The 111,000-nt window shown below is 45.4% G+C and overlaps 34 non-coding genes across 34 annotated transcripts; all 34 read right to left on the bottom strand.

Annotated features, from left to right (window-relative positions):
* Positions 1-153: 153 nt before the first annotated feature.
* trnaf-gaa (transfer RNA phenylalanine (anticodon GAA)) lies at positions 154-226 on the bottom strand. The gene has a single exon. It is a non-coding gene; the product is annotated as a tRNA-Phe (tRNA).
* A 6,766-nt stretch (positions 227-6,992) lies between these two features.
* trnaf-gaa (transfer RNA phenylalanine (anticodon GAA)) lies at positions 6,993-7,065 on the bottom strand. Its single transcript has one exon. It is a non-coding gene; the product is annotated as a tRNA-Phe (tRNA).
* A 1,119-nt stretch (positions 7,066-8,184) lies between these two features.
* Positions 8,185-8,257, bottom strand: trnaf-gaa (transfer RNA phenylalanine (anticodon GAA)). The gene has a single exon. It is a non-coding gene; the product is annotated as a tRNA-Phe (tRNA).
* A 111-nt stretch (positions 8,258-8,368) lies between these two features.
* On the bottom strand, positions 8,369-8,440 carry trnad-guc (transfer RNA aspartic acid (anticodon GUC)). Its single transcript has one exon. It is a non-coding gene; the product is annotated as a tRNA-Asp (tRNA).
* Positions 8,441-10,831: 2,391 nt separating this feature from the next.
* Positions 10,832-10,905, bottom strand: trnaf-gaa (transfer RNA phenylalanine (anticodon GAA)). The gene has a single exon. It is a non-coding gene; the product is annotated as a tRNA-Phe (tRNA).
* Positions 10,906-17,251: 6,346 nt separating this feature from the next.
* On the bottom strand, positions 17,252-17,323 carry trnad-guc (transfer RNA aspartic acid (anticodon GUC)). The gene has a single exon. It is a non-coding gene; the product is annotated as a tRNA-Asp (tRNA).
* A 5,623-nt stretch (positions 17,324-22,946) lies between these two features.
* trnaf-gaa (transfer RNA phenylalanine (anticodon GAA)) lies at positions 22,947-23,019 on the bottom strand. Its single transcript has one exon. It is a non-coding gene; the product is annotated as a tRNA-Phe (tRNA).
* Positions 23,020-25,593: 2,574 nt separating this feature from the next.
* trnaf-gaa (transfer RNA phenylalanine (anticodon GAA)) lies at positions 25,594-25,666 on the bottom strand. Its single transcript has one exon. It is a non-coding gene; the product is annotated as a tRNA-Phe (tRNA).
* Positions 25,667-25,777: 111 nt separating this feature from the next.
* On the bottom strand, positions 25,778-25,849 carry trnad-guc (transfer RNA aspartic acid (anticodon GUC)). The gene has a single exon. It is a non-coding gene; the product is annotated as a tRNA-Asp (tRNA).
* Positions 25,850-28,220: 2,371 nt separating this feature from the next.
* Positions 28,221-28,293, bottom strand: trnaf-gaa (transfer RNA phenylalanine (anticodon GAA)). Its single transcript has one exon. It is a non-coding gene; the product is annotated as a tRNA-Phe (tRNA).
* A 111-nt stretch (positions 28,294-28,404) lies between these two features.
* Positions 28,405-28,476, bottom strand: trnad-guc (transfer RNA aspartic acid (anticodon GUC)). Its single transcript has one exon. It is a non-coding gene; the product is annotated as a tRNA-Asp (tRNA).
* A 2,998-nt stretch (positions 28,477-31,474) lies between these two features.
* trnaf-gaa (transfer RNA phenylalanine (anticodon GAA)) lies at positions 31,475-31,547 on the bottom strand. Its single transcript has one exon. It is a non-coding gene; the product is annotated as a tRNA-Phe (tRNA).
* Positions 31,548-31,658: 111 nt separating this feature from the next.
* On the bottom strand, positions 31,659-31,730 carry trnad-guc (transfer RNA aspartic acid (anticodon GUC)). Its single transcript has one exon. It is a non-coding gene; the product is annotated as a tRNA-Asp (tRNA).
* A 5,948-nt stretch (positions 31,731-37,678) lies between these two features.
* On the bottom strand, positions 37,679-37,751 carry trnaf-gaa (transfer RNA phenylalanine (anticodon GAA)). Its single transcript has one exon. It is a non-coding gene; the product is annotated as a tRNA-Phe (tRNA).
* A 2,557-nt stretch (positions 37,752-40,308) lies between these two features.
* On the bottom strand, positions 40,309-40,381 carry trnaf-gaa (transfer RNA phenylalanine (anticodon GAA)). The gene has a single exon. It is a non-coding gene; the product is annotated as a tRNA-Phe (tRNA).
* A 2,574-nt stretch (positions 40,382-42,955) lies between these two features.
* On the bottom strand, positions 42,956-43,028 carry trnaf-gaa (transfer RNA phenylalanine (anticodon GAA)). Its single transcript has one exon. It is a non-coding gene; the product is annotated as a tRNA-Phe (tRNA).
* Positions 43,029-45,585: 2,557 nt separating this feature from the next.
* On the bottom strand, positions 45,586-45,658 carry trnaf-gaa (transfer RNA phenylalanine (anticodon GAA)). The gene has a single exon. It is a non-coding gene; the product is annotated as a tRNA-Phe (tRNA).
* A 2,574-nt stretch (positions 45,659-48,232) lies between these two features.
* trnaf-gaa (transfer RNA phenylalanine (anticodon GAA)) lies at positions 48,233-48,305 on the bottom strand. The gene has a single exon. It is a non-coding gene; the product is annotated as a tRNA-Phe (tRNA).
* A 2,096-nt stretch (positions 48,306-50,401) lies between these two features.
* Positions 50,402-50,474, bottom strand: trnaf-gaa (transfer RNA phenylalanine (anticodon GAA)). The gene has a single exon. It is a non-coding gene; the product is annotated as a tRNA-Phe (tRNA).
* Positions 50,475-51,593: 1,119 nt separating this feature from the next.
* On the bottom strand, positions 51,594-51,666 carry trnaf-gaa (transfer RNA phenylalanine (anticodon GAA)). Its single transcript has one exon. It is a non-coding gene; the product is annotated as a tRNA-Phe (tRNA).
* Positions 51,667-54,240: 2,574 nt separating this feature from the next.
* On the bottom strand, positions 54,241-54,313 carry trnaf-gaa (transfer RNA phenylalanine (anticodon GAA)). Its single transcript has one exon. It is a non-coding gene; the product is annotated as a tRNA-Phe (tRNA).
* Positions 54,314-56,870: 2,557 nt separating this feature from the next.
* Positions 56,871-56,943, bottom strand: trnaf-gaa (transfer RNA phenylalanine (anticodon GAA)). Its single transcript has one exon. It is a non-coding gene; the product is annotated as a tRNA-Phe (tRNA).
* Positions 56,944-62,208: 5,265 nt separating this feature from the next.
* On the bottom strand, positions 62,209-62,281 carry trnaf-gaa (transfer RNA phenylalanine (anticodon GAA)). Its single transcript has one exon. It is a non-coding gene; the product is annotated as a tRNA-Phe (tRNA).
* Positions 62,282-64,838: 2,557 nt separating this feature from the next.
* On the bottom strand, positions 64,839-64,911 carry trnaf-gaa (transfer RNA phenylalanine (anticodon GAA)). Its single transcript has one exon. It is a non-coding gene; the product is annotated as a tRNA-Phe (tRNA).
* Positions 64,912-68,963: 4,052 nt separating this feature from the next.
* On the bottom strand, positions 68,964-69,036 carry trnaf-gaa (transfer RNA phenylalanine (anticodon GAA)). The gene has a single exon. It is a non-coding gene; the product is annotated as a tRNA-Phe (tRNA).
* A 2,557-nt stretch (positions 69,037-71,593) lies between these two features.
* Positions 71,594-71,666, bottom strand: trnaf-gaa (transfer RNA phenylalanine (anticodon GAA)). The gene has a single exon. It is a non-coding gene; the product is annotated as a tRNA-Phe (tRNA).
* A 2,574-nt stretch (positions 71,667-74,240) lies between these two features.
* trnaf-gaa (transfer RNA phenylalanine (anticodon GAA)) lies at positions 74,241-74,313 on the bottom strand. Its single transcript has one exon. It is a non-coding gene; the product is annotated as a tRNA-Phe (tRNA).
* Positions 74,314-80,770: 6,457 nt separating this feature from the next.
* trnaf-gaa (transfer RNA phenylalanine (anticodon GAA)) lies at positions 80,771-80,843 on the bottom strand. Its single transcript has one exon. It is a non-coding gene; the product is annotated as a tRNA-Phe (tRNA).
* Positions 80,844-82,939: 2,096 nt separating this feature from the next.
* On the bottom strand, positions 82,940-83,012 carry trnaf-gaa (transfer RNA phenylalanine (anticodon GAA)). The gene has a single exon. It is a non-coding gene; the product is annotated as a tRNA-Phe (tRNA).
* A 15,612-nt stretch (positions 83,013-98,624) lies between these two features.
* On the bottom strand, positions 98,625-98,697 carry trnaf-gaa (transfer RNA phenylalanine (anticodon GAA)). The gene has a single exon. It is a non-coding gene; the product is annotated as a tRNA-Phe (tRNA).
* A 2,096-nt stretch (positions 98,698-100,793) lies between these two features.
* trnaf-gaa (transfer RNA phenylalanine (anticodon GAA)) lies at positions 100,794-100,866 on the bottom strand. The gene has a single exon. It is a non-coding gene; the product is annotated as a tRNA-Phe (tRNA).
* Positions 100,867-103,423: 2,557 nt separating this feature from the next.
* trnaf-gaa (transfer RNA phenylalanine (anticodon GAA)) lies at positions 103,424-103,496 on the bottom strand. The gene has a single exon. It is a non-coding gene; the product is annotated as a tRNA-Phe (tRNA).
* Positions 103,497-107,266: 3,770 nt separating this feature from the next.
* On the bottom strand, positions 107,267-107,339 carry trnaf-gaa (transfer RNA phenylalanine (anticodon GAA)). Its single transcript has one exon. It is a non-coding gene; the product is annotated as a tRNA-Phe (tRNA).
* Positions 107,340-109,435: 2,096 nt separating this feature from the next.
* Positions 109,436-109,508, bottom strand: trnaf-gaa (transfer RNA phenylalanine (anticodon GAA)). Its single transcript has one exon. It is a non-coding gene; the product is annotated as a tRNA-Phe (tRNA).
* Positions 109,509-111,000: the final 1,492 nt, after the last annotated feature.

Genomic DNA, 111,000 nt, shown 5'->3' with positions numbered 1-111,000 from the left:
GTGGGTTGACTAAGTTCTTACACATGCTTGCTCCGTAAAACAACCTGAAATCACAGAATGGCACACATAGAGACTACCTTCCAAACCGTCTTAAGTACAAAAACAAAAGGTTAGGGGACTCTTGGCATCGTACGCAAGACAGAGGTGGTGTAATGCCGAAGCCCGGGATCGAACCAGGGACCTTTAGATCTTCAGTCTAACGCTCTCCCAACTGAGCTATTTTGGCACAACACCCGATGACTTCTTCTGGCCATCATTTGGAAATGCAAGCCTCCTCAACCAAGCCGAAGACGTATTGCGGGAAATTTCAACTGTCCGGGACAAAGGCAAAAAGACTCTCCCCGTCGGGGAATCGAACCCCGGTCTTCCGCGTAACAGGCGGAGATACTGTCCACTATACTAACGAGGACTGGAAAAGCACTGCTCGTTTGCAGTCACGCCAGAGTAGTCGCTGGACAAAGGCTGTGTGCCTTTGACTGAGCGGACCATTACTGGCTAAAGTTGCAATGGTCGTCGTTCAATTTCAGTTTTGAGTACCTGTTGAGGAGTTCCTTTCCTGCAATTGCATGCCCTCTTCTTGGTGCACGCGATATGGCAAACAGCATGTGCAAATTGGGCAAAGAAATCGAAAAGGGCAAGCAGCAAGTGCAAATTGGTCAAAGAAATCGAAAAGGGTTATGCGAGACTACAGAAGAAAGTTAAGAACCAATTTCTAAACAGCCTCGGTTTGGACAAAGCCACCACATACTATTAATCGAAATAGAGACTTTCTCCCATGAAAAATAGCTGCACTTGCAGCAACAGCCCTAGGATGTCAATTACAAAAGGCGGAGATACTGTCCACTATACTAACGAGGACTGGAACAGCACTGCCCCCGGCCATGCCCCTGTTGTAGTTACGCCGTTCTGATGCCATTACTTTTACTCGCTCAAGGTTGGACAAAAATGAATCAATTGTCAATTTACGCTCCTACGTTCTCCGTCAATCTGCATTTGAAAAGGAACGTTACCTACGGGCCTGAATGTGAAAACCTGCTTTTGCCTGTTAGATCTTTTGCAGTCACTCCAGAGTAGTCGCCGAAAAAAGGCTGTGTCTTTGACAGAGCGGACGATTACTGGCTAAAGTTGCAATGGTCGTTATTCAATTTCAGTTTTCAGTATCTGTTGACTACAATTGCGCGCCCTCTTCTTGTTGGACGCGATATGGCAAACAGCATGTGCAAATTGGTCAAAGAAATCAAAAAGGGTTTTGCGAGACTACAGAAGATTGTTAAGAACCAATTTCTAAACAGCCTTTGTTTCTCCCATGAAAAACAGCTGCACTGAAGAAGCAGCCCTAGGATGTCAATTACCACAGCTTCAATCCCCTCTCCACGCTACACTGGCTTAGCATTGGACCGATCAGCCTCCACATATGAGCATGGTCCCCATTAAGCTGAGAAAGTACCTATTGTGCACTAGGATTTTGGAAAGCCCCTTAGAGTCGACCTTGCACGATAATGTGTCGCTTTGTGGTTAGATGCTACCCTCTGAAAGTAATGCCCTACGTGGCTAAATTCTGTAGTGTAGTGGATATCACCTTGGCCTAACATGCATAAAGGTCCCTCGTTCGAAATCAGGCAGAAACCCTTTTGCTATCCATTATCATGTGCACAGTCAGTCTGGGTGGATTGCCTTGTAAAAGGGGTTGTCTCAGCTCTAACAATTAGAAAGGCAACACTTTTGGTTTTAGTACTACAAAGTTCGATAAAGATCCTTTCATCCCAAAACCCCTGAGGAGTAAACTTCCACGACCGTGGTATTCTTCTTGCTGGGAAGCTACGCTCTGAAGTAGCTCGTCAAAGTCGCCGATTTCTGTGGTGTAGCGGTTATCAAGTTCGCCTCACACGTGAAAGGTCCCTGGCCTGAAACCAGGCAGAAACACAATTGTTGTTATTTAAAGATGACATTAACACTCAAGCTGTGTCAGTGGGTTGACTAAGTTCTTACACATGCTTGCAATGGTCGTCGTTCAATTTCAGTTTTGAGTTACCTGTTGAGGAGTTCCTTTCCTGCAATTGCATGCCCTCTTCTTGGTGCACGCGATATGGCAAACAGCATGTGCAAATTGGTCAAAGAAATTGAAAAGGGTTATGCGAGACTACAGAAGAAAGTTAAGAACCAATTTGTAAACAGCCTCAGTTTGGACAAAGCCACCACATACTATTAATCGAAATAGAAACTTTCTCCAATGAAAAATAGCTGCACTTGCAGAAGCAGCCCTAGGATGTCAATTACAACAGGCGGAGATCCTGTCCACTATACTAACGAGGACTGGAACAGCACTGGCCCCGGCCATGCCCCTGGTGTAGTTACGCCGTTCTGATGCCATTAGTTTTACTCGCACAAGGTTGGATAAAAATGCATCACTTGTCAAATTACGCCCCTACGTTCTCCGGCAATCTGCAATTGAAAAGGAACGTTACCTACGGGCCTGATAGTGAAAGCCTGCTTTTGCCTACGCTCTGAAGTAGCCCGTCAAAGTCGCCGGTATCTGTGGTGTAGCGGTTATCAAGTTCGCCTCACACGTGAAAGGTCCCTAGCCTGAAATCAGGCAGAAACACAATTGTTGTTATTTTAAGATGACATTCACACTCAAGCTGTGTCAGTGGGTTGACTAAGTTCTTACACATGCTTGCTCCGTAAAACAACCTGAAATCACAGAATGGCACACATAGAGACTACCTTCCGAACCGTCTTAAGTACAAAAACAAAAGTTTAGGGGCCTCTTGGCATCGTAGGCCGGACAGAGGTGGTGTAATGCCGAAACACGGGATCGAACCAGGGACCTTCAGATCTTCAGTCTAACGCTCTCCCAACTGAGCTATTTCGGCACAACAACCGATGACTTCTTCTGGCCATCATTTGCAAATGCAAGCCTCCTCAACCAAGCCAAAGACGTATTGCGGGAAATTTCAACTGTCCGGGACAAAGGCAAAAAGACTCTTCCCGTCGGGGAATCGAACCCCGGTCTTCCGCGTGACAGGCGGAGATACTGTCCACTATACTAACGAGGACTGGAAAAGCACTGCTCGTTTGCAGTCACGCCAGAGTAGTCGCTGGACAAAGGCTGTGTGCCTTTGACTGAGCGGACCATTACTGGCTAAAGTTGCAATGGTCGTCGTTCAATTTCAGTTTTGAGTACCTGTTGAGGAGTTCCTTTCCTGCAATTGCATGCCCTCTTCTTGGTGCACGCGATATGGCAAACAGCATGTGCAAATTGGGCAAAGAAATCGAAAAGGGCAAGCAGCAAGTGCAAATTGGTCAAAGAAATCGAAAAGGGTTATGCGAGACTACAGAAGAAAGTTAAGAACCAATTTCTAAACAGCCTCGGTTTGGACAAAGCCACCACATACTATTAATCGAAATAGAGACTTTCTCCCATGAAAAATAGCTGCACTTGCAGCAGCAGCCCTAGGATGTCAATTACAAAAGGCGGAGATACTGTCCACTATACTAACGAGGACTGGAACAGCACTGCCCCCGGCCATGCCCCTGTTGTAGTTACGCCGTTCTGATGCCATTACTTTTACTCGCTCAAGGTTGGACAAAAATGAATCAATTGTCAAATTACGCTCCTACGTTCTCCGTCAATCTGCATTTGAAAAGGAACGTTACCTACGGGCCTGAATGTGAAAACCTGCTTTTGCCTGTTAGATCTTTTGCAGTCACTCCAGAGTAGTCGCCGAAAAAAGGCTGTGTCTTTGACAGAGCGGACGATTACTGGCTAAAGTTGCAATGGTCGTTATTCCATTTCAGTTTTGAGTATCTGTTGACTACAATTGCGCGCCCTCTTCTTGTTGGACGCGATATGGCAAACAGCATGTGCAAATTGGTCAAAGAAATCAAAAAGGGTTTTGCGAGACTACAGAAGATTGTTAAGAACCAATTTCTAAACAGCCTTTGTTTCTCCCATGAAAAACAGCTGCACTGAAGAAGCAGCCCTAGGATGTCAATTACCACAGCTTCAATCCCCTCTCCACGCTACACTGGCTTAGCATTGGACCGATCAGCCTCCACATATGAGCATGGTCCCCATTAAGCTGAGAAAGTACCTATTGTGCACTAGGATTTTGGAAAGCCCCTTAGAGTCGACCTTGCACGATAATGTGTCGCTTTGTGGTTAGATGCTACCCTCTGAAAGTAATGCCCTACGTGGCTAAATTCTGTAGTGTAGTGGATATCACCTTGGCCTAACATGCATAAAGGTCCCTCGTTCGAAATCAGGCAGAAACCCTTTTGCTATCCATTATCATGTGCACAGTCAGTCTGGGTGGATTGCCTTGTAAAAGGGGTTGTCTCAGCTCTAACAATTAGAAAGGCAACACTTTTGGTTTTAGTACTACAAAGTTAGCTATATATAGCTGAGCTATTTCGGCACAACAACCGATGACTTCTTCTGGCCATCATTTGCAAATGCAAGCCTCCTCAACCAAGCCAAAGACGTATTGCGGGAAATTTCAACTGTCCGGGACAAAGGCAAAAAGACTCTTCCCGTCAGGGAATCGAACCCCGGTCTTCCACGTGACAGGCGGAGATACTGTCCACTATACTAACGAGGACTGGAAAAGCACTGCTCGTTTGCAGTCTCGCCGGAGTAGTCGCTGTACAAAGGCTGTGTGCCTTTGACTGAGCGGACCATTACTGGCTAAAGTTGCAATTGTCGTCGTTCAATTTCAGTTTTGAGTACCTGTTGAGGAGTTCCTTTCCTGCAATTGCATGCCCTCTTCTTGGTGCACGCGATATGGCAAACAGCATGTGCAAATTGGTCAAAGAAATCAAAAAGGGCAAGTAGCAAGTGCAAATTGGTCAAAGAAATCGAAAAGGGTTATGCGAGATTACAGAAGAAAGTTAAGAACCAATTTCTAAACAGCCTCAGCTTGGACAAAGCCACAACATACTATTAATTGAAATAGAGACTTTCTCCCATGAAAAATAGCTGCACTTGCAGCAGCAGCCCTAGGATGTCCATTACAACAGGCGGAGATACTGTCCACTATACTAATGAGGACTGGAACAGCACTGCCCCCGGCCATGCCCCTGGTGTAATTACGCCGTTCTGATGCCATTACTTTTAATCGCTCAAGGTTGGACAAAAAAGCATCACTTGTCAAATTACGCCCCTACGTTCTCCGGCAATCTGCATTTGAAAAGGAACGTTACCTACGGGCCTGAATATGAAAGCCTGCTTTTGCCTGTTAGATCTTTTGCAGTCACTCCAGATTAGTCGCCGAAAAAAGGCTGTGTCTTTAACAGAGCGGACAATTACTGGCTAAAGTTGCAATGGTCGTTATTCAATTTCAGTTTTGAGTATCTGTTGACTACAATTGCGCGCCCTCTTCTTGTTGGACGCGATATGGCAAACAGCATGTGCAAATTGGTCAAAGAAATCAAAAAGGGTTTTGCGAGACTACAGAAGATTGTTAAGAACCAATTTCTAAACAGCCTTTGTTTCTCCCATGAAAAACAGCTGCACTGAAGCAGCAGCCCTAGGATGTCAATTACCACAGCTTCAATCCCCTCTCCACGCTACACTGGCTTAGCATTGGACCGATCAGCCTCCACATATGAGCATGGTCCCCATTAAGCTGACAAAGTACCTATTGTGCACTAGGATTTTGGAAAGCCCCTTAGAGTCGACCTTGCACGATAATGTGTCGCTTTGTGGTTAGATGCTACCCTCTGAAAGTAATACCCTACGTGGCTAAATTCTGTAGTGTAGTGGATATCACCTTGGCCTAACATGCATAAAGGTCCCTCGTTCGAAATCAGGCAGAAACCCTTTTGCTAACCATTATCATGTGCACAGTCAGTCTGGGTGGATTGCCTTGTAAAAGGGGTTGTCTCAGCTCTAACAATTAGAAAGGCAACACTTTTAGTTTTAGTACTACAAAGTTCGATAAAGATCCTTTCATCCCAAAACCCCTGAGGAGTTAACTTCCACGACCGTGTTATTCTTCTTGCTGGGAAGCTACGCTCTGAAGTAGCTCGTCAAAGTCGCCGATTTCTGTGGTGTAGCGGTTATCAAGTTCGCCTCACAGGTGAAAGGTCCCTGGCCTGAAACCAGGCAGAAACACAATTGTTGTTATTTTAAGATGACATTCACACTCAAGCTGTGTCAGTGGGTTGACTAAGTTCTTACACATGCTTGCAATGGTCGTCGTTCAATTTCAGTTTTGAGTTACCTGTTGAGGAGTTCCTTTCCTGCAATTGCATGCCCTCTTCTTGGTGCACGCGATATGGCAAACAGCATGTGCAAATTGGTCAAAGAAATTGAAAAGGGTTATGCGAGACTACAGAAGAAAGTTAAGAACCAATTTGTAAACAGCCTCAGTTTGGACAAAGCCACCACATACTATTAATCGAAATAGAGACTTTCTCCAATGAAAAATAGCTGCACTTGCAGAAGCAGCCCTAGGATGTCAATTACAACAGGCGGAGATCCTGTCCACTATACTAACGAGGACTGGAACAGCACTGGCCCCGGCCATGCCCCTGGTGTAGTTACGCCGTTCTGATGCCATTTGTTTTACTCGCACAAGGTTGGATAAAAATGCATCACTTGTCAAATTACGCCCCTACGTTCTCCGGCAATCTGCAATTGAAAAGGAACGTTACCTACGGGCCTGATAGTGAAAGCCTGCTTTTGCCTACGCTCTGAAGTAGCCCGTCAAAGTCGCCGGTATCTGTGGTGTAGCGGTTATCAAGTTCGCCTCACACGTGAAAGGTCCCTAGCCTGAAATCAGGCAGAAACACAATTGTTGTTATTTTAAGATGACATTCACACTCAAGCTGTGTCAGTGGGTTGACTAAGTTCTTACACATGCTTGCTCCGTAAAACAACCTGAAATCACAGAATGGCACACATAGAGACTACCTTCCGAACCGTCTTAAGTACAAAAACAAAAGTTTAGGGGCCTCTTGGCATCGTAAGCCGGACAGAGGTGGTGTAATGCCGAAACCCGGGATCGAACCAGGGACCTTCAGATCTTCAGTCTAACGCTCTCCCAACTGAGCTATTTCGGCACAACAACCGATGACTTCTTCTGGCCATCATTTGCAAATGCAAGCCTCCTCAACCAAGCCAAAGACGTATTGCGGGAAATTTCAACTGTCCGGGACAAAGGCAAAAAGACTCTTCCCGTCGGGGAATCGAACCCCGGTCTTCCACGTGACAGGCGGAGATACTGTCCACTATACTAACGAGGACTGGAAAAGCACTGCTCGTTTGCAGTCTCGCCAGAGTAGTCGCTGTACAAAGGCTGTGTGCCTTTGACTGAGCGGACCATTACTGGCTAAAGTTGCAATTGTCGTCGTTCAATTTCAGTTTTGAGTACCTGTTGAGGAGTTCCTTTCCTGCAATTGCATGCCCTCTTCTTGGTGCACGCGATATGGCAAACAGCATGTGCAAATTGGTCAAAGAAATCGAAAAGGGCAAGCAGCAAGTGCAAATTGGTCAAAGAAATCGAAAAGGGTTATGCGAGACTACAGAAGAAAGTTAAGAACCAATTTCTAAACAGCCTCAGTTTGGACAAAGCCACCACATACTATTAATCGAAATAGAGACTTTCTCCAATGAAAAATAGCTGCACTTGCAGCAGCAGCCCTAGGATGTCAATTACAACAGGCGGAGATCCTGTCCACTATACTAACGAGGACTGGAACAGCACTGGGCCCGGCCATGCCCCTGGTGTAGTTACGCTGTTCTGATGCCATTACTTTTAATCGCTCAAGGTTGGACAAAAAGGCATCACTTGTCAAATTACGCCCCTACGTTCTCCGGCAATCTGCATTTGAAAAGGAACGTTACCTACGGGCCTGAATGTGAAAGCCTGCTTTTGCCTACGCTCTGAAGTAGCTCGTCAAAGTCGCCGGTATCTGTGGTGTAGCGGTTATTAAGTTTGCCTAACACGTGAAAGGTCCCTGGCCTGAAATCAGGCAGAAACACAATTGTTGTTATTTTAAGATGACATTTACACTCAAGCTGTGTCAGTGGGTTGACTAAGTTCTTACACATGCTTGCTCCGTAAAACAACCTGAAATCACAGAATGGCACACATAGAGACTACCTTCCAAACCGTCTTAAGTACAAAAACAAAAGGTTAGGGGACTCTTGGCATCGTACGCAAGACAGAGGTGGTGTAATGCCGAAGCCCGGGATCGAACCAGGGACCTTTAGATCTTCAGTCTAACGCTCTCCCAACTGAGCTATTTTGGCACAACACCCGATGACTTCTTCTGGCCATCATTTGGAAATGCAAGCCTCCTCAACCAAGCCAAAGACGTATTGCGGGAAATTTCAACTGTCCGGGACAAAGGCAAAAAGACTCTCCCCGTCGGGGAATCGAACCCCGGTCTTCCGCGTGACAGGCGGAGATACTGTCCACTATACTAACGAGGACTGGAAAAGCACTGCTCGTTTGCAGTCACGCGAGAGTAGTCGCTGGACAAAGGCTGTGTGCCTTTGACTGAGCGGACCATTACTGGCTAAAGTTGCAATGGTCGTCGTTCAATTTCAGTTTTGAGTACCTGTTGAGGAGTTCCTTTCCTGCAATTGCATGCCCTCTTCTTGGTGCACGCGATATGGCAAACAGCATGTGCAAATTGGTCAAAGAAATCGAAAAGGGCAAGCAGCAAGTGCAAATTGGTCAAAGAAATCGAAAAGGGTTATGCGAGACTACAGAAGAAAGTTAAGAACCAATTTCTAAACAGCCTCGGTTTGGACAAAGCCACCACATACTATTAATCGAAATAGAGACTTTCTCCCATGAAAAATAGCTGCACTTGCAGCAGCAGCCCTAGGATGTCAATTACAAAAGGCGGAGATACTGTCCACTATACTAACGAGGACTGGAACAGCACTGCCCCCGGCCATGCCCCTGGTGTAGTTACGCCGTTCTGATGCCATTACTTTTACTCGCTCAAGGTTGGACAAAAATGAATCAATTGTCAAATTACGCTCCTACGTTCTCCGTCAATCTGCATTTGAAAAGGAACGTTACCTACGGGCCTGAATGTGAAAACCTGCTTTTGCCTGTTAGATCTTTTGCAGTCACTCCAGAGTAGTCGCCGAAAAAAGGCTGTGTCTTTGACAGAGCGGACGATTACTGGCTAAAGTTGCAATGGTCGTTATTCAATTTCAGTTTTGAGTATCTGTTGACTACAATTGCGCGCCCTCTTCTTGTTGGACGCGATATGGCAAACAGCATGTGCAAATTGGTCAAAGAAATCAAAAAGGGTTTTGCGAGACTACAGAAGATTGTTAAGAACCAATTTCTAAACAGCCTTTGTTTCTCCCATGAAAAACAGCTGCACTGAAGCAGCACCCCTAGGATGTCAATTACCACAGCTTCAATCCCCTCTCCACGCTACACTGGCTTAGCATTGGACCGATCAGCCTCCACATATGAGCATGGTCCCCATTAAGCTGAGAAAGTACCTATTGTGCACTAGGATTTTGGAAAGCCCCTTAGAGTCGACCTTGCACGATAATGTGTCGCTTTGTGGTTAGATGCTACCCTCTGAAAGTAATACCCTACGTGGCTAAATTCTGTAGTGTAGTGGATATCACCTTGGCCTAACATGCATAAAGGTCCCTCGTTCGAAATCAGGCAGAAACCCTTTTGCTATCCATTATCATGTGCACAGTCAGTCTGGGTGGATTGCCTTGTAAAAGGGGTTGTCTCAGCTCTAACAATTAGAAAGGCAACACTTTTGGTTTTAATACTACAAAGTTCGATAAAGATCCTTTCATCCCAAAACCCCTGAGGAGTAAACTTCCACGACCGTGGTATTCTTCTTGCTGGGAAGCTACGCTCTGAAGTAGCTCGTCAAAGTCGCCGATTTCTGTGGTGTAGCGGTTATCAAGTTCGCCTCACACGTGAAAGGTCCCTGGCCTGAAACCAGGCAGAAAAACAATTGTTGTTATTTTAAGATGACATTCACACTCAAGCTGTGTCAGTGGGTTGACTAAGTTCTTACACATGCTTGCAATGGTCGTCGTTCAATTTCAGTTTTGAGTTACCTGTTGAGGAGTTCCTTTCCTGCAATTGCATGCCCTCTTCTTGGTGCACGCGATATGGCAAACAGCATGTGCAAATTGGTCAAAGAAATCGATAAGGGTTATGCGAGACTACAGAAGAAAGTTAAGAACCAATTTCTAAACAGCCTCAGTTTGGACAAAGCCACCACATACTATTAATCGAAATAAAGACTTTCTCCAATGAAAAATAGCTGCACTTGCAGCAGCAGCCCTAGGATGTCAATTACAACAGGCGGAGATCCTGTCCACTATACTAACGAGGACTGGAACAGCACTGGCTCCGGCCATGCCCCTGGTGTAGTTACGCTGTTCTGATGCCATTACTTTTAATCGCTCAAGGTTGGACAAAAATGCATTACTTGTCAAATTACGCCCCTACGTTCTCCGGCAATCTGCATTTGAAAAGGAACGTTACCTACGGGCCTGAATGTGAAAGCCTGCTTTTGCCTACACTCTGAAGTAGCTCGTCAAAGTCGCCGGTATCTGTGGTGTAGCGGTTATCAAGTTCGCCTCACACGTGAAAGGTCCCTGGCCTGAAATCAGGCAGAAACACAATTGTTGTTATTTTAAGATGACATTTACACTCTAGCTGTGTCAGTGGGTTGACTAAGTTCTTACACATGCTTGCTCCGTAAAACAACCTGAAATCACAGAATGGCACACATAGAGACTACCTTCCAAACCGTCTTAAGTACAAAAACAAAAGGTTAGGGGACTCTTGGCATCGTACGCAAGACAGAGGTGGTGTAATGCCGAAACCCGGGATCGAACCAGGGGACCTTTAGATCTTCAGTCTAACGCTCTCCCAACTGAGCTATTTCGGCACAACAACCGGTGACTTCTTCTAGCCATCATTTGCAAATGCAAGCCTCCTCAACCAAGCCGAAGACGTATTGCGGGAAATTTCAACTGTCCGGGACAAAGGCAAAAAGACTCTCCCCGTCGGGGAATCGAACCCCGGTCTTCCGCGTGACAGGCGGAGATACTGTCTTTTTTTTTTTTTTTTTTTTTTTTTTATCTTTTTATTATCAAAAATACACTTTACAAAATAAAAATTAACTATATACAGAGAAACATAAAGAAAAAGAGTAAATTCATTCGTCTTTTTTACAGTAAATCAAACAAATTAAAGCAAAGCAAGCCTCTTCCCCTTTTTTTCCACATATTTGTATGCACATATATACATGTATACATACATATATATACATACACACATATATATACATATACACATACACCTACATACACACATACATTCTTAAATATATACACCCATATACTACAAGGTTAAATAAATTCACCCAAAATCGATGTGCAATCTACCCTCCCCATCCAGCTCACATAAATCATTCCTTGCCCCCCACCTAGCTATAAACTCATCCTCATCCACTGAATACAGAATTCTCATGTAATGTGTCACCATATTTTGAAAAAAACCCACCCTGTTTGTCCTTTTCCCCCCATACAAAGCATAATTTCTACCAACATACAACACATGACGTGCTACACTCAATAAAAAATTGATTAAACCAACATTACATCTTTTATCACCTTTTTGTTTCCCAAAGCACCACACCCAGTCCCATGCTTCCCCTTCTAACTTAGGCAGTTTACACTTATTGATTAACAACGTTTTAACCCAATCCCTGAAATCCCGTGTGACTGTACAGTATAGCATAAAGTGGTTAAAATCTTCATCTTCCACCCTACAGACCGGACAGGTTCTCGCATACGTGCTTTTACTTATCTGGTGAAGGACGACAGAAACCAGCACCCTTCTGTGACGCAGCAGGAAGTTTGAGTTTGCTATTGCAGGGGGAAGCCACTTACTGTGTAGATTTGACCAAATTTCAGAGACGGGACGGGTAAGAAAGAGATGAGACCATGCAGTGTTTGCTGTAGGTTCTTGGAATATTTTGTTAATTAAAACCCTATACCAAAATTTTGATTGTAAATCTTGCAGTTTTCTGTTTTTGACGTCACAGGTCAGAGCAAAATCCAGCTCGTCGTCCTCCACCCGATCCTCATTCACTTCCGACAACCACTCTTTCCACTCTTGCGGCATTCGCTCTAATAAATCATCACAAAATCGCACAACTCTAGCCTTTTTTATATTAAACCCTTTCATCCTAATTTTACTAAATACCGCAAGAGGGCTAGGAGCCCCTGTCTGGTCTAAAACATCTTTAATCTGATGTAGCGCCTCAGTCAAGATGCCCCGACCGGCCTTACATCCCTCTCGGCCGCTGAGGCAGGGGTTCCCAAAGATGGGCTGGTTTAACACACTTTGTTTTGATGTAATTACACACTCCAACTGGGGCAGGATTTCCACCCATGCCTCAGCCGCCTCCTGGAAGAGTGGACATGTTCCCACAATAGGCCGGCCGAGTGTGACGCTACATAGATTGTAAAAGCCGCACATACCTCTTTTCAGTACATCATCATACAAATAATCCTCCCATATGTTTTTAGTTTTCTGGCTCAGCATTTTCTTAAACAGTTTTATTCTTAATGACTTCAATTTTGCTTTTAAATTACACAGTTTGAGTCCCCCCTTTTTGTACGGCCCGACCAGTGTCTTATGTGCAATTTTCATTGCTCTCCCCTTCCATAGAAAATCCTCAATAGCGCTGCTCAGGCGTACCAGTACATCACTCGGCAGGTGACAAACCTGCATGGTGTAGACAAGTCTCGGCACAATTACTGCATTTATTACAGTGATTTTCCCTTTTAAACCTAATCCCCTCATTCTCCACAGTGCGAGCCTTGATCTACACCCCGCAACCTGCTCTTCCCAGGATCTACGACTGCTGTCTTCTGGTTGTGAGCCCAAATATACACCAAGTACTTTAACCTCAGGCCCGCCCCTTTTAAAATGCTGGCCTTCCTCCCCAAGAACAGTACCAGGCCCCAGGATCAAACTCGATTTGTCCTTATTTACCCGTGCTCCCGCAGCTTGCTCATATGCATCTAGATGTTGCAAAACCCTTCGCAAACTATCCCCATCCCTGACCATGATGTTAATATCATCCGCATATTGTGCTATTTTGAAATCAGTTCCTCTGGGCGACGTGATCCCAATTATTTGAGAGTCAGATATAATTGACTGTGCTAGAGGTTCTGCCACTATTGCATAGAGCATAGCTGATAGGGGGCACCCCTGTCTCACTGATCTTTCTAAGGGGACGGGATCTGTCACGAAGCCATTGCACTTCACGACACTAGTAGCTCGGCTGTACAGTAACTTCATCCACCCTCGAAAAGTTGGGCCGAACCCAAAAACCCCCAGACACTCGAAGAGAAAATCGTGACTCACTCTGTCAAATGCCTTCTCTAGATCTACATTAAGGTATATACCTCCTGTAGCCATTAAATTCTCCAATGAGAATTTTGTTGACAAAATGCAGTCAGCGATATCCCTCCCCGGAATGCTGTAAGTCTGGGTAGGCCCAACTATCGAGCCAATCACTCCCTTAAGCCTGAACCCTAGCACCTTAGCGAGGATCTTATAGTCAGTATTGAGCAGACTAATTGGCCTATAATTTGCCAGGTCATCTCTGGCGCCTTTGTTTTTATAAACTAGAGTGATCACACCCCTTAAAAAAGACTCCGCGCACCTGTTCTCCTCCTGCATGGCAGAGTATAGCCTGCAGAGGACGGGGGCCAGTATGTTGCTGAAATGTTGGTAAAACTCAGCTGAGAGACCATCCACACCCGGGCTTTTAGATGTATTAAGGTTTCCAATCGCTGCTCTCACTTCTTCAATCTGAATGTCACCATCACACAGAGCCGCATCCTCGTGACTGAGGGAGCAGCCAATTTTTCCTAATACTGTGCCCATTTGTGCTTTTTTAATATGTTGTTTGCTAAACAAATTAGCGTAGTAGTCTTGTATTGCTTGTAAAATATCCACTATATCAGTATGTGTGTTTCCATCAAGGTCTTTTATTTCTGGTATGTATGTTTTTGCCTGTTTCCTTTTTTCCAAACCTATAAAAAAAGCAGTACAGCGCTCCCCTTTCAACATGTGTTGTGCTTTACTGCGGATCATTGCGCCTCTGCATTTTCTCTCATCTAACCGTCTCAGCTGCTCCCTCAATCCAAGATAGACATCCAAGGGACGGTCACACTCAGCCTCAATAAGCTCAAGCTCCTCTTTTAGATGATGTCTCAGCTTAGCCTCCTCTGTCTTTTCCCTCAGCCTCTTCTCTCTGCTCAGAGCGATACAATGCTTTTTAATTTTAAATTTGGTGCGCTCCCACCACTCAATGATATCCACGACATAATCACTCTCATCACATAGAGCAGAGAGAAAAGACTTCATTTTATCTTTAAAAACTTGATCTTCAAGGAGGGAAGTGTTAAAACACCACAGGCCCCCATTCCTTTGCATACCACCCTCCCCTAGAGTCACCTTTAAACAGGCATGATCACTCCAGGAACAAAAACAATATTTACACTCATTTAATTCTTGCACCAAACTCGACGCCAACAAACACAGGTCAATCCTGGATTGCTTTAGCCTGCCCAATACCACTTGCCTGCGCGAATACGCCCGGGTGCCGGGGTTCAGCACTCTCCACGCATCTATCAAATCACACTCATCCATCCATACAAAAACAGCCGATCTACTAATGTCTTGTTTAAATTTATTATTAACTCCTAAGTCCGCCTTAGTCAGAGCAACATTCCAATCTCCTATCACTACCGAGCGATCATCTGTCCACCTTTTGCAGCGCTCAAAGAAACCTCTCCTTTCAGGTTCACTGTTCGGACCGTACAAATTCAGAATTCTATATTTTTTATTATAATGTATTATATCAATAACAATTAGTCTACCCTGTCCATCCTTAAAAATCTCCACAATACTCTCACACACACCCGGCTTTACAAAAATTGCCACTCCAGCAGTTTTGTCAGAGGAGAGGGAGTAAAAGAGCTCCCCTCTCCAAAAAGATTTTATAGTGTCTATTTTGTCCATGGACCACCTACATTCCTGGACACACAAGATGTCGCATGCCATTTCTCCACAGAGTTGCTCTATTTTCCCAATATTTGTTAACCCGTTTAAATTTTGCGATTGAAGCAGCATTATCAAGTAAACACCGATTAAAAAGGTCATTTCCTAAGCTGTTTTTTCCCTTTGCCTCTATTCCCTCCCTCACTCCTCCCTGATTTCTCTTGCTGTGGACGTTTTCTAACCTGCTTTATCTGCTGAACATCCATCTCCGAATCTGACTCTATACTGTCAGCCTGGGGAGCCAGCAGGGCAGCATCCGAGTCTTCCTCTGTAGGGACGGGTGGTATTCCATTATGAGAGGGGACCTTCTGTGAAGCGAGCCAAGATGGGCTCAGCCAACCCCCTTCAGGGTGACCCGCCCTATCCCCGCTCCACTCTGCCAGCACTTGATCCATACTAGATCCCAACACATCCTCTCTTTCACTCCCATGTTCCTCCCGCACAGGCAGGTCACTGCCCTGCGTCTCCAACACCACCTCATCCTCCTGTTCACTCTCGCTGCCCATATTCAGCTCTGGCTCCTCTACAGGTCTAACCTCACTCCTGTCATCCTCGGAGATGGATTCCCTGCTACCCTCCCCATTCCCTTCATCTATATTTTTACATTGACATTCCTCTGTGGAGCTATGACATTCCATACATCTGTGCATCCTGGCATCACACTCACGTGCATAATGTCCCTGTTTATTACATTTAAAACAGGTGAAATCCGGACAGTCCCTCACGATGTGTCCCGGCTGTAAGCACATCCGACAAACTTTCACTTGATTATTGTGAATTACTCTAAAATACTCCGGACCATTAGCTGTCATGAATTTCGCTGAGTAGGGCAGTGACTGCACAGTTTCATTAAACTTTACCTTCATATATCTTGTACCGTCCGCCACATCAGTCCCGGGCCACATCCTCCTTTTAATAGGCGAGATCGCTCTCACTCCCCACACGTCCAGTTTTTCCATAATTTCCTCGTCCGTTATATACGCCGGCAAATTCAAAAAAGACACCACCAGTTCATCAATTGCTAATGTCTTTACCATTACCACCGCTTTACCAACTTTAAATCCATCCAGTAGCCTTTTCTTTCCAGCTTCACTTTTTACCGTCACCTCATATTTATTCGATCCGGTCTCACGCAGCGCAACTATGCCTCCACACACATCACGTATTGCTCGTAACAGTTCCATCGTTTTCACCTTCTCTTCACCAACCACCTCTGCCAATACAGTCAAATCTTTTTCGTACCTTTTTTCTCTCATTGTCTCCCGTCTTCCGCTCATCTCCCTCTGCATCCTCGCCCGATCCTCCTGATGTTTTCCATCCACACAAATGCCATCAATCTCCAACCTATTCTGCCGCTGCTCTCCGACCAAATCCACTCCTTTCCCCGTCCTCTTTGCTGAAGTAATCCTCTGCATTGACAAGCCCGGAACTTGCCCGCCATTTCTCTTCTCTCCCTGCTCCACGGCCTGGCGTTTGCTTCCTCCCGCTCCGTTCTCTATTTCGGCTGGCATTGCCGTTTCTCCCCGACATCTCATGGTAGGAGCCACAATTTTCACAGCGTCCTCCGTCAATTTACCTCGTCTTTCTCCGCCATTCTCCATTTTACGTAGCTTGGCGAATCGAGTAACACTCGGCAAAAAAACAAAACCAAAATAAAATAAAAAAGAAAAAGGCAAAATGAAAGCGCCCCCGAACGGAGCAAATCCGCCGGGGGGATTAGTAACATAAACGAAATCGAAATCTCTATACTATTTAGTTAAATTACGACAAAAAACACAAGCAAACTGAAAAAGCCCGCCAAAACAGGCTCATGCGCGGGTCGTCACTGCTCGCTCTAGAGAGAAACCACACCTCTGTCTGCAACCAGGTTTGGGAACCAAAAACAGCAAACAGGTGCTGCTGCCAGAAAGAGCCTCAAAAAGTTTAGGGGCCTCTTGGCATCGTAAGCCGGACAGAGGTGGTGTAATGCCGAAACCAAGAATCGAACCAGGGACCTTCAGATCTTCAGTCTAACGCTCTCCCAACCGAGCTATTTCGGCACAACAACCGACTACTTCTTCTGGCCATCATTTGCAAATGCAAGCCTCCTCACCTAAGCAGAAGACGCATTGCGGGAAATTTCAACTGTCCCGGAGAAAGGCAAAAAGATTCTCCCCGTCGGGGAATCGAACCCCGGTCTTCCGCGTGACAGGCGGAGATACTGTCCACTATACTAACGAGGACTGGAAAAGCACTGCACGTTTGCAGTCACCCGAGAGCAGTCGATGGACAAAGGCTGTGTGCCTTTGACTAAGCGGACCATTACTGGCTAAAGTTGCAATGGTCGTCGTTCAATTTCAGTTTTGAGTACCTGTTGAGGAGTCCCTTTCCTGCAATTGCATGCCCTCTTCTTGGTGCACGCGATATGGCAAACAGCAAGTGCAAATTGGTCAAAGAAATCGAAAAGGGTTATGCGAGACTACAGAAGAAAGTTAAGAACCAATTTCTAAACAGCCTCACTTTGGACAAAGCCACCACATACTATTAATTGAATTGGAGACTTTCACCAATGAAAAATAGCTGCACTTGCAGCAGCAGCCCTAGGATGCCAATTATAACAGGCGGAGATACTGTCCACTATACTAATGAGGACTGGAACAGCACTGCCCCCGGCCATGCCCCTGGTGTAGTTACGCTGTTCTGATGCCATTACTTTTACTCGCTCAAGGTTGGACAAAAAAGCATCACTTGTCAAATTACGCCCCTACGTTCTCCGGCAATCTGCATTTGAAAAGGAACGTTACCTACGGGCCTGAATGTGAAAGCCTGCTTTTGCCTGTTAGATCTTTTGCAGTCACTCCAGAGTAGTCGCCAAAAAAAGGCTGTGTCTTTGACAGAGCGGACGATTACTGGCTAAAGTTGCAATGGTCGTTATTCAATTTTGGTTTTGAGTATCTGTTGACTACAATTGCGCGCCCTCTTCTTGTTGGACGCGAAATGGCAAACAGCATGTGCAAATTGGTCTAAGAAATCAAAAAGGGTTTTGCGAGACTACAGAAGATTTTTAAGAACCAATTTCTAAACAGCCTTTGTTTCTCCCATGAAAAACAGCTGCACTGAAGCAGCACCCCTAGGATGTCAATTATCACAGCTTCAATCCCCTCTCCACGCTACACTGGCTTAGCATTGGACCGATCAGCCTCCACATATGAGCATGGTCCCCATTAAGCTGAGAAAGTACCTATTGTGCACTAGGATTTTGGAAAGCCCCTTAGAGTCGACCTTGCACGATAATGTGTCGCTTTGTGGTTAGATGCTACCCTCTGAAAGTAATACCCTACGTGGCTAAATTCTGTAGTGTAGTGGATATCACCTTGGCCTAACATGCATAAAGGTCCCTCGTTCGAAATCAGGCAGAAACCCTTTTGCTATCCATTATCATGTGCACAGTCAGTCTGGGTGGATTGCCTTGTAAAAGGGGTTGTCTCAGCTCTAACAATTAGAAAGGCAACACTTTTGGTTTTAGTACTACAAAGTTCGATAAAGATCCTTTCATCCCAAAACCCCTGAGGAGTAAACTTCCACGACCGTGGTATTCTTCTTGCTGGGAAGCTACGCTCTGAAGTAGCTCGTCAAAGTCGCCGATTTCTGTGGTGTAGCGGTTATCAAGTTCGCCTCACACGTGAAAGGTCCCTGGCCTGAAACCAGGCAGAAAAACAATTGTTGTTATTTTAAGATGACATTCACACTCAAGCTGTGTCAGTGGGTTGACTAAGTTCTTACACATGCTTGCAATGGTCGTCGTTCAATTTCAGTTTTGAGTTACCTGTTGAGGAGTTCCTTTCCTGCAATTGCATGCCCTCTTCTTGGTGCACGCGATATGGCAAACAGCATGTGCAAATTGGTCAAAGAAATCGATAAGGGTTATGCGAGACTACAGAAGAAAGTTAAGAACCAATTTCTAAACAGCCTCAGTTTGGACAAAGCCACCACATACTATTAATCGAAATAGAGACTTTCTCCAATGAAAAATAGCTGCACTTGCAGCAGCAGCCCTAGGATGTCAATTACAACAGGCGGAGATCCTGTCCACTATACTAACGAGGACTGGAACAGCACTGGCCCCGGCCATGCCCCTGGTGTAGTTACGCTGTTCTGATGCCATTACTTTTAATCGCTCAAGGTTGGACAAAAATGCATTACTTGTCAAATTACGCCCCTACGTTCTCCGGCAATTTGCATTTGAAAAGGAACGTTACCTACGGGCCTGAATGTGAAAGCCTGCTTTTGCCTACGCTCTGAAGTAGCTCGTCAAAGTCGCCGGTATCTGTGGTGTAGCGGTTATCAAGTTCGCCTCACACGTGAAAGGTCCCTGGCCTGAAATCAGGCAGAAACACAATTGTTGTTATTTTAAGATGACATTTACACTCAAGCTGTGTCAGTGGGTTGACTAAGTTCTTACACATGCTTGCTCCGTAAAACAACCTGAAATCACAGAATGGCACACATAGAGACTACCTTCCAAACCGTCTTAAGTACAAAAACAAAAGGTTAGGGGACTCTTGGCATCGTATGCAAGACAGAGGTGGTGTAATGCCGAAACCCGGGATCGAACCAGGGGAGCTTTAGATCTTCAGTCTAATGCTCTCCCAACTGAGCTATTTTGGCAAAACACCCGATGACTTCTTCTGGCCATCATTTGCAAATGCAAGCCTCCTCAACCAAGCCGAAGACGTATTGCGGGAAATTTCAACTGTCCGGGACAAAGGCAAAAAGACTCTCCCCTTCGGGGAATCGAACCCCGGTCTTCCGCGTGACAGGCGGAGATACTGTCCACTATACCAACGAGGTCTGGAAAAGCACTGCTCGCTTGCAGTCACGCCAGAGTAGTCGCTGGACAAAGGCTGTGTGCCTTTGACTGAGCGGACCATTACTGGCTAAAGTTGCAATGGTCGTCGTTCAATTTCAGTTTTGAGTACCTGTTGAGGAGTTCCTTTCCTGCAATTGCATGCCCTCTTCTTGGTGCACGCGATATGGCAAACAGCATGTGCAAATTGGTCAAAGAAATCGAAAAGGGCAAGCAGCAAGTGCAAATTGGTCAAAGAAATCGAAAAGGGTTATGCGAGACTACAGAAGAAAGTTAAGAACCAATTTCTAAACAGCCTCAGTTTGGACAAAGCCACCACATACTATTAATCGAAATAGAGACTTTCTCCCATGAAAAATAGCTGCACTTGCAGCAGCAGCCCTAGGATGTCAATTACAACAGGCGGAGATACTGTCCACTATACTAACGAGGACTGGAACAGCACTGGCCCCGGCCATGCCCCTGGTGTAGTTACGCCGTTCTGATGCCATTACTTTTACTCGCTCAAGGTTGGACAAAAATGAATCAATTGTCAAATTACGCTCCTACGTTCTCCGTCAATCTGCATTTGAAAAGGAACGTTACCTACGGGCTTGAATGTGAAAACCTGCTTTTGCCTGTTAGATCTTTTGCAGTCACTCCAGAGTAGTCGCCGAAAAAAGGCTGTGTCTTTGACAGAGCGGACGATTACTGGCTAAAGTTGCAATGGTCGTTATTCAATTTCAGTTTTGAGTATCTGTTGACTACAATTGCGCGCCCTCTTCTTGTTGGAAGCGATATGGCAAACAGCATGTGCAAATTGGTCAAAGAAATCAAAAAGGGTTTTGTGAGACTACAGAAGATTGTTAAGAACCAATTTCTAAACAGCCTTTATTTCTCCCATGAAAAACAGCTGCACTGAAGAAGCAGCCCTAGGATGTCAATTACCACAGCTTCAATCCCCTCTCCACGCTACACTGGCTTAGCATTGGACCGATCAGCCTCCACATATGAGCATGGTCCCCATTAAGCTGAGAAAGTACCTATTGTGCACTAGGATTTTGGAAAGCCCCTTAGAGTCGACCTTGCACGATAATGTGTCGCTTTGTGGTTAGATGCTACCCTCTGAAAGTAATGCCCTACGTGGCTAAATTCTGTAGTGTAGTGGATATCACCTTGGCCTAACATGCATAAAGGTCCCTCGTTCGAAATCAGGCAGAAACCCTTTTGCTATCCATTATCATGTGCACAGTCAGTCTGGGTGGATTGCCTTGTAAAAGGGGTTGTCTCAGCTCTAACAATTAGAAAGGCAACACTTTTGGTTTTAGTACTACAAAGTTCGATAAAGATCCTTTCATCCCAAAACCCCTGAGGAGTAAACTTCCACGACCGTGGTATTCTTCTTGCTGGGAAGCTACGCTCTGAAGTAGCTCGTCAAAGTCGCCGATTTCTGTGGTGTAGCGGTTATCAAGTTCGCCTCACACGTGAAAGGTCCCTGGCCTGAAACCAGGCAGAAACACAATTGTTGTTATTTAAAGATGACATTAACACTCAAGCTGTGTCAGTGGGTTGACTAAGTTCTTACACATGCTTGCAATGGTCGTCGTTCAATTTCAGTTTTGAGTTACCTGTTGAGGAGTTCCTTTCCTGCAATTACATGCCCTCTTCTTGGTGCACGCGATATGGCAAACAGCATGTGCAAATTGGTCAAAGAAATCAAAAAGGGTTATGCGAGACTACAGAAGAAAGTTAAGAACCAATTTCTAAACAGCCTCAGTTTGGACAAAGCCACCACATACTATTAATCGAAATAGAAACTTTCTCCAATGAAAAATAGCTGCACTTGCAGCAGCAGCCCTAGGATGTCAATTACAACAGGCGGAGATCCTGTCCACTATACTAACGAGGACTGGAACAGCACTGGCCCCGGCCATGCCCCTGGTGTAGTTACGCCGTTCTGATGCCATTACTTTTACTCGCTCAAGGTTGGACAAAAAAGCATCACTTGTCAAATTACGCCCCTACGTTCTCCGGCAATCTGCATTTGAAAAGGAACGTTACCTACGGGCCTGAATGTGAAAGCCTGCTTTTGCCTGTTAGATCTTTTGCATTCACTCCAGAGTAGTCGCCGAAAAAAGGCTGTGTCTTTGACAGAGCGGACGATTACTGGCTAAAGATGCAATTGTCGTTATTCAATTTCAGTTTTGAGTACCTGTTGAGGAGTTCCTTTCCTGCAATTGGATGCCCTATTCTTGGTGCACGCAATATGGCAAACAGCATGTGCAACTTGGTCAAAGAAATCGAAAAGGGCAAGTAGCAAGTGCAAATTGGTCAAAGAAATCGAAAAGGGTTATGCGAGATTACAGAAGAAAGTTAAAAACCAATTTCTAAACAGCCTCAGCTTGGACAAAGCCACAACATACTATTAATTGAAATAGAGACTTTCTCCCATGAAAAATAGCTGCACTTGCAGCAGCAGCCCTAGGATGTCCATTACAACAGGCGGAGATACTGTCCACTATACTAACGAGGACTGGAACAGCACTGGCCCCGACCATGCCCCTGGTGTAGTTACGCCGTTCTGATGCCATTAGTTTTACTCGCACAAGGTTGGATAAAAATGCATCACTTGTCAAATTACGCCCCTACGTTCTCCGGCAATCTGCAATTGAAAAGGAACGTTACCTACGGGCCTGAATGTGAAAGCCTGCTTTTGCCTACGCTCTGAAGTAGCCCGTCAAAGTCGCTGGTATCTGTGGTGTAGCGGTTATCAAGTTCGCCTCACACGTGAAAGGTCCCTAACCTGAAATCAGGCAGAAACACAATTGTTGTTATTTTAAGATGACATTCACACTCAAGCTGTGTCAGTGGGTTGACTAAGTTCTTACACATGCTTGCTCCGTAAAACAACCTGAAATCACAGAATGGCACACATAGAGACTACCTTCCGAACCGTCTTAAGTACAAAAACAAAAGTCTAGGGGCCTCTTGGCATCGTAAGCCGGACAGAGGTGGTGTAATGCCGAAACCCGGGATCGAACCAGGGACCTTCAGATCTTCAGTCTAACGCTCTCCCAACTGAGCTATTTCGGCACAACAACCGATGACTTCTTCTGGCCATCATTTGCAAATGCAAGCCTCCTCAACCAAGCCAAAGACGTATTGCGGGAAATTTCAACTGCCCGGGACAAAGGCAAAAAGACTCTTCCCGTCAGGGAATCGAACCCCGGTCTTCCACGTGACAGGCGGAGATACTGTCCACTATACTAACGAGGACTGGAAAAGCACTGCTCGTTTGCAGTCTCGCCGGAGTAGTCGCTGTACAAAGGCTGTGTGCCTTTGACTGAGCGGACCATTACTGGCTAAAGTTGCAATTGTCGTCGTTCAATTTCAGTTTTGAGTACCTGTTGAGGAGTTCCTTTCCTGCAATTGCATGCCCTCTTCTTGGTGCACGCGATATGGCAAACAGCATGTGCAAATTGGTCAAAGAAATCGAAAAGGGCAAGCAGCAAGTGCAAATTGGTCAAAGAAATCGAAAAGGGTTATGCGAGACTACAGAAGAAAGTTAAGAACCAATTTCTAAACAGCCTCACTTTGGACAAAGCCACCACATACTATTAATCGAAATAGAGACTTTCTCCCATGAAAAATAGCTGCACTTGCAGCAGCAGCCCTAGGATGTCAATTACAACAGGCGGAGATACTGTCCACTATACTAACGAGGACTGGAACAGCACTGCCCCTGGCCATGCCCCTGGTGTAGTTACGCCGTTCTGATGCCATTACTTTTACTCGCTCAAGGTTGGACCAAAATGAATCAATTGTCAAATTACGCTCCTACGTTCTCCGTCAATCTGCATTTGAAAAGGAACGTTACCTACGGGCCCGAATGTGAAAACCTGCTTTTGCCTGTTAGATCTTTTGCAGTCACTCCAGAGTAGTCGCCGAAAAAAGGCTGTGTCTTTGACAGAGCGGACGATTACTGGCTAAAGTTGCAATGGTCGTTATTCAATTTCAGTTTTGAGTATCTGTTGACTACAATTGCGCGCCCTCTTCTTGTTGGACGCGATATGGCAAACAGCATGTGCAAATTGGTCAAAGAAATCAAAAAGGGTTTTGCGAGACTACAGAAGATTGTTAAGAACCAATTTCTAAACAGCCTTTGTTTCTCCCATGAAAAACAGCTGCACTGAAGAAGCAGCCCTAGGATGTCAATTACCACAGCTTCAATCCCCTCTCCACGCTACACTGGCTTAGCATTGGACCGATCAGCCTCCACATATGAGCATGGTCCCCATTAAGCTGAGAAAGTACCTATTGTGCACTAGGATTTTGGAAAGCCCCTTAGAGTCGACCTTGCACGATAATGTGTCGCTTTGTGGTTAGATGCTACCCTCTGAAAGTAATACCCTACGTGGCTAAATTCTGTAGTGCAGTGGATATCACCTTGGCCTAACATGCATAAAGGTCCCTCGTTCGAAATCAGGCAGAAACCCTTTTGCTATCCATTATCATGTGCACAGTCAGTCTGGGTGGATTGCCTTGTAAAAGGGGTTGTCTCAGCTCTAACAATTAGAAAGGCAACACTTTTGGTTTTAGTACTACAAAGTTCGATAAAGATCCTTTCATCCCAAAACCCCTGAAGAGTAAACTTCCACGACCGTGGTATTCTTCTTGCTGGGAAGCTACGCTCTGAAGTAGCTCGTCAAAGTCGCCAATTTCTGTGGTGTAGCGGTTATCAAGTTCGCCTCACACGTGAAAGGTCCCTGGCCTGAAACCAGGCAGAAACACAATTGTTGTTATTTTAAGATGACATTCACACTCAAGCTGTGTTAGTGGGTTAACTAAGTTCTTACACATGCTTGCAATGGTCGTCGTTCAATTTCAGTTTTGAGTTACCTGTTGAGGAGTTCCTTTCCTGCAATTGCATGCCCTCTTCTTAATGCACGCGATATGGTAAACAGCATGTGCAAATTGGTCAAAGAAATCGAAAAGGGTTATGCGAGACTACAGAAGAAAGTTAAGAACCAATTTCTAAACAGCCTCAGTTTGGACAAAGCCACCACATACTATTAATCGAAATAGAGACTTTCTCCAATGAAAAATAGCTGCACTTGCAGCAGCAGCCCTAGGATGTCAATTACAACAGGCGGAGATCCTGTACACTATACTAACGAGGACTGGAACAGCACTGGCCCCGGCCATGCCCCTGGTGTAGTTACGCTGTTCTGATGCCATTACTTTTAATCGCTCAAGGTTGGACAAAAATGCATCACTTGTCAAATTACGCCCCTACGTTCTCCGGCAATCTGCATTTGAAAAGGAACGTTACCTACGGGCCTGAATGTGAAAGCCTGCTTTTGCCTACGCTCTGAAGTAGCTCGTCAAAGTCGCCGGTATCTGTGGTGTAGCGGTTATTAAGTTTGCCTAACACGTGAAAGGTCCCTGGCCTGAAATCAGGCAGAAACACAATTGTTGTTATTTTAAGATGACATTTACACTCAAGCTGTGTCAGTGGGTTGACTAAGTTCTTACACATGCTTGCTCCGTAAAACAACCTGAAATCACAGAATGGCACACATAGAGACTACCTTCCAAACCGTCTTAAGTACAAAAACAAAAGGTTAGGGGACTCTTGGCATCGTACGCAAGACAGAGGTGGTGTAATGCCGAAGCCCGGGATCGAACCAGGGACCTTTAGATCTTCAGTCTAACGCTCTCCCAACTGAGCTATTTTGGCACAACACCCGATGACTTCTTCTGGCCATCATTTGGAAATGCAAGCCTCCTCAACCAAGCCGAAGACGTATTGCGGGAAATTTCAACTGTCCGGGACAAAGGCAAAAAGACTCTCCCCGTCGGGGAATCGAACCCCGGTCTTCCGCGTGACAGGCGGAGATACTGTCCACTATACTAACGAGGACTGGAAAAGCATTGCTCGTTTGCAGTCACGCCAGAGTAGTCGCTGGACAAAGGCTGTGTGCCTTTGACTGAGCGGACCATTACTGGCTAAAGTTGCAATGGTCGTCGTTCAATTTCAGTTTTGAGTACCTGTTGAGGAGTTCCTTTCCTGCAATTGCATGCCCTCTTCTTGGTGCACGCGATATGGCAAACAGCATGTGCAAATTGGGCAAAGAAATCGAAAAGGGCAAGCAGCAAGTGCAAATTGGTCAAAGAAATCGAAAAGGGTTATGCGAGACTACAGAAGAAAGTTAAGAACCAATTTCTAAACAGCCTCGGTTTGGACAAAGCCACCACATACTATTAATCGAAATAGAGACTTTCTCCCATGAAAAATAGCTGCACTTGCAGCAGCAGCCCTAGGATGTCAATTACAAAAGGCGGAGATACTGTCCACTATACTAACGAGGACTGGAACAGCACTGCCCCCGGCCATGCCCCTGTTGTAGTTACGCCGTTCTGATGCCATTACTTTTACTCGCTCAAGGTTGGACAAAAATGAATCAATTGTCAAATTACGCTCCTACGTTCTCCGTCAATCTGCATTTGAAAAGGAACGTTACCTACGGGCCTGAATGTGAAAACCTGCTTTTGCCTGTTAGATCTTTTGCAGTCACTCCAGAGTAGTCGCCGAAAAAAGGCTGTGTCTTTGACAGAGCGGACGATTACTGGCTAAAGTTGCAATGGTCGTTATTCAATTTCAGTTTTGAGTATCTGTTGACTACAATTGCGCGCCCTCTTCTTGTTGGACGCGATATGGCAAACAGCATGTGCAAATTGGTCAAAGAAATCAAAAAGGGTTTTGCGAGACTACAGAAGATTGTTAAGAACCAATTTCTAAACAGCCTTTGTTTCTCCCATGAAAAACAGCTGCACTGAAGAAGCAGCCCTAGGATGTCAATTACCACAGCTTCAATCCCCTCTCCACGCTACACTGGCTTAGCATTGGACCGATCAGCCTCCACATATGAGCATGGTCCCCATTAAGCTGAGAAAGTACCTATTGTGCACTAGGATTTTGGAAAGCCCCTTAGAGTCGACCTTGCACGATAATGTGTCGCTTTGTGGTTAGATGCTACCCTCTGAAAGTAATGCCCTACGTGGCTAAATTCTGTAGTGTAGTGGATATCACCTTGGCCTAACATGCATAAAGGTCCCTCGTTCGAAATCAGGCAGAAACCCTTTTGCTATCCATTATCATGTGCACAGTCAGTCTGGGTGGATTGCCTTGTAAAAGGGGTTGTCTCAGCTCTAACAATTAGAAAGGCAACACTTTTGGTTTTAGTACTACAAAGTTCGATAAAGATCCTTTCATCCCAAAACCCCTGAGGAGTAAACTTCCACGACCGTGGTATTCTTCTTGCTGGGAAGCTACGCTCTGAAGTAGCTCGTCAAAGTCGCCGATTTCTGTGGTGTAGCGGTTATCAAGTTCGCCTCACACGTGAAAGGTCCCTGGCCTGAAACCAGGCAGAAACACAATTGTTGTTATTTAAAGATGACATTAACATTCAAGCTGTGTCAGTGGGTTGACTAATGGTCGTCGTCCAATTTCAGTTTTGAGTTACCTGTTGAGGAGTTCCTTTCCTGCAATTGCATGCCCTCTTCTTGGTGCACGCGATATGGCAAACAGCATGTGCAAATTGGTCAAAGAAATCGAAAAGGGTTATGCGAGACTACAGAAGAAAGTTAAGAACCAATTTCTAAACAGCCTCAGTTTGGACAAAGCCACCACATACTATTAATCGAAATAGAGACTTTCTCCAATGAAAAATAGCTGCACTTGCAGCAGCAGCCCTAGGATGTCAATTACAACAGGCGGAGATCCTGTCCACTATACTAACGAGGACTGGAACAGCACTGGGCCCGGCCATGCCCCTGGTGTAGTTACGCTGTTCTGATGCCATTACTTTTAATCGCTCAAGGTTGGACAAAAATGCATCACTTGTCAAATTACGCCCCTACGTTCTCCGGCAATCTGCATTTGAAAAGGAACGTTACCTACGGGCCTGAATGTGAAAGCCTGCTTTTGCCTACGCTCTGAAGTAGCTCGTCAAAGTCGCCGGTATCTGTGGTGTAGCGGTTATTAAGTTTGCCTAACACGTGAAAGGTCCCTGGCCTGAAATCAGGCAGAAACACAATTGTTGTTATTTTAAGATGACATTTACACTCAAGCTGTGTCAGTGGGTTGACTAAGTTCTTACACATGCTTGCTCCGTAAAACAACTTGAAATCACAGAATGGCACACATAGAGACTACCTTCCAAACCGTCTTAAGTACAAAAACAAAAGGTTAGGGGACTCTTGGCATCGTACGCAAGACAGAGGTGGTGTAATGCCGAAGCCCGGGATCGAACCAGGGACCTTTAGATCTTCAGTCTAACGCTCTCCCAACTGAGCTATTTTGGCACAACACCCGATGACTTCTTCTGGCCATCATTTGGAAATGCAAGCCTCCTCAACCAAGCCGAAGACGTATTGCGGGAAATTTCAACTGTCCGGGACAAAGGCAAAAAGACTCTCCCCGTCGGGGAATCGAACCCCGGTCTTCCGCGTGACAGGCGGAGATACTGTCCACTATACTAACGAGGACTGGAAAAGCACTGCTCGTTTGCAGTCACGCCAGAGTAGTCGCTGGACAAAGGCTGTGTGCCTTTGACTGAGCGGACCATTACTGGCTAAAGTTGCAATGGTCGTCGTTCAATTTCAGTTTTGAGTACCTGTTGAGGAGTTCCTTTCCTGCAATTGCATGCCCTCTTCTTGGTGCACGCGATATGGCAAACAGCATGTGCAAATTGGTCAAAGAAATCGAAAAGGGCAAGCAGCAAGTGCAAATTGGTCAAAGAAATCGAAAAGGGTTATGCGAGACTACAGAAGAAAGTTAAGAACCAATTTCTAAACAGCCTCAGTTTGGACAAAGCCACCACATACTATTAATCGAAATAGAGACTTTCTCCCATGAAAAATAGCTGCACTTGCAGCAGCAGCCCTAGGATGTCAATTACAACAGGCGGAGATACTGTCCACTATACTAACGAGGACTGGAACAGCACTGGCCCCGGCCATGCCCCTGGTGTAGTTACGCCGTTCTGATGCCATTACTTTTACTCGCTCAAGGTTGGACAAAAATGAATCAATTGTCAAATTACGCTCCTACGTTCTCCGTCAATCTGCATTTGAAAAGGAACGTTACCTACGGGCTTGAATGTGAAAACCTGCTTTTGCCTGTTAGATCTTTTGCAGTCACTCCAGAGTAGTCGCCGAAAAAAGGCTGTGTCTTTGACAGAGCGGACGATTACTGGCTAAAGTTGCAATGGTCGTTATTCAATTTCAGTTTTGAGTATCTGTTGACTACAATTGCGCGCCCTCTTCTTGTTGGACGCGATATGGCAAACAGCATGTGCAAATTGGTCAAAGAAATCAAAAAGGGTTTTGCGAGACTACAGAAGATTGTTAAGAACCAATTTCTAAACAGCCTTTGTTTCTCCCATGAAAAACAGCTGCACTGAAGAAGCAGCCCTAGGATGTCAATTACCACAGCTTCAATCCCCTCTCCACGCTACACTGGCTTAGCATTGGACCGATCAGCCTCCACATATGAGCATGGTCCCCATTAAGCTGAGAAAGTACCTATTGTGCACTAGGATTTTGGAAAGCCCCTTAGAGTCGACCTTGCACGATAATGTGTCGCTTTGTGGTTAGATGCTACCCTCTGAAAGTAATGCCCTACGTGGCTAAATTCTGTAGTGTAGTGGATATCACCTTGGCCTAACATGCATAAAGGTCCCTCGTTCGAAATCAGGCAGAAACCCTTTTGCTATCCATTATCATGTGCACAGTCAGTCTGGGTGGATTGCCTTGTAAAAGGGGTTGTCTCAGCTCTAACAATTAGAAAGGCAACACTTTTGGTTTTAGTACTACAAAGTTCGATAAAGATCCTTTCATCCCAAAACCCCTGAGGAGTAAACTTCCACGACCGTGGTATTCTTCTTGCTGGGAAGCTACGCTCTGAAGTAGCTCGTCAAAGTCGCCGATTTCTGTGGTGTAGCGGTTATCAAGTTCGCCTCACACGTGAAAGGTCCCTGGCCTGAAACCAGGCAGAAACACAATTGTTGTTATTTAAAGATGACATTAACATTCAAGCTGTGTCAGTGGGTTGACTAATGGTCGTCGTCGTTCAATTTCAGTTTTGAGTTACCTGTTGAGGAGTTCCTTTCCTGCAATTGCATGCCCTCTTCTTGGTGCACGCGATATGGCAAACAGCATGTGCAAATTGGTCAAAGAAATCGAAAAGGGTTATGCGAGACTACAGAAGAAAGTTAAGAACCAATTTCTAAACAGCCTCAGTTTGGACAAAGCCACCACATACTATTAATCGAAATAGAGACTTTCTCCAATGAAAAATAGCTGCACTTGCAGCAGCAGCCCTAGGATGTCCATTACAACAGGCGGAGATCCTGTCCACTATACTAACGAGGACTGGAACAGCACTGCCCCCGACCATGCCCCTGGTGTAGTTACGCCGTTCTGATGCCATTACTTTTACTCGCTCAAGGTTGGACAAAAATGCATCACTTGTCAAATTACGCCCCTACGTTCTCCGGCAATCTGCATTTGAAAAGGAACGTTACCTACGGGCCTGAATGTGAAAGCCTGCTTTTGCCTGTTAGATCTTTTGCAGTCACTCCAGAGTAGTCGCCGAAAAAAGGCTGTGTCTTTGACAGAGCGGACGATTACTGGCTAAAGTTGCAATGGTCGTTATTCAATTTCAGTTTTGAGTACCTGTTGAGGAGTTCCTTTCCTGCAATTGGATGCCCTATTCTTGGTGCACGCAATATGGCAAACAGCATGTGCAAATTGGTCAAAGAAATCGAAAAGGGCAAGCAGCAAGTGCAAATTGGTCAAAGAAATCGAAAAGGGTTATGCGAGATTACAGAAGAAAGTTAAGAACCAATTTCTAAACAGCCTCAGCTTGGACAAAGCCACAACATACTATTAATTGAAATAGAGACTTTCTCCCATGAAAAATAGCTGCACTTGCAGCAGCAGCCCTAGGATGTCCATTACAACAGGCGGAGATACTGTCCACTATACTAATGAGGACTGGAACAGCACTGGCCCCGGCCATGCCCCTGGTGTAGTTACGCCGTTCTGATGCCATTAGTTTTACTCGCACAAGGTTGGATAAAAATGCATCACTTGTCAAATTACGCCCCTACGTTCTCCGGCAATCTGCATTTGAAAAGGAACGTTACCTACGGGCCTGAATGTGAAAGCCTGCTTTTGCCTACGCTCTGAAGTAGCTCGTCAAAGTCGCCGGTATCTGTGGTGTAGCGGTTATCAAGTTCGCCTCACACGTGAAAGGTCCCTAGCCTGAAATCAGGCAGAAACACAATTGTTGTTATTTTAAGATGACATTCACACTCAAGCTGTGTCAGTGGGTTGACTAAGTTCTTACACATGCTTGCTCCGTAAAACAACCTGAAATCACAGAATGGCACACATAGAGACTACCTTCCGAACCGTCTTAAGTACAAAAACAAAAGTTTAGGGGCCTCTTGGCATCGTAAGCCGGACAGAGGTGGTGTAATGCCGAAACCCGGGATCGAACCAGGGACCTTCAGATCTTCAGTCTAACGCTCTCCCAATTGAGCTATTTCAGCACAACAACCGATGACTTCTTCTGGCCATCATTTGCAAATGCAAGCCTCCTCAACCAAGCCAAAGACGTATTGCGGGAAATTTCAACTGTCCGGGACAAAGGCAAAAAGACTCTCCCCGTCGGGGAATCGAACCCCGGTCTTCCGCGTGACAGGCGGAGATACTGGCCACTATACTAACGAGGACTAGAAAAGCACTGCTCGTTTGCAGTCACGCCAGAGTAGTCGCTGGACAAAGGCTGTGTGCCTTTGACTGAGCGGACCATTACTGGCTAAAGTTGCAATGGTCGTCGTTCAATTTCAGTTTTGAGTACCTGTTGAGGAGTTCCTTTCCTGCAATTGCATGCCCTCTTCTTGGTGCACGCGATATGGCAAACAGCATGTGCAAATTGGTCAAAGAAATCGAAAAGGGCAAGCAGCAAGTGCAAATTGGTCAAACAAATCGAAAAGGGTTATGCGAGACTACAGAAGAAAGTTAAGAACCAATTTCTAAACAGCCTCGGTTTGGACAAAGCCACCACATACTATTAATCGAAATAGAGACTTTCTCCCATGAAAAATAGCTGCACTTGCAGCAGCAGCCCTAGGATGTCAATTACAAAAGGCGGAGATACTGTCCACTATACTAACGAGGACTGGAACAGCACTGCCCCCGGCCATGCCCCTGGTGTAGTTACGCCGTTCTGATGCCATTACTTTTACTCGCTCAAGGTTGGACAAAAATGAATCAATTGTCAAATTACGCTCCTACGTTCTCCGTCAATCTGCATTTGAAAAGGAACGTTACCTACGGGCCTGAATGTGAAAACCTGCTTTTGCCTGTTAGATCTTTTGCAGTCACTCCAGAGTAGTCGCCGAAAAAAGGCTGTGTCTTTGACAGAGCGGACGCTTACTGGCTAAAGTTGCAATGGTCGTTATTCAATTTCAGTTTTGAGTATCTGTTGACTACAATTGCGCACCCTCTTCTTGTTGGACGCGATATGGCAAACAGCATGTGCAAATTGGTCAAAGAAATCAAAAAGGGTTTTGCGAGACTACAGAAGATTGTTAAGAAGCAATTTCTAAACAGCCTTTGTTTCTCCCATGAAAAACAGCTGCACTGAAGAAGCAGCCCTAGGATGTCAATTACCACAGCTTCAATCCCCTCTCCACGCTACACTGGCTTAGCATTGGACCGATCAGCCTCCACATATGAGCATGGTCCCCATTAAGCTGAGAAAGTACCTATTGTGCACTAGGATTTTGGAAAGCCCCTTAGAGTCGACCTTGCACGATAATGTGTCGCTTTGTGGTTAGATGCTACCCTCTGAAAGTAATGCCCTACGTGGCTAAATTCTGTAGTGTAGTGGATATCACCTTGGCCTAACATGCATAAAGGTCCCTCGTTCGAAATCAGGCAGAAACCCTTTTGCTATCCATTATCATGTGCACAGTCAGTCTGGGTGGATTGCCTTGTAAAAGGGGTTGTCTCAGCTCTAACAATTAGAAAGGCAACACTTTTGGTTTTAGTACTACAAAGTTCGATAAAGATCCTTTCATCCCAAAACCCCTGAGGAGTAAACTTCCACGACCGTGGTATTTTTCTTGCTGGGAAGCTACGCTCTGAAGTAGCTCGTCAAAGTCGCCGATTTCTGTGGTGTAGCGGTTATCAAGTTCGCCTCACACGTGAAAGGTCCCTGGCCTGAAACCAGGCAGAAACACAATTGTTGTTATTTAAAGATGACATTAACACTCAAGGTGTGTCAGTGGGTTGACTAAGTTCTTACACATGCTTGCAATGGTCGTCGTTCAATTTCAGTTTTGAGTTACCTGTTGAGGAGTTCCTTTCCTGCAATTGCATGCCCTCTTCTTGGTGCACGCGATATGGCAAACAGCATGTGCAAATTGGTCAAAGAAATCGAAAAGGGTTATGCGAGACTACAGAAGAAAGTTAAGAACCAATTTCTAAACAGCCTCACTTTGGACAAAGCCACCACATACTATTAATCGAAATAGAGACTTTCTCCCATGAAAAATAGCTGCACTTGCAGCAGCAGCCCTAGGATGTCAATTACAACAGGCGGAGATACTGTCCACTATACTAACGAGGACTGGAACAGCACTGCCCCCGGCCATGCCCCTGGTGTAGTTACGCCGTTCTGATGCCATTACTTTTACTCGCTCAAGGTTGGACAAAAATGAATCAATTGTCAAATTACGCTCCTACGTTCTCCGTCAATCTGCATTTGAAAAGGAACGTTACCTACGGGCCTGAATGTGAAAGCCTACTTTTGCCTGTTAGATCTTTTGCAGTCACTCCAGAGTAGTCGCCGAAAAAAGGCTGTGTCTTTGACAGAGCGGACGATTACTGGCTAAAGTTGCAATGGTCGTTATTCAATTTCAGTTTTGAGTATCTGTTGACTACAATTGCGCGCCCTCTTCTTGTTGGACGCGATATGGCAAACAGCATGTGCAAATTGGTCAAAGAAATCAAAAAGGGTTTTGCGAGACTACAGAAGATTGTTAAGAACCAATTTCTAAACAGCCTTTGTTTCTCCCATGAAAAACAGCTGCACTGAAGAAGCAGCCCTAGGATGTCAATTACCACAGCTTCAATCCCCTCTCCACGCTACACTGGCTTAGCATTGGACCGATCAGCCTCCACATATGAGCATGGTCCCCATTAAGCTGAGAAAATACCTATTGTGCACTAGGATTTTGGAAAGCCCCTTAGAGTCGACCTTGCACGATAATGTGTCGCTTTGTGGTTAGATGCTACCCTCTGAAAGTAATACCCTACGTGGCTAAATTCTGTAGTGTAGTGGATATCACCTTGGCCTAACATGCATAAAGGTCCCTCGTTCGAAATCAGGCAGAAACCCTTTTGCTATCCATTATCATGTGCACAGTCAGTCTGGGTGGATTGCCTTGTAAAAGGGGTTGTCTCAGCTCTAACAATTAGAAAGGCAACACTTTTGGTTTTAGTACTACAAAGTTCGATAAAGATCCTTTCATCCCAAAACCCCTGAGGAGTAAACTTCCACGACCGTGGTATTCTTCTTGCTGGGAAGCTACGCTCTGAAGTAGCTCATCAAAGTCGCCGATTTCTGTGGTGTAGCGGTTATCAAGTTCGCGTCACACGTGAAAGGTCCCTGGCCTGAAACCAGGCAGAAACACAATTGTTGTTATTTAAAGATGACATTTACACTCAAGCTGTGTCAGTGGGTTGACTAATGGTCGTCGTCGTTCAATTTCAGTTTTGAGTTACCTGTTGAGGAGTTCCTTTCCTGCAATTGCATGCCCTCTTCTTGGTGCACGCGATATGGCAAACAGCATGTGCAAATTGGTCAAAGAAATCGAAAAGGGCAAGCAGCAAGTGCAAATTGGTCAAAGAAATCGAAAAGGGTTATGCGAGACTACAGAAGAAAGTTAAGAACCAATTTCTAAACAGCCTCAGTTTGGACAAAGCCACCACATACTATTAATCGAAATAGAGACTTTCTCCCATGAAAAATAGCTGCACTTGCAGCAGCAGCCCTAGGATGTCAATTACAACAGGCGGAGATACTGTCCACTATACTAACGAGGACTGGAACAGCACTGCCCCCGACCATGCCCCTGGTGTAGTTACGCCGTTCTGATGCCATTACTTTTACTCGCTCAAGGTTGGACAAAAAAGCATCACTTGTCAAATTACGCCCCTACGTTCTCCGGCAATCTGCATTTGAAAAGGAACGTTACCTACGGGCCTGAATGTGAAAGCCTGCTTTTGCCTGTTAGATCTTTTGCATTCACTCCAGAGTAGTCGCCGAAAAAAGGCTGTGTCTTTGACAGAGCGGACGATTACTGGCTAAAGTTGCAATGGTCGTTATTCAATTTCAGTTTTGAGTACCTGTTGAGGAGTTCCTTTCCTGCAATTGGATGCCCTATTCTTGGTGCACGCAATATGGCAAACAGCATGTGCAAATTGGTCAAAGAAATCGAAAAGGGCAAGCAGCAAGTGCAAATTGGTCAAAGAAATCGAAAAGGGTTATGCGAGATTACAGAAGAAAGTTAAGAACCAATTTCTAAACAGCCTCAGCTTGGACAAAGCCACAACATACTATTAATTAAAATAGAGACTTTCTCCCATGAAAAATAGCTGCACTTGCAGCAGCAGCCCTAGGATGTCCATTACAACAGGCGGAGATACTGTCCACTATACTAATGAGGACTGGAACAGCACTGCCCCCGGCCATGCCCCTGGTGTAATTACGCCGTTCTGATGCCATTACTTTTACTCGCTCAAGGTTGGACAAAAAAGCATCACTTGTCAAATTACGCCCCTACGTTCTCCGGCAATCTGCATTTGAAAAGGAACGTTACCTACGGGCCTGAATATGAAAGCCTGCTTTTGCCTGTTAGATCTTTTGCAGTCACTCCAGATTAGTCGCCGAAAAAAGGCTGTGTCTTTAACAGAGCGGACAATTACTGGCTAAAGTTGCAATGGTCGTTATTCAATTTCAGTTTTGAGTATCTGTTGACTACAATTGCGCGCCCTCTTCTTGTTGGACGCGATATGGCAAACAGCATGTGCAAATTGGTCAAAGAAATCAAAAAGGGTTTTGCGAGACTACAGAAGATTGTTAAGAACCAATTTCTAAACAGCCTTTGTTTCTCCCATGAAAAACAGCTGCACTGAAGCAGCAGCCCTAGGATGTCAATTACCACAGCTTCAATCCCCTCTCCACGCTACACTGGCTTAGCATTGGACCGATCAGCCTCCACATATGAGCATGGTCCCCATTAAACTGACAAAGTACCTATTGTGCACTAGGATTTTGGAAAGCCCCTTAGAGTCGACCTTGCACGATAATGTGTCGCTTTGTGGTTAGATGCTACCCTCTGAAAGTAATACCCTACGTGGCTAAATTCTGTAGTGTAGTGGATATCACCTTGGCCTAACATGCATAAAGGTCCCTCGTTCGAAATCAGGCAGAAACCCTTTTGCTAACCATTATCATGTGCACAGTCAGTCTGGGTGGATTGCCTTGTAAAAGGGGTTGTCTCAGCTCTAACAATTAGAAAGGCAACACTTTTAGTTTTAGTACTACAAAGTTCGATAAAGATCCTTTCATCCCAAAACCCCTGAGGAGTTAACTTCCACGACCGTGTTATTCTTCTTGCTGGGAAGCTACGCTCTGAAGTAGCTCGTCAAAGTCGCCGATTTCTGTGGTGTAGCGGTTATCAAGTTCGCCTCACAGGTGAAAGGTCCCTGGCCTGAAACCAGGCAGAAACACAATTGTTGTTATTTTAAGATGACATTCACACTCAAGCTGTGTCAGTGGGTTGACTAAGTTCTTACACATGCTTGCAATGGTCGTCGTTCAATTTCAGTTTTGAGTTACCTGTTGAGGAGTTCCTTTCCTGCAATTGCATGCCCTCTTCTTGGTGCACGCGATATGGCAAACAGCATGTGCAAATTGGTCAAAGAAATTGAAAAGGGTTATGCGAGACTACAGAAGAAAGTTAAGAACCAATTTCTAAACAGCCTCAGTTTGGACAAAGCCACCACATACTATTAATCGAAATAGAGACTTTCTCCAATGAAAAATAGCTGCACTTGCAGCAGCAGCCCTAGGATGTCAATTACAACAGGCGGAGATCCTGTCCACTATACTAACGAGGACTGGAACAGCACTGGCCCCGGCCATGCCCCTGGTGTAGTTACGCCGTTCTGATGCCATTAGTTTTACTCGCACAAGGTTGGATAAAAATGCATCACTTGTCAAATTACGCCCCTACGTTCTCCGGCAATCTGCAATTGAAAAGGAACGTTACCTACGGGCCTGAATGTGAAAGCCTGCTTTTGCCTACGCTCTGAAGTAGCTCGTCAAAGTCGCCGGTATCTGTGGTGTAGCGGTTATCAAGTTCGCCTCACACGTGAAAGGTCCCTAGCCTGAAATCAGGCAGAAACACAATTGTTGTTATTTTAAGATGACATTCACACTCAAGCTGTGTCAGTGGGTTGACTAAGTTCTTACACATGCTTGCTCCGTAAAACAACCTGAAATCACAGAATGGCACACATAGAGACTACCTTCCGAACCGTCTTAAGTACAAAAACAAAAGATTAGGGGCCTCTTGGCATCGTAAGCCGGACAGAGGTGGTGTAATGCCGAAACCCGGGATCGAACCAGGGACCTTCAGATCTTCAGTCTAACGCTCTCCCAACTGAGCTATTTCGGCACAACAACCGATGACTTCTTCTGGCCATCATTTGCAAATGCAAGCCTCCTCAACCAAGCCAAAGACGTATTGCGGGAAATTTCAACTGTCCGGGACAAAGGCAAAAAGACTCTCCCCGTCGGGGAATCGAACCCCGGTCTTCCACGTGACAGGCGGAGATACTGTCCACTATACTAACGAGGACTGGAAAAGCACTGCTCGTTTGCAGTCTCGCCAGAGTAGTCGCTGGACAAAGGCTGTGTGCCTTTGACTGAGCGGACCATTACTGGCTAAAGTTGCAATTGTCGTCGTTCAATTTCAGTTTTGAGTACCTGTTGAGGAGTTCCTTTCCTGCAATTGCATGCCCTCTTCTTGATGCACGCGATATGGCAAACAGCATGTGCAAATTGGTCAAAGAAATCGAAAATGGCAAGCAGCAAGTGCAAATTGGTCAAAGAAATCGAAAAGGGTTATGCGAGACTACAGAAGAAAGTTAAGAACCAATTTCTAAACAGCCTCACTTTGGACAAAGCCACCACATACTATTAATCGAAATAGAGACTTTCTCCCATGAAAAATAGCTGCACTTGCAGCAGCAGCCCTAGGATGTCAATTACAACAGACGGAGATACTGTCCACTATACTAACGAGGACTGGAACAGCACTGCCCCCGGCCATGCCCCTGGTGTAGTTACGCCGTTCTGATGCCATTACTTTTACTCGCTCAAGGTTGGACAAAAATGAATCAATTGTCAAATTACTTTCCTACGTTCTCCGTCAATCTGCATTTGAAAAGGAACGTTACCTACGGGCCTGAATGTGAAAGCCTACTTTTGCCTGTTAGATCTTTTGCAGTCACTCCAGAGTAGTCGCCGAAAAAAGGCTGTGTCTTTGACAGAGCGGACGATTACTGGCTAAAGTTGCAATGGTCGTTATTCAATTTCAGTTTTGAGTATCTGTTGACTACAATTGCGCGCCTTCTTCTTGTTGGACGCGATATGGCAAACAGCATGTGCAAATTGGTCAAAGAAATCAAAAAGGGTTTTGCGAGACTACAGAAGATTGTTAAGAACCAATTTCTAAACAGCCTTTGTTTCTCCCATGAAAAACAGCTGCACTGAAGAAGCAGCCCTAGGATGTCAATTACCACAGCTTCAATCCCCTCTCCACGCTACACTGGCTTAGCATTGGACCGATCAGCCTCCACATATGAGCATGGTCCCCATTAAGCTGAGAAAGTACCTATTGTGCACTAGGATTTTGGAAAGCCCCTTAGAGTCGACCTTGCACGATAATGTGTCGCTTTGTGGTTAGATGCTACCCTCTGAAAGTAATACCCTACGTGGCTAAATTCTGTAGTGTAGTGGATATCACCTTGGCCTAACATGCATAAAGGTCCCTCGTTCGAAATCAGGCAGAAACCCTTTTGCTATCCATTATCCTGTGCACAGTCAGTCTGGGTGGATTGCCTTGTAAAAGGGGTTGTCTCAGCTCTAACAATAAGAAAGGCAACACTTTTGGTTTTAGTACTACAAAGTTCGATAAAGATCCTTTCATCCCAAAACCCCTGAGGAGTAAACTTCCACGACCGTGGTATTCTTCTTGCTGGGAAGCTACGCTCTGAAGTAGCTCGTCAAAGTCGCCGATTTCTGTGGTGTAGCGGTTATCAAGTTCGCCTCACACGTGAAAGGTCCCTGGCCTGAAACTAGGCAGAAACACAATTGTTGTTATTTAAAGATGACATTAACACTCAAGCTGTGTCAGTGGGTTGACTAATGGTCGTCGTCGTTCAATTTCAGTTTTGAGTTACCTGTTGAGGAGTTCCTTTCCTGCAATTGCATGCCCTCTTCTTGGTGCACGCGATATGGCAAACAGCATGTGCAAATTGGTCAAAGAAATCGAAAAGGGTTATGCGAGACTACAGAAGAAAGTTAAGAACCAATTTCTAAACAGCTTCCGTTTGGACAAAGCCACCACATACTATTAATCGAAATAGAGACTTTCTCCAATGAAAAATAGCTGCACTTGCAGCAGCAGCCCTAGGATGTCAATTACAACAGGCGGAGATCCTGTACACTATACTAACGAGGACTGGAACAGCACTGGCCCCGGCCATGCCCCTGGTGTAGTTACGCTGTTCTGATGCCATTACTTTTAATCGCTCAAGGTTGGACAAAAATGCATCACTTGTCAAATTACGCCACTACGTTCTCCGGCAATCTGCATTTGAAAAGGAACGTTACCTACGGGCCTGAATGTGAAAGCCTGCTTTTGCCTACGCTCTGAAGTAGCTCGTCAAAGTCGCCGGTATCTGTGGTGTAGCGGTTATCAAGTTCGCCTCACACGTGAAAGGTCCCTGGCCTGAAATCAGGCAGAAACACAATTGTTGTTATTTTAAAATGACATTTACACTCAAGCTGTGTCAGTGGGTTGACTAAGTTCTTACACATGCTTGCTCCGTAAAACAACCTGAAATCACAGAATGGCACACATAGAGACTACCTTCCGAACCGTCTTAAGTACAAAAACAAAAGTTTAGGGGCCTCTTGGCATCGTAAGCTGGACAGAGGTGGTGTAATGCCGAAACCCGGGATCGAACCAGGGACCTTCAGATCTTCAGTCTAACGCTCTCCCAACTGAGCTATTTCGGCACAACAACCGATGACTTCTTCTGGCCATCATTTGCAAATGCAAGCCTCCTCAACCAAGCCAAAGACGTATTGCGGGAAATTTCAACTGTCCGGGACAAAGGCAAAAAGACTCTCCCCGTCGGGGAATCGAACCCCGGTCTTCCACGTGACAGGCGGAGATACTGTCCACTATACTAACGAGGACTGGAAAAGCACTGCTCGTTTCCAGTCTCGGGAGAGTAGTCGCTGGACAAAGGCTGTGTGCCTTTGACTGAGCGGACCATTACTGGCTAAAGTTGCAATTGTCGTCGTTCAATTTCAGTTTTGAGTACCTGTTGAGGAGTTCCTTTCCTGCAATTGCATGCCCTCTTCTTGGTGCACGCGATATGGCAAACAGCATGTGCAAATTGGTCAAAGAAATCGAAAAGGGCAAGCAGCAAGTGCAAATTGGTCAAAGAAATCGAAAAGGGTTATGCGAGACTACAGAAGAAAGTTAAGAACCAATTTCTAAACAGCCTCACTTTGGACAAAGCCACCACATACTATTAATCGAAATAGAGACTTTCTCCCATGAAAAATAGCTGCACTTGCAGCAGCAGCCCTAGGATGTCAATTACAACAGGCGGAGATACTGTCCACTATACTAATGAGGACTGGAACAGCACTGCCCCCGGCCATGCCCCTGGTGTAGTTACGCCGTTCTGATGCCATTACTTTTACTCGCTCAAGGTTGGACAAAAAAGCATCACTTGTCAAATTACGCCCCTACGTTCTCCGGCAATCTGCATTTGAAAAGGAACGTTACCTACGGGCCTGAATATGAAAGCCTGCTTTTGCCTGTTAGATCTTTTGCAGTCACTCCAGAGTAGTCGCCGAAAAAAGGCTGTGTCTTTAACAGAGCGGACAATTACTGGCTAAAGTTGCAATGGTCGTTATTCAATTTCAGTTTTGAGTATCTGTTGACTACAATTGCGCGCCCTCTTCTTGTTGGACGCGATATGGCAAACAGCATGTGCAAATTGGTCAAAGAAATCAAAAAGGGTTTTGCGAGACTACAGAAGATTGTTAAGAACCAATTTCTAAACAGCCTTTGTTTCTCCCATGAAAAACAGCTGCACTGAAGCAGCAGCCCTAGGATGTCAATTACCACAGCTTCAATCCCCTCTCCACGCTACACTGGCTTAGCATTGGACCGATCAGCCTCCACATATGAGCATGGTCCCCATTAAACTGACAAAGTACCTATTGTGCACTAGGATTTTGGAAAGCCCCTTAGAGTCGACCTTGCACGATAATGTGTCGCTTTGTGGTTAGATGCTACCCTCTGAAAGTAATACCCTACGTGGCTAAATTCTGTAGTGTAGTGGATATCACCTTGGCCTAACATGCATAAAGGTCCCTCGTTCGAAATCAGGCAGAAACCCTTTTGCTAACCATTATCATGTGCACAGTCAGTCTGGGTGGATTGCCTTGTAAAAGGGGTTGTCTCAGCTCTAACAATTAGAAAGGCAACACTTTTAGTTTTAGTACTACAAAGTTCGATAAAGATCCTTTCATCCCAAAACCCCTGAGGAGTTAACTTCCACGACCGTGTTATTCTTCTTGCTGGGAAGCTACGCTCTGAAGTAGCTCGTCAAAGTCGCCGATTTCTGTGGTGTAGCGGTTATCAAGTTCGCCTCACAGGTGAAAGGTCCCTGGCCTGAAACCAGGCAGAAACACAATTGTTGTTATTTTAAGATGACATTCACACTCAAGCTGTGTCAGTGGGTTGACTAAGTTCTTACACATGCTTGCAATGGTCGTCGTTCAATTTCAGTTTTGAGTTACCTGTTGAGGAGTTCCTTTCCTGCAATTGCATGCCCTCTTCTTGGTGCACGCGATATGGCAAACAGCATGTGCAAATTGGTCAAAGAAATTGAAAAGGGTTATGCGAGACTACAGAAGAAAGTTAAGAACCAATTTCTAAACAGCCTCAGTTTGGACAAAGCCACCACATACTATTAATCGAAATAGAGACTTTCTCCAATGAAAAATAGCTGCACTTGCAGCAGCAGCCCTAGGATGTCAATTACAACAGGCGGAGATCCTGTCCACTATACTAACGAGGACTGGAACAGCACTGGCCCCGGCCATGCCCCTGGTGTAGTTACGCCGTTCTGATGCCATTAGTTTTACTCGCACAAGGTTGGATAAAAATGCATCACTTGTCAAATTACGCCCCTACGTTCTCCGGCAATCTGCAATTGAAAAGGAACGTTACCTACGGGCCTGAATGTGAAAGCCTGCTTTTGCCTACGCTCTGAAGTAGCTCGTCAAAGTCGCCGGTATCTGTGGTGTAGCGGTTATCAAGTTCGCCTCACACGTGAAAGGTCCCTAGCCTGAAATCAGGCAGAAACACAATTGTTGTTATTTTAAGATGACATTCACACTCAAGCTGTGTCAGTGGGTTGACTAAGTTCTTACACATGCTTGCTCCGTAAAACAACCTGAAATCACAGAATGGCACACATAGAGACTACCTTCCGAACCGTCTTAAGTACAAAAACAAAAGATTAGGGGCCTCTTGGCATCGTAAGCCGGACAGAGGTGGTGTAATGCCGAAACCCGGGATCGAACCAGGGACCTTCAGATCTTCAGTCTAACGCTCTCCCAACTGAGCTATTTCGGCACAACAACCGATGACTTCTTCTGGCCATCATTTGCAAATGCAAGCCTCCTCAACCAAGCCAAAGACGTATTGCGGGAAATTTCAACTGTCCGGGACAAAGGCAAAAAGACTCTCCCCGTCGGGGAATCGAACCCCGGTCTTCCACGTGACAGGCGGAGATACTGTCCACTATACTAACGAGGACTGGAAAAGCACTGCTCGTTTGCAGTCTCGCCAGAGTAGTCGCTGGACAAAGGCTGTGTGCCTTTGACTGAGCGGACCATTACTGGCTAAAGTTGCAATTGTCGTCGTTCAATTTCAGTTTTGAGTACCTGTTGAGGAGTTCCTTTCCTGCAATTGCATGCCCTCTTCTTGATGCACGCGATATGGCAAACAGCATGTGCAAATTGGTCAAAGAAATCGAAAATGGCAAGCAGCAAGTGCAAATTGGTCAAAGAAATCGAAAAGGGTTATGCGAGACTACAGAAGAAAGTTAAGAACCAATTTCTAAACAGCCTCACTTTGGACAAAGCCACCACATACTATTAATCGAAATAGAGACTTTCTCCCATGAAAAATAGCTGCACTTGCAGCAGCAGCCCTAGGATGTCAATTACAACAGGCGGAGATACTGTCCACTATACTAACGAGGACTGGAACAGCACTGCCCCCGGCCATGCCCCTGGTGTAGTTACGCCGTTCTGATGCCATTACTTTTACTCGCTCAAGGTTGGACAAAAATGAATCAATTGTCAAATTACTTTCCTACGTTCTCCGTCAATCTGCATTTGAAAAGGAACGTTACCTACGGGCCTGAATGTGAAAGCCTACTTTTGCCTGTTAGATCTTTTGCAGTCACTCCAGAGTAGTCGCCGAAAAAAGGCTGTGTCTTTGACAGAGCGGACGATTACTGGCTAAAGTTGCAATGGTCGTTATTCAATTTCAGTTTTGAGTATCTGTTGACTACAATTGCGCGCCCTCTTCTTGTTGGACGCGATATGGCAAACAGCATGTGCAAATTGGTCAAAGAAATCAAAAAGGGTTTTGCGAGACTACAGAAGATTGTTAAGAACCAATTTCTAAACAGCCTTTGTTTCTCCCATGAAAAACAGCTGCACTGAAGAAGCAGCCCTAGGATGTCAATTACCACAGCTTCAATCCCCTCTCCACGCTACACTGGCTTAGCATTGGACCGATCAGCCTCCACATATGAGCATGGTCCCCATTAAGCTGAGAAAGTACCTATTGTGCACTAGGATTTTGGAAAGCCCCTTAGAGTCGACCTTGCACGATAATGTGTCGCTTTGTGGTTAGATGCTACCCTCTGAAAGTAATACCCTACGTGGCTAAATTCTGTAGTGTAGTGGATATCACCTTGGCCTAACATGCATAAAGGTCCCTCGTTCGAAATCAGGCAGAAACCCTTTTGCTATCCATTATCCTGTGCACAGTCAGTCTGGGTGGATTGCCTTGTAAAAGGGGTTGTCTCAGCTCTAACAATTAGAAAGGCAACACTTTTGGTTTTAGTACTACAAAGTTCGATAAAGATCCTTTCATCCCAAAACCCCTGAGGAGTAAACCTCCACGACCGTGGTATTCTTCTTGCTGGGAAGCTACGCTCTGAAGTAGCTCGTCAAAGTCGCCGATTTCTGTGGTGTAGCGGTTATCAAGTTCGCCTCACACGTGAAAGGTCCCTGGCCTGAAACTAGGCAGAAACACAATTGTTGTTATTTAAAGATGACATTAACACTCAAGCTGTGTCAGTGGGTTGACTAATGGTCGTCGTCGTTCAATTTCAGTTTTGAGTTACCTGTTGAGGAGTTCCTTTCCTGCAATTGCATGCCCTCTTCTTGGTGCACGCGATATGGCAAACAGCATGTGCAAATTGGTCAAAGAAATCGAAAAGGGTTATGCGAGACTACAGAAGAAAGTTAAGAACCAATTTCTAAACAGCTTCCGTTTGGACAAAGCCACCACATACTATTAATCGAAATAGAGACTTTCTCCAATGAAAAATAGCTGCACTTGCAGCAGCAGCCCTAGGATGTCAATTACAACAGGCGGAGATCCTGTACACTATACTAACGAGGACTGGAACAGCACTGGCCCCGGCCATGCCCCTGGTGTAGTTACGCTGTTCTGATGCCATTACTTTTAATCGATCAAGGTTGGACAAAAATGCATCACTTGTCAAATTACGCCCCTACGTTCTCCGGCAATCTGCATTTGAAAAGGAACGTTACCTACGGGCCTGAATGTGAAAGCCTGCTTTTGCCTACGCTCTGAAGTAGCTCGTCAAAGTCGCCGGTATCTGTGGTGTAGCGGTTATCAAGTTCGCCTCACACGTGAAAGGTCCCTGGCCTGAAATCAGGCAGAAACACAATTGTTGTTATTTTAAAATGACATTTACACTCAAGCTGTGTCAGTGGGTTGACTAAGTTCTTACACGTGCTTGCTCCGTAAAACAACCTGAAATCACAGAATGGCACACATAGAGACTACCTTCCGAACCGTCTTAAGTACAAAAACAAAATTTTAGGGGCCTCTTGGCATCGTAAGCTGGACAGAGGTGGTGTAATGCCGAAACCCGGGATCGAACCAGGGACCTTCAGATCTTCAGTCTAACGCTCTCCCAACTGAGCTATTTCGGCACAACAACCGATGACTTCTTCTGGCCATCATTTGCAAATGCAAGCCTCCTCAACCAAGCCAAAGACGTATTGCGGGAAATTTCAACTGTCCGGGACAAAGGCAAAAAGACTCTCCCCATCGGGGAATCGAACCCCGGTCTTCCACGTGACAGGCGGAGATACTGTCCACTATACTAACGAGGACTGGAAAAGCACTGCTCGTTTCCAGTCTCGGGAGAGTAGTCGCTGGACAAAGGCTGTGTGCCTTTGACTGAGCGGACCATTACTGGCTAAAGTTGCAATTGTCGTCGTTCAATTTCAGTTTTGAGTACCTGTTGAGGAGTTCCTTTCCTGCAATTGCATGCCCTCTTCTTGGTGCACGCGATATGGCAAACAGCATGTGCAAATTGGTCAAAGAAATCGAAAAGGGCAAGCAGCAAGTGCAAATTGGTCAAAGAAATCGAAAAGGGTTATGCGAGACTACAGAAGAAAGTTAAGAACCAATTTCTAAACAGCCTCACTTTGGACAAAGCCACCACATACTATTAATCGAAATAGAGACTTTCTCCCATGAAAAATAGCTGCACTTGCAGCAGCAGCCCTAGGATGTCAATTACAACAGGCGGAGATACTGTCCACTATACTAATGAGGACTGGAACAGCACTGCCCCCGGCCATGCCCCTGGTGTAGTTACGCCGTTCTGATGCCATTACTTTTACTCGCTCAAGGTTGGACAAAAATGAATCAATTGTCAAATTACTTTCCTACGTTCTCCGTCAATCTGCATTTGAAAAGGAACGTTACCTACGGGCCTGAATGTGAAAACCTGCTTTTGCCTGTTAGATCTTTTGCAGTCACTCCAGAGTAGTCGCCGAAAAAAGGCTGTGTCTTTAACAGAGCGGACGATTACTGGCTAAAGTTGCAATGGTCGTTATTCAATTTCAGTTTTGAGTATCTGTTGACTACAATTGCGCGCCCTCTTCTTGTTGGACGCGATATGGCAAACAGCATGTGCAAATTGGTCAAAGAAATCAAAAAGGGTTTTGCGAGACTACAGAAGATTGTTAAGAACCAATTTCTAAACAGCCTTTGTTTCTCCCATGAAAAACAGCTGCACTGAAGAAGCAGCCCTAGGATGTCAATTACCACAGCTTCAATCCCCTCTCCACGCTACACTGGCTTAGCATTGGACCAATCAGCCTCCACATATGAGCATGGTCCCCATTAAGCTGAGAAAGTACCTATTGTGCACTAGGATTTTGGAAAGCCCCTTAGAGTCGACCTTGCACGATAATGTGTCGCTTTGTGGTTAGATGCTACCCTCTGAAAGTAATACCCTACGTGGCTAAATTCTGTAGTGCAGTGGATATCACCTTAGCCTAACATGCATAAAGGTCCCTCGTTCGAAATCAGGCAGAAACCCTTTTGCTATCCATTATCATGTGCACAGTCAGTCTGGGTGGATTGCCTTGTAAAAGGGGTTGTCTCAGCTCTAACAATTAGAAAGGCAACACTTTTGGTTTTAGTACTACAAAGTTCGATAAAGATCCTTTCATCCCAAAACTCCTGAAGAGTAAACTTCCACGACCGTGGTATTCTTCTTGCTGGGAAGCTACGCTCTGAAGTAGCTCGTCAAAGTCGCCGATTTCTGTGGTGTAGCGGTTATCAAGTTCGCCTCACACGTGAAAGGTCCCTGGCCTGAAACCAGGCAGAAACACAATTGTTGTTATTTAAAGATGACATTAACACTCAAGCTGTGTCAGTGGGTTGACTAAGTTCTTACACATGCTTGCAATGGTCGTCGTTCAATTTCAGTTTTGAGTTACCTGTTGAGGAGTTCCTTTCCTGCAATTGCATGCCCTCTTCTTGGTGCACGCGATATGGCAAACAGCATGTGCAAATTGGTCAAAGAAATCGAAAAGGGTTATGCGAGACTACAGAAGAAAGTTAAGAACCAATTTCTAAACAGCTTCCGTTTGGACAAAGCCACCACATACTATTAATCGAAATAGAGACTTTCTCCAATGAAAAATAGCTGCACTTGCAGCAGCAGCCCTAGGATGTCAATTACAACAGGCGGAGATCCTGTACACTATACTAACGAGGACTGGAACAGCACTGGCCCCGGCCATGCCCCTGGTGTAGTTACGCTGTTCTGATGCCATTACTTTTAATCGCTCAAGGTTGGACAAAAATGCATCACTTGTCAAATTACGCCCCTACGTTCTCCGGCAATCTGCATTTGAAAAGGAACGTTACCTACGGGCCTGAATGTGAAAGCCTGCTTTTGCCTACGCTCTGAAGTAGCTCGTCAAAGTCGCCGGTATCTGTGGTGTAGCGGTTATCAAGTTCGCCTCACACGTGAAAGGTCCCTGGCCTGAAATCAGGCAGAAACACAATTGTTGTTATTTTAAAATGACATTTACACTCAAGCTGTGTCAGTGGGTTGACTAAGTTCTTACACATGCTTGCTCCGTAAAACAACCTGAAATCACAGAATGGCACACATAGAGACTACCTTCCGAACCGTCTTAAGTACAAAAACAAAAGTTTAGGGGCCTCTTGGCATCGTAAGCTGGACAGAGGTGGTGTAATGCCGAAACCCGGGATCGAACCAGGGACCTTCAGATCTTCAGTCTAACGCTCTCCCAACTGAGCTATTTCGGCACAACAACCTATGACTTCTTCTGGCCATCATTTGCAAATGCAAGCCTCCTCAACCAAGCCAAAGACGTATTGCGGGAAATTTCAACTGTCCGGGACAAAGGCAAAAAGACTCTCCCCGTCGGGGAATCGAACCCCGGTCTTCCACGTGACAGGCGGAGATACTGTCCACTATACTAACGAGGCCTGGAAAAGCACTGCTCGTTTGCAGTCTCGGGAGAGTAGTCGCTGGACAAAGGCTGTGTGCCTTTGACTGAGCGGACCATTACTGGCTAAAGTTGCAATTGTCGTCGTTCAATTTCAGTTTTGAGTACCTGTTGAGGAGTTCCTTTCCTGCAATTGCATGCCCTCTTCTTGGTGCACGCGATATGGCAAACAGCATGTGCAAATTGGTCAAAGAAATCGAAAAGGGCAAGCAGCAAGTGCAAATTGGTCAAAGAAATCGAAAAGGGTTATGCGAGACTACAGAAGAAAGTTAAGAACCAATTTCTAAACAGCCTCACTTTGGACAAAGCCACCACATACTATTAATCGAAATAGAGACTTTCTCCCATGAAAAATAGCTGCACTTGCAGCAGCAGCCCTAGGATGTCAATTACAACAGGCGGAGATACTGTCCACTATACTAACGAGGACTGGAACAGCACTGCCCCCGGCCATGCCCCTGGTGTAGTTACGCCGTTCTGATGCCATTACTTTTACTCGCTCAAGGTTGGACAAAAATGAATCAATTGTCAAATTACGCTCCTACGTTCTCCGTCAATCTGCATTTGAAAAGGAACGTTACCTACGGGCCTGAATGTGAAAGCCTACTTTTGCCTGTTAGATCTTTTGCAGTCACTCCAGAGTAGTCGCCGAAAAAAGGCTGTGTCTTTGACAGAGCGGACGATTACTGGCTAAAGTTGCAATGGTCGTTATTCAATTTCAGTTTTGAGTATCTGTTGACTACAATTGCGCGCCCTCTTGTTGTTGGACGCGATATGGCAAACAGCATGTGCAAATTGGTCAAAGAAATCAAAAAGGGTTTTGCGAGACTACAGAAGATTGTTAAGAACCAATTTCTAAACAGCCTTTGTTTCTCCCATGAAAAACAGCTGCACTGAAGCAGCAGCCCTAGGATGTCAATTACCACAGCTTCAATCCCCTCTCCACGCTACACTGGCTTAGCATTGGACCGATCAGCCTCCACATATGAGCATGGTCCCCATTAAGCTGAGAAAGTACCTATTGTGCACTAGGATTTTGGAAAGCCCCTTAGAGTCGACCTTGCACGATAATGTGTCGCTTTGTGGTTAGATGCTACCCTCTGAAAGTAATACCCTACGTGGCTAAATTCTGTAGTGTAGTGGATATCACCTTGGCCTAACATGCATAAAGGTCCCTCGTTCGAAATCAGGCAGAAACCCTTTTGCTATCCATTATCCTGTGCACAGTCAGTCTGGGTGGATTGCCTTGTAAAAGGGGTTGTCTCAGCTCTAACAATTAGAAAGGCAACACTTTTGGTTTTAGTACTACAAAGTTCGATAAAGATCCTTTCATCCCAAAACCCCTGAGGAGTAAACTTCCACGACCGTGGTATTCTTCTTGCTGGGAAGCTACGCTCTGAAGTAGCTCGTCAAAGTACTGGCCCCGGCCATGCCCCTGGTGTAGTTACGCTGTTCTGATGCCATTACTTTTAATCGCTCAAGGTTGGACAAAAATGCATCACTTGTCAAATTACGCCCCTACGTTCTCCGGCAATCTGCATTTGAAAAGGAACGTTACCTACGGGCCTGAATGTGAAAGCCTGCTTTTGCCTACGCTCTGAAGTAGCTCGTCAAAGTCGCCGGTATCTGTGGTGTAGCGGTTATCAAGTTCGCCTCACACGTGAAAGGTCCCTGGCCTGAAATCAGGCAGAAACACAATTGTTGTTATTTTAAAATGACATTTACACTCAAGCTGTGTCAGTGGGTTGACTAAGTTCTTACACATGCTTGCTCCGTAAAACAACCTGAAATCACAGAATGGCACACATAGAGACTACCTTCCAAACCGTGTTAAGTAAAAAAACAAAAGGTTAGGGGACTCTTGGCATCGTACGCAAGACAGAGGTGGTGTAATGCCAAAACCCGGGATCGAACCAGGGACCTTTAAATCTTCAGTCTAACGCTCTCCCAACTGAGCTATTTCGGCACAACAACTGATGACTTCTTCTGGCCATCATTTGCAAATGCAAGCCTCCTCAACCAAGCCAAAGACGTATTGCGGGAAATTTCAACTGTCCGGGACAAAGGCAAAAAGACTCTCCCCGTCGGGGAATCGAACCCCGGTCTTCCACGTGACAGGCGGAGATACTGTCCACTATACTAACGAGGACTGGAAAAGCACTGCTCGTTTGCAGTCTCGCCAGAGTAGTCGCTGGACAAAGGCTGTGTGCCTTTGACTGAGCGGACCATTACTGGCTAAAGTTGCAATTGTCGTCGTTCAATTTCAGTTTTGAGTACCTGTTGAGGAGTTCCTTTCCTGCAATTGCATGCCCTCTTCTTGGTGCACGCGATATGGCAAACAGCATGTGCAAATTGGTCAAAGAAATCGAAAAGGGCAAGCAGCAAGTGCAAATTGGTCAAAGAAATCGAAAAGGGTTATGCGAGACTACAGAAGAAAGTTAAGAACCAATTTCTAAACAGCCTCGGTTTGGACAAAGCCACCACATACTATTAATCGAAATAGAGACTTTCTCCAATGAAAAATAGCTGCACTTGCAGCAGCAGCCCTAGGATGTCAATTACAACAGGCGGAGATCCTGTCCACTATACTAACGAGGACTGGAACAGCACTGGCCCCGGCCATGCCCCTGGTGTAGTTACGCCGTTCTGATGCCATTAGTTTTACTCGCACAAGGTTGGATAAAAATGCATCACTTGTCAAATTACGCCCCTACGTTCTCCGGCAATCTGCAATTGAAAAGGAACGTTACCTACGGGCCTGAATGTGAAAGCCTGCTTTTGCCTACGCTCTGAAGTAGCCCGTCAAAGTCGCCGGTATCTGTGGTGTAGCGGTTATCAAGTTCGCCTCACACGTGAAAGGTCCCTAGCCTGAAATCAGGCAGAAACACAATTGTTGTTATTTTAAGATGACATTCACACTCAAGCTGTGTCAGTGGGTTGACTAAGTTCTTACACATGCTTGCTCCGTAAAACAACCTGAAATCACAGAATGGCACACATAGAGACTACCTTCCGAACCGTCTTAAGTACAAAAACAAAAGATTAGGGGCCTCTTGGCATCGTAAGCCAGACAGAGGTGGTGTAATGCCGAAACCCGGGATCGAACCAGGGACCTTCAGATCTTCAGTCTAACGCTCTCCCAACTGAGCTATTTCGGCACAACAACCGATGACTTCTTCTGGCCATCATTTGCAAATGCAAGCCTCCTCAACCAAGCCAAAGACGTATTGCGGGAAATTTCAACTGTCCGGGACAAAGGCAAAAAGACTCTCCCCGTCGGGGAATCGAACCCCGGTCTTCCACGTGACAGGCGGAGATACTGTCCACTATACTAACGAGGACTGGAAAAGCACTGCTCGTTTGCAGTCTCGCCAGAGTAGTCGCTGGTCAAAGGCTGTGTGCCTTTGACTGAGCGGACCATTACTGGCTAAAGTTGCAATTGTCGTCGTTCAATTTCAGTTTTGAGTACCTGTTGAGGAGTTCCTTTCCTGCAATTGCATGCCCTCTTCTTGGTGCACGCGATATGGCAAACAGCATGTGCAAATTGGTCAAAGAAATCGAAAAGGGCAAGCAGCAAGTGCAAATTGGTCAAAGAAATCGAAAAGGGTTATGCGAGACTACAGAAGAAAGTTAAGAACCAATTTCTAAACAGCCTCACTTTGGACAAAGCCACCACATACTATTAATCGAAATAGAGACTTTCTCCCATGAAAAATAGCTGCACTTGCAGCAGCAGCCCTAGGATGTCAATTACAACAGGCGGAGATACTGTCCACTATACTAATGAGGACTGGAACAGCACTGCCCCCGGCCATGCCCCTGGTGTAGTTACGCCGTTCTGATGCCATTACTTTTACTCGCTCAAGGTTGGACAAAAATGAATCAATTGTCAAATTACTTTCCTACGTTCTCCGTCAATCTGCATTTGAAAAGGAACGTTACCTACGGGCCTGAATGTGAAAACCTGCTTTTGCCTGTTAGATCTTTTGCAGTCACTCCAGAGTAGTCGCCGAAAAAAGGCTGTGTCTTTGACAGAGCGGACGATTACTGGCTAAAGTTGCAATGGTCGTTATTCAATTTCAGTTTTGAGTATCTGTTGACTACAATTGCGCGCCCTCTTCTTGTTGGACGCGATATGGCAAACAGCATGTGCAAATTGGTCAAAGAAATCAAAAAGGGTTTTGCGAGACTACAGAAGATTGTTAAGAACCAATTTCTAAACAGCCTTTGTTTCTCCCATGAAAAACAGCTGCACTGAAGAAGCAGCCCTAGGATGTCAATTACCACAGCTTCAATCCCCTCTCCACGCTACACTGGCTTAGCATTGGACCAATCAGCCTCCACATATGAGCATGGTCCCCATTAAGCTGAGAAAGTACCTATTGTGCACTAGGATTTTGGAAAGCCCCTTAGAGTCGACCTTGCACGATAATGTGTCGCTTTGTGGTTAGATGCTACCCTCTGAAAGTAATACCCTACGTGGCTAAATTCTGTAGTGCAGTGGATATCACCTTAGCCTAACATGCATAAAGGTCCCTCGTTCGAAATCAGGCAGAAACCCTTTTGCTATCCATTATCATGTGCACAGTCAGTCTGGGTGGATTGCCTTGTAAAAGGGGTTGTCTCAGCTCTAACAATTAGAAAGGCAACACTTTTGGTTTTAGTACTACAAAGTTCGATAAAGATCCTTTCATCCCAAAACTCCTGAAGAGTAAACTTCCACGACCGTGGTATTCTTCTTGCTGGGAAGCTACGCTCTGAAGTAGCTCGTCAAAGTCGCCGATTTCTGTGGTGTAGCGGTTATCAAGTTCGCCTCACACGTGAAAGGTCCCTGGCCTGAAACCAGGCAGAAACACAATTGTTGTTATTTAAAGATGACATTAACACTCAAGCTGTGTCAGTGGGTTGACTAAGTTCTTACACATGCTTGCAATGGTCGTCGTTCAATTTCAGTTTTGAGTTACCTGTTGAGGAGTTCCTTTCCTGCAATTGCATGCCCTCTTCTTGGTGCACGCGATATGGCAAACAGCATGTGCAAATTGGTCAAAGAAATCGAAAAGGGTTATGCGAGACTACAGAAGAAAGTTAAGAACCAATTTCTAAACAGCTTCCGTTTGGACAAAGCCACCACATACTATTAATCGAAATAGAGACTTTCTCCAATGAAAAATAGCTGCACTTGCAGCAGCAGCCCTAGGATGTCAATTACAACAGGCGGAGATCCTGTACACTATACTAACGAGGACTGGAACAGCACTGGCCCCGGCCATGCCCCTGGTGTAGTTACGCTGTTCTGATGCCATTACTTTTAATCGCTCAAGGTTGGACAAAAATGCATCACTTGTCAAATTACGCCCCTACGTTCTCCGGCAATCTGCATTTGAAAAGGAACGTTACCTACGGGCCTGAATGTGAAAGCCTGCTTTTGCCTACGCTCTGAAGTAGCTCGTCAAAGTCGCCGGTATCTGTGGTGTAGCGGTTATCAAGTTCGCCTCACACGTGAAAGGTCCCTGGCCTGAAATCAGGCAGAAACACAATTGTTGTTATTTTAAAATGACATTTACACTCAAGCTGTGTCAGTGGGTTGACTAAGTTCTTACACATGCTTGCTCCGTAAAACAACCTGAAATCACAGAATGGCACACATAGAGACTACCTTCCGAACCGTCTTAAGTACAAAAACAAAAGTTTAGGGGCCTCTTGGCATCGTAAGCCGGACAGAGGTGGTGTAATGCCGAAACCCGGGATCGAACCAGGGACCTTCAGATCTTCAGTCTAACGCTCTCCCAACTGAGCTATTTCGGCACAACAACCGATGACTTCTTCTGGCCATCATTTGCAAATGCAAGCCTCCTCAACCAAGCCAAAGACGTATTGCGGGAAATTTCAACTGTCCGGGACAAAGGCAAAAAGACTCTCCCCGTCGGGGAATCGAACCCCGGTCTTCCACGTGACAGGCGGAGATACTGTCCACTATACTAACGAGGCCTGGAAAAGCACTGCTCGTTTGCAGTCTCGGGAGAGTAGTCGCTGGACAAAGGCTGTGTGCCTTTGACTGAGCGGACCATTACTGGCTAAAGTTGCAATTGTCGTCGTTCAATTTCAGTTTTGAGTACCTGTTGAGGAGTTCCTTTCCTGCAATTGCATGCCCTCTTCTTGGTGCACGCGATATGGCAAACAGCATGTGCAAATTGGTCAAAGAAATCGAAAAGGGCAAGCAGCAAGTGCAAATTGGTCAAAGAAATCGAAAAGGGTTATGCGAGACTACAGAAGAAAGTTAAGAACCAATTTCTAAACAGCCTCACTTTGGACAAAGCCACCACATACTATTAATCGAAATAGAGACTTTCTCCCATGAAAAATAGCTGCACTTGCAGCAGCAGCCCTAGGATGTCAATTACAACAGGCGGAGATACTGTCCACTATACTAACGAGGACTGGAACAGCACTGCCCCCGGCCATGCCCCTGGTGTAGTTACGCCGTTCTGATGCCATTACTTTTACTCGCTCAAGGTTGGACAAAAATGAATCAATTGTCAAATTACGCTCCTACGTTCTCCGTCAATCTGCATTTGAAAAGGAACGTTACCTACGGGCCTGAATGTGAAAGCCTACTTTTGCCTGTTAGATCTTTTGCAGTCACTCCAGAGTAGTCGCCGAAAAAAGGCTGTGTCTTTGACAGAGCGGACGATTACTGGCTAAAGTTGCAATGGTCGTTATTCAATTTCAGTTTTGAGTATCTGTTGACTACAATTGCGCGCCCTCTTCTTGTTGGACGCGATATGGCAAACAGCATGTGCAAATTGGTCAAAGAAATCAAAAAGGGTTTTGCGAGACTACAGAAGATTGTTAAGAACCAATTTCTAAACAGCCTTTGTTTCTCCCATGAAAAACAGCTGCACTGAAGCAGCAGCCCTAGGATGTCAATTACCACAGCTTCAATCCCCTCTCCACGCTACACTGGCTTAGCATTGGACCGATCAGCCTCCACATATGAGCATGGTCCCCATTAAGCTGAGAAAGTACCTATTGTGCACTAGGATTTTGGAAAGCCCCTTAGAGTCGACCTTGCACGATAATGTGTCGCTTTGTGGTTAGATGCTACCCTCTGAAAGTAATACCCTACGTGGCTAAATTCTGTAGTGTAGTGGATATCACCTTGGCCTAACATGCATAAAGGTCCCTCGTTCGAAATCAGGCAGAAACCCTTTTGCTATCCATTATCCTGTGCACAGTCAGTCTGGGTGGATTGCCTTGTAAAAGGGGTTGTCTCAGCTCTAACAATTAGAAAGGCAACACTTTTGGTTTTAGTACTACAAAGTTCGATAAAGATCCTTTCATCCCAAAACCCCTGAGGAGTAAACTTCCACGACCGTGGTATTCTTCTTGCTGGGAAGCTACGCTCTGAAGTAGCTCGTCAAAGTCGCCGATTTCTGTGGTGTAGCGGTTATCAAGTTCGCCTCACACGTGAAAGGTCCCTGGCCTGAAACCAGGCAGAAACACAATTGTTGTTATTTAAAGATGACATTAACACTCAAGCTGTGTCAGTGGGTTGACTAATGGTCGTCGTCGTTCAATTTCAGTTTTGAGTTACCTGTTGAGGAGTTCCTTTCCTGCAATTGCATGCCCTCTTCTTGGTGCACGCGATATGGCAAACAGCATGTGCAAATTGGTCAAAGAAATCGAAAAGGGTTATGCGAGACTACAGAAGAAAGTTAAGAACCAATTTCTAAACAGCTTCCGTTTGGACAAAGCCACCACATACTATTAATCGAAATAGAGACTTTCTCCAATGAAAAATAGCTGCACTTGCAGCAGCAGCCCTAGGATGTCAATTACAACAGGCGGAGATCCTGTACACTATACTAACGAGGACTGGAACAGCACTGGCCCCGGCCATGCCCCTGGTGTAGTTACGCTGTTCTGATGCCATTACTTTTAATCGCTCAAGGTTGGACAAAAATGCATCACTTGTCAAATTACGCCCCTACGTTCTCCGGCAATCTGCATTTGAAAAGGAACGTTACCTACGGGCCTGAATGTGAAAGCCTGCTTTTGCCTACGCTCTGAAGTAGCTCGTCAAAGTCGCCGGTATCTGTGGTGTAGCGGTTATCGAGTTCGCCTCACACGTGAAAGGTCCCTGGCCTGAAATCAGGCAGAAACACAATTGTTGTTTTTTTAAAATGACATTTACACTCAAGCTGTGTCAGTGGGTTGACTAAGTTCTTACACATGCTTGCTCCGTAAAACAACCTGAAATCACAGAATGGCACACATAGAGACTACCTTCCGAACCGTCTTAAGTACAAAAACAAAAGATTAGGGGCCTCTTGGCATCGTAAGCCGGACAGAGGTGGTGTAATGCCGAAACCCGGGATCGAACCAGGGACCTTCAGATCTTCAGTCTAACGCTCTCCCAACTGAGCTATTTCGGCACAACAACCGATGACTTCTTCTGGCCATCATTTGCAAATGCAAGCCTCCTCAACCAAGCCAAAGACGTATTGCGGGAAATTTCAACTGTCCGGGACAAAGGCAAAAAGACTCTCCCCGTCGGGGAATCGAACCCCGGTCTTCCACGTGACAGGCGGAGATACTGTCCACTATACTAACGAGGACTGGAAAAGCACTGCTCGTTTGCAGTCTCGCGAGAGTAGTCGCTGGACAAAGGCTGTGTGCCTTTGACTGAGCGGACCATTACTGGCTAAAGTTGCAATTGTCGTCGTTCAATTTCAGTTTTGAGTACCTGTTGAGGAGTTCCTTTCCTGCAATTGCATGCCCTCTTCTTGATGCACGCGATATGGCAAACAGCATGTGCAAATTGGTCAAAGAAATCGAAAATGGCAAGCAGCAAGTGCAAATTGGTCAAAGAAATCGAAAAGGGTTATGCGAGACTACAGAAGAAAGTTAAGAACCAATTTCTAAACAGCCTCACTTTGGACAAAGCCACCACATACTATTAATCGAAATAGAGACTTTCTCCCATGAAAAATAGCTGCACTTGCAGCAGCAGCCCTAGGATGTCAATTACAACAGGCGGAGATACTGTCCACTATACTAACGAGGACTGGAACAGCACTGCCCCCGGCCATGCCCCTGGTGTAGTTACGCCGTTCTGATGCCATTACTTTTACTCGCTCAAGGTTGGACAAAAATGAATCAATTGTCAAATTACTTTCCTACGTTCTCCGTCAATCTGCATTTGAAAAGGAACGTTACCTACGGGCCTGAATGTGAAAGCCTACTTTTGCCTGTTAGATCTTTTGCAGTCACTCCAGAGTAGTCGCCGAAAAAAGGCTGTGTCTTTGACAGAGCGGACGATTACTGGCTAAAGTTGCAATGGTCGTTATTCAATTTCAGTTTTGAGTATCTGTTGACTACAATTGCGCGCCCTCTTCTTGTTGGACGCGATATGGCAAACAGCATGTGCAAATTGGTCAAAGAAATCAAAAAGGGTTTTGCGAGACTACAGAAGATTGTTAAGAACCAATTTCTAAACAGCCTTTGTTTCTCCCATGAAAAACAGCTGCACTGAAGAAGCAGCCCTAGGATGTCAATTACCACAGCTTCAATCCCCTCTCCACGCTACACTGGCTTAGCATTGGACCGATCAGCCTCCACATATGAGCATGGTCCCCATTAAGCTGAGAAAGTACCTATTGTGCACTAGGATTTTGGAAAGCCCCTTAGAGTCGACCTTGCACGATAATGTGTCGCTTTGTGGTTAGATGCTACCCTCTGAAAGTAATACCCTACGTGGCTAAATTCTGTAGTGTAGTGGATATCACCTTGGCCTAACATGCATAAAGGTCCCTCGTTCGAAATCAGGCAGAAACCCTTTTGCTATCCATTATCCTGTGCACAGTCAGTCTGGGTGGATTGCCTTGTAAAAGGGGTTGTCTCAGCTCTAACAATTAGAAAGGCAACACTTTTGGTTTTAGTACTACAAAGTTCGATAAAGATATTTTCATCCCAAAACCCCTGAGGAGTAAACTTCCACGACCGTGGTATTCTTCTTGCTGGGAAGCTACGCTCTGAAGTAGCTCGTCAAAGTCGCCGATTTCTGTGGTGTAGCGGTTATCAAGTTCGCCTCACACGTGAAAGGTCCCTGGCCTGAAACCAGGCAGAAACACAATTGTTGTTATTTAAAGATGACATTAACACTCAAGCTGTGTCAGTGGGTTGACTAAGTTCTTACACATGCTTGCAATGGTCGTCGTTCAATTTCAGTTTTGAGTTACCTGTTGAGGAGTTCCTTTCCTGCAATTGCATGCCCTCTTCTTGGTGCACGCGATATGGCAAACAGCATGTGCAAATTGGTCAAAGAAATCGAAAAGGGCAAGCAGCAAGTGCAAATTGGTCAAAGAAATCGAAAAGGGTTATGCGAGACTACAGAAGAAAGTTAAGAACCAATTTCTAAACAGCCTCACTTTGGACAAAGCCACCACATACTATTAATCGAAATAGAGACTTTCTCCCATGAAAAATAGCTGCACTTGCAGCAGCAGCCCTAGGATGTCAATTACAACAGGCGGAGATACTGTCCACTATACTAACGAGGACTGGAACAGCACTGCCCCCGGCCATGCCCCTGGTGTAGTTACGCCGTTCTGATGCCATTACTTTTACTCGCTCAAGGTTGGACAAAAATGAATCAATTGTCAAATTACGCTCCTACGTTCTCCGTCAATCTGCATTTGAAAAGGAACGTTACCTACGGGCCTGAATGTGAAAGCCTACTTTTGCCTGTTAGATCTTTTGCAGTCACTCCAGAGTAGTCGCCGAAAAAAGGCTGTGTCTTTGACAGAGCGGACGATTACTGGCTAAAGTTGCAATGGTCGTTATTCAATTTCAGTTTTGAGTATCTGTTGACTACAATTGCGCGCCCTCTTCTTGTTGGACCCGATATGGCAAACAGCATGTGCAAATTGGTCAAAGAAATCAAAAAGGGTTTTGCGAGACTACAGAAGATTGTTAAGAACCAATTTCTAAACAGCCTCACTTTGGACAAAGCCACCACATACTATTAATCGAAATAGAGACTTTCTCCCATGAAAAATAGCTGCACTTGCAGCAGCAGCCCTAGGATGTCAATTACAACAGGCGGAGATACTGTCCACTATACTAACGAGGACTGGAACAGCACTGCCCCCGACCATGCCCCTGGTGTAGTTACGCCGTTCTGATGCCATTACTTTTACTCGCTCAAGGTTGGACAAAAAACCATCACTTGTCAAATTACGCCCCTACGTTCTCCGGCAATCTGCATTTGAAAAGGAACGTTACCTACGGGCCTGAATGTGAAAGCCTGCTTTTGCCTGTTAGATCTTTTGCATTCACTCCAGAGTAGTCGCCGAAAAAAGGCTGTGTCTTTGACAGAGCGGACGATTACTGGCTAAAGTTGCAATGGTCGTTATTCAATTTCAGTTTTGAGTACCTGTTGAGGAGTTCCTTTCCTGCAATTGGATGCCCTATTCTTGGTGCACGCAATATGGCAAACAGCATGTGCAAATTGGTCAAAGAAATCGAAAAGGGCAAGCAGCAAGTGCAAATTGGTCAAAGAAATCGAAAAGGGTTATGCGAGATTACAGAAGAAAGTTAAGAACCAATTTCTAAACAGCCTCAGCTTGGACAAAGCCACAACATACTATTAATTGAAATAGAGACTTTCTCCCATGAAAAATAGCTGCACTTGCAGCAGCAGCCCTAGGATGTCCATTACAACAGGCGGAGATACTGTCCACTATACTAATGAGGACTGGAACAGCACTGCCCCCGGCCATGCCCCTGGTGTAATTACGCCGTTCTGATGCCATTACTTTTACTCGCTCAAGGTTGGACAAAAAAGCATCACTTGTCAAATTACGCCCCTACGTTCTCCGGCAATCTGCATTTGAAAAGGAACGTTACCTACGGGCCTGAATATGAAAGCCTGCTTTTGCCTGTTAGATCTTTTGCAGTCACTCCAGATTAGTCGCCGAAAAAAGGCTGTGTCTTTAACAGAGCGGACAATTACTGGCTAAAGTTGCAATGGTCGTTATTCAATTTCAGTTTTGAGTATCTGTTGACTACAATTGCGCGCCCTCTTCTTGTTGGACGCGATATGGCAAACAGCATGTGCAAATTGGTCAAAGAAATCAAAAAGGGTTTTGCGAGACTACAGAAGATTGTTAAGAACCAATTTCTAAACAGCCTTTGTTTCTCCCATGAAAAACAGCTGCACTGAAGCAGCAGCCCTAGGATGTCAATTACCACAGCTTCAATCCCCTCTCCACGCTACACTGGCTTAGCATTGGACCGATCAGCCTCCACATATGAGCATGGTCCCCATTAAGCTGAGAAAGTACCTATTGTGCACTAGGATTTTGGAAAGCCCCTTAGAGTCGACCTTGCACGATAATGTGTCGCTTTGTGGTTAGATGCTACCCTCTGAAAGTAATACCCTACGTGGCTAAATTCTGTAGTGTAGTGGATATCACCTTGGCCTAACATGCATAAAGGTCCCTCGTTCGAAATCAGGCAGAAACCCTTTTGCTAACCATTATCATGTGCACAGTCAGTCTGGGTGGATTGCCTTGTAAAAGGGGTTGTCTCAGCTCTAACAATTAGAAAAGCAACACTTTTAGTTTTAGTACTACAAAGTTCGATAAAGATCCTTTCATCCCAAAACCCCTGAGGAGTTAACTTCCACGACCGTGTTATTCTTCTTGCTGGGAAGCTACGCTCTGAAGTAGCTCGTCAAAGTCGCCGATTTCTGTGGTGTAGCGGTTATCAAGTTCGCCTCACAGGTGAAAGGTCCCTGGCCTGAAACCAGGCAGAAACACAATTGTTGTTATTTTAAGATGACATTCACACTCAAGCTGTGTCAGTGGGTTGACTAAGTTCTTACACATGCTTGCAATGGTCGTCGTTCAATTTCAGTTTTGAGTTACCTGTTGAGGAGTTCCTTTCCTGCAATTGCATGCCCTCTTCTTGGTGCACGCGATATGGCAAACAGCATGTGCAAATTGGTCAAAGAAATTGAAAAGGGTTATGCGAGACTACAGAAGAAAGTTAAGAACCAATTTCTAAACAGCCTCAGTTTGGACAAAGCCACCACATACTATTAATCGAAATAGAGACTTTCTCCAATGAAAAATAGCTGCACTTGCAGCAGCAGCCCTAGGATGTCAATTACAACAGGCGGAGATCCTGTCCACTATACTAACGAGGACTGGAACAGCACTGGCCCCGGCCATGCCCCTGGTGTAGTTACGCCGTTCTGATGCCATTAGTTTTACTCGCACAAGGTTGGATAAAAATGCATCACTTGTCAAATTACGCCCCTACGTTCTCCGGCAATCTGCAATTGAAAAGGAACGTTACCTACGGGCCTGAATGTGAAAGCCTGCTTTTGCCTACGCTCTGAAGTAGCCCGTCAAAGTCGCCGGTATCTGTGGTGTAGCGGTTATCAAGTTCGCCTCACACGTGAAAGGTCCCTAGCCTGAAATCAGGCAGAAACACAATTGTTGTTATTTTAAGATGACATTCACACTCAAGCTGTGTCAGTGGGTTGACTAAGTTCTTACACATGCTTGCTCCGTAAAACAACCTGAAATCACAGAATGGCACACATAGAGACTACCTTCCGAACCGTCTTAAGTACAAAAACAAAAGATTAGGGGCCTCTTGGCATCGTAAGCCAGACAGAGGTGGTGTAATGCCGAAACCCGGGATCGAACCAGGGACCTTCAGATCTTCAGTCTAACGCTCTCCCAACTGAGCTATTTCGGCACAACAACCGATGACTTCTTCTGGCCATCATTTGCAAATGCAAGCCTCCTCAACCAAGCCAAAGACGTATTGCGGGAAATTTCAACTGTCCGGGACAAAGGCAAAAAGACTCTCCCCGTCGGGGAATCGAACCCCGGTCTTCCACGTGACAGGCGGAGATACTGTCCACTATACTAACGAGGACTGGAAAAGCACTGCTCGTTTGCAGTCTCGCCAGAGTAGTCGCTGGACAAAGGCTGTGTGCCTTTGACTGAGCGGACCATTACTGGCTAAAGTTGCAATTGTCGTCGTTCAATTTCAGTTTTGAGTACCTGTTGAGGAGTTCCTTTCCTGCAATTGCATGCCCTCTTCTTGGTGCACGCGATATGGCAAACAGCATGTGCAAATTGGTCAAAGAAATCGAAAAGGGCAAGCAGCAAGTGCAAATTGGTCAAAGAAATCGAAAAGGGTTATGCGAGACTACAGAAGAAAGTTAAGAACCAATTTCTAAACAGCCTCACTTTGGACAAAGCCACCACATACTATTAATCGAAATAGAGACTTTCTCCCATGAAAAATAGCTGCACTTGCAGCAGCAGCCCTAGGATGTCAATTACAACAGGCGGAGATACTGTCCACTATACTAACGAGGACTGGAACAGCACTGCCCCCGGCCATGCCCCTGGTGTAGTTACGCCGTTCTGATGCCATTACTTTTACTCGCTCAAGGTTGGACAAAAATGAATCAATTGTCAAATTACGCTCCTACGTTCTCCGTCAATCTGCATTTGAAAAGGAACGTTACCTACGGGCCTGAATGTGAAAGCCTACTTTTGCCTGTTAGATCTTTTGCAGTCACTCCAGAGTAGTCGCCGAAAAAAGGCTGTGTCTTTGACAGAGCGGACGATTACTGGCTAAAGTTGCAATGGTCGTTATTCAATTTCAGTTTTGAGTATCTGTTGACTACAATTGCGCGCCCTCTTCTTGTTGGACGCGATATGGCAAACAGCATGTGCAAATTGGTCAAAGAAATCAAAAAGGGTTTTGCGAGACTACAGAAGATTGTTAAGAACCAATTTCTAAACAGCCTTTGTTTCTCCCATGAAAAACAGCTGCACTGAAGCAGCAGCCCTAGGATGTCAATTACCACAGCTTCAATCCCCTCTCCACGCTACACTGGCTTAGCATTGGACCGATCAGCCTCCACATATGAGCATGGTCCCCATTAAGCTGAGAAAGTACCTATTGTGCACTAGGATTTTGGAAAGCCCCTTAGAGTCGACCTTGCACGATAATGTGTCGCTTTGTGGTTAGATGCTACCCTCTGAAAGTAATACCCTACGTGGCTAAATTCTGTAGTGTAGTGGATATCACCTTGGCCTAACATGGATAAAGGTCCCTCGTTCGAAATCAGGCAGAAACCCTTTTGCTATCCATTATCCTGTGCACAGTCAGTCTGGGTGGATTGCCTTGTAAAAGGGGTTGTCTCAGCTCTAACAATTAGAAAGGCAACACTTTTGGTTTTAGTACTACAAAGTTCGATAAAGATCCTTTCATCCCAAAACCCCTGAGGAGTAAACTTCCACGACCGTGGTATTCTTCTTGCTGGGAAGCTACGCTCTGAAGTAGCTCGTCAAAGTCGCCGATTTCTGTGGTGTAGCGGTTATCAAGTTCGCCTCACACGTGAAAGGTCCCTGGCCTGAAACCAGGCAGAAACACAATTGTTGTTATTTAAAGATGACATTAACACTCAAGCTGTGTCAGTGGGTTGACTAATGGTCGTCGTCGTTCAATTTCAGTTTTGAGTTACCTGTTGAGGAGTTCCTTTCCTGCAATTGCATGCCCTCTTCTTGGTGCACGCGATATGGCAAACAGCATGTGCAAATTGGTCAAAGAAATCGAAAAGGGTTATGCGAGACTACAGAAGAAAGTTAAGAACCAATTTCTAAACAGCTTCCGTTTGGACAAAGCCACCACATACTATTAATCGAAATAGAGACTTTCTCCAATGAAAAATAGCTGCACTTGCAGCAGCAGCCCTAGGATGTCAATTACAACAGGCGGAGATCCTGTACACTATACTAACGAGGACTGGAACAGCACTGGCCCCGGCCATGCCCCTGGTGTAGTTACGCTGTTCTGATGCCATTACTTTTAATCGCTCAAGGTTGGACAAAAATGCATCACTTGTCAAATTACGCCCCTACGTTCTCCGGCAATCTGCATTTGAAAAGGAACGTTACCTACGGGCCTGAATGTGAAAGCCTGCTTTTGCCTACGCTCTGAAGTAGCTCGTCAAAGTCGCCGGTATCTGTGGTGTAGCGGTTATCAAGTTCGCCTCACACGTGAAAGGTCCCTGGCCTGAAATCAGGCAGAAACACAATTGTTGTTATTTTAAAATGACATTTACACTCAAGCTGTGTCAGTGGGTTGACTAAGTTCTTACACATGCTTGCTCCGTAAAACAACCTGAAATCACAGAATGGCACACATAGAGACTACCTTCCGAACCGTCTTAAGTACAAAAACAAAAGTTTAGGGGCCTCTTGGCATCGTAAGCTGGACAGAGGTGGTGTAATGCCGAAACCCGGGATCGAACCAGGGACCTTCAGATCTTCAGTCTAACGCTCTCCCAACTGAGCTATTTCGGCACAACAACCGATGACTTCTTCTGGCCATCATTTGCAAATGCAAGCCTCCTCAACCAAGCCAAAGACGTATTGCGGGAAATTTCAACTGTCCGGGACAAAGGCAAAAAGACTCTCCCCGTCGGGGAATCGAACCCCGGTCTTCCACGTGACAGGCGGAGATACTGTCCACTATACTAACGAGGACTGGAAAAGCACTGCTCGTTTCCAGTCTCGGGAGAGTAGTCGCTGGACAAAGGCTGTGTGCCTTTGACTGAGCGGACCATTACTGGCTAAAGTTGCAATTGTCGTCGTTCAATTTCAGTTTTGAGTACCTGTTGAGGAGTTCCTTTCCTGCAATTGCATGCCCTCTTCTTGGTGCACGCGATATGGCAAACAGCATGTGCAAATTGGTCAAAGAAATCGAAAAGGGCAAGCAGCAAGTGCAAATTGGTCAAAGAAATCGAAAAGGGTTATGCGAGACTACAGAAGAAAGTTAAGAACCAATTTCTAAACAGCCTCACTTTGGACAAAGCCACCACATACTATTAATCGAAATAGAAACTTTCTCCCATGAAAAATAGCTGCACTTGCAGCAGCAGCCCTAGGATGTCAATTACAACAGGCGGAGATACTGTCCACTATACTAATGAGGACTGGAACAGCACTGCCCCCGGCCATGCCCCTGGTGTAGTTACGCCGTTCTGATGCCATTACTTTTACTCGCTCAAGGTTGGACAAAAATGAATCAATTGTCAAATTACTTTCCTACGTTCTCCGTCAATCTGCATTTGAAAAGGAACGTTACCTACGGGCCTGAATGTGAAAACCTGCTTTTGCCTGTTAGATCTTTTGCAGTCACTCCAGAGTAGTCGCCGAAAAAAGGCTGTGTCTTTGACAGAGCGGACGATTACTGGCTAAAGTTGCAATGGTCGTTATTCAATTTCAGTTTTGAGTATCTGTTGACTACAATTGCGCGCCCTCTTCTTGTTGGACGCGATATGGCAAACAGCATGTGCAAATTGGTCAAAGAAATCAAAAAGGGTTTTGCGAGACTACAGAAGATTGTTAAGAACCAATTTCTAAACAGCCTTTGTTTCTCCCATGAAAAACAGCTGCACTGAAGAAGCAGCCCTAGGATGTCAATTACCACAGCTTCAATCCCCTCTCCACGCTACACTGGCTTAGCATTGGACCAATCAGCCTCCACATATGAGCATGGTCCCCATTAAGCTGAGAAAGTACCTATTGTGCACTAGGATTTTGGAAAGCCCCTTAGAGTCGACCTTGCACGATAATGTGTCGCTTTGTGGTTAGATGCTACCCTCTGAAAGTAATACCCTACGTGGCTAAATTCTGTAGTGCAGTGGATATCACCTTAGCCTAACATGCATAAAGGTCCCTCGTTCGAAATCAGGCAGAAACCCTTTTGCTATCCATTATCATCTGCACAGTCAGTCTGGGTGGATTGCCTTGTAAAAGGGGTTGTCTCAGCTCTAACAATTAGAAAGGCAACACTTTTGGTTTTAGTACTACAAAGTTCGATAAAGATCCTTTCATCCCAAAACTCCTGAAGAGTAAACTTCCACGACCGTGGTATTCTTCTTGCTGGGAAGCTACGCTCTGAAGTAGCTCGTCAAAGTCGCCGATTTCTGTGGTGTAGCGGTTATCAAGTTCGCCTCACACGTGAAAGGTCTCTGGCCTGAAACCAGGCAGAAACACAATTGTTGTTATTTAAAGATGACATTAACACTCAAGCTGTGTCAGTGGGTTGACTAAGTTCTTACACATGCTTGCAATGGTCGTCGTTCAATTTCAGTTTTGAGTTACCTGTTGAGGAGTTCCTTTCCTGCAATTGCATGCCCTCTTCTTGGTGCACGCGATATGGCAAACAGCATGTGCAAATTGGTCAAAGAAATCGAAAAGGGCAAGCAGCAAGTGCAAATTGGTCAAAGAAATCGAAAAGGGTTATGCGAGACTACAGAAGAAAGTTAAGAACCAATTTCTAAACAGCCTCACTTTGGACAAAGCCACCACATACTATTAATCGAAATAGAGACTTTCTCCCATGAAAAATAGCTGCACTTGCAGCAGCAGCCCTAGGATGTCAATTACAACAGGCGGAGATACTGTCCACTATACTAACGAGGACTGGAACAGCACTGCTCCCGGCCATGCCCCTGGTGTAGTTACGCCGTTCTGATGCCATTACTTTTACTCGCTCAAGGTTGGACAAAAATGAATCAATTGTCAAATTACGCTCCTACGTTCTCCGTCAATCTGCATTTGAAAAGGAACGTTACCTACGGGCCTGAATGTGAAAGCCTACTTTTGCCTGTTAGATCTTTTGCAGTCACTCCAGAGTAGTCGCCGAAAAAAGGCTGTGTCTTTGACAGAGCGGACGATTACTGGCTAAAGTTGCAATGGTCGTTATTCAATTTCAGTTTTGAGTATCTGTTGACTACAATTGCGCGCCCTCTTCTTGTTGGACGCGATATGGCAAACAGCATGTGCAAATTGGTCAAAGAAATCAAAAAGGGTTTTGCGAGACTACAGAAGATTGTTAAGAACCAATTTCTAAACAGCCTTTGTTTCTCCCATGAAAAACAGCTGCACTGAAGCAGCAGCCCTAGGATGTCAATTACCACAGCTTCAATCCCCTCTCCACGCTACACTGGCTTAGCATTGGACCGATCAGCCTCCACATATGAGCATGGTCCCCATTAAGCTGAGAAAGTACCTATTGTGCACTAGGATTTTGGAAAGCCCCTTAGAGTCGACCTTGCACGATAATGTGTCGCTTTGTGGTTAGATGCTACCCTCTGAAAGTAATACCCTACGTGGCTAAATTCTGTAGTGTAGTGGATATCACCTTGGCCTAACATGCATAAAGGTCCCTCGTTCGAAATCAGGCAGAAACCCTTTTGCTATCCATTATCCTGTGCACAGTCAGTCTGGGTGGATTGCCTTGTAAAAGGGGTTGTCTCAGCTCTAACAATTAGAAAGGCAACACTTTTGGTTTTAGTACTACAAAGTTCGATAAAGATCCTTTCATCCCAAAACCCCTGAGGAGTAAACTTCCACGACCGTGGTATTCTTCTTGCTGGGAAGCTACGCTCTGAAGTAGCTCGTCAAAGTCGCCGATTTCTGTGGTGTAGCGGTTATCAAGTTCGCCTCACACGTGAAAGGTCCCTGGCCTGAAACCAGGCAGAAACACAATTGTTGTTATTTAAAGATGACATTAACACTCAAGCTGTGTCAGTGGGTTGACTAATGGTCGTCGTCGTTCAATTTCAGTTTTGAGTTACCTGTTGAGGAGTTCCTTTCCTGCAATTGCATGCCCTCTTCTTGGTGCACGCGATATGGCAAACAGCATGTGCAAATTGGTCAAAGAAATCGAAAAGGGTTATGCGAGACTACAGAAGAAAGTTAAGAACCAATTTCTAAACAGCTTCCGTTTGGACAAAGCCACCACATACTATTAATCGAAATAGAGACTTTCTCCAATGAAAAATAGCTGCACTTGCAGCAGCAGCCCTAGGATGTCAATTACAACAGGCGGAGATCCTGTACACTATACTAACGAGGACTGGAACAGCACTGGCCCCGGCCATGCCCCTGGTGTAGTTACGCTGTTCTGATGCCATTACTTTTAATCGCTCAAGGTTGGACAAAAATGCATCACTTGTCAAATTACGCCCCTACGTTCTCCGGCAATCTGCATTTGAAAAGGAACGTTACCTACGGGCCTGAATGTGAAAGCCTGCTTTTGCCTACGCTCTGAAGTAGCTCGTCAAAGTCGCCGGTATCTGTGGTGTAGCGGTTATCAAGTTCGCCTCACACGTGAAAGGTCCCTGGCCTGAAATCAGGCAGAAACACAATTGTTGTTTTTTTAAAATGACATTTACACTCAAGCTGTGTCAGTGGGTTGACTAAGTTCTTACACATGCTTGCTCCGTAAAACAACCTGAAATCACAGAATGGCACACATAGAGACTACCTTCCGAACCGTCTTAAGTACAAAAACAAAAGATTAGGGGCCTCTTGGCATCGTAAGCCGGACAGAGGTGGTGTAATGCCGAAACCCGGGATCGAACCAGGGACCTTCAGATCTTCAGTCTAACGCTCTCCCAACTGAGCTATTTCGGCACAACAACCGATGACTTCTTCTGGCCATCATTTGCAAATGCAAGCCTCCTCAACCAAGCCAAAGACGTATTGCGGGAAATTTCAACTGTCCGGGACAAAGGCAAAAAGACTCTCCCCGTCGGGGAATCGAACCCCGGTCTTCCACGTGACTGGCAGAGATACTGTCCACTATACTAACGAGGACTGGAAAAGCACTGCTCGTTTGCAGTCTCGCCAGAGTAGTCGCTGGACAAAGGCTGTGTGCCTTTGACTGAGCGGACCATTACTGGCTAAAGTTGCAATTGTCGTTGTTCAATTTCAGTTTTGAGTACCTGTTGAGGAGTTCCTTTCCTGCAATTGCATGCCCTCTTCTTGATGCACGCGATATGGCAAACAGCATGTGCAAATTGGTCAAAGAAATCGAAAATGGCAAGCAGCAAGTGCAAATTGGTCAAAGAAATCGAAAAGGGTTATGCGAGACTACAGAAGAAAGTTAAGAACCAATTTCTAAACAGCCTCACTTTGGACAAAGCCACCACATACTATTAATCGAAATAGAGACTTTCTCCCATGAAAAATAGCTGCACTTGCAGCAGCAGCCCTAGGATGTCAATTACAACAGGCGGAGATACTGTCCACTATACTAACGAGGACTGGAACAGCACTGCCCCCGGCCATGCCCCTGGTGTAGTTACGCCGTTCTGATGCCATTACTTTTACTCGCTCAAGGTTGGACAAAAATGAATCAATTGTCAAATTACTTTCCTACGTTCTCCGTCAATCTGCATTTGAAAAGGAACGTTACCTACGGGCCTGAATGTGAAAGCCTACTTTTGCCTGTTAGATCTTTTGCAGTCACTCCAGAGTAGTCGCCGAAAAAAGGCTGTGTCTTTGACAGAGCGGACGATTACTGGCTAAAGTTGCAATGGTCGTTATTCAATTTCAGTTTTGAGTATCTGTTGACTACAATTGCGCGCCCTCTTCTTGTTGGACGCGATATGGCAAACAGCATGTGCAAATTGGTCAAAGAAATCAAAAAGGGTTTTGCGAGACTACAGAAGATTGTTAAGAACCAATTTCTAAACAGCCTTTGTTTCTCCCATGAAAAACAGCTGCACTGAAGAAGCAGCCCTAGGATGTCAATTACCACAGCTTCAATCCCCTCTCCACGCTACACTGGCTTAGCATTGGACCGATCAGCCTCCACATATGAGCATGGTCCCCATTAAGCTGAGAAAGTACCTATTGTGCACTAGGATTTTGGAAAGCCCCTTAGAGTCGACCTTGCACGATAATGTGTCGCTTTGTGGTTAGATGCTACCCTCTGAAAGTAATACCCTACGTGGCTAAATTCTGTAGTGTAGTGGATATCACCTTGGCCTAACATGCATAAAGGTCCCTCGTTCGAAATCAGGCAGAAACCCTTTTGCTATCCATTATCCTGTGCACAGTCAGTCTGGGTGGATTGCCTTGTAAAAGGGGTTGTCTCAGCTCTAACAATTAGAAAGGCAACACTTTTGGTTTTAGTACTACAAAGTTCGATAAAGATATTTTCATCCCAAAACCCCTGAGGAGTAAACTTCCACGACCGTGGTATTCTTCTTGCTGGGAAGCTACGCTCTGAAGTAGCTCGTCAAAGTCGCCGATTTCTGTGGTGTAGCGGTTATCAAGTTCGCCTCACACGTGAAAGGTCCCTGGCCTGAAACCAGGCAGAAACACAATTGTTGTTATTTAAAGATGACATTAACACTCAAGCTGTGTCAGTGGGTTGACTAATGGTCGTCGTCGTTCAATTTCAGTTTTGAGTTACCTGTTGAGGAGTTCCTTTCCTGCAATTGCATGCCCTCTTCTTGGTGCACGCGATATGGCAAACAGCATGTGCAAATTGGTCAAAGAAATCGAAAAGGGTTATGCGAGACTACAGAAGAAAGTTAAGAACCAATTTCTAAACAGCTTCCGTTTGGACAAAGCCACCACATACTATTAATCGAAATAGAGACTTTCTCCAATGAAAAATAGCTGCACTTGCAGCAGCAGCCCTAGGATGTCAATTACAACAGGCGGAGATCCTGTACACTATACTAACGAGGACTGGAACAGCACTGGCCCCGGCCATGCCCCTGGTGTAGTTACGCTGTTCTGATGCCATTACTTTTAATCGCTCAAGGTTGGACAAAAATGCATCACTTGTCAAATTACGCCCCTACGTTCTCCGGCAATCTGCATTTGAAAAGGAACGTTACCTACGGGCCTGAATGTGAAAGCCTGCTTTTGCCTACGCTCTGAAGTAGCTCGTCAAAGTCGCCGGTATCTGTGGTGTAGCGGTAATCAAGTTCGCCTCACACGTGAAAGGTCCCTGGCCTGAAATCAGGCAGAAACACAATTGTTGTTTTTTTAAAATGACATTTACACTCAAGCTGTGTCAGTGGGTTGACTAAGTTCTTACACATGCTTGCTCCGTAAAACAACCTGAAATCACAGAATGGCACACATAGAGACTACCTTCCGAACCGTCTTAAGTACAAAAACAAAAGTTTAGGGGCCTCTTGGCATCGTAAGCTGGACAGAGGTGGTGTAATGCCGAAACCCGGGATCGAACCAGGGACCTTCAGATCTTCAGTCTAACGCTCTCCCAACTGAGCTATTTCGGCACAACAACCGATGACTTCTTCTGGCCATCATTTGCAAATGCAAGCCTCCTCAACCAAGCCAAAGACGTATTGCGGGAAATTTCAACTGTCCGGGACAAAGGCAAAAAGACTCTCCCCGTCGGGGAATCGAACCCCGGTCTTCCACGTGACAGGCGGAGATACTGTCCACTATACTAACGAGGACTGGAAAAGCACTGCTCGTTTGCAGTCTCGCGAGAGTAGTCGCTGGACAAAGGCTGTGTGCCTTTGACTGAGCGGACCATTACTGGCTAAAGTTGCAATTGTCGTCGTTCAATTTCAGTTTTGAGTACCTGTTGAGGAGTTCCTTTCCTGCAATTGCATGCCCTCTTCTTGGTGCACGCGATATGGCAAACAGCATGTGCAAATTGGTCAAAGAAATCGAAAAGGGCAAGCAGCAAGTGCAAATTGGTCAAAGAAATCGAAAAGGGTTATGCGAGACTACAGAAGAAAGTTAAGAACCAATTTCTAAACAGCCTCACTTTGGACAAAGCCACCACATACTATTAATCGAAATAGAGACTTTCTCCCATGAAAAATAGCTGCACTTGCAGCAGCAGCCCTAGGATGTCAATTACAACAGGCGGAGATACTGTCCACTATACTAATGAGGACTGGAACAGCACTGCCCCCGGCCATGCCCCTGGTGTAGTTACGCCGTTCTGATGCCATTACTTTTACTCGCTCAAGGTTGGACAAAAATGAATCAATTGTCAAATTACTTTCCTACGTTCTCCGTCAATCTGCATTTGAAAAGGAACGTTACCTACGGGCCTGAATGTGAAAACCTGCTTTTGCCTGTTAGATCTTTTGCAGTCACTCCAGAGTAGTCGCCGAAAAAAGGCTGTGTCTTTGACAGAGCGGACGATTACTGGCTAAAGTTGCAATGGTCGTTATTCAATTTCAGTTTTGAGTATCTGTTGACTACAATTGCGCGCCCTCTTCTTGTTGGACGCGATATGGCAAACAGCATGTGCAAATTGGTCAAAGAAATCAAAAAGGGTTTTGCGAGACTACAGAAGATTGTTAAGAACCAATTTCTAAACAGCCTTTGTTTCTCCCATGAAAAACAGCTGCACTGAAGAAGCAGCCCTAGGATGTCAATTACCACAGCTTCAATCCCCTCTCCACGCTACACTGGCTTAGCATTGGACCAATCAGCCTCCACATATGAGCATGGTCCCCATTAAGCTGAGAAAGTACCTATTGTGCACTAGGATTTTGGAAAGCCCCTTAGAGTCGACCTTGCACGATAATGTGTCGCTTTGTGGTTAGATGCTACCCTCTGAAAGTAATACCCTACGTGGCTAAATTCTGTAGTGCAGTGGATATCACCTTAGCCTAACATGCATAAAGGTCCCTCGTTCGAAATCAGGCAGAAACCCTTTTGCTATCCATTATCATCTGCACAGTCAGTCTGGGTGGATTGCCTTGTAAAAGGGGTTGTCTCAGCTCTAACAATTAGAAAGGCAACACTTTTGGTTTTAGTACTACAAAGTTCGATAAAGATCCTTTCATCCCAAAACTCCTGAAGAGTAAACTTCCACGACCGTGGTATTCTTCTTGCTGGGAAGCTACGCTCTGAAGTAGCTCGTCAAAGTCGCCGATTTCTGTGGTGTAGCGGTTATCAAGTTCGCCTCACACGTGAAAGGTCCCTGGCCTGAAACCAGGCAGAAACACAATTGTTGTTATTTAAAGATGACATTAACACTCAAGCTGTGTCAGTGGGTTGACTAAGTTCTTACACATGCTTGCAATGGTCGTCGTTCAATTTCAGTTTTGAGTTACCTGTTGAGGAGTTCCTTTCCTGCAATTGCATGCCCTCTTCTTGGTGCACGCGATATGGCAAACAGCATGTGCAAATTGGTCAAAGAAATCGAAAAGGGTTATGCGAGACTACAGAAGAAAGTTAAGAACCAATTTCTAAACAGCTTCCGTTTGGACAAAGCCACCACATACTATTAATCGAAATAGAGACTTTCTCCAATGAAAAATAGCTGCACTTGCAGCAGCAGCCCTAGGATGTCAATTACAACAGGCGGAGATCCTGTACACTATACTAACGAGGACTGGAACAGCACTGGCCCCGGCCATGCCCCTGGTGTAGTTACGCTGTTCTGATGCCATTACTTTTAATCGCTCAAGGTTGGACAAAAATGCATCACTTGTCAAATTACGCCCCTACGTTCTCCGGCAATCTGCATTTGAAAAGGAACGTTACCTACGGGCCTGAATGTGAAAGCCTGCTTTTGCCTACGCTCTGAAGTAGCTCGTCAAAGTCGCCGGTATCTGTGGTGTAGCGGTTATCAAGTTCGCCTCACACGTGAAAGGTCCCTGGCCTGAAATCAGGCAGAAACACAATTGTTGTTTTTTTAAAATGACATTTACACTCAAGCTGTGTCAGTGGGTTGACTAAGTTCTTACACATGCTTGCTCCGTAAAACAACCTGAAATCACAGAATGGCACACATAGAGACTACCTTCCGAACCGTCTTAAGTACAAAAACAAAAGTTTAGGGGCCTCTTGGCATCGTAAGCTGGACAGAGGTGGTGTAATGCCGAAACCCGGGATCGAACCAGGGACCTTCAGATCTTCAGTCTAACGCTCTCCCAACTGAGCTATTTCGGCACAACAACCGATGACTTCTTCTGGCCATCATTTGCAAATGCAAGCCTCCTCAACCAAGCCAAAGACGTATTGCGGGAAATTTCAACTGTCCGGGACAAAGGCAAAAAGACTCTCCCCGTCGGGGAATCGAACCCCGGTCTTCCACGTGACAGGCGGAGATACTGTCCACTATACTAACGAGGCCTGGAAAAGCACTGCTCGTTTGCAGTCTCGGGAGAGTAGTCGCTGGACAAAGGCTGTGTGCCTTTGACTGAGCGGACCATTACTGGCTAAAGTTGCAATTGTCGTCGTTCAATTTCAGTTTTGAGTACCTGTTGAGGAGTTCCTTTCCTGCAATTGCATGCCCTCTTCTTGGTGCACGCGATATGGCAAACAGCATGTGCAAATTGGTCAAAGAAATCGAAAAGGGCAAGCAGCAAGTGCAAATTGGTCAAAGAAATCGAAAAGGGTTATGCGAGACTACAGAAGAAAGTTAAGAACCAATTTCTAAACAGCCTCACTTTGGACAAAGCCACCACATACTATTAATCGAAATAGAGACTTTCTCCCATGAAAAATAGCTGCACTTGCAGCAGCAGCCCTAGGATGTCAATTACAACAGGCGGAGATACTGTCCACTATACTAACGAGGACTGGAACAGCACTGCCCCCGGCCATGCCCCTGGTGTAGTTACGCCGTTCTGATGCCATTACTTTTACTCGCTCAAGGTTGGACAAAAATGAATCAATTGTCAAATTACGCTCCTACGTTCTCCGTCAATCTGCATTTGAAAAGGAACGTTACCTACGGGCCTGAATGTGAAAGCCTACTTTTGCCTGTTAGATCTTTTGCAGTCACTCCAGAGTAGTCGCCGAAAAAAGGCTGTGTCTTTGACAGAGCGGACGATTACTGGCTAAAGTTGCAATGGTCGTTATTCAATTTCAGTTTTGAGTATCTGTTGACTACAATTGCGCGCCCTCTTCTTGTTGGACGCGAAATGGCAAACAGCATGTGCAAATTGGTCAAAGAAATCGAAAAGGGCAAGCAGCAAGTGCAAATTGGTCAAAGAAATCGAAAAGGGTTATGCGAGATTACAGAAGAAAGTTAAGAACCAATTTCTAAACAGCCTCAGCTTGGACAAAGCCACAACATACTATTAATTGAAATAGAGACTTTCTCCCATGAAAAATAGCTGCACTTGCAGCAGCAGCCCTAGGATGTCCATTACAACAGGCGGAGATACTGTCCACTATACTAATGAGGACTGGAACAGCACTGCCCCCGGCCATGCCCCTGGTGTAATTACGCCGTTCTGATGCCATTACTTTTACTCGCTCAAGGTTGGACAAAAAAGCATCACTTGTCAAATTACGCCCCTACGTTCTCCGGCAATCTGCATTTGAAAAGGAACGTTACCTACGGGCCTGAATATGAAAGCCTGCTTTTGCCTGTTAGATCTTTTGCAGTCACTACAGATTAGTCGCCGAAAAAAGGCTGTGTCTTTAACAGAGCGGACAATTACTGGCTAAAGTTGCAATGGTCGTTATTCAATTTCAGTTTTGAGTATCTGTTGACTACAATTGCGCGCCCTCTTCTTGTTGGACGCGATATGGCAAACAGCATGTGCAAATTGGTCAAAGAAATCAAAAAGGGTTTTGCGAGACTACAGAAGATTGTTAAGAACCAATTTCTAAACAGCCTTTGTTTCTCCCATGAAAAACAGCTGCACTGAAGCAGCAGCCCTAGGATGTCAATTACCACAGCTTCAATCCCCTCTCCACGCTACACTGGCTTAGCATTGGACCGATCAGCCTCCACATATGAGCATGGTCCCCATTAAACTGACAAAGTACCTATTGTGCACTAGGATTTTGGAAAGCCCCTTAGAGTCGACCTTGCACGATAATGTGTCGCTTTGTGGTTAGATGCTACCCTCTGAAAGTAATACCCTAGGTGGCTAAATTCTGTAGTGTAGTGGATATCACCTTGGCCTAACATGCATAAAGGTCCCTCGTTCGAAATCAGGCAGAAACCCTTTTGCTAACCATTATCATGTGCACAGTCAGTCTGGGTGGATTGCCTTGTAAAAGGGGTTGTCTCAGCTCTAACAATTAGAAAGGCAACACTTTTAGTTTTAGTACTACAAAGTTCGATAAAGATCCTTTCATCCCAAAACCCCTGAGGAGTTAACTTCCACGACCGTGTTATTCTTCTTGCTGGGAAGCTACGCTCTGAAGTAGCTCGTCAAAGTCGCCGATTTCTGTGGTGTAGCGGTTATCAAGTTCGCCTCACAGGTGAAAGGTCCCTGGCCTGAAACCAGGCAGAAACACAATTGTTGTTATTTTAAGATGACATTCACACTCAAGCTGTGTCAGTGGGTTGACTAAGTTCTTACACATGCTTGCAATGGTCGTCGTTCAATTTCAGTTTTGAGTTACCTGTTGAGGAGTTCCTTTCCTGCAATTGCATGCCCTCTACTTGGTGCACGCGATATGGCAAACAGCATGTGCAAATTGGTCAAAGAAATCGAAAAGGGTTATGCGAGACTACAGAAGAAAGTTAAGAACCAATTTCTAAACAGCTTCCGTTTGGACAAAGCCACCACATACTATTAATCGAAATAGAGACTTTCTCCAATGAAAAATAGCTGCACTTGCAGCAGCAGCCCTAGGATGTCAATTACAACAGGCGGAGATCCTGTCCACTATACTAACGAGGACTGGAACAGCACTGGCCCCGGCCATGCCCCTGGTGTAGTTACGCTGTTCTGATGCCATTACTTTTAATCGCTCAAGGTTGGACAAAAATGCATCACTTGTCAAATTACGCCCCTACGTTCTCCGGCAATCTGCATTTGAAAAGGAACGTTACTTACCGGCCTGAATGTGAAAGCCTGCTTTTGCCTACGCTCTGAAGTAGCTCGTCAAAGTCGCCGGTATCTGTGGTGTAGCGGTTATCAAGTTCGCCTCACACGTGAAAGGTCCCTGGCCTGAAATCAGGCAGAAACACAATTGTTGTTATTTTAAGATGACATTTACACTCAAGCTGTGTCAGTGGGTTGACTAAGTTCTTACACGTGCTTGCTCCGTAAAACAACCTGAAATCACAGAATGGCACACATTGAGACTACCTTCCAAACCGTCTTAAGTACAAAAACAAAAGGTTAGGGGACTCTTGGCATCGTACGCAAGACAGAGGTGGTGTAATGCCAAAACCCGGGATCGAACCAGGGACCTTTAAATCTTCAGTCTAACGCTCTCCCAACTGAGCTATTTAGGCACAACAACCGATGACTTCTTCTGGCCATCATTTGCAAATGCAAGCCTCCTCAACCAAGCCAAAGACGTATTGCGGGAAATTTCAACTGTCCGGGACAAAGGCAAAAAGACTCTCCCCGTCGGGGAATCGAACCCCGGTCTTCCACGTGACAGGCGGAGATACTGTCCACTATACTAACGAGGACTGGAAAAGCACTGCTCGTTTGCAGTCTCGCGAGAGTAGTCGCTGAACAAAGGCTGTGTGCCTTTGACTGAGCGGACCATTACTGGCTAAAGTTGCAATGGTCGTCGTTCAATTTCAGTTTTGAGTACCTGTTGAGGAGTTCCTTTCCTGCAATTGCATGCCCTCTTCTTGGTGCACGCGATATGGCAAACAGCATGTGCAAATTGGTCAAAGAAATCGAAAAGGGCAAGCAGCAAGTGCAAATTGGTCAAAGAAATCGAAAAGGGTTATGCGAGACTACAGAAGAAAGTTAAGAACCAATTTCTAAACAGCCTCAGTTTGGACAAAGCCACCACATACTATTAATCGAAATAGAGACTTTCTCCCATGAAAAATAGCTGCACTTGCAGCAGCAGCCCTAGGATGTCAATTACAACAGGCGGAGATACTGTCCACTATACTAACGAGGACTGGAACAGCACTGCCCCCGACCATGCCCCTGGTGTAGTTACGCCGTTCTGATGCCATTACTTTTACTCGCTCAAAGTTGGACAAAAAAGCATCACTTGTCAAATTACGCCCCTACGTTCTCCGGCAATCTGCATTTGAAAAGGAACGTTACCTACGGGCCTGAATGTGAAAGCCTGCTTTTGCCTGTTAGATCTTTTGCATTCACTCCAGAGTAGTCGCCGAAAAAAGGCTGTGTCTTTGACAGAGCGGACGATTACTGGCTAAAGTTGCAATGGTCGTTATTCAATTTCAGTTTTGAGTACCTGTTGAGGAGTTCCTTTCCTGCAATTGGATGCCCTATTCTTGGTGCACGCAATATGGCAAACAGCATGTGCAAATTGGTCAAAGAAATCGAAAAGGGCAAGCAGCAAGTGCAAATTGGTCAAAGAAATCGAAAAGGGTTATGCGAGATTACAGAAGAAAGTTAAGAACCAATTTCTAAACAGCCTCAGCTTGGACAAAGCCACAACATACTATTAATTGAAATAGAGACTTTCTCCCATGAAAAATAGCTGCACTTGCAGCAGCAGCCCTAGGATGTCCATTACAACAGGCGGAGATACTGTCCACTATACTAATGAGGACTGGAACAGCACTGCCCCCGGCCATGCCCCTGGTGTAATTACGCCGTTCTGATGCCATTACTTTTACTCGCTCAAGGTTGGACAAAAAAGCATCACTTGTCAAATTACGCCCCTACGTTCTCCGGCAATCTGCATTTGAAAAGGAACGTTACCTACGGGCCTGAATATGAAAGCCTGCTTTTGCCTGTTAGATCTTTTGCAGTCACTCCAGATTAGTCGCCGAAAAAAGGCTGTGTCTTTAACAGAGCGGACAATTACTGGCTAAAGTTGCAATGGTCGTTATTCAATTTCAGTTTTGAGTATCTGTTGACTACAATTGCGCGCCCTCTTCTTGTTGGACGCGATATGGCAAACAGCATGTGCAAATTGGTCAAAGAAATCAAAAAGGGTTTTGCGAGACTACAGAAGATTGTTAAGAACCAATTTCTAAACAGCCTTTGTTTCTCCCATGAAAAACAGCTGCACTGAAGCAGCAGCCCTAGGATGTCAATTACCACAGCTTCAATCCCCTCTCCACGCTACACTGGCTTAGCATTGGACCGATCAGCCTCCACATATGAGCATGGTCCCCATTAAACTGACAAAGTACCTATTGTGCACTAGGATTTTGGAAAGCCCCTTAGAGTCGACCTTGCACGATAATGTGTCGCTTTGTGGTTAGATGCTACCCTCTGAAAGTAATACCCTACGTGGCTAAATTCTGTAGTGTAGTGGATATCACCTTGGCCTAACATGCATAAAGGTCCCTCGTTCGAAATCAGGCAGAAACCCTTTTGCTAACCATTATCATGTGCACAGTCAGTCTGGGTGGATTGCCTTGTAAAAGGGGTTGTCTCAGCTCTAACAATTAGAAAAGCAACACTTTTAGTTTTAGTACTACAAAGTTCGATAAAGATCCTTTCATCCCAAAACCCCTGAGGAGTTAACTTCCACGACCGTGTTATTCTTCTTGCTGGGAAGCTACGCTCTGAAGTAGCTCGTCAAAGTCGCCGATTTCTGTGGTGTAGCGGTTATCAAGTTCGCCTCACAGGTGAAAGGTCCCTGGCCTGAAACCAGGCAGAAACACAATTGTTGTTATTTTAAGATGACATTCACACTCAAGCTGTGTCAGTGGGTTGACTAAGTTCTTACACATGCTTGCAATGGTCGTCGTTCAATTTCAGTTTTGAGTTACCTGTTGAGGAGTTCCTTTCCTGCAATTGCATGCCCTCTTCTTGGTGCACGCGATATGGCAAACAGCATGTGCAAATTGGTCAAAGAAATTGAAAAGGGTTATGCGAGACTACAGAAGAAAGTTAAGAACCAATTTCTAAACAGCCTCAGTTTGGACAAAGCCACCACATACTATTAATCGAAATAGAGACTTTCTCCAATGAAAAATAGCTGCACTTGCAGCAGCAGCCCTAGGATGTCAATTACAACAGGCGGAGATCCTGTCCACTATACTAACGAGGACTGGAACAGCACTGGCCCCGGCCATGCCCCTGGTGTAGTTACGCCGTTCTGATGCCATTAGTTTTACTCGCACAAGGTTGGATAAAAATGCATCACTTGTCAAATTACGCCCCTACGTTCTCCGGCAATCTGCAATTGAAAAGGAACGTTACCTACGGGCCTGAATGTGAAAGCCTGCTTTTGCCTACGCTCTGAAGTAGCCCGTCAAAGTCGCCGGTATCTGTGGTGTAGCGGTTATCAAGTTCGCCTCACACGTGAAAGGTCCCTAGCCTGAAATCAGGCAGAAACACAATTGTTGTTATTTTAAGATGACATTCACACTCAAGCTGTGTCAGTGGGTTGACTAAGTTCTTACACATGCTTGCTCCGTAAAACAACCTGAAATCACAGAATGGCACACATAGAGACTACCTTCCGAACCGTCTTAAGTACAAAAACAAAAGATTAGGGGCCTCTTGGCATCGTAAGCCAGACAGAGGTGGTGTAATGCCGAAACCCGGGATCGAACCAGGGACCTTCAGATCTTCAGTCTAACGCTCTCCCAACTGAGCTATTTCGGCACAACAACCGATGACTTCTTCTGGCCATCATTTGCAAATGCAAGCCTCCTCAACCAAGCCAAAGACGTATTGCGGGAAATTTCAACTGTCCGGGACAAAGGCAAAAAGACTCTCCCCGTCGGGGAATCGAACCCCGGTCTTCCACGTGACAGGCGGAGATACTGTCCACTATACTAACGAGGACTGGAAAAGCACTGCTCGTTTGCAGTCTCGCCAGAGTAGTCGCTGGACAAAGGCTGTGTGCCTTTGACTGAGCGGACCATTACTGGCTAAAGTTGCAATTGTCGTCGTTCAATTTCAGTTTTGAGTACCTGTTGAGGAGTTCCTTTCCTGCAATTGCATGCCCTCTTCTTGATGCACGCGATATGGCAAACAGCATGTGCAAATTGGTCAAAGAAATCGAAAATGGCAAGCAGCAAGTGCAAATTGGTCAAAGAAATCGAAAAGGGTTATGCGAGACTACAGAAGAAAGTTAAGAACCAATTTCTAAACAGCCTCACTTTGGACAAAGCCACCACATACTATTAATCGAAATAGAGACTTTCTCCCATGAAAAATAGCTGCACTTGCAGCAGCAGCCCTAGGATGTCAATTACAACAGGCGGAGATACTGTCCACTATACTAACGAGGACTGGAACAGCACTGCCCCCGGCCATGCCCCTGGTGTAGTTACGCCGTTCTGATGCCATTACTTTTACTCGCTCAAGGTTGGACAAAAATGAATCAATTGTCAAATTACTTTCCTACGTTCTCCGTCAATCTGCATTTGAAAAGGAACGTTACCTACGGGCCTGAATGTGAAAGCCTACTTTTGCCTGTTAGATCTTTTGCAGTCACTCCAGAGTAGTCGCCGAAAAAAGGCTGTGTCTTTGACAGAGCGGACGATTACTGGCTAAAGTTGCAATGGTCGTTATTCAATTTCAGTTTTGAGTATCTGTTGACTACAATTGCGCGCCCTCTTGTTGTTGGACGCGATATGGCAAACAGCATGTGCAAATTGGTCAAAGAAATCAAAAAGGGTTTTGCGAGACTACAGAAGATTGTTAAGAACCAATTTCTAAACAGCCTTTGTTTCTCCCATGAAAAACAGCTGCACTGAAGCAGCAGCCCTAGGATGTCAATTACCACAGCTTCAATCCCCTCTCCACGCTACACTGGCTTAGCATTGGACCGATCAGCCTCCACATATGAGCATGGTCCCCATTAAGCTGAGAAAGTACCTATTGTGCACTAGGATTTTGGAAAGCCCCTTAGAGTCGACCTTGCACGATAATGTGTCGCTTTGTGGTTAGATGCTACCCTCTGAAAGTAATACCCTACGTGGCTAAATTCTGTAGTGTAGTGGATATCACCTTGGCCTAACATGCATAAAGGTCCCTCGTTCGAAATCAGGCAGAAACCCTTTTGCTATCCATTATCCTGTGCACAGTCAGTCTGGGTGGATTGCCTTGTAAAAGGGGTTGTCTCAGCTCTAACAATTAGAAAGGCAACACTTTTGGTTTTAGTACTACAAAGTTCGATAAAGATCCTTTCATCCCAAAACCCCTGAGGAGTAAACTTCCACGACCGTGGTATTCTTCTTGCTGGGAAGCTACGCTCTGAAGTAGCTCGTCAAAGTACTGGCCCCGGCCATGCCCCTGGTGTAGTTACGCTGTTCTGATGCCATTACTTTTAATCGCTCAAGGTTGGACAAAAATGCATCACTTGTCAAATTACGCCCCTACGTTCTCCGGCAATCTGCATTTGAAAAGGAACGTTACCTACGGGCCTGAATGTGAAAGCCTGCTTTTGCCTACGCTCTGAAGTAGCTCGTCAAAGTCGCCGGTATCTGTGGTGTAGCGGTTATCAAGTTCGCCTCACACGTGAAAGGTCCCTGGCCTGAAATCAGGCAGAAACACAATTGTTGTTATTTTAAAATGACATTTACACTCAAGCTGTGTCAGTGGGTTGACTAAGTTCTTACACATGCTTGCTCCGTAAAACAACCTGAAATCACAGAATGGCACACATAGAGACTACCTTCCAAACCGTGTTAAGTAAAAAAACAAAAGGTTAGGGGACTCTTGGCATCGTACGCAAGACAGAGGTGGTGTAATGCCAAAACCCGGGATCGAACCAGGGACCTTTAAATCTTCAGTCTAACGCTCTCCCAACTGAGCTATTTCGGCACAACAACTGATGACTTCTTCTGGCCATCATTTGCAAATGCAAGCCTCCTCAACCAAGCCAAAGACGTATTGCGGGAAATTTCAACTGTCCGGGACAAAGGCAAAAAGACTCTCCCCGTCGGGGAATCGAACCCCGGTCTTCCACGTGACAGGCGGAGATACTGTCCACTATACTAACGAGGACTGGAAAAGCACTGCTCGTTTGCAGTCTCGCCAGAGTAGTCGCTGGACAAAGGCTGTGTGCCTTTGACTGAGCGGACCATTACTGGCTAAAGTTGCAATTGTCGTCGTTCAATTTCAGTTTTGAGTACCTGTTGAGGAGTTCCTTTCCTGCAATTGCATGCCCTCTTCTTGGTGCACGCGATATGGCAAACAGCATGTGCAAATTGGTCAAAGAAATCGAAAAGGGCAAGCAGCAAGTGCAAATTGGTCAAAGAAATCGAAAAGGGTTATGCGAGACTACAGAAGAAAGTTAAGAACCAATTTCTAAACAGCCTCAGTTTGGACAAAGCCACCACATACTATTAATCGAAATAGAGACTTTCTCCCATGAAAAATAGCTGCACTTGCAGCTGCAGCCCTAGGATGTCAATTACAACAGGCGGAGATACTGTCCACTATACTAACGAGGACTGGAACAGCACTGCCCCCGGCCATGCCCCTGGTGTAATTACGCCGTTCTGATGCCATTACTTTTACTCGCTCAAGGTTGGACAAAAATGAATCAATTGTCAAATTACGCTCCTACGTTCTCCGTCAATCTGCATTTGAAAAGGAACGTTACCTACGGGCCTGAATGTGAAAGCCTACTTTTGCCTGTTAGATCTTTTGCAGTCACTCCAGAGTAGTCGCCGAAAAAAGGCTGTGTCTTTGACAGAGCGGACGATTACTGGCTAAAGTTGCAATGGTCGTTATTCAATTTCAGTTTTGAGTATCTGTTGACTACAATTGCGCGCCCTCTTCTTGTTGGACGCGATATGGCAAACAGCATGTGCAAATTGGTCAAAGAAATCGAAAAGGGCAAGCAGCAAGTGCAAATTGGTCAAAGAAATCGAAAAGGGTTATGCGAGACTACAGAAGAAAGTTAAGAACCAATTTCTAAACAGCCTCAGTTTGGACAAAGCCACCACATACTATTAATCGAAATAGAGACTTTCTCCCATGAAAAATAGCTGCACTTGCAGCAGCAGCCCTAGGATGTCAATTACAACAGGCGGAGATACTGTCCACTATACTAACGAGGACTGGAACAGCACTGCCCCCGGCCATGCCCCTGGTGTAATTACGCCGTTCTGATGCCATTACTTTTACTCGCTCAAGGTTGGACAAAAATGAATCAATTGTCAAATTACGCTCCTACGTTCTCCGTCAATCTGCATTTGAAAAGGAACGTTACCTACGGGCCTGAATGTGAAAGCCTACTTTTGCCTGTTAGATCTTTTGCAGTCACTCCAGAGTAGTCGCCGAAAAAAGGCTGTGTCTTTGACAGAGCGGACGATTACTGGCTAAAGTTGCAATGGTCGTTATTCAATTTCAGTTTTGAGTATCTGTTGACTACAATTGCGCGCCCTCTTCTTGTTGGACGCGATATGGCAAACAGCATGTGCAAATTGGTCAAAGAAATCAAAAAGGGTTTTGCGAGACTACAGAAGATTGTTAAGAACCAATTTCTAAACAGCCTTTGTTTCTCCCATGAAAAACAGCTGCACTGAAGCAGCAGCCCTAGGATGTCAATTACCACAGCTTCAATCCCCTCTCCACGCTACACTGGCTTAGCATTGGACCGATCAGCCTCCACATATGAGCATGGTCCCCATTAAGCTGAGAAAGTACCTATTGTGCACTAGGATTTTGGAAAGCCCCTTAGAGTCGACCTTGCACGATAATGTGTCGCTTTGTGGTTAGATGCTACCCTCTGAAAGTAATACCCTACGTGGCTAAATTCTGTAGTGTAGTGGATATCACCTTGGCCTAACATGCATAAAGGTCCCTCGTTCGAAATCAGGCAGAAACCCTTTTGCTATCCATTATCCTGTGCACAGTCAGTCTGGGTGGATTGCCTTGTAAAAGGGGTTGTCTCAGCTCTAACAATTAGAAAGGCAACACTTTTGGTTTTAGTACTACAAAGTTCGATAAAGATCCTTTCATCCCAAAACCCCTGAGGAGTAAACTTCCACGACCGTGGTATTCTTCTTGCTGGGAAGCTACGCTCTGAAGTAGCTCGTCAAAGTCGCCGATTTCTGTGGTGTAGCGGTTATCAAGTTCGCCTCACACGTGAAAGGTCCCTGGCCTGAAACCAGGCAGAAACACAATTGTTGTTATTTAAAGATGACATTAACACTCAAGCTGTGTCAGTGGGTTGACTAATGGTCGTCGTCGTTCAATTTCAGTTTTGAGTTACCTGTTGAGGAGTTCCTTTCCTGCAATTGCATGCCCTCTTCTTGGTGCACGCGATATGGCAAACAGCATGTGCAAATTGGTCAAAGAAATTGAAAAGGGTTATGCGAGACTACAGAAGAAAGTTAAGAACCAATTTCTAAACAGCCTCAGTTTGGACAAAGCCACCACATACTATTAATCGAAATAGAGACTTTCTCCAATGAAAAATAGCTGCACTTGCAGCAGCAGCCCTAGGATGTCAATTACAACAGGCGGAGATCCTGTCCACTATACTAACGAGGACTGGAACAGCACTGGCCCCGGCCATGCCCCTGGTGTAGTTACGCCGTTCTGATGCCATTAGTTTTACTCGCACAAGGTTGGATAAAAATGCATCACTTGTCAAATTACGCCCCTACGTTCTCCGGCAATCTGCAATTGAAAAGGAACGTTACCTACGGGCCTGAATGTGAAAGCCTGCTTTTGCCTACGCTCTGAAGTAGCCCGTCAAAGTCGCCGGTATCTGTGGTGTAGCGGTTATCAAGTTCGCCTCACACGTGAAAGGTCCCTAGCCTGAAATCAGGCAGAAACACAATTGTTGTTATTTTAAGATGACATTCACACTCAAGCTGTGTCAGTGGGTTGACTAAGTTCTTACACATGCTTGCTCCGTAAAACAACCTGAAATCACAGAATGGCACACATAGAGACTACCTTCCGAACCGTCTTAAGTACAAAAACAAAAGATTAGGGGCCTCTTGGCATCGTAAGCCGGACAGAGGTGGTGTAATGCAGAAACCCGGGATCGAACCAGGGACCTTCAGATCTTCAGTCTAACGCTCTCCCAACTGAGCTATTTCGACACAACAACCGATGACTTCTTCTGGCCATCATTTGCAAATGCAAGCCTCCTCAACCAAGCCAAAGACGTATTGCGGGAAATTTCAACTGTCCGGGACAAAGGCAAAAAGACTCTCCCCGTCGGGGAATCGAACCCCGGTCTTCCACGTGACAGGCGGAGATACTGTCCACTATACTAACGAGGACTGGAAAAGCACTGCTCGTTTGCAGTCTCGCCAGAGTAGTCGCTGGACAAAGGCTGTGTGCCTTTGACTGAGCGGACCATTACTGGCTAAAGTTGCAATTGTCGTCGTTCAATTTCAGTTTTGAGTACCTGTTGAGGAGTTCCTTTCCTGCAATTGCATGCCCTCTTCTTGATGCACGCGATATGGCAAACAGCATGTGCAAATTGGTCAAAGAAATCGAAAATGGCAAGCAGCAAGTGCAAATTGGTCAAAGAAATCGAAAAGGGTTATGCGAGACTACAGAAGAAAGTTAAGAACCAATTTCTAAACAGCCTCACTTTGGACAAAGCCACCACATACTATTAATCGAAATAGAGACTTTCTCCCATGAAAAATAGCTGCACTTGCAGCAGCAGCCCTAGGATGTCAATTACAACAGGCGGAGATACTGTCCACTATACTAACGAGGACTGGAACAGCACTGCCCCCGGCCATGCCCCTGGTGTAGTTACGCCGTTCTGATGCCATTACTTTTACTCGCTCAAGGTTGGACAAAAATGAATCAATTGTCAAATTACTTTCCTACGTTCTCCGTCAATCTGCATTTGAAAAGGAACGTTACCTACGGGCCTGAATGTGAAAGCCTACTTTTGCCTGTTAGATCTTTTGCAGTCACTCCAGAGTAGTCGCCGAAAAAAGGCTGTGTCTTTGACAGAGCGGACGATTACTGGCTAAAGTTGCAATGGTCGTTATTCAATTTCAGTTTTGAGTATCTGTTGACTACAATTGCGCGCCCTCTTCTTGTTGGACGCGATATGGCAAACAGCATGTGCAAATTGGTCAAAGAAATCAAAAAGGGTTTTGCGAGACTACAGAAGATTGTTAAGAACCAATTTCTAAACAGCCTTTGTTTCTCCCATGAAAAACAGCTGCACTGAAGAAGCAGCCCTAGGATGTCAATTACCACAGCTTCAATCCCCTCTCCACGCTACACTGGCTTAGCATTGGACCGATCAGCCTCCACATATGAGCATGGTCCCCATTAAGCTGAGAAAGTACCTATTGTGCACTAGGATTTTGGAAAGCCCCTTAGAGTCGACCTTGCACGATAATGTGTCGCTTTGTGGTTAGATGCTACCCTCTGAAAGTAATACCCTACGTGGCTAAATTCTGTAGTGTAGTGGATATCACCTTGGCCTAACATGCATAAAGGTCCCTCGTTCGAAATCAGGCAGAAACCCTTTTGCTATCCATTATCCTGTGCACAGTCAGTCTGGGTGGATTGCCTTGTAAAAGGGGTTGTCTCAGCTCTAACAATTAGAAAGGCAACACTTTTGGTTTTAGTACTACAAAGTTCGATAAAGATCCTTTCATCCCAAAACCCCTGAGGAGTAAACTTCCACGACCGTGGTATTCTTCTTGCTGGGAAGCTACGCTCTGAAGTAGCTCGTCAAAGTCGCCGATTTCTGTGGTGTAGCGGTTATCAAGTTCGCCTCACACGTGAAAGGTCCCTGGCCTGAAACCAGGCAGAAACACAATTGTTGTTATTTAAAGATGACATTAACACTCAAGCTGTGTCAGTGGGTTGACTAATGGTCGTCGTCGTTCAATTTCAGTTTTGAGTTACCTGTTGAGGAGTTCCTTTCCTGCAATTGCATGCCCTCTTCTTGGTGCACGCGATATGGCAAACAGCATGTGCAAATTGGTCAAAGAAATCGAAAAGGGTTATGCGAGACTACAGAAGAAAGTTAAGAACCAATTTCTAAACAGCTTCCGTTTGGACAAAGCCACCACATACTATTAATCGAAATAGAGACTTTCTCCAATGAAAAATAGCTGCACTTGCAGCAGCAGCCCTAGGATGTCAATTACAACAGGCGGAGATCCTGTACACTATACTAACGAGGACTGGAACAGCACTGGCCCCGGCCATGCCCCTGGTGTAGTTACGCTGTTCTGATGCCATTACTTTTAATCGCTCAAGGTTGGACAAAAATGCATCACTTGTCAAATTACGCCCCTACGTTCTCCGGCAATCTGCATTTGAAAAGGAACGTTACCTACGGGCCTGAATGTGAAAGCCTGCTTTTGCCTACGCTCTGAAGTAGCTCGTCAAAGTCGCCGGTATCTGTGGTGTAGCGGTTATCAAGTTCGCCTCACACGTGAAAGGTCCCTGGCCTGAAATCAGGCAGAAACACAATTGTTGTTTTTTTAAAATGACATTTACACTCAAGCTGTGTCAGTGGGTTGACTAAGTTCTTACACATGCTTGCTCCGTAAAACAACCTGAAATCACAGAATGGCACACATAGAGACTACCTTCCGAACCGTCTTAAGTACAAAAACAAAAGTTTAGGGGCCTCTTGGCATCGTAAGCTGGACAGAGGTGGTGTAATGCCGAAACCCAGGATCGAACCAGGGACCTTCAGATCTTCAGTCTAACGCTCTCCCAACTGAGCTATTTCGGCACAACAACCGATGACTTCTTCTGGCCATCATTTGCAAATGCAAGCCTCCTCAACCAAGCCAAAGACGTATTGCGGGAAATTTCAACTGTCCGGGACAAAGGCAAAAAGACTCTCCCCGTCGGGGAATCGAACCCCGGTCTTCCACGTGACAGGCGGAGATACTGCCCACTATACTAACGAGGCCTGGAAAAGCACTGCTCGTTTGCAGTCTCGGGAGAGTAGTCGCTGGACAAAGGCTGTGTGCCTTTGACTGAGCGGACCATTACTGGCTAAAGTTGCAATTGTCGTCGTTCAATTTCAGTTTTGAGTACCTGTTGAGAAGTTCCTTTCCTGCAATTGCATGCCCTCTTCTTGGTGCACGCGATATGGCAAACAGCATGTGCAAATTGGTCAAAGAAATCGAAAAGGGCAAGCAGCAAGTGCAAATTGGTCAAAGAAATCGAAAAGGGTTATGCGAGACTACAGAAGAAAGTTAAGAACCAATTTCTAAACAGCCTCACTTTGGACAAAGCCACCACATACTATTAATCGAAATAGAGACTTTCTCCCATGAAAAATAGCTGCACTTGCAGCAGCAGCCCTAGGATGTCAATTACAACAGGCGGAGATACTGTCCACTATACTAACGAGGACTGGAACAGCACTGCCCCCGGCCATGCCCCTGGTGTAGTTACGCCGTTCTGATGCCATTACTTTTACTCGCTCAAGGTTGGACAAAAATGAATCAATTGTCAAATTACGCTCCTACGTTCTCCGTCAATCTGCATTTGAAAAGGAACGTTACCTACGGGCCTGAATGTGAAAGCCTACTTTTGCCTGTTAGATCTTTTGCAGTCACTCCAGAGTAGTCGCCGAAAAAAGGCTGTGTCTTTGACAGAGCGGACGATTACTGGCTAAAGTTGCAATGGTCGTTATTCAATTTCAGTTTTGAGTATCTGTTGACTACAATTGCGCGCCCTCTTCTTGTTGGACGCGATATGGCAAACAGCATGTGCAAATTGGTCAAAGAAATCAAAAAGGGTTTTGCGAGACTACAGAAGATTGTTAAGAACCAATTTCTAAACAGCCTCACTTTGGACAAAGCCACCACATACTATTAATCGAAATAGAGACTTTCTCCCATGAAAAATAGCTGCACTTGCAGCAGCAGCCCTAGGATGTCAATTACAACAGGCGGAGATACTGTCCACTATACTAACGAGGACTGGAACAGCACTGCCCCCGACCATGCCCCTGGTGTAGTTACGCCGTTCTGATGCCATTACTTTTACTCGCTCAAGGTTGGACAAAAAACCATCACTTGTCAAATTACGCCCCTACGTTCTCCGGCAATCTGCATTTGAAAAGGAACGTTACCTACGGGCCTGAATGTGAAAGCCTGCTTTTGCCTGTTAGATCTTTTGCATTCACTCCAGAGTAGTCGCCGAAAAAAGGCTGTGTCTTTGACAGAGCGGACGATTACTGGCTAAAGTTGCAATGGTCGTTATTCAATTTCAGTTTTGAGTACCTGTTGAGGAGTTCCTTTCCTGCAATTGGATGCCCTATTCTTGGTGCACGCAATATGGCAAACAGCATGTGCAAATTGGTCAAAGAAATCGAAAAGGGCAAGCAGCAAGTGCAAATTGGTCAAAGAAATCGAAAAGGGTTATGCGAGATTACAGAAGAAAGTTAAGAACCAATTTCTAAACAGCCTCAGCTTGGACAAAGCCACAACATACTATTAATTGAAATAGAGACTTTCTCCCATGAAAAATAGGTGCACTTGCAGCAGCAGCCCTAGGATGTCCATTACAACAGGCGGAAATACTGTCCACTATACTAATGAGGACTGGAACAGCACTGCCCCCGGCCATGCCCCTGGTGTAATTACGCCGTTCTGATGCCATTACTTTTACTCGCTCAAGGTTGGACAAAAAAGCATCACTTGTCAAATTACGCCCCTACGTTCTCCGGCAATCTGCATTTGAAAAGGAACGTTACCTACGGGCCTGAATATGAAAGCCTGCTTTTGCCTGTTAGATCTTTTGCAGTCACTCCAGATTAGTCGCCGAAAAAAGGCTGTGTCTTTAACAGAGCGGACAATTACTGGCTAAAGTTGCAATGGTCGTTATTCAATTTCAGTTTTGAGTACCTGTTGAGGAGTTCCTTTCCTGCAATTGGATGCCCTATTCTTGGTGCACGCAATATGGCAAACAGCATGTGCAAATTGGTCAAAGAAATCGAAAAGGGCAAGCAGCAAGTGCAAATTGGTCAAAGAAATCGAAAAGGGTTTTGCGAGACTACAGAAGATTGTTAAGAACCAATTTCTAAACAGCCTTTGTTTCTCCCATGAAAAACAGCTGCACTGAAGCAGCAGCCCTAGGATGTCAATTACCACAGCTTCAATCCCCTCTCCACGCTACACTGGCTTAGCATTGGACCGATCAGCCTCCACATATGAGCATGGTCCCCATTAAACTGACAAAGTACCTATTGTGCACTAGGATTTTGGAAAGCCCCTTAGAGTCGACCTTGCACGATAATGTGTCGCTTTGTGGTTAGATGCTACCCTCTGAAAGTAATACCCTACGTGGCTAAATTCTGTAGTGTAGTGGATATCACCTTGGCCTAACATGCATAAAGGTCCCTCGTTCGAAATCAGGCAGAAACCCTTTTGCTAACCATTATCATGTGCACAGTCAGTCTGGGTGGATTGCCTTGTAAAAGGGGTTGTCTCAGCTCTAACAATTAGAAAGGCAACACTTTTAGTTTTAGTACTACAAAGTTCGATAAAGATCCTTTCATCCCAAAACCCCTGAGGAGTTAACTTCCACGACCGTGTTATTCTTCTTGCTGGGAAGCTACGCTCTGAAGTAGCTCGTCAAAGTCGCCGATTTCTGTGGTGTAGCGGTTATCAAGTTCGCCTCACAGGTGAAAGGTCCCTGGCCTGAAACCAGGCAGAAACACAATTGTTGTTATTTTAAGATGACATTCACACTCAAGCTGTGTCAGTGGGTTGACTAAGTTCTTACACATGCTTGCAATGGTCGTCGTTCAATTTCAGTTTTGAGTTACCTGTTGAGGAGTTCCTTTCCTGCAATTGCATGCCCTCTTCTTGGTGCACGCGATATGGCAAACAGCATGTGCAAATTGGTCAAAGAAATCGAAAAGGGTTATGCGAGACTACAGAAGAAAGTTAAGAACCAATTTCTAAACAGCTTCCGTTTGGACAAAGCCACCACATACTATTAATCGAAATAGAGACTTTCTCCAATGAAAAATAGCTGCACTTGCAGCAGCAGCCCTAGGATGTCAATTACAACAGGCGGAGATCCTGTCCACTATACTAACGAGGACTGGAACAGCACTGGCCCCGGCCATGCCCCTGGTGTAGTTACGCTGTTCTGATGCCATTACTTTTAATCGCTCAAGGTTGGACAAAAATGCATCACTTGTCAAATTACGCCCCTACGTTCTCCGGCAATCTGCATTTGAAAAGGAACGTTACTTACGGGCCTGAATGTGAAAGCCTGCTTTTGCCTACGCTCTGAAGTAGCTCGTCAAAGTCGCCGGTATCTGTGGTGTAGCGGTTATCAAGTTCGCCTCACACGTGAAAGGTCCCTGGCCTGAAATCAGGCAGAAACACAATTGTTGTTATTTTAAGATGACATTTACACTCAAGCTGTGTCAGTGGGTTGACTAAGTTCTTACACGTGCTTGCTCCGTAAAACAACCTGAAATCACAGAATGGCACACATTGAGACTACCTTCCAAACCGTCTTAAGTACAAAAACAAAAGGTTAGGGGACTCTTGGCATCGTACGCAAGACAGAGGTGGTGTAATGCCAAAACCCGGGATCGAACCAGGGACCTTTAAATCTTCAGTCTAACGCTCTCCCAACTGAGCTATTTAGGCACAACAACCGATGACTTCTTCTGGCCATCATTTGCAAATGCAAGCCTCCTCAACCAAGCCAAAGACGTATTGCGGGAAATTTCAACTGTCCGGGACAAAGGCAAAAAGACTCTCCCCGTCGGGGAATCGAACCCCGGTCTTCCACGTGACAGGCGGAGATACTGTCCACTATACTAACGAGGACTGGAAAAGCACTGCTCGTTTGCAGTCTCGCGAGAGTAGTCGCTGAACAAAGGCTGTGTGCCTTTGACTGAGCGGACCATTACTGGCTAAAGTTGCAATGGTCGTCGTTCAATTTCAGTTTTGAGTACCTGTTGAGGAGTTCCTTTCCTGCAATTGCATGCCCTCTTCTTGGTGCACGCGATATGGCAAACAGCATGTGCAAATTGGTCAAAGAAATCGAAAAGGGCAAGCAGCAAGTGCAAATTGGTCAAAGAAATCGAAAAGGGTTATGCGAGACTACAGAAGAAAGTTAAGAACCAATTTCTAAACAGCCTCAGTTTGGACAAAGCCACCACATACTATTAATCGAAATAGAGACTTTCTCCCATGAAAAATAGCTGCACTTGCAGCAGCAGCCCTAGGATGTCAATTACAACAGGCGGAGATACTGTCCACTATACTAACGAGGACTGGAACAGCACTGCCCCCGACCATGCCCCTGGTGTAGTTACGCCGTTCTGATTCCATTACTTTTACTCGCTCAAAGTTGGACAAAAAAGCATCACTTGTCAAATTACGCCCCTACGTTCTCCGGCAATCTGCATTTGAAAAGGAACGTTACCTACGGGCCTGAATGTGAAAGCCTGCTTTTGCCTGTTAGATCTTTTGCATTCACTCCAGAGTAGTCGCCGAAAAAAGGCTGTGTCTTTGACAGAGCGGACGATTACTGGCTAAAGTTGCAATGGTCGTTATTCAATTTCAGTTTTGAGTATCTGTTGACTACAATTGCGCGCCCTCTTCTTGTTGGACGCGATATGGCAAACAGCATGTGCAAATTGGTCAAAGAAATCAAAAAGGGTTTTGCGAGACTACAGAAGATTGTTAAGAACCAATTTCTAAACAGCCTTTGTTTCTCCCATGAAAAACAGCTGCACTGAAGCAGCAGCCCTAGGATGTCAATTACCACAGCTTCAATCCCCTCTCCACGCTACACTGGCTTAGCATTGGACCGATCAGCCTCCACATATGAGCATGGTCCCCATTAAACTGACAAAGTACCTATTGTGCACTAGGATTTTGGAAAGCCCCTTAGAGTCGACCTTGCACGATAATGTGTCGCTTTGTGGTTAGATGCTACCCTCTGAAAGTAATACCCTACGTGGCTAAATTCTGTAGTGTAGTGGATATCACCTTGGCCTAACATGCATAAAGGTCCCTCGTTCGAAATCAGGCAGAAACCCTTTTGCTAACCATTATCATGTGCACAGTCAGTCTGGGTGGATTGCCTTGTAAAAGGGGTTGTCTCAGCTCTAACAATTAGAAAGGCAACACTTTTAGTTTTAGTACTACAAAGTTCGATAAAGATCCTTTCATCCCAAAACCCCTGAGGAGTTAACTTCCACGACCGTGTTATTCTTCTTGCTGGGAAGCTACGCTCTGAAGTAGCTCGTCAAAGTCGCCGATTTCTGTGGTGTAGCGGTTATCAAGTTCGCCTCACAGGTGAAAGGTCCCTGGCCTGAAACCAGGCAGAAACACAATTGTTGTTATTTTAAGATGACATTCACACTCAAGCTGTGTCAGTGGGTTGACTAAGTTCTTACACATGCTTGCAATGGTCGTCGTTCAATTTCAGTTTTGAGTTACCTGTTGAGGAGTTCCTTTCCTGCAATTGCATGCCCTCTTCTTGGTGCACGCGATATGGCAAACAGCATGTGCAAATTGGTCAAAGAAATCGAAAAGGGTTATGCGAGACTACAGAAGAAAGTTAAGAACCAATTTCTAAACAGCTTCCGTTTGGACAAAGCCACCACATACTATTAATCGAAATAGAGACTTTCTCCAATGAAAAATAGCTGCACTTGCAGCAGCAGCCCTAGGATGTCAATTACAACAGGCGGAGATCCTGTCCACTATACTAACGAGGACTGGAACAGCACTGGCCCCGGCCATGCCCCTGGTGTAGTTACGCTGTTCTGATGCCATTACTTTTAATCGCTCAAGGTTGGACAAAAATGCATCACTTGTCAAATTACGCCACTACGTTCTCCGGCAATCTGCATTTGAAAAGGAACGTTACTTACGGGCCTGAATGTGAAAGCCTGCTTTTGCCTACGCTCTGAAGTAGCTCGTCAAAGTCGCCGGTATCTGTGGTGTAGCGGTTATCAAGTTTGCCTCACACGTGAAAGGTCCCTGGCCTGAAACCAGGCAGAAACACAATTGTTGTTATTTTAAGATGACATTCACACTCAAGCTGTGTCAGTGGGTTGACTAAGTTCTTACACATGCTTGCTCCGTAAAACAACCTGAAATCACAGAATGGCACACATTGAGACTACTTTCCAAACCGTCTTAAGTACAAAAACAAAAGGTTAGGGGACTCTTGGCATCGTACGCAAGACAGAGGTGGTGTAATGCCAAAACCCGGGATCGAACCAGGGACCTTTAAATCTTCAGTCTAACGCTCTCCCAACTGAGCTATTTAGGCACAACAACCGATGACTTCTTCTGGCCATCATTTGCAAATGCAAGCCTCCTCAACCAAGCCAAAGACGTATTGCGGGAAATTTCAACTGTCCGGGACAAAGGCAAAAAGACTCTCCCCGTCGGGGAATCGAACCCCGGTCTTCCACGTGACAGGCAGAGATACTGTCCACTATACTAACGAGGACTGGAAAAGCACTGCTCGTTTGCAGTCTCGCGAGAGTAGTCGCTGAACAAAGGCTGTGTGCCTTTGACTGAGCGGACCATTACTGGCTAAAGTTGCAATGGTCGTCGTTCAATTTCAGTTTTGAGTACCTGTTGAGGAGTTCCTTTCCTGCAATTGCATGCCCTCTTCTTGGTGCACGCGATATGGCAAACAGCATGTGCAAATTGGTCAAAGAAATCGAAAAGGGCAAGCAGCAAGTGCAAATTGGTCAAAGAAATCGAAAAGGGTTATGCGAGACTACAGAAGAAAGTTAAGAACCAATTTCTAAACAGCCTCAGTTTGGACAAAGCCACCACATACTATTAATCGAAATAGAGACTTTCTCCCATGAAAAATAGCTGCACTTGCAGCAGCAGCCCTAGGATGTCAATTACAACAGGCGGAGATACTGTCCACTATACTAACGAGGACTGGAACAGCACTGCCCCCGACCATGCCCCTGGTGTAGTTACGCCGTTCTGATGCCATTACTTTTACTCGCTCAAAGTTGGACAAAAAAGCATCACTTGTCAAATTACGCCCCTACGTTCTCCGGCAATCTGCATTTGAAAAGGAACGTTACCTACGGGCCTGAATGTGAAAGCCTGCTTTTGCCTGTTAGATCTTTTGCATTCACTCCAGAGTAGTCGCCGAAAAAAGGCTGTGTCTTTGACAGAGCGGACGATTACTGGCTAAAGTTGCAATGGTCGTTATTCAATTTCAGTTTTGAGTACCTGTTGAGGAGTTCCTTTCCTGCAATTGGATGCCCTATTCTTGGTGCACGCAATATGGCAAACAGCATGTGCAAATTGGTCAAAGAAATCGAAAAGGGCAAGCAGCAAGTGCAAATTGGTCAAAGAAATCGAAAAGGGTTATGCGAGATTACAGAAGAAAGTTAAGAACCAATTTCTAAACAGCCTCAGCTTGGACAAAGCCACAACATACTATTAATTGAAATAGAGACTTTCTCCCATGAAAAATAGCTGCACTTGCAGCAGCAGCCCTAGGATGTCCATTACAACAGGCGGAGATACTGTCCACTATACTAATGAGGACTGGAACAGCACTGCCCCCGGCCATGCCCCTGGTGTAATTACGCCGTTCTGATGCCATTACTTTTACTCGCTCAAGGTTGGACAAAAAAGCATCACTTGTCAAATTACGCCCCTACGTTCTCCGGCAATCTGCATTTGAAAAGGAACGTTACCTACGGGCCTGAATATGAAAGCCTGCTTTTGCCTGTTAGATCTTTTGCAGTCACTCCAGATTAGTCGCCGAAAAAAGGCTGTGTCTTTAACAGAGCGGACAATTACTGGCTAAAGTTGCAATGGTCGTTATTCAATTTCAGTTTTGAGTATCTGTTGACTACAATTGCGCGCCCTCTTCTTGTTGGACGCGATATGGCAAACAGCATGTGCAAATTGGTCAAAGAAATCAAAAAGGGTTTTGCGAGACTACAGAAGATTGTTAAGAACCAATTTCTAAACAGCCTTTGTTTCTCCCATGAAAAACAGCTGCACTGAAGCAGCAGCCCTAGGATGTCAATTACCACAGCTTCAATCCCCTCTCCACGCTACACTGGCTTAGCATTGGACCGATCAGCCTCCACATATGAGCATGGTCCCCATTAAACTGACAAAGTACCTATTGTGCACTAGGATTTTGGAAAGCCCCTTAGAGTCGACCTTGCACGATAATGTGTCGCTTTGTGGTTAGATGCTACCCTCTGAAAGTAATACCCTACGTGGCTAAATTCTGTAGTGTAGTGGATATCACCTTGGCCTAACATGCATAAAGGTCCCTCGTTCGAAATCAGGCAGAAACCCTTTTGCTAACCATTATCATGTGCACAGTCAGTCTGGGTGGATTGCCTTGTAAAAGGGGTTGTCTCAGCTCTAACAATTAGAAAAGCAACACTTTTAGTTTTAGTACTACAAAGTTCGATAAAGATCCTTTCATCCCAAAACCCCTGAGGAGTTAACTTCCACGACCGTGTTATTCTTCTTGCTGGGAAGCTACGCTCTGAAGTAGCTCGTCAAAGTCGCCGATTTCTGTGGTGTAGCGGTTATCAAGTTCGCCTCACAGGTGAAAGGTCCCTGGCCTGAAACCAGGCAGAAACACAATTGTTGTTATTTTAAGATGACATTCACACTCAAGCTGTGTCAGTGGGTTGACTAAGTTCTTACACATGCTTGCAATGGTCGTCGTTCAATTTCAGTTTTGAGTTACCTGTTGAGGAGTTCCTTTCCTGCAATTGCATGCCCTCTTCTTGGTGCACGCGATATGGCAAACAGCATGTGCAAATTGGTCAAAGAAATTGAAAAGGGTTATGCGAGACTACAGAAGAAAGTTAAGAACCAATTTCTAAACAGCCTCAGTTTGGACAAAGCCACCACATACTATTAATCGAAATAGAGACTTTCTCCAATGAAAAATAGCTGCACTTGCAGCAGCAGCCCTAGGATGTCAATTACAACAGGCGGAGATCCTGTCCACTATACTAACGAGGACTGGAACAGCACTGGCCCCGGCCATGCCCCTGGTGTAGTTACGCCGTTCTGATGCCATTAGTTTTACTCGCACAAGGTTGGATAAAAATGCATCACTTGTCAAATTACGCCCCTACGTTCTCCGGCAATCTGCAATTGAAAAGGAACGTTACCTACGGGCCTGAATGTGAAAGCCTGCTTTTGCCTACGCTCTGAAGTAGCCCGTCAAAGTCGCCGGTATCTGTGGTGTAGCGGTTATCAAGTTCGCCTCACACGTGAAAGGTCCCTAGCCTGAAATCAGGCAGAAACACAATTGTTGTTATTTTAAGATGACATTCACACTCAAGCTGTGTCAGTGGGTTGACTAAGTTCTTACACATGCTTGCTCCGTAAAACAACCTGAAATCACAGAATGGCACACATAGAGACTACCTTCCGAACCGTCTTAAGTACAAAAACAAAAGATTAGGGGCCTCTTGACATCGTAAGCCAGACAGAGGTGGTGTAATGCCGAAACCCGGGATCGAACCAGGGACCTTCAGATCTTCAGTCTAACGCTCTCCCAACTGAGCTATTTCGGCACAACAACCGATGACTTCTTCTGGCCATCATTTGCAAATGCAAGCCTCCTCAACCAAGCCAAAGACGTATTGCGGGAAATTTCAACTGTCCGGGACAAAGGCAAAAAGACTCTCCCCGTCGGGGAATCGAACCCCGGTCTTCCACGTGACAGGCGGAGATACTGTCCACTATACTAACGAGGACTGGAAAAGCACTGCTCGTTTGCAGTCTCGCCAGAGTAGTCGCTGGACAAAGGCTGTGTGCCTTTGACTGAGCGGACCATTACTGGCTAAAGTTGCAATTGTCATCGTTCAATTTCAGTTTTGAGTACCTGTTGAGGAGTTCCTTTCCTGCAATTGCATGCCCTCTTCTTGATGCACGCGATATGGCAAACAGCATGTGCAAATTGGTCAAAGAAATCGAAAATGGCAAGCAGCAAGTGCAAATTGGTCAAAGAAATCGAAAAGGGTTATGCGAGACTACAGAAGAAAGTTAAGAACCAATTTCTAAACAGCCTCACTTTGGACAAAGCCACCACATACTATTAATCGAAATAGAGACTTTCTCCCATGAAAAATAGCTGCACTTGCAGCAGCAGCCCTAGGATGTCAATTACAACAGGCGGAGATACTGTCCACTATACTAACGAGGACTGGAACAGCACTGCCCCCGGCCATGCCCCTGGTGTAGTTACGCCGTTCTGATGCCATTACTTTTACTCGCTCAAGGTTGGACAAAAATGAATCAATTGTCAAATTACTTTCCTACGTTCTCCGTCAATCTGCATTTGAAAAGGAACGTTACCTACGGGCCTGAATGTGAAAGCCTACTTTTGCCTGTTAGATCTTTTGCAGTCACTCCAGAGTAGTCGCCGAAAAAAGGCTGTGTCTTTGACAGAGCGGACGATTACTGGCTAAAGTTGCAATGGTCGTTATTCAATTTCAGTTTTGAGTATCTGTTGACTACAATTGCGCGCCCTCTTGTTGTTGGACGCGATATGGCAAACAGCATGTGCAAATTGGTCAAAGAAATCAAAAAGGGTTTTGCGAGACTACAGAAGATTGTTAAGAACCAATTTCTAAACAGCCTTTGTTTCTCCCATGAAAAACAGCTGCACTGAAGCAGCAGCCCTAGGATGTCAATTACCACAGCTTCAATCCCCTCTCCACGCTACACTGGCTTAGCATTGGACCGATCAGCCTCCACATATGAGCATGGTCCCCATTAAGCTGAGAAAGTACCTATTGTGCACTAGGATTTTGGAAAGCCCCTTAGAGTCGACCTTGCACGATAATGTGTCGCTTTGTGGTTAGATGCTACCCTCTGAAAGTAATACCCTACGTGGCTAAATTCTGTAGTGTAGTGGATATCACCTTGGCCTAACATGCATAAAGGTCCCTCGTTCGAAATCAGGCAGAAACCCTTTTGCTATCCATTATCCTGTGCACAGTCAGTCTGGGTGGATTGCCTTGTAAAAGGGGTTGTCTCAGCTCTAACAATTAGAAAGGCAACACTTTTGGTTTTAGTACTACAAAGTTCGATAAAGATCCTTTCATCCCAAAACCCCTGAGGAGTAAACTTCCACGACCGTGGTATTCTTCTTGCTGGGAAGCTACGCTCTGAAGTAGCTCGTCAAAGTACTGGCCCCGGCCATGCCCCTGGTGTAGTTACGCTGTTCTGATGCCATTACTTTTAATCGCTCAAGGTTGGACAAAAATGCATCACTTGTCAAATTACGCCCCTACGTTCTCCGGCAATCTGCATTTGAAAAGGAACGTTACCTACGGGCCTGAATGTGAAAGCCTGCTTTTGCCTACGCTCTGAAGTAGCTCGTCAAAGTCGCCGGTATCTGTGGTGTAGCGGTTATCAAGTTCGCCTCACACGTGAAAGGTCCCTGGCCTGAAATCAGGCAGAAACACAATTGTTGTTATTTTAAAATGACATTTACACTCAAGCTGTGTCAGTGGGTTGACTAAGTTCTTACACATGCTTGCTCCGTAAAACAACCTGAAATCACAGAATGGCACACATAGAGACTACCTTCCAAACCGTGTTAAGTAAAAAAACAAAAGGTTAGGGGACTCTTGGCATCGTACGCAAGACAGAGGTGGTGTAATGCCAAAACCCGGGATCGAACCAGGGACCTTTAAATCTTCAGTCTAACGCTCTCCCAACTGAGCTATTTCGGCACAACAACTGATGACTTCTTCTGGCCATCATTTGCAAATGCAAGCCTCCTCAACCAAGCCAAAGACGTATTGCGGGAAATTTCAACTGTCCGGGACAAAGGCAAAAAGACTCTCCCCGTCGGGGAATCGAACCCCGGTCTTCCACGTGACAGGCGGAGATACTGTCCACTATACTAACGAGGCCTGGAAAAGCACTGCTCGTTTGCAGTCTCGGGAGAGTAGTCGCTGGACAAAGGCTGTGTGCCTTTGACTGAGCGGACCATTACTGGCTAAAGTTGCAATTGTCGTCGTTCAATTTCAGTTTTGAGTACCTGTTGAGGAGTTCCTTTCCTGCAATTGCATGCCCTCTTCTTGGTGCACGCGATATGGCAAACAGCATGTGCAAATTGGTCAAAGAAATCGAAAAGGGCAAGCAGCAAGTGCAAATTGGTCAAAGAAATCGAAAAGGGTTATGCGAGACTACAGAAGAAAGTTAAGAACCAATTTCTAAACAGCCTCAGTTTGGACAAAGCCACCACATACTATTAATCGAAATAGAGACTTTCTCCCATGAAAAATAGCTGCACTTGCAGCAGCAGCCCTAGGATGTCAATTACAACAGGCGGAGATACTGTCCACTATACTAACGAGGACTGGAACAGCACTGCCCCCGGCCATGCCCCTGGTGTAGTTACGCCGTTCTGATGCCATTACTTTTACTCGCTCAAGGTTGGACAAAAATGAATCAATTGTCAAATTACGCTCCTACGTTCTCCGTCAATCTGCATTTGAAAAGGAACGTTACCTACGGGCCTGAATGTGAAAGCCTACTTTTGCCTGTTAGATCTTTTGCAGTCACTCCAGAGTAGTCGCCGAAAAAAGGCTGTGTCTTTGACAGAGCGGACGATTACTGGCTAAAGTTGCAATGGTCGTTATTCAATTTCAGTTTTGAGTATCTGTTGACTACAATTGCGCGCCCTCTTGTTGTTGGACGCGATATGGCAAACAGCATGTGCAAATTGGTCAAAGAAATCAAAAAGGGTTTTGCGAGACTACAGAAGATTGTTAAGAACCAATTTCTAAACAGCCTTTGTTTCTCCCATGAAAAACAGCTGCACTGAAGAAGCAGCCCTAGGATGTCAATTACCACAGCTTCAATCCCCTCTCCACGCTACACTGGCTTAGCATTGGACCGATCAGCCTCCACATATGAGCATGGTCCCCATTAAGCTGAGAAAGTACCTATTGTGCACTAGGATTTTGGAAAGCCCCTTAGAGTCGACCTTGCACGATAATGTGTCGCTTTGTGGTTAGATGCTACCCTCTGAAAGTAATACCCTACGTGGCTAAATTCTGTAGTGTAGTGGATATCACCTTGGCCTAACATGCATAAAGGTCCCTCGTTCGAAATCAGGCAGAAACCCTTTTGCTATCCATTATCCTGTGCACAGTCAGTCTGGGTGGATTGCCTTGTAAAAGGGGTTGTCTCAGCTCTAACAATTAGAAAGGCAACACTTTTGGTTTTAGTACTACAAAGTTCGATAAAGATATTTTCATCCCAAAACCCCTGAGGAGTAAACTTCCACGACCGTGGTATTCTTCTTGCTGGGAAGCTACGCTCTGAAGTAGCTCGTCAAAGTCGCCGATTTCTGTGGTGTAGCGGTTATCAAGTTCGCCTCACACGTGAAAGGTCCCTGGCCTGAAACCAGGCAGAAACACAATTGTTGTTATTTAAAGATGACATTAACACTCAAGCTGTGTCAGTGGGTTGACTAATGGTCGTCGTCGTTCAATTTCAGTTTTGAGTTACCTGTTGAGGAGTTCCTTTCCTGCAATTGCATGCCCTCTTCTTGGTGCACGCGATATGGCAAACAGCATGTGCAAATTGGTCAAAGAAATCGAAAAGGGTTATGCGAGACTACAGAAGAAAGTTAAGAACCAATTTCTAAACAGCTTCCGTTTGGACAAAGCCACCACATACTATTAATCGAAATAGAGACTTTCTCCAATGAAAAATAGCTGCACTTGCAGCAGCAGCCCTAGGATGTCAATTACAACAGGCGGAGATCCTGTACACTATACTAACGAGGACTGGAACAGCACTGGCCCCGGCCATGCCCCTGGTGTAGTTACGCTGTTCTGATGCCATTACTTTTAATCGCTCAAGGTTGGACAAAAATGCATCACTTGTCAAATTACGCCCCTACGTTCTCCGGCAATCTGCATTTGAAAAGGAACGTTACCTACGGGCCTGAATGTGAAAGCCTGCTTTTGCCTACGCTCTGAAGTAGCTCGTCAAAGTCGCCGGTATCTGTGGTGTAGCGGTTATCAAGTTCGCCTCACACGTGAAAGGTCCCTGGCCTGAAATCAGGCAGAAACACAATTGTTGTTTTTTTAAAATGACATTTACACTCAAGCTGTGTCAGTGGGTTGACTAAGTTCTTACACATGCTTGCTCCGTAAAACAACCTGAAATCACAGAATGGCACACATAGAGACTACCTTCCGAACCGTCTTAAGTACAAAAACAAAAGTTTAGGGGCCTCTTGGCATCGTAAGCTGGACAGAGGTGGTGTAATGCCGAAACCCGGGATCGAACCAGGGACCTTCAGATCTTCAGTCTAACGCTCTCCCAACTGAGCTATTTCGGCACAACAACCGATGACTTCTTCTGGCCATCATTTGCAAATGCAAGCCTCCTCAACCAAGCCAAAGACGTATTGCGGGAAATTTCAACTGTCCGGGACAAAGGCAAAAAGACTCTCCCCGTCGGGGAATCGAACCCCGGTCTTCCACGTGACAGGCGGAGATACTGTCCACTATACTAACGAGGCCTGGAAAAGCACTGCTCGTTTGCAGTCTCGGGAGAGTAGTCGCTGGACAAAGGCTGTGTGCCTTTGACTGAGCGGACCATTACTGGCTAAAGTTGCAATTGTCGTCGTTCAATTTCAGTTTTGAGTACCTGTTGAGAAGTTCCTTTCCTGCAATTGCATGCCCTCTTCTTGGTGCACGCGATATGGCAAACAGCATGTGCAAATTGGTCAAAGAAATCGAAAAGGGCAAGCAGCAAGTGCAAATTGGTCAAAGAAATCGAAAAGGGTTATGCGAGACTACAGAAGAAAGTTAAGAACCAATTTCTAAACAGCCTCACTTTGGACAAAGCCACCACATACTATTAATCGAAATAGAGACTTTCTCCCATGAAAAATAGCTGCACTTGCAGCAGCAGCCCTAGGATGTCAATTACAACAGGCGGAGATACTGTCCACTATACTAACGAGGACTGGAACAGCACTGCCCCCGGCCATGCCCCTGGTGTAGTTACGCCGTTCTGATGCCATTACTTTTACTCGCTCAAGGTTGGACAAAAATGAATCAATTGTCAAATTACGCTCCTACGTTCTCCGTCAATCTGCATTTGAAAAGGAACGTTACCTACGGGCCTGAATGTGAAAGCCTACTTTTGCCTGTTAGATCTTTTGCAGTCACTCCAGAGTAGTCGCCGAAAAAAGGCTGTGTCTTTGACAGAGCGGACGATTGCTGGCTAAAGTTGCAATGGTCGTTATTCAATTTCAGTTTTGAGTATCTGTTGACTACAATTGCGCGCCCTCTTCTTGTTGGACGCGATATGGCAAACAGCATGTGCAAATTGGTCAAAGAAATCAAAAAGGGTTTTGCGAGACTACAGAAGATTGTTAAGAACCAATTTCTAAACAGCCTCACTTTGGACAAAGCCACCACATACTATTAATCGAAATAGAGACTTTCTCCCATGAAAAATAGCTGCACTTGCAGCAGCAGCCCTAGGATGTCAATTACAACAGGCGGAGATACTGTCCACTATACTAACGAGGACTGGACCAGCACTGCCCCCGACCATGCCCCTGGTGTAGTTACGCCGTTCTGATGCCATTACTTTTACTCGCTCAAGGTTGGACAAAAAACCATCACTTGTCAAATTACGCCCCTACGTTCTCCGGCAATCTGCATTTGAAAAGGAACGTTACCTACGGGCCTGAATGTGAAAGCCTGCTTTTGCCTGTTAGATCTTTTGCATTCACTCCAGAGTAGTCGCCGAAAAAAGGCTGTGTCTTTGACAGAGCGGACGATTACTGGCTAAAGTTGCAATGGTCGTTATTCAATTTCAGTTTTGAGTACCTGTTGAGGAGTTCCTTTCCTGCAATTGGATGCCCTATTCTTGGTGCACGCAATATGGCAAACAGCATGTGCAAATTGGTCAAAGAAATCGAAAAGGGCAAGCAGCAAGTGCAAATTGGTCAAAGAAATCGAAAAGGGTTATGCGAGATTACAGAAGAAAGTTAAGAACCAATTTCTAAACAGCCTCAGCTTGGACAAAGCCACAACATACTATTAATTGAAATAGAGACTTTCTCCCATGAAAAATAGCTGCACTTGCAGCAGCAGCCCTAGGATGTCCATTACAACAGGCGGAAATACTGTCCACTATACTAATGAGGACTGGAACAGCACTGCCCCCGGCCATGCCCCTGGTGTAATTACGCCGTTCTGATGCCATTACTTTTACTCGCTCAAGGTTGGACAAAAAAGCATCACTTGTCAAATTACGCCCCTACGTTCTCCGGCAATCTGCATTTGAAAAGGAACGTTACCTACGGGCCTGAATATGAAAGCCTGCTTTTGCCTGTTAGATCTTTTGCAGTCACTCCAGATTAGTCGCCGAAAAAAGGCTGTGTCTTTAACAGAGCGGACAATTACTGGCTAAAGTTGCAATGGTCGTTATTCAATTTCAGTTTTGAGTATCTGTTGACTACAATTGCGCGCCCTCTTCTTGTTGGACGCGATATGGCAAACAGCATGTGCAAATTGGTCAAAGAAATCAAAAAGGGTTTTGCGAGACTACAGAAGATTGTTAAGAACCAATTTCTAAACAGCCTTTGTTTCTCCCATGAAAAACAGCTGCACTGAAGCAGCAGCCCTAGGATGTCAATTACCACAGCTTCAATCCCCTCTCCACGCTACACTGGCTTAGCATTGGACCGATCAGCCTCCACATATGAGCATGGTCCCCATTAAACTGACAAAGTACCTATTGTGCACTAGGATTTTGGAAAGCCCCTTAGAGTCGACCTTGCACGATAATGTGTCGCTTTGTGGTTAGATGCTACCCTCTGAAAGTAATACCCTACGTGGCTAAATTCTGTAGTGTAGTGGATATCACCTTGGCCTAACATGCATAAAGGTCCCTCGTTCGAAATCAGGCAGAAACCCTTTTGCTAACCATTATCATGTGCACAGTCAGTCTGGGTGGATTGCCTTGTAAAAGGGGTTGTCTCAGCTCTAACAATTAGAAAGGCAACACTTTTAGTTTTAGTACTACAAAGTTCGATAAAGATCCTTTCATCCCAAAACCCCTGAGGAGTTAACTTCCACGACCGTGTTATTCTTCTTGCTGGGAAGCTACGCTCTGAAGTAGCTCGTCAAAGTCGCCGATTTCTGTGGTGTAGCGGTTATCAAGTTCGCCTCACAGGTGAAAGGTCCCTGGCCTGAAACCAGGCAGAAACACAATTGTTGTTATTTTAAGATGACATTCACACTCAAGCTGTGTCAGTGGGTTGACTAAGTTCTTACACATGCTTGCAATGGTCGTCGTTCAATTTCAGTTTTGAGTTACCTGTTGAGGAGTTCCTTTCCTGCAATTGCATGCCCTCTTCTTGGTGCACGCGATATGGCAAACAGCATGTGCAAATTGGTCAAAGAAATTGAAAAGGGTTATGCGAGACTACAGAAGAAAGTTAAGAACCAATTTCTAAACAGCCTCAGTTTGGACAAAGCCACCACATACTATTAATCGAAATAGAGACTTTCTCCAATGAAAAATAGCTGCACTTGCAGCAGCAGCCCTAGGATGTCAATTACAACAGGCGGAGATCCTGTCCACTATACTAACGAGGACTGGAACAGCACTGGCCCCGGCCATGCCCCTGGTGTAGTTACGCCGTTCTGATGCCATTAGTTTTACTCGCACAAGGTTGGATAAAAATGCATCACTTGTCAAATTACGCCCCTACGTTCTCCGGCAATCTGCAATTGAAAAGGAACGTTACCTACGGGCCTGAATGTGAAAGCCTGCTTTTGCCTACGCTCTGAAGTAGCCCGTCAAAGTCGCCGGTATCTGTGGTGTAGCGGTTATCAAGTTCGCCTCACACGTGAAAGGTCCCTAGCCTGAAATCAGGCAGAAACACAATTGTTGTTATTTTAAGATGACATTCACACTCAAGCTGTGTCAGTGGGTTGACTAAGTTCTTACACATGCTTGCTCCGTAAAACAACCTGAAATCACAGAATGGCACACATAGAGACTACCTTCCGAACCGTCTTAAGTACAAAAACAAAAGATTAGGGGCCTCTTGGCATCGTAAGCCAGACAGAGGTGGTGTAATGCCGAAACCCGGGATCGAACCAGGGACCTTCAGATCTTCAGTCTAACGCTCTCCCAACTGAGCTATTTCGGCACAACAACCGATGACTTCTTCTGGCCATCATTTGCAAATGCAAGCCTCCTCAACCAAGCCAAAGACGTATTGCGGGAAATTTCAACTGTCCGGGACAAAGGCAAAAAGACTCTCCCCGTCGGGGAATCGAACCCCGGTCTTCCACGTGACAGGCGGAGATACTGTCCACTATACTAACGAGGACTGGAAAAGCACTGCTCGTTTGCAGTCTCGCCAGAGTAGTCGCTGGACAAAGGCTGTGTGCCTTTGACTGAGCGGACCATTACTGGCTAAAGTTGCAATTGTCGTCGTTCAATTTCAGTTTTGAGTACCTGTTGAGGAGTTCCTTTCCTGCAATTGCATGCCCTCTTCTTGATGCACGCGATATGGCAAACAGCATGTGCAAATTGGTCAAAGAAATCGAAAATGGCAAGCAGCAAGTGCAAATTGGTCAAAGAAATCGAAAAGGGTTATGCGAGACTACAGAAGAAAGTTAAGAACCAATTTCTAAACAGCCTCACTTTGGACAAAGCCACCACATACTATTAATCGAAATAGAGACTTTCTCCCATGAAAAATAGCTGCACTTGCAGCAGCAGCCCTAGGATGTCAATTACAACAGGCGGAGATACTGTCCACTATACTAACGAGGACTGGAACAGCACTGCCCCCGGCCATGCCCCTGGTGTAGTTACGCCGTTCTGATGCCATTACTTTTACTCGCTCAAGGTTGGACAAGAATGAATCAATTGTCAAATTACTTTCCTACGTTCTCCGTCAATCTGCATTTGAAAAGGAACGTTACCTACGGGCCTGAATGTGAAAGCCTACTTTTGCCTGTTAGATCTTTTGCAGTCACTCCAGAGTAGTCGCCGAAAAAAGGCTGTGTCTTTGACAGAGCGGACGATTACTGGCTAAAGTTGCAATGGTCGTTATTCAATTTCAGTTTTGAGTATCTGTTGACTACAATTGCGCGCCCTCTTGTTGTTGGACGCGATATGGCAAACAGCATGTGCAAATTGGTCAAAGAAATCAAAAAGGGTTTTGCGAGACTACAGAAGATTGTTAAGAACCAATTTCTAAACAGCCTTTGTTTCTCCCATGAAAAACAGCTGCACTGAAGCAGCAGCCCTAGGATGTCAATTACCACAGCTTCAATCCCCTCTCCACGCTACACTGGCTTAGCATTGGACCGATCAGCCTCCACATATGAGCATGGTCCCCATTAAGCTGAGAAAGTACCTATTGTGCACTAGGATTTTGGAAAGCCCCTTAGAGTCGACCTTGCACGATAATGTGTCGCTTTGTGGTTAGATGCTACCCTCTGAAAGTAATACCCTACGTGGCTAAATTCTGTAGTGTAGTGGATATCACCTTGGCCTAACATGCATAAAGGTCCCTCGTTCGAAATCAGGCAGAAACCCTTTTGCTATCCATTATCCTGTGCACAGTCAGTCTGGGTGGATTGCCTTGTAAAAGGGGTTGTCTCAGCTCTAACAATTAGAAAGGCAACACTTTTGGTTTTAGTACTACAAAGTTCGATAAAGATCCTTTCATCCCAAAACCCCTGAGGAGTAAACTTCCACGACCGTGGTATTCTTCTTGCTGGGAAGCTACGCTCTGAAGTAGCTCGTCAAAGTACTGGCCCCGGCCATGCCCCTGGTGTAGTTACGCTGTTCTGATGCCATTACTTTTAATCGCTCAAGGTTGGACAAAAATGCATCACTTGTCAAATTACGCCCCTACGTTCTCCGGCAATCTGCATTTGAAAAGGAACGTTACCTACGGGCCTGAATGTGAAAGCCTGCTTTTGCCTACGCTCTGAAGTAGCTCGTCAAAGTCGCCGGTATCTGTGGTGTAGCGGTTATCAAGTTCGCCTCACACGTGAAAGGTCCCTGGCCTGAAATCAGGCAGAAACACAATTGTTGTTATTTTAAAATGACATTTACACTCAAGCTGTGTCAGTGGGTTGACTAAGTTCTTACACATGCTTGCTCCGTAAAACAACCTGAAATCACAGAATGGCACACATAGAGACTACCTTCCAAACCGTGTTAAGTAAAAAAACAAAAGGTTAGGGGACTCTTGGCATCGTACGCAAGACAGAGGTGGTGTAATGCCAAAACCCGGGATCGAACCAGGGACCTTTAAATCTTCAGTCTAACGCTCTCCCAACTGAGCTATTTCGGCACAACAACTGATGACTTCTTCTGGCCATCATTTGCAAATGCAAGCCTCCTCAACCAAGCCAAAGACGTATTGCGGGAAATTTCAACTGTCCGGGACAAAGGCAAAAAGACTCTCCCCGTCGGGGAATCGAACCCCGGTCTTCCACGTGACAGGCGGAGATACTGTCCACTATACTAACGAGGACTGGAAAAGCACTGCTCGTTTGCAGTCTCGCCAGAGTAGTCGCTGGACAAAGGCTGTGTGCCTTTGACTGAGCGGACCATTACTGGCTAAAGTTGCAATTGTCGTCGTTCAATTTCAGTTTTGAGTACCTGTTGAGGAGTTCCTTTCCTGCAATTGCATGCCCTCTTCTTGGTGCACGCGATATGGCAAACAGCATGTGCAAATTGGTCAAAGAAATCGAAAAGGGCAAGCAGCAAGTGCAAATTGGTCAAAGAAATCGAAAAGGGTTATGCGAGACTACAGAAGAAAGTTAAGAACCAATTTCTAAACAGCCTCAGTTTGGACAAAGCCACCACATACTATTAATCGAAATAGAGACTTTCTCCCATGAAAAATAGCTGCACTTGCAGCTGCAGCCCTAGGATGTCAATTACAACAGGCGGAGATACTGTCCACTATACTAACGAGGACTGGAACAGCACTGCCCCCGGCCATGCCCCTGGTGTAATTACGCCGTTCTGATGCCATTACTTTTACTCGCTCAAGGTTGGACAAAAATGAATCAATTGTCAAATTACGCTCCTACGTTCTCCGTCAATCTGCATTTGAAAAGGAACGTTACCTACGGGCCTGAATGTGAAAGCCTACTTTTGCCTGTTAGATCTTTTGCAGTCACTCCAGAGTAGTCGCCGAAAAAAGGCTGTGTCTTTGACAGAGCGGACGATTACTGGCTAAAGTTGCAATGGTCGTTATTCAATTTCAGTTTTGATTATCTGTTGACTACAATTGCGCGCCCTCTTCTTGTTGGACGCGATATGGCAAACAGCATGTGCAAATTGGTCAAAGAAATCGAAAAGGGCAAGCAGCAAGTGCAAATTGGTCAAAGAAATCGAAAAGGGTTATGCGAGACTACAGAAGAAAGTTAAGAACCAATTTCTAAACAGCCTCAGTTTGGACAAAGCCACCACATACTATTAATCGAAATAGAGACTTTCTCCCATGAAAAATAGCTGCACTTGCAGCAGCAGCCCTAGGATGTCAATTACAACAGGCGGAGATACTGTCCACTATACTAACGAGGACTGGAACAGCACTGCCCCCGGCCATGCCCCTGGTGTAATTACGCCGTTCTGATGCCATTACTTTTACTCGCTCAAGGTTGGACAAAAATGAATCAATTGTCAAATTACGCTCCTACGTTCTCCGTCAATCTGCATTTGAAAAGGAACGTTACCTACGGGCCTGAATGTGAAAGCCTACTTTTGCCTGTTAGATCTTTTGCAGTCACTCCAGAGTAGTCGCCGAAAAAAGGCTGTGTCTTTGACAGAGC

This window comes from Channa argus, unplaced genomic scaffold, assembly GCF_033026475.1.
Source record: "Channa argus isolate prfri unplaced genomic scaffold, Channa argus male v1.0 Contig095, whole genome shotgun sequence".
Taxonomy (NCBI): Eukaryota; Metazoa; Chordata; class Actinopteri; order Anabantiformes; family Channidae; genus Channa; species Channa argus.
The sequence above is the reverse complement of the archived record's forward strand: the minus strand, read 5'-3'. Positions and strand labels throughout refer to the sequence as shown.